Source organism: Notamacropus eugenii, chromosome 1 (genome assembly GCF_028372415.1).
Source record: "Notamacropus eugenii isolate mMacEug1 chromosome 1, mMacEug1.pri_v2, whole genome shotgun sequence".
In the NCBI taxonomy this organism is placed as follows: domain Eukaryota; kingdom Metazoa; phylum Chordata; class Mammalia; order Diprotodontia; family Macropodidae; genus Notamacropus; species Notamacropus eugenii.
The window spans coordinates 584,645,368-584,789,546 of record NC_092872.1 but is presented as its reverse complement, the minus strand read 5'-3'; positions in this window follow the sequence as shown (position 1 = coordinate 584,789,546).

Below are 144,179 nucleotides of genomic sequence, written 5' to 3'. Positions count from 1 at the left end.
CTAGCTACTACCCATCTTCAGCTGGTGGTTGCAAGCAAGGAAAATTTAATAAAAACTAGGGAAAGGAATTCATAGTAAATAGAACATTTGAATGAAAGAGGGAAGAGGTTCTCTCCTTCTCTTTTCCCTCCCCTTCTCTGCTTATGCACACTACCATTCCTACGAAAGAGTTCAGGAAAAGTAGACAACTCAATTCTAGAAAATTCTGAATTTCTATTGCCTGACTACGACTTCACTGTAAAATTTAATCTCTTCCCAGGGCAGTTTCTGAGCACAAATTTTCATGTACATAGAAGGATATAAAACATGAACAAACTTGAAATTTTGCTACCGCATGCAGGTGAGCTGGAATTTACAAAGCAATTTACAAAATCGTCCACTTGCTTAGATCTACAAAAAAGACACTTGAAAATGCTTCCAGTGGAGTGGTTCTTGCAGGATTTCCAATCTGAATCAGAAATTAGAATAGTTTAGTTCTCTGTCAAAATCTCAGGGAAACTGCAAATCAGCCTTCCGAACTTACTTTGAGGGCTTAGAAAAATTCAGATATACTAATTTCGACTTGTGAATACTTCCTCCAAGGGAATATTGAAATTTGCTAATGAATTAAAGTCACTTGCTGTGGTGATTAAGAGATATACACACATATGTCTATGTGTTTGTATATAGAGAAATATATATATATATATGTACATGCAATATATCTGTACATGTATTCTGACCTTTATGGAGATGCACATATGAATGCATATACATGTATATATGTATAGATAGATAAGTACTTGTTACCTACATTATCAGAATGTGAGCTCATTGTGAATAGGGTTGTTTCATTCTTTGTCCTTGCATCCTTGTAGCTTGGCACAACACCTCAGATGCAGTAGGTGCTTAAAAAGTACTTGCTTATTGACTGACTGATAGCTGACTCACATTTGAATGCTTGCTAAAGGAAGGAAATGTCTTATTTAGCAGGAGCCTTCCAACAACAATGTGAAGTCATAGAGCAGGTATTCTCGCCACCATCTTACAGATATAAATATATTAAAACCTGAATTGTTTAACTAACAGTGGCCAAGTCAAGAAAAAAACCTGCTCAATTAAGATAGCTGTGCAATGGATAGTGTGCTAAGCCTGGAGTCAAGAAGACAAGTTCAAAGCCAGCACCAGCCATTTAATAGGAGTTGTTGTAAGGATCAAATTGGAAAAAGTATGTAAAGCACTTAGTACTTTGTCTGGAACATAGTAGGTGCTTCCCTCCTCCCTAAAATTCAGGCTTCCCAGTTTTCCACTATAAGATCTTTCTATTAGAATAAGGGTTCTTAAATTTTTTTTCTAGACTTCTTTGAAAGTTTGGTAAAACCTATGAATTCATTTTCAGAACAATGCTTTTAAATGCATAAAATAAAATATATAGGAAGAAATACTAAGGAAACCAATTATAATGAGACATAGTTTTCAAAGTGTCTTTTAAAAACAGTTTCACAGATCCCAGGTTAAGAATCCTCACTCCAAAATATAAAGCCATGTGACTTTCCTGATTTCAGATTCATCTTTGTCATACTGTGATATGAAAGCTGTGCTTTCATAAAGTTAGCCATGTTACTTATATTCAGGAAAGAAGTTTCTAAACAACTTACTTCAATCCAGGCATACAAATCCAACCCAAACAAGTACAACCCAATGGGCAATGCATTTGGTGTTGAAGATACAAGGACAATTAAATGAAAAATATCCCTTCCCTAAGATTGCTTACATTCTACTTTGAATGCGGGTGGGGGCAGATGGGGAGCACATCATGAATGCAGTGAATATGGATCAAAATAATTTAAGGAGGGAGAATTCTGACAAGTGGGTTCATGTCACCAGTCCTCAGGCATGCAGAGATGGAAAGAAAACGGAAAATAGCACCAAAGCTTAAATGTGGCTCTAGTCTTCCTCAACCAAGATTGTAAATTCCTCAAGGGCAGGGTCTTTCTTTTTTCTTTTTCTTTCCTTCTTTCTGTCTTTCTTTCTGTCTTTCTTTCTCTCCTACTCTCTCCTGTCTTTCTTCTTCTTTCTTTCTTTCTTTCTTTCTTTCTTTCTTTCTTTCTTTCTTTCTTTCTTTCTTTCTTTCTCTCTCTCTCTCTCTCTCTTTCTCTCTCTCTCTCTCTTTCTCTCTCTCTCTCTCTTTTCTTTCTTTCTTTTCTTTCTCTTTCTCACCTTGCAGTACTAGGGGCAAGCAAAATGACCTATTAGAGACAACTTCAGGTTGGGAACAGGAACACCTTGTATGATTTAATTCATTTGCTTCTTTCCCAAAAGCAAGATTCGCTCTCTTCCAGAATAAAAGATAGCCTTATCTACCTAACCCAAGTACACTAAATGTAGGGTGCTCTAATGGGAGACTAATTTCACATTGAATCATCATTTGGCCCTAAGGCCATGTGGTTGGAGATCATTGTTTTTCTCTTTGGTGGTTAAGACTCACTTTATGCCTAAAAGCTTTTAAAATTTTATCTTCCTTACTGTTACAAATAAGGACAGCTCAGCATCAGACAGGCTGATTCATAGTAAGTATTTCTCAGGCTTGTAACTTCAGATGACAATCCACATAGGCCTCCCCTTGCCTTGAGCTTTCTTCCTGCCAGTAGACTGTCTGAACCTTGCCCTGGCTGTCTCTGGGCACAAATGAATGCTGTATTGACTGAACTATAACAACTTCTAAGTGACTAAGGGGCAGAATATTCGACCCAGCATGCATTCAGCATTCAATGCCCTCTTATACTCTCCAAATTTTCTCTTCCCTTTTCCTTTTTTCCTAGTCAGACACCCTCCCTCCCACTCTACATGGGAACAGCGTGACAAATTCAAAGATATTTAAAAGTGTCAGAGAAGGAAATCCAACAGTCTTCAATTGTGTTACACTGATCATCTGGAGAGTGTCCAGAGTGGGGCAACCAGAGGGGTGAAGAGCATTGAGTTCATGCCATATGGAGACTGGTTGAAGGAACAGATGATATTCAGCCTAAAAAGAGAAGGCTTAGGGGCTACATGATAGCTATCTTCAAGTATTTGAAAATCTCTCATATAGAAAAGTGATTACACTGTTCTGCTTGGTCTCAGAGGGGAAAAAAAAGGTACAATGAATGGGAGCTGCAAAATGGCAAATTTAGACTCGATAGTAGAAAAACCAAAAGCAAAAACTTGCTAACTTTTAAACTCCCAAGTAGAATAGACTGCCTCAGAAGGTAATTAGTTCACATTAGTGAAGGTTTTCAAGTGAGGGCTAAATGACTTCTTGTTCGGTGTATTGTAGAGGTGATTGATTCTCCTTTGAGTGTAGGGTGTGTTAGATGGTTGATAAGTCCCTATTGTTGGGCACCTAGGTGGTGTAGTGGATAGAGTCCCAGGCCTAAAGTCAGGAGGACCTGAGTTCAAACTGACCTCAGATATTTACTAGCTGTATGATCTTGGGCAAGTCACTTAGCCCTGTTTGCCTCAGTTCTTTATCTGTAAAATGGGCTGGAAAAGAAAATGGCAAACCACTCCAGTATCTTTGCCAAGAAAACTCCAAATGGGGTCACAAAGAGTCAGACAGGACTAACTGACTAAACAACAAGGCCCCTACCAGCTCTTTTATCCCAGGATTCGATTAACATGTACCTTATATCCAAAGGTAGCTGCCACAAAATTAATTGAGAAAGGAAACATTTCATCAAGGATGACCGAGATTTAACAAAATGTTTAAATATCGTAAAATAGCTATCTGTATAGTTACCATTTGAGTGTGATACATTATAGTAGCTAAACAGGGCACCTAGTTACACTGTCCAGACTTTAAATTTTCATTCTTTCATTCATTCATTCATTCATTCATTCATTCATTCATTCATTCATGTGTTTGTTTGACAAATGGTAAGTTCTTATGCTCTGAGTTTATACCTTAATTATTCTGTACATGTACACACATATAAACATATATAAAAACTGTGTATATATGTGCTCATATACATTTTAGCATATGCATGATATTTTTTGGGGTCAAGAGAAGTTGCTTTCAAAAGTGGTAGAGATGGTTCTCTGAAAATTTATAAACATATATACATATGCACATATATATGAATACAATAGATGTATTTGTACATATGTATGTGTGTGTGCCTTTTTTTTTATGAGACCTGTGATCTCGTTGGTATGGCAGACTCCCAGTAAGGAAATCTTTCCATCAATGTAGGGGAAAAGGGCAGGGAATAAGCGTTTATATAGCACCTACTATATGTCAGACATTGTGTTAAGTACTTTCCAAACACGATCTCATGTGATCCTCAAAACAACCTTGTGAGAAAGGCACAGCTATTATCCATATTTCACAGTTGGGAAAACTGAGACAGAGAGAGGTTAAGTGATTTACCCAAGGTCACACTGCTAGTAAATTTCTGAGACACTATTTGAAGTCAGGTTTCCCTGACTTCTGTCCCGGTGCTCTGTGCACTATGGTTCCCCCAGCTTCCTGGGAATAAGTTGCCTCTAAAATTAAGGGCATATACATGAATAATCACATATTCTCATACATATAAATGCACATGTACACAGAGAGTACATAAGGGTATATGCATAGCTATATATGCATGCACATGAGTATATGTATAGTAGTATGTGGATTACATATTATATATATAATGTATGTGTAGTCATGTAGGTGGGTAGGTATAGCTATAGACTGCTTTTCACTTCTTACTATGCCCAGAAAACCCAGGTCTATATGTGTGTGTGTGTATATATATATACACTTATACATACACACACACACACACACACACACACACAGCTTTTAGGTAACTCTATAAGACTAGAAGTAGTGGAGACATGACATTTGCATTCATATATAAAATAGATGATATATACCTAATCTACTCATATAGTTATATCTATTTCCATCTCTCTCTGTCTCTGTCTCTCTCTGTCTCTGTCTCTCTCTGTCTCTCTCTCTCTCTCCCCCTCCCTCTCCCTGTCTGACCTTTGCTATCTAGCTATCTATCACATTTGGAAATAATCACTGCCACCACTACCCCCAACACCAAAGAATAAATGTAGACACTGAAGGATCAGAAAGACATCTCTCACTTTGAAGTTCCGGCTTGATCCCAACAAGACTGTGAAAGAAAAGTCAGCTCTAAGATTCCCTGTCCTGAGAAGTTGAGACAATTCTGACAAGAGCTCTAAACCGTTATCTAGCATTCACCACACAAGGGAAGCTTTTCTGAACCAACTGAATGGTGCCATCCTATGTGACTCTGTTCAGAAGCTGTATGGCAAACATCCCTGACTTCTAATTCCCAAGTCAATAACTTGTTCTCTTGGCATATTCTAATAACTAAGGCTCTCTGATGAGTACAGAGAAAATAAACAGTAACCCAATTTCCATACTGAGTTTGATTTACTAATATATGGATGGGTTGGATTAGATAGTCATGTATACACAAGATATTCCCAAAGAAACATTTAAGAAGACCAACAGAGTAGACAATTTCCACTAACAATCATAAGGGCTACAATCTTTGGGTCTCATTAGACCAAAGAAAAAAATGTCTTTCCCTGGGGCCCACTGCTCCACTTGTTGAGGCTTAAAACTCCCATATCAATGTTTGATTCCTCACTGCTGAGAACCAATCTTCTTACTCTTCTGAACTATTCCATATTAGGATTGTAAGAACTCCTGGATCAGGTTACTCACTTATAGAAAGCTACTGGAAAATGCAAACCAATGTGCTGGAATTGAATGCCATGTTTTCACAGGGTAAGTAGACTGTAGAGGGAGAATAATCAAATTTTAGATAGAAAGAAGGTCCAATTTAATATTGCACTATTACTGTACATGCCTGAAAATTAATCTTTGTGTGTGGGATTTTTTTTCCCTTTCAGATTTTGGATCAACAATATAGCCCTTTCCCTGTCTACTGCCAGACACCAGGCATCAGGAGACTAATGCGGTTTTCCCCATGACCAAATTCCCTATTTTTCTCTGTGCACTATAGGGCTCATATGTACCCGGAGCTGCCTCTGAAGCCAGTGGGGTCTCTTTACTGGCATGAACTCTGCAAGATGAGAAATGGGCCTCTGCAGTTCAAAGGACATTGGCATGAAACTATGCTTGAAAAGGAACAGAGCCATTTAAGCTCCAGCAGAGTATGTCTTGGAGAAAGTCTGATTAAAAAAAGAGAAGAAGAAGGAAAAGATGATGATAGTCAAGTTGTTTTTTTGTTGTTGTTTTTTTTCACTAGTGGACTAGAATGGAAAGAGCACTGACTATTAAGTCAGAAGACTTGAGAGTTCAAATCTTACCTCAAACACTGGCTTCTCTGTGTAGCCTTCAGCAAATCATTTAACATCCCTGGGCCTCAGTTTACTCATCTGTAAAATAAGGGAGTTGGACTACATGGTCTTTATCTATAACCAAATATGGGATAACTTTGAGATCATCCCTCATTTAATATTATCCCACATTTTCTCCTTCCTCAATTTTCTTTAGTGCTACCTTATTAAAATAAAATCAAACATACACATTGGTTATACATACAACATTATGCAAAGAAATATATGGTTGCAGGGGAAAAAATAGAGATGGAATGATCTAAATTAAAGGATTTCCTTTTTACAAGAAAAATAAAGATGCTACTGTTGGTCCAACTGATCCCATCCAAGGATGCATTTCCTCAGAATTGCCTAGAGGTGGAAGAGTGAATAGAAGGCTAATTTCGTCATTATTTTCCTCTTTTATTCTTAATGTTTTCTCATGATTCTGGTAATCATCAGAAAACTAACAAACTGAAATGGTAAACATATACCAGGGGTTTTGCAGCACACCATACATAATGTGTTCCATTTATCTAAAGAGGATGGGGTATCACATAATTTGTATCATCTTTAGGGGTTATTCTGAAGACTCTGACTCAGTTGTATGCTCATAGCCTATTCATTTACTGCCGCCATATGAAAATAGACACAAGCATGAAAATACTAGAATATTTGATGTGTACATGGAGAGATGACCTTTATTAATTTCTCCATTTCTTCAACTGTAAAATAAGGTTAATAACAACACCTATCTCACAGGGTTGTTGTGAGGTTCAAATATTAGAGTATGTTTAAAGCAATTAACATAGTATCTGGCTTGTAGTAAGTGCTATAAAAATGCTTATTCCTTCCCCCTTCTCCATTAATACATATCACTAGCACAACAATGTCAAGAATAATTGATATAAAAAGAGGCATCTTTCAATATAATAAAATGAAATCCATCATAATCATGCCTATCCTTAAATCCATTATTATCTCTTGTAAACATGACTTTTAAATTAAAGAGGGAATCAAAATAAAATGCCTTATAAATCACTTGATACATGTGGATGGCATCAACCTATGTCCATCAAAAAAATACATCAGAGCTCATTCCATGGAACCTTTCTCAACAAATGTTAAAATGGCTTTTGCATTTGATAAGTATAACATTTGTAATGTATATCAAAGAAAATGATGGAGTATTGGCTTTCTTCATGGTTAGATAGATATGTATTCTCCCCACCCATCCCACCTACCCCTCCCATATGCCTATACAACACACACACACACATACACACACACACACACACAGACTTTATATCCCTACTTTCCTACTTTACAACTCTGTCTCAGATCTGTAATCAAATCAATGCTTCCTTTAATACTGGGAAGTCCATGCCAATCATTACCCCAGTGGTTCCAATCTCCTTTCACTATAACTTCACTTGAACATCCATCAGCTCCTGCCCCTTCTCACATCTATCCCTGTGCCATGCTTGCCCCCTTCTCTCACTGGTGAGTTTCTTCCTAGACCTCCATTTTGTAGAGAGAATCAGGCCAGTCAGCCTTTATTCTCCTCTAAGCTCACCTTCTAACTTCAGGGATTTTAACACCATGCTTCAGGATGGATATATTCCTGTCCCTCTCCCAAGCTATTCAGCTCTCTTCTGTGTGTCTTCCCCCATTAGAAAGGAAGCCCTTTGAGGGGAGGATACACTTTTCTTTTTGCTTGTATTTGTATCTCTAGCTCATAGCACAGTGCCTGGTACAGAGTAAGCACTTAATCAATATATCAACATATATATAAGATAAGGATTCAGGAGATGGAGTGCCATGAATAAGGAAGAATAAGAAATCCAACATACCTACACCATAGAGTACATGGAAGTAAGCAAAGTTTAAGAAGACTAAACAGATCTTATAAAGGCCTTTAAAAGTCAGAGGATTTTGTATTTGATTCTGAAGATAATAGGGAGCCATTGGTGTTTATTGTGCAGGGGTAGGTAGGATGACATTGCCCACACTTGAGAAAAAAAATCACACACACACACATATATAAATATATACATACATACATATATACCCACATAAAGAAAGAGAAACTCAGAGAGAGAGAGAGAAAGGCAATCAGAAACAGACAGCTAGAACCAATAAAGTGGGGGCAATCTGAGAGGAAAAGAACCTAGAAAAGGACTCAGAACATAGGGTTTGAGCTGAGTCTTGAAGGAAGCTAGGGAAGCAAAGAGGCAGAAGTGAGGAGGCGGGTTATTCTAGGAATGAGGGATGGCCAATGAAGAAACACAGAGACTAGGAATAAAGCACATTTTGTAAGAAGAACTGTGAGTAGGTTGGTGTTGCTGGATCATAGAGTGAGTGGAGGAGAATAGGAAGATTGGGAAAGTTGGAAGAGGCAAGGTTATAAAGAGGTTTAACTGTCAGAAGAGGTTGTATCTGTGCCTGGAGGTAATAGGGAGCCATAGTAGTTCATGTGACATAGTAAGGTTTATGTTTTAGAAAAATCACTTTGGCAGCTACATGGACCATGGATTGGAGCAGGGAGAGGTGTGAGATCAGAAGACTGGCTAGAAGGCTATCATGGGAGTCCAGGCAAGACATGATGAGACCCTGAATTACGTCTGTGATTTTGTCAGTAAAGAGAAGCGGTGGGCAGGGTTGAGGGGGAAGGGCGGAGGAGGGATATGAGAGGTTTTATGAAGGTCATAAGGGCTGACAATAGGTTTATGTTACTGGATTTGTCAAATGTTACTGAAAGTGGTTTATCTCTAGACCAAACTTGGCCAAGATCCAAGAACAGACTCAAAAGGCTATGGGCAACAAGTACATGAACTCAACCAACAATTTGTTGACAAAGAAACATTAAACAAATGGTTGAATCATGTGGGTTTGTTTATAGAAGCAGAGTTTATGAAGAGCCATTCTGGATCAAATGATTGGCATCTGAAATTACGGGAAGATTATCCTTAATGGCCCAGACATATTGAGAGATGCACATTATACAAAGAAACAGGTGGAGTTAGAAGGCGCAGAGGATAGAGCACTGGGCCTGAAGTCAGAAGACTCATCTTCCTGAGTTCAGATCTGGCCTCAGACATCTACTGGCTGGGCAAGTCATTTAATCCTGCTTGCTTCAGTTTTCTCATCTGTAAAATGAGCTAGAGAAGGAAATAGCAAACCACTTCAGTATCTTTGCTAAGAAAACTTGAAATGGGGTCACAAAGACAACTGAACATACAAAGAAATAGCAGAAACTATACAGCATATCACTTCAAATTTTAGTATCTAGCAGATCCTTAGAAAAATACTATCAGGTGACTGGAATTATACAAGAGAAGATAGCTCTCCCTTATAAACTAACAGATGAAAAGCCCTCAATCTATAAATATAAACCCCTAAATATCATTGAGGATTAAGCTAGTAAATCATACTGGCACCAGGTCATCATTATGGATAGAATTCACCCCACTCCCCCAAATCCACACCTGAAAGATGTTGTCCTACCAAAGACTGAAAATCTTATAACTACGTGCAATGAACAGTTTTCAAAACATACAAATCTAGTGGAAGAAATGAAAATTGTGTGGTAACAGGATGAGGTACAGTTCATGCTTGTCATCTTGTCTGGGTCCGGAAGATGCTTTTGGTGATGAGTTCATAGCTAAATATTCATATTCAATTTCAAAATGCGATCATTTTATCCATCTGTCCAATGTTCATTGAACATTAACCAGAAAAAGAGTAATACTAAAATGGAGCCTTGTCTTTCATAACAGAGTTCAGTTCTCCACCAAAAAGTGAGAATGAGATGTGTGATGATAATACCAAACTGCTTAATATTTCTGGAGTGCTTTAGATTTATACAGCATTTTCATCACAATAATCCTATGAGGGAGATAATGTCACTGTTATTATTTTTATTTTACAGATGAAAAATCTGAGCCTAAGACAACTTTTCCATAAAGGCACAAGATAATAGATGCCTGAGCCAAGATCCGATGCTTCCCCTACGTTGATTCTTGCATCCATTTCCTTCTCTCTGTTCACAGGACCTTTATTTTCATTGGGGTCTTCTTCCTCTCTCACTTGTACTACTATTAGCCTTCCAACTAGTCTCCCATCTCTAGTTTCTCCCCTTTTCAATATTTTCTCTACACCGCCCAGTTCATATTCTTAAACCCATTTTGCTTTATTTCTTTTTATCATATGATTCAAAAATGCCTTGATTTAACTCTCTTGATTTCTGTGGAATAACACAGTGAGCCTTAAAGCATAGTCTGGGGACCTTTCCAGGGGTTCCATGAAATCGAAACGATTTTCATCACAATGCCGTTTTAATTTCTATTATGGTAAGAATTGATACTTATAACACACAAACAAAAGCTCTTTGAGGCAGGTTCTCAGCTTAAGAGTGTAAAGGGTTCTTGAGACAAATAAGTTTGAGAAACATTGAAATAACACATGAGCCCTCTGGGGCCATCTTGGTACCTAAGTGTTACTGGCCAACCTTTGAGCATTTATCGATATCTTTAAAACAAAATTAAGAAAAACATAGAACAAACAAAATTTGATGTTAAAATAACACAACATAAAATATTTTAAAGCTTTTCCATAGAAATAAAGCATAATTTATAAACAGGCTCCAAGTAAATTGAGTAATGAATCATGGCAGAACACTATAAAGTTTCCCTTCTAACTGAAGTTTTTTTACATTTTCAGTTTTATTGATGTATTTTTTTTTATTTTTACAAACATTTACAGATTACTTCATTCCTAGTGTCTGCATGGTTTTTAACAATTTTTATATTAACTTTCAACATTAGGAATTTCCCAGGGGGCAGCTAGGTGTCACAGTGGATAGAATGTTGGTCCTAGATTTAGGAGAAAATGATTTGAAATCCGTGAAATCTGGCCTCAGATACTTATTAGCTGTGTGATCCTGGGCAAGTTACTTAATCCTCTCTGCCTCAGTTTCCTCATCAGTAAAATGAGCTGGAGAAGGAAATGGCAAACCACTTCATCATCTTTACCAAGAAAACCCCAAATACAGTCATATTTAGTGACTAAGCAACTAAGTAAACTAAGCAACAAATTTCTCGATTCATCATGATTCATTCAATTCAGTAGGGACTTATTAAATGCCTACTATGTGTCAGGCACTGATATAGGAGCATGGAATTCCAAAATTAAAAAAAAATCTCTGACCTCCACCAGCTTACATTTTACTGGGGTTCTCAAGAATTGAACTCCAAAGGTTCAAATACTCAGAAATAGATCTGCCTCACGGTGAATTCTACTCTGTAGCAAATAATTTTATAACGCGAACTCAATGTATTTCCTTTCCTAATCGTAGGTGCAGTGACCATGCATGAGTTTAATCTCCATAGAAGAAAAAAAGTTGGTTTTTTTTCCCTTTAAGTCAATTTAGAGACTGATTTTGTTTAGGCCAGAATGGTGCTGTCTCTGATCAAAGCAGCAGTAGCAGCAACAGCAAAAATTTCTTTCACTAACTGACCTCCCCTCTGAAAGAGCCCGGGAGAGCAAAGATTCAATTTAAACAAATCTTTGGAACAGATTGATTAGGGAATTTATATCTTTTTTGAGTAGTTTCTGGAGTGCTCAGCTGTTACTTATATTTTACTTCACTTCCTTTGTAATAGCCTGTTGATGGCTTTATTGTAAGGATAATAAAGGATTTAAGGCATTTTACAAAGTGCTGTAACTTTAATGTTCACTCATGTGATCCTCAAAATATCTGATGACTTCATGATAATAGCTAACATCCATTTCATGTTTTACAAAACACTTGATCTCACAACAACCCAGTGCTATTATTATCCCCATTTTACAGATAAGGAAGCTGGGGCAGAGGTTAAGTCACTTGCCCAGTCACACAGCTAATGTTCGAGGTGGGATTTGAACTCAGGTTTTCCTAACTACAGGTCCAGTACTCTGTTCACTACACCATCTATCTGAGTCCTAGGTAGGAAATCAAAGTATCATTATTCCCATATTTACAAATGAGAACACTGAAGTGCCTCTGACACTTGCTAGCTATGTGACTTAACCTTCTTAAACTTCTGTGTCCTATACTATTCTAAAGCTCCATATATATGTCACAAGGAGTATACCATTGCATCTAGAGATCAAGAGGAGCTGAGTTCAGATGTGACCCCAGACACTTACTAGCTGTATGACCCTGGACAAGGCATTTAATCTCTACCTGCCTCGGTTTCCTTATCTGTGAAAGGGGAATACCAACAGCACCTACCTCCCAGGATTATTGTGAAGATAAAATGACATATTTGTAAATCTATATAAATTCTAATATGTATACATACATATATGCATATATATGTATGTATATTATATATTTCTCTGTGTGTATGTATGTATATATACAATGCACAAATACATACATGTACACTATGGGGCAGGTAAATGATGTAATAGATAAGAATGGTAGGCCTGGAATCAGGAAAATCTGAATTCAAATCCAGCTTCATGTACCTACCAGCTCTGTAACCCTGGGCAAGTTATTTAACTCTATCTCAATTTTCTCATACATAAAATGAACTGGAGAAGGAAATGGAGAACCATTCCAGTATCTTTACCAAGAAAACCTCAAATAGGGTCACAAAGAGTCAGACATGACTGAAACAACTGAACAACAAAATGTATATAATATATATATATATTTATATCAGAATATACATAATAAACAAATGAAGACAGAAAGTAACTTTACAAGGGATGGCATTAGCAACCGGGGAAACCAAGAAAGTGGCTCTTAAACTGCCATAAAAGAAATCAGAGATTCCAAGAGTCAGACGATGGGAGGGATAAAATCTAGGTGTGGGGAGCAGCCAGTGCCAAGTCAGAGACAGAGATGGGGTATTGTGAGTATGGAGCTGAATGTAGGACAATATGACTGAATAGTAGAGTACATGGTATGGGGAGTGGAAGTAGAATGTTTGGAGACTGTTATGAAGGAGCCAGGTTGTGAAGAACATTAAAAACCAACAACTTTATATTTGATCCTGGAAATAATAGGGAGCCATTGGAATGTATTGAGGATTGTGGTGTCACAGTCAGGTTTTATGTTTCAGAAAAATCATTCTGGAACCTAAGTGAAGAATGGATTGGAGTAGGGAGAGACTTGAAGCAAGAAGATCAATTACTGATAGTCCAGGGGAGAGAGGATGATCTAGGGTGATGGCTATGTGAGTGGAGGAAAGGGATGTATGCAAGAGATGTTGTGGAGAAAAAAAATCACATTATTTGGCAACTGGGTGCTTCTAGTGAGTGAGAGAGAGTCTGTGTTTAGGATGACACTGAGGTGGTGAGCCTTGGTGACTGGAAAGATGGCAATGTTTTGGCAATTATAGGGGAGTCAAGAAAAGGGAAGATTTTTGTAGAACAGAAAATGAATTATTTTTTAATTTTATGAATGAAGATTCAGCACAACACACTGAAAAGGAAAGGTGAGACAAGTAGAAGAACCAAGACAGTAGTGTCTTGAAAACCCAAAGAAGACAAAATATCCAGGAGGAAAATATGGTTGTGTCAAATGCTGCCCAGAGGGCAAGAAGGAAGAACCTTGATCAAAGCACTGGCCAGCCAATATTCCATAGCATTACTGATGAAGCATGCTACCAATCTCCTGAGAGAGAGGTAATGGATTCAAGATGCAGAATGAGACGCACATTTTTGTATATGATCAGGGTAGGCTTTTTTTCTTTATTATGCATATTTGCTCCTTTTTCAATTGGGGAGACAGAAAAAGAAAGAGAAATGTTCTTTTAATTGAAACAAAATTTTAGTTAAAAATTTTACAATATAGTAGGTACTTAATAAAATAAAAAGGGTAATGATTGAGAGGTCTGTTAGATTTATTAATTAAGAGATGATTTAAATTTTGAAGAATTCTGTTACGGTTGAATGTTGAGGTCAGAAGCCAGATTGCAAAGGTTAGAAAAGGATGAGTGGAGAGGAAATGGAAGCATTGATGGTAAAAAAAACTTTTTAAGTTAGCTGGAAAGGGCAGGAGAAATATAAGGTAATAGCTGGCGGGCATGGTAGTATCTAGTGAGAGTTTTTGAGGATAGATAGAGAGGCATATATTGTTGTGATTTGTCTTTCATTTTCAAAGGGGACCAACTACATCATGGGGTGGTAACTTGTGCATGAATTGGATTTAAGTGAGGCAGAGTTGCACAAAGTCTTCAACCTCACTTTCTTCCAGAGTCAACAAAGTCCAATGGCAGAATAAAAGTCAAGATGTCTGGTGAGAACCCGGGATGCAGTAGGTAACCTTGGTGTCTTCAATATCTGACCACATTCTAAGCACTCCACAATGCCTGCTTCAACCACCTTCAAGGACATTAGAACAAACTGTTCTCACCTGCCCATTCTGTTGGGGGCAGTTTTCACATGTTTGGGGCAAACACTCACCTAACTCACCAATTGGTTTGAAGACTATTAGTTACCCTCAACCTGATTTAGCCCATCTGCCAAGACAGTTTGCCATAGTGTGGCCACTGGGCTTCTTGGAGTCACACATGAGGGTTGGGTGAAAGTGGACACCAAAGATGAGCAGCTCTAAAAAAAGGACTCAGAAATTCCTCACATCAGGATGCTAGTCCTCCCTAAACACTCCACATACCCCATGAGGTATTAAGAAGTCAATAGATAGGAAGAGATTTAAAATGAGAGAGAGATTGGTAAATGCAATCTGCTGAAGAAGATGGGAGGGGATGGCCTTAGCAAGCAGATAGTCCACCACATCATCAGAGATATAAGGAAGAAGGAGATGAAGGATAATGTCAGAGAGATTTAAAACAAGGAGGAGAAATGAGGGAGCTCTTGGAGAATAGCCTTAGTTTTTAAAAACATTTATTTATTTATTTATTTATTTATTTATTTTTAGTTTTCAACATTCATTTCCACAAGATTTTGAGTCCCAAATTTTCTCCCCTTCTCTCCCCTCCCCTCACCCCAAAACACAATGAATTCTGATTACCCCTACCTCCAATCTGTCCCCCCTTCTATCACAACCTTCTTTTCCCTTATCCTCATCTTCTCTCTTTTTCTGTAGGGCAAGACAGATTTCTCTACCCCATTACCTATATTTCTTATTTCTCAGTTGCATGAAAAAACAATTCTCAGCATTTGCTCCTAAAACTTTGAGTTCTACCTTCTCTCCCTTCCTCCCTCCCCACTGAGAAGGCAAGCAATTCAATATAGGCTATATATGTGTTGTTTTGCAAAAGACTTCCATAATAGTCATGTTGTGAAAGACTAGCTATATATCCCTCCATCCTATCCTGCCCCTTATTTATTCTATTCTCTCTTTTGACCTTGCTCCTCCCCTAAAGTGTTTACTTCTAATTACTCTCTCCTCCCATTTGCCCTCCCTTCTATCATCCCCTCTCACTTATCCCCTTCTCCCCTTCTTTCCTGTAGTGTAAAGAGAGATTTTCATACCAAATGGAATATGCATGTCATACCCTACTTAAGCCAAATGTGATGAGAGTAAGCTTCACTTTTTCCCTCTCACCTCCCCTCTTTACCCCTCCATTGGAAAAGCTTTTTCTTGCCTCTCATATGAGAGATAATTTGCCCCATTCCATTTCTCCTTCTCCTCCCAATATATTCCTCTCTCACCCCCTAATTTTATTTTTTTAGATATCATCTCCTCCTATTGAACTCACCCTGTGCCTTCTGTCTATTTGCATATAATCCCTCCAACTACCCAAATACTAAAAAAAGTTTCAAGAATTACAAATATTACCTTTCCATGTAGGAATGTAAACAGTTCAACTTTAGTAAGTCCCTTAGGATTTCTCTTTTCTGTTTACCTTTTCATGCTTCTCTTGATTCCTATGTGTGAAAGTCAAATTTTCTATTTAGCTGTGGTCTTTTCATCAAGAATGCTTGAAAGTCCACTGTTTCATTGAATAACCATTTTTTCCCCTGAAGTACTATACTCAGTTTTGCTGGGTAGGTGATTCTTGGTTTTAATCCTAGTTTCTTTGACTTCTAGAATATCATATTCCAAGCCCTTTGATCCTTTAATGTAGAAGCTGCTAGATCTTATGTTATCCTGATTGTATTTTCACAATACTCGACTTGTTTCTTTCTGACTGGTTGCAACATTTTCTCCTTGACCTGGGAACTCTGGAATTTGGCTACAATACTGTTTCTCTTTTTGGATCTCTTTCAGGAGGTGATTGGTAGATTCTTTCAATATTTATTTTATCCTCTGGTTCTAGAATATCAGGGCAGTTTTCCTTGATACTTTCATGAAAGATGATGTCTAAGCTCTTTTTTTTGATCATGGCTCTCAAGTAGTCCCATAATTTTTAAATCGTCTCTTCTGGATCTATTTTCCAGGTCAGTTGCTTTTCCAATGAGACATTTCACATTATCTTCTATTTTTTTCATTCTTTTGGTTTTGTTTTGTGATTTCTTGGTTTCTCATAAAGTCATTAGCCTCCATCTGTTCCATTCTAATTTTTAAAGAACTATTTTCTTCAGGGAGCTTTTGAGCCTCCTTTTCCATTTGGCTAATTCTGCTCTTTAAAGAATTCTTCTCCTCATTGGTTTTTTGGGCCTCTTTTGCCATTTGAGTTAGTCTATTTTTTAAGGTGGTAATTTCTTCAGCATTTTTTAGGTCTCCTTTAGCAAGCTGTTGACTTGTTTTTCATGGTTTTCTTGCATTACTCTCACTTCTCTTCCCAATTTTTCCTCCACCTCTCTTACTTGATTTTCAGAATCCTTTTTGAGCTCTTGCATGGCTTGAGATCATTGCCATTTATTTTGGAGATTTTGGATGCAGAAACCTTGACTTTTATGTCTTCCTCTGGTTGTATGGGTTGTTCTTCCTTATCTGAAAGGATGGAAGAAAATACCTGTTTGCCAAGAAAATAACCTTCTATAGACTTATTTTTCCCCTTTTTTGGGCCTTTTCCCAGTCAGTTACTTGTCTTTTGAGTCCTTTGTCAAGTGGAGGGTATTCTCTAGGGACCTGTAAGTTCTCAGTTCCTCTAAGGTGGCACAATCAAGGAAGAGGAGTTTACTCCTCTCCTGGCCTGTGCTCTGGTGTGGAAAAAACCACAAGCTCTTTTGTTTAGGATCTGTGAGTAGAATTCCCTCTCTGGAGCCTCCATCAGCTCCACCAGGCCAGCGCTCCTCCTCACCCCAGGATTGCCACTCAGGGCTGAGATTTAGATCAGCACCTCTATTCCCCCAGGGTCTTTAGCCCAAGGGCTCCAAAAATGGCCGCTGCCTCTGCCTCTCCCTTCTCACCCAGGTGAAAGAGCTTTCTCACTGACCTTTGAAGCTATCGTTGGTATTTGTGGGGTTAGAAACCTGGGAAGCACAGCTGCTGCTGGGAATTCCACCTCTGAGGCCTAGTCCAGTCCTGTCTGAGCCACAGCTTGGATGGGCTCTGTGGGCTACATTCCACCCAGAGCCCCATGAGACAGTTCTTTCCTGTTGGCCTTCCAGCCTGCCTTGTGGTGGAAATCTCTTTCACTCTTTCATTTTGTGACTTCTGCTGCTCCAGAATTTGTTTAGTCATTTTTTACAGGTATTTTATGGGCTGTGGGGGGAGAGTTTCTACAGGTCCATCATTCTACTCGTCCATCTTGGCTCCTAGCCTTAATTTTTAAAGTGAATTATGAGGTGAGGAACTTAGCAAAGATGGTGAAGGAAGGGCATGGTAGGCTTCAGAAGAAAAGAAAACCATTAACAAGTCTTGGAAATTTGGAAGGTAAGGGAGAGGGAAACTACTGCTGATCTCAGGGTTTCAAACCTGGATGACTGTAAAGATAAAAGTGTCATTGGCAGAAAAAAATCAAAAGTAGAGGGAGGAAAGGGTAGATGTTGCAAGAAAGATGAGTTCATTTGGGGGCATCATGGAGGGCAGTGACCATGATTTTGTCTTTCATTATATCTCCAGTGCTTAACACAGTTCCTAGCACATAGTAAGGACTTCATAAATGTTTGCTGATTGACTATATAGTTTGAGTTGCTGGAAGGACGTAGAAATAGAGAGATCCCGAAGACTTTTGGAAAGAGGGAGGAAGCTCTAAGGAGATGTCCCCTCTGGAGGGAAGCCACATGAGAATAGAAGCCTCAGGACTGGATGAAGAAAAAGAGGACAGAGGACCAAGAATTGATCTTAAGGAGATACCTGCATTTAAAGCCATTGGAAAAGAGGCCAGCAAAGGAAACAGAAAAGGAATTCATATTTTTTTAATTTAATGATTTGAATAAACATTTTGTCAAGTCTGGTTAAAGATAAACCCATCATTTACTAGGAGGGAGGAAAAGAAGGATTCTATAAGAAATGGATGATAATTTGTCAGTGGAGAATAGGAGGTTAAAGAGACAAGACATAATAAAGGGTGGGGAGGAGAGGTAGGGTGAGAATTATTGTGGCAACTAGTCTCCTGTGGTACTTGGGGGAAATCAGTCAACAAAGAGTTCATGATAAGAAAGATTTTAAAGAACTTTTTGTGGTTTAAAAAAACTGGAAACTAAGTTGAGTGCCCATTAGTTAAACAATAACTGAACAAATTGTAGTGTATGAATATGATGGAATCTTATGAGAAAAAAGATGATTTTAGAGAGATGGAAAAATGTGTATGAATTAATACAGAGTGAAACGAGCAGAACTAGAAGAACAATTTATGCTATAACATCCATATTAAATAAGCAAAGAACTCTGATCAATGAAAAGATAACCATGACTTCAGAAAATTGATAAAGAATCCCACCATCACATCATGACAGAGAAATGATGAATTAATATGAAGAATAAAGAATAATTTTGGGAGAAATTCTTCCCTTCCTCTTGTCCTTCCTACCTTTCTTTTTTCTTTCCTTCCTTCTTCCTTCCTCCCTTCTCCTTTCCTTTTTCCCCTTCCTTTCTTCATTTCCTTCTTTCCTTTCTTGCTCCCTTCTTTCCTTCTTCCTTCTCTTCTTCCTTCCTTCCTTTTCTTCCTTTCTTCCTTTATTTTTTTCCTTCTTCTCTCCCTTCCTTCACTCCTTCCTTCTTTTTTTGTTCCTTCTTTCATTCTTTCTTTCCTTTCTGCAAGATGGGAAAAAATAAATGTTTGGTAACTGAAATAATAATGATTATGAGAAAATATTCAAAAATAACTTTGAAATAGTAAAGTTTATTGAAATCTCAGTCAGGTTACTTACTGTGAAAGACTATGAAACCAAGAGCTTTCACAGCCCAGAACCTAGGCTAGGTGACTGAGACACCTGTGCAGGCCTACTTGAAGCATAAAGAATAATTTGTTTTGCCTCTAGGAAAGACTCCTAGGCTAGAGTCTAATTTTTAAAAATTATTATTTTGTTACATATATATGCATGTGTATATATGTGTGTGTTTGTGTGTATGTATGTGCGTACATACATATACACACAAACATACACACACAAAATCTCCCTGTACCCTTTCTCCTGATTGTGTTGAAAAAATAGCAACACAGGAAGAACTATAAACCCATCTTAGCCCAAATACAACTCTGTTTCCTTCCCTACCCCCATCCCCCTCATGGCTGATTTTGTAATTCCAGCATGTAATAACCTTGACAGTACTGACGTCAGGAATGAAGGGAGTAAGTTACACCAGGGCCAGAGATGGGATCTGGCTTCTAGCTCTTCCTTTCTCTTGTCTATGTACTTTCTTATTCTTTGATTGCTTGTCTCTCTGCTGACAAGTCATGCACTTCTTGTCTTAAGGTGGAGGTATTTCCTTTTTCACCCTTCCAGATCTCTTCCAACCTCTAACCCTTTAATTCAGTGGTACAATCGTCAGTGGGGGTCAAAGGTGGCCTTTTCAGGGGAAGGAAGTTGAAGGGAGTGGAACCTATTAGGGATGGGGAGTTGGCCTATGATTCATTGATATATGGAACTCTCAGATAAGGGAACACCCTCCATCAGTTCCGATTGGCATCTCAGCAACTTAACAGTGTTAGAGAGTTCTCCAGGGTACTAGTAATTTAAGTGACTTGCACAGAATCATACAGCCAGCATGTAAACTGTACTCTTGAAAAACTGAGTGGATATTTTGAGCATTTCTAAGTAATGCATACTGTACACATATGTGAATTTATCAAATTGCTGTTTAATGTCCAAGTCATTTCCTGTTGAGGCCCCATGTTTGGAAAATTAGTGAGGTCTCTAGTGGTCCTAAGAAGCCCAGTTCTCGCACTTCGCATTAATCCCAGATTGATTCTACTCAGAATATATATAGAAGCTCTTATCAATGGATATAATTCCTGAGAAAATCCCATAGTCCATATATCTAGCCTTATGTGCTTAGGGCACTTGAAGCTACGTGGGGTTTGTTTTCTTATATTCCAGTATGGCTCCTGAAAGAGATAGGTATGGTTAGTTTGTATTTCTAAGGGTAACAGTATTGGTATGTCCTGTTTATACCCCACCATTTATCACTTTGTTTTTGTATCTGTCACTAATTGTTTTATGAATGTAACCCCCCCCCCCCCACACACACACACACACAATACTAGACCATAAACTTTCCATGGACAGTTTGGGTAGCTTGGAATTCTTTTGTTTTATTTACAGTGTCTAATCCAGATGTATAAAATCATTATGTTAGAATGTGTGTCTATAAAGAGAGAGAGAGAGAGAGAGAGAGAGAGAGAGAGAGAGAGAGAGAGAGAGAGAGAGAAAGATCGTTCAACCCATCCCTTCCATTTTGAAAATAAGAAAACTGAGGTACTACTATTTGTCCACTGCAACTAATTTAGCAGAACCAGGACTAAAATTCTATTGGAAATAGACTCCAGAAGAGCACTGCGGCAATCTGTTCTCTTCGTTATTTAACATTTTTTCAACGACTCAAAGGCATAAATAGATGACATGCTTACCAAATCTGTTGATGACACCAAATTGAGAGAGAGGACTAAGACACCGGAAGAAAGAGTCAGGATCTAAAAAGATCTTGGCTGCTTAGAACACTGGAATGAATCTAATAAGATAAAATGTGATAGTGATAAATAAAATGTCTTCCACTTGGATCCAAAAGCGGCTTCACAATATAAGATGAGAGAGGCATGACTGGGCAGAAATTTATCTTTAAAAGTTTTTATTGGTACGAAAAACTTAGTGTGAGTTGGCAGTGCAGTTTTGTAGGAAAAAAAAAAACTTAACATGATTTTGACTTGGGTTGAGAGGCACTGATTTCAGGAATAAAGGAAGTCACCATGCCTTTGTACTCTGCCCTCACCACATCCCCTCTGGAGAATGGTGTTCAGCCATAGGCACTGAATTTTAGGAAGATTGTTGAACCTAAAGAACAGCTAGAAGAGGACAATCAGAGTGGAGAAAGAAGGGCCTTGATTCTACTTTAAAGGGAATAATTTCACAAAACTGGGAGTGTTTAACCTCTTAAAGAAGAGAAGACTCCAGAAGAACACGACAACTCTCTTTAAACATCTGAAGAACAGCCATGTAGAAAGGAAATACACTTGTTTTGACTGGTCTTCAAGGAAAGGACTATACTTGATGGGAAGAATTTGGGAAAAATAAATAAATGTTAGAAAACACCTCCTCAAAATGAATAACATGCCTCAGATCATTGTGGATTCCTTATTTTGGAGATTTCAAACGAAGACTCCATAACTGTTTAAATATCCATCAATCAAACAATAAGCCTCTATTTAGTGTTGACCATATGCAAGGAACCATTCTAGGGGCTAGGAACAGGGAGACAAAAGTTTTCAAAGACATCTGACTTCCAAGCTTGACATTTTATCAGGAAGAGACAACATGCTCATCTCATATACATATACACACATACACATGTATGTATACACATATACATACATATATGTGTACATATGTATGTGTGTGTATATATGTATGTATTTGTGTATATACATATATAAATTCAAGACAATTCAAGAGGGAAGATACTAGCACCTGAGTGGATTATGCAATCTTTCATGTAGGAGGTATATGAGTTAAGTTTTGGAATAAACAAGGGATTCTAAGAGGTGGGAGTGAGGAAGGAATATGTTCCAGATATAGCAGACAGATAACACAAAAGCACAGAGGTGGGAAATATGGGAGGAACAGTAAGAAGCCCATGTTGAATGGATTATAGAATGAAGGAAGGGGAGTCATACATATGCCAGAAAGTTGGACCAGGTTGAGAAGGGCTTTAAAAGCCAAACCAAAGAATATATATTTGATCCTAGAAGCAATAAGGAACCAATAAGGGGAGTAACATGGTTAGATTTGGTCTTTAGGGAAATCACTATGACGACTGTATGGAGAATGCATTGGAGAGGATAGAGACTTGAGGTAAGACTAACTAGGAGGCTGTTGGAATAGAATTCTAGGCAAGAGGGATAAAGGCTTGAATTAGGGTAATGGCCATATAAGTAAAGGGGTCAGATGTAAGAGATGTTGTAGAAGTAGAAATGATAAGGGTGGCAATAGATTGGATGTTTGGGATTGAGGGAAATTGAGGATTGCAAATGTGGGAGGATAGAACTATGTTAGTACCCTTAACAAAAATTGAAAAGTTTGAGAGAAACTTCAGTATGAACTTAGACTAGAAGTTCCTGGAAGAACCTTCCAACTCAGAAATCTCATGATTCTCTGGTACTAGGTTAATAAATGCTCCCTAGATATGATGATAGCATTTAGCATTAATACAGCACTAGATGGTTCTCACAATACTCCTGTGACATAGGAGTCATTATTATCCCCCATGGGATTGCTAAGCAGGTCAGTGGATAGAGTGCTAGGCTTGGAGTCGGGAAGACTTGTTTTTCTGAGTTCAAATCTTCCCTCAGACACTTACTAGCTGCATGACCCTAAGCAAGTCACTTAACCCTGTTTGCCTCAGTTTACTCATCTGTAAAATTATCTGGAGAAGTAAGTGGAGTAAGTACTCCAGTATCTTTGCCAAGAAAACTCCAAGTGGCATAACAAAGAGTTAAACATGATTGAACAATAAATTATCACCTATTTATAGCTGAGGAAACTGAGGCAGAGATAGGTTAAGTGGCTTGCCCAAGACCAGTTAGATCAGATCAGGCACCCTCTATGTATCTTGCATATACTAAGATGTTTGCTTGTTGTCTCCTACTAGAGTGTGAGCTCCTTGAGATGAGCGACCATGATTTTACCTTTCTTTGTAGTCTCAATATTTAGTACAATGCTTGGCATATGGTGATTGTCAAATTCATGTTGACTGGATGGTGACACTGAAGAAAAGCTCCACGTTTATTCCACCATCCCCCCAGGTGCACCTCGCTTACAGCCCTTATTTTGATATCTCCCAATCCAAGGCTGCCCTGGGGGGAATTCCTTACCCTCCCTGCCAAGAAAAGACAAGAGAATATGCTCCAGAGAACTCCTAGGTGATCCTCAGTACCTTATCAAAGATGACAGGTGACTACAGAAACCCCAGAACATGTATAGAATATTTCCTTTTGGATATACAGAAAACCAAGGCCATTGCCCCCTCCCTTTGGATTTCCATAGCATGATTACGTACCATAGGAATAACCTCAAATCTACTGGTGCTACCCAGACTTTGAGCATGCAGACAGGAGCACACCACAGTACAGTGGCCTTCACTGGAGGGACTATGAAGTGATGCAGAAGATAGAGGACCAGGCCTGAAGTTAGGCAGAATTGAATTTGAATACTCCCTCACACACTAACCAGCTGTATGATGCTGGGCAAGTCACTTAATCTTTCCCAGCCTCAGTTTCCTCATCTGCAAAATGGGGATAATAAAAACACCTATTTCACAGGGCTGTTGTGAGGATCAAATGAGCTAAAGCATGTCAGATAGTCTGCAGTTTATAAAGTGCTAAATGAGTTATTATCATTATCTTATGCATGCTGTGACAACTATGAATCTGAGCATGCAAAATCAGGTGAAACAGCACCCCAGACTCCCTAGAGTTGATCAGTTTGCTTTCAGGACTTCTGAGTATTTTGAAAAGAAATTTCCTTTTTGGGGTGTGTATGTGAGTGGATTTCAAAGAGGATAGCAAAATAAAATGTATTCCAGGGCAAAGAATATCACCTTTTTTTCTCTTAATAACAAAGCAATCTTAAATCAATCCTAGCACAATCTACCCAACATTTGTTCTGGAATTGAATTAAATGCAATCTCCCACACAAAGTAAGGACAAATTTCCAGGAGACCAGTTCCTTTCAGCCTATTCATGATTCAAGGTGCAAAAATAGGCAAACCAAAGGTTGCTCATCTCCTATGACTCTATGGGGAATTCCTGTTGCCAAGAGAATACTTCTCCACATCTCCCCCACCCACAACCATAGCGGCTGAGGAACTGACCTTAGGGAAGGCACCTTCCTGTTCCAATGTCTACAAGCCATTCCTAATAAGCACATCCGCCCAATGAACCTGGGCTTTCCAACATAAAAATGACACCAGCTACAAACTAGAGAGTCCCGATGTCATGTCCATCCTGAAAATTGGCCCTCATTTTGTAGGTAAAATGTTTTCTTTCTGGAGGAAAAATCATAAATGTGTAGTAATCATAAATGTGCAAAAATCATAAATGTGTAGCTGATCTAAGATGCCCACTGCTAGCTGACAAACAGAGCACCTCTGTGGGGTGTGCAGAGATTTTCCGTGTTCTGTTATCAGCAGGAAATCGAACTGCAGTTAAAGCAGTGAGGAAATTTTGACCAGTATCTGCAAACAAACTTTTGGGAGCTCTTAAGATAACTGTCACTAACCTTCCAGGTTCATTAATCACTGACAAGCTGAAGTCATCCCATTAAGAAGAAATGAAGAGTGGGGCCCAAAGGATACACATCAAAAAAATCACTCTTTGGGACAGGCAACAAATTTAAGAACTGAGATATAAAGTAATAATCTAATTTAGATCCCCACATTGTCTGTATGTCTGTCTGTCTGTCTCTCCCTCTCTCTCCTAAATATGTGTGTTTGTGACTGTGTTGTGAATGGAAGTGGTGGGGTAGGGCAAAGAAAAGAGAGAAGAAGAGAGGAGAGAAAAGGAAGGAGGAGGAAGGAGGAAGAGGGAAAGAGATGAAAAGAAAGGGAGAGGAAGGGAAAAACAGAAAAGGGAGGAGAAAAAGAGGAAGACAGAGAGACAGAAAAAATGACAAGGGAAGGAAGAAAGGATTATAGCCAGGGAGTTGCCTGCCTAAGAAATCAAAATCTTGAGACCTGAATTTCAAGTGACTCCTTCACTTCCACCTCTCCTGCATTTATATGTGTATATGTGTATGGCTATATATATATATGGAGGGAAACAGTCCATAGAGAGATTGAGAAGGGAACAATCTCAACCAGTGGAGTAAAATTCTTATCTTATCCAAATTTAATGAGATCTAAAGTAGATACTGACATGCTTAATTTTTCTCCATCAACTTTTATGAAGCTTTCTTGGCCTTTAATGTTTTGTAAAAGTCAGTAGATTTCTAAGCAGGATTTCCCAAATGCATCTAATTGAAACTCTTTATCACAGACCCTATCAGGCAAATGATGTTCCTCTGCTGCTAAGACAGCATCAAGTTGACACTCTGTACTTGCCAGGCAATGGATCACAGAGCCTGCATGAAGCCTTCTCACCCACATTCCTTTGGCTGGATTGTAAAACATGGATGAGGGTGACAATAAATTATGACATCTGCCAGGAAGCTTTGAACAAGACTGGGCTACCGGATGCACCTAAGATACACAACCAGAAAGGCATTAGAATTTGCTGCAAATGTGTGTTAGGAATTCTTAAAGGGACAATAGCCCCAAACTACCCAATGGCAGCAGAAGCACTAGATATTTTTCTTCTCGTTTTCCTTTCTCTGAGGTTGAGAGACAGCGTAGTTTCATACAATGAGTACTGGAATTGGAATGGGGAGGCAGGAAAATGAGTTCAGATCTTATCCCTGAAACTTTCTAGTCATATAAGCTATCTGTGCCTCAGTTTTCTCATTTGTAAAAAAAGAGATAATATCCCACAGGGCTGTTGGAAAGTTCAGATAAAGCACTGCATGGAGAGTGCTCTTCTGGACTTAGAGTACTTCGTGAATGTCAGTCATAATTATCATTATCATGGTTAAAAAAGAATTTGCCATCTTGGCCTCATCAAAGGCATTTAAGTATGTGCATCTTCCATATGTTCCACAGGAATGCTGTGTAAATAGTACGTATTTTTCTGTGTGCCACATGGAGCGGTGTGTTTATATATTGTAGGTATGTCCACTTTGATGTTTACATCTAATAAATAATAGGAGCTGACATTCTGCTACCTACCCCTCCACTTCAGTCATTAGGACTCTGAGGTTGCTAAGGAGCTTTTCATTAATTATCTCATTTGATCCTCACAACAGCCCTGTGAGATGAATGCTGTTATTATCCCCATTTTGCAAATGAGTAAGCTTAGACTAGAAAGTTCAGTGAATTGCCCAGGGTTGTTCTGTTAGTGGCTGAGGTAGGATTTGAACTCGTCTTCCTGATTCCAAGTCTCACATTTCATCCACTATGGCACCTCGTTTAGAGAGGAAAATAAATGAACCGCATAATAAAATTTTAAAGGAAAAAGAAAACAACCTAGTCTTGGTGAAAAACAAAAATAATGAGTCTCTATCTCTGCCTCTCTCTATTATATATTACATATATATTTATAATATAATGTATTATGTTTACACACACAGATAATTTGAAGGTTTACAAAGCGGTTTTTTAAGTTACCTCATTTGATCCTAATTCTGATCTTTCAAACAAAACAGGTTTTTAAAGGAGATGCTGAGGAAAGACAGGAAGAAAATGGGATGTAAGCTATTCGGGATAAAGAGGATTCAAACTCCATCAATCAGCCATTTATGTTAGCAATTGGCTAGGACAGCCTTGTAGTTGCCACAATCCTGAGAGCTATGTAGTGGTGATTTGTCATACTCCAGACGCCAAAGAGAATGAGACTCGCTTGCTATGCTTTCTGTGGGGCTTGATGTCAATTTCCATTTGATTTCAGAATGGAAATAGATGACAGAGCTGAGATCATAAAGAAAGGGATCTAAAGGCCCCCGATTGGAGAGCTTTGAAAATTGTATCCCCTGTTATGCGGTAGATCAGTTTGCATTCAGCTTAGAAGTGCAAAAGGAAGTGGGTGGACATGGCAAAAAGGTTCTAAGTACTCCATCATGGAGAGAAGAGCAGCACATTGATGATACTTCCTGAATATTTGGGTTTTGAAGTCTGATATTTGAAACCCACTTTGTAAATGAGGAAAACGGAGTTCTGTCTCTAAAGCAGCGTGACTTGCCCAAGGTCACGGAGCATCTCAGGAGTGAGACCAGAATTAGAGTTTTTAAGACCTGTCATGTCACCTCCTTTATCACCATGGGGATTAAATTGCTACCTGTCTTCATCTTATAGGTCACCTACAAAGAGCATGGTATCACTTCTCATGAACTATATATTCAGTAATATAAATTTTCCGAAACTTCCTTCATCTTGGTAATAACATTTGTTTTTTTCTTTTGCTCATTAAAGGGGCCATTCCCTGATTACTTCTTAAAGAGGCCGATTCACTGAATGGGTGTTACTTCACTCTAAGTGAGTACCTGAATAGTCCAAGGTCTCCCAGTGCATCCTGGGCCTTCTCCAGTCATCTTGATGAATATCTGACCACTGGATCCAGATGGCTCTGGAGAAGTGAGGCTGGTGACCTTGCACAGCCCTCCCTCACTCAAAACAATGTCAAATGTAAGTCATGTCATCATTTCTCTGTTGTCATGATCTTTGAAAAAGAAGGATGAACACAGACACAGAAACACTGCCCTGATTGAGGTATACTCTCTCTTTGTGATTCCATGGTCTTTTCTCTGGAAAACACGTTAGAAAGGAGAAGCTAGTTGAGTGCTGGTATTAAATGAGTGTCTGCCATAGTTCAGAGCAGCAGTTCAGAGATGAAGCCAACAGGTCATATTTTGAAGTGCTTCCCTCTCACTTGACGAATGGAAACATCCTCACTCTTCATATCCCCCAATCTACTGACATAGCATTTGATTCTTTTTAACACCAAACTTAAATAAACTGGAGGAAAGGGCTCAAGTCTAACCAAAAGTTGCCTTAATCTTGCTACAAATGAAAACAAAATCAATATCTTAGGAATACAGATTAAGTTTTACAATTTGTGATTAAGACCTATTTTACTCTTAACCATCTTGACCCATCCTCTTTTCCATAGATTATAGGAAACAGAGTCTACGTAAGAGTCAAGGATATAAAGAAAAGATACATATATATGTATATATATATACATATATATTATATATATGTACTTTCTATCTACTATCTATCTCCAATTTTCTACTATCTATGAATCTATGTAGGGGCAGCTAGGTGGTGCAATGGATAGAGCACCAGTGCAGGAGTCAGGAGGACCTGAATTCAAATCTCACCTCAGACACTTAACACTCACTAGCTGTGTGACCTTGGGCAAGTCACTTAACCCCAATTGCCTCATCCTGGGTCAGCTCCAGTCATCCTGATGAATATCTGGTCACCAGATTCAAATGGCTCTGGAGGAGAAGTGAGGCTGGTGACCTGCACAGCCCTCCCTCACTCAAAACAAAGTCAAGTGCAAATCATGTCATTATTTCTCTGATGGCATGGTCTTCTTTGGCAACAAAGGACGAACATAAATACATACATGCATCAATCTATGTCTTCCTTCCTTCCTTCCTTCCTTCCTTCCTTCCTTCCTTCCTTCCTTTCTTTCTTTCTTTCTTTCTTTCTTTCTTTCTTTCTTTCTTTCTTTCTTTCTTCCTTCCTTCCTTCCTTCCTTCCTTCCTTTTTCTTTCTTTCTTTCTTTCTTTCTTTCTTTCTTTCTTTCTTTCTTTCTTTCTTTCTTTCTTTCTCTCTTTCTTTTTCTTCCTTTCTTCCTTTTTTTCCAAAATGGAAAACTGGGCATTGTGGAACACATCTGTGGTTCCTGTAATGGAGAGACTAAGGTTAGTGGATTGCTTCAATTCTGGAATTCTGAACTACAGTGAAGCTAGAGCTAATCAGGTGCCCAAATTAAGTTCCACTAGGTCTAGCACCAAGATGGGGAGGTGCTAAGAGTGGAGGGCCATCAGGCCTCCTTATTTAAGGGGAACTGAATTAACCCAGGTCAGGAAAAAAAATCGCAGTTTAGTTAGTATTGGAATCAGGCCTATGAATAACCACTGAATTTTAGCTTGCATGAGATAGGGAGAGGGAGGAAGAAAGGAAGGATGGAAGAAAGGAAGGAAGGAAAGAAGGAAGGAAGGAAGGAAGGAAGGAAGGAAGGAAGGAAGGAAGGAAGGAAGGAAGGAAGGAAGGAAGGAAGGAAGAAAGGAAGGAAGGAAGGAAGGAAGGAAGAAGGGAGGGAGGAAGGAAAGAGTAGAAAGGAAGAAGACAAAGGGAAGGAGAGAGGGAGAAAAGGAGAAAGAGAAGGAAGGAAGGAATTAGATACAAAGTAGAAGATATTAAGAAACTATACACAGTTCATGACAAAAATAACAAAGCTAGATTAGAAACAGGTAAGGTAGTTATATATTTTACAGCAGTTCCACAATATACATGCTTAAAACTGTAGATTAGTTGTAAAAAGGACCTTAAAGTCAACTAATCTCTCCTAGTTGAGTCCTGAGAAATTCAGTTACTAATCCATGGTCATACAAGTTGAAAACATTAGAATCTGTATTCAAACTTGGATCTTCAGACTCTAAACCCAGGGGTCTTTCTATTGCACTATATTGCTGCTATGCTCTAGGCATTGAAAAATAAAAAAAGGTATGTGACATAGTCCTTCATGGCAAAGAGCTTTTAATTTAATTGGAGAGATGTCAGAGATTATGTAGTCTATTCCAGTATTTCAGAAGTGTCTGTGTGTTTTAAGCTTATCTACAATTAAAATTTTCAGAAGTACTGTATATTTGTGCACATATATTGTGTTGAAATTAACATTATAAATACTAAGTAGTGAGCTTTTGTAATACTAATATATATTACATGAAGGAATGGACATGTTTCATATCTAATTGCTAGAGTTGTTAGAAGACCTGAAGAAAACTTAATAGATGAATGTACCTACTTAAGGGACCAGGAAATGGAAAAACTGACAAGTCCCCCAGAGCAAAGATGATGAGTGGGATGAGAGGTTGGTTGACCATAATTAGGAGTGGTAAAGGTTGTAGAAAAACATAAAAATGGATTTGGTGTCTTCCTGCCTTCTTTGCGTCACTGTCATTCAGCAAACAGTATATTTCCAAACCTAATCCAGGGTTTCTTAACTTGAGTCCATGGATCAATTTCATGGGTTCCATGAACTTAGATGGAGAAAAAAATACATCTTTTATTTCAATATAATTCTTTATAATCCTATGTATTTTATTGATGTACTTTAAAACATCATTCTAAAAAGAAATCCATAGACTTCACTAGACAATCTAAGAGGGATCTATGACCCAAAAAACATTAAGAACCCTTATCTAATCAATATAATTCACAATCAAACATTGGTAGGAACATTGAAGTTAAATAAGTTTTTAAAGCTGTGACTTACACTCCCATGGCCAGCTACAGCATTTGCATTTAATTTGACATCGTGACAAAATTATAAATTTTAGTTCCTTTTCCTGCTTCTCTTTCAAAATGGAACTGCTAGTTTTATCTGGAGCATCTCTAAGAACATATTCATCAGTGCTGATAAAGTTTTATTAAAGACCATGGAGAATGCAAAGTTGAGATTTGTTGAGCAGACTCTTTCATATATTTTTCTGAATGTCTCTATTATTTTTCAAAGTAAGACTCAAGAATTGTTCTCTTGAGTTGGTGGTTAAGATACATCAAGGCCACTATTTTTTTAATTTTTTTTCTAAATCATGGGTTTCCTTAGAATACATTGCAAATACTGTCATTTACAAATTCCGAACTTTCATAGCAAACATTCTCTCTCTGATCCACAATTGTTGACATCCTTCATCACAGCTGTTAACACATCACGAGAAACAGAGTAACTCAGCCAGAATGGACTCTTCACTTTTTCTAGTGGTTTGAAGAACATCATTCTGTGATTCTTTTATGCGGGCTTCATAATTTCTTGGGGTTTTCTAGCTGCTTTTGGATCACTGGTTGGACTAAGTCACAACATGGCCCAGCCAGCCACTCTTCCCAGACAGGAACTGTAGCACATGGCTGTGGTTGTAGTAAATTAATAAGGGGGAGGAAAAAAAATAAACAGAAGGCCCCTTTCCCACGTGTTTTTCAACATGGCAAATCCACTCACTATACAGTTGATTTGGAGCAATGCGGGAACCCTTTATATACACCCTCATTTATCATTCTCTCCTGATATCTCTCTGTTTTTTAAAGAGACTCCGTGTTGGGATCACACTGAGCAAGAGAATGAGCATTCCACCACATACTTACATTCTGAAAGGACATCTGGGTGTCTCTAGGCAGGAGAAAATAAAACAATAATTTCTGTGTTTTCTGCCACTCCTCAAATATAACCAGCCACAAATCTTTTGACACTGGATTTCTAAATTTCTAGTCACTCCATTCAGTCGTGGAAATGCCTTTAAATAAATTATAAACAGAGAAAAAAATTAGACAAGGAATCAAGGCAAATATGTTGAAAAATATAGTATTAACTTTGAGACTAGAAGGCTCCTTAGGGGTTATCTAGTTCAACTCCATTATTTTATAGATGAAGAACTGGTGTTTGAAGTAGTAGACTCACCCCGTGTTACATGGGGGCTAAGATTGGACAGGTTTGACACCTCCTGTCTAGAGTTCTGAGGGCTGATTCCTCTGCCTGAACATAAAGTAGAGTTTACAGGTGCTCAAGTCAACCTCAAGTATGGGGAAGTGGTGGGTGAGCAGTATGTTCAGCACAATGGAAAATATATTGATTTGTTAAGCAGCGAATGAAAAGGCACAGTCTCAAAATTCTGTCTGATCTGATTGATATGGTTTTGCTGTGGTAGGGCAGGTTGTTTTATTGACCATTTAATAAGGGGGAGAAAAAAAATAAACAGAAGATCTCTTTCCCACAGGTTTTTCAACATGGCAAGTTCACTCACTGATTTGATGACTCTAGCTGAGCCTGGGTAATCAATCACTTTAACCAGCAAGGGAGCCCTTGGAACAGGGGCCAGTAAGAATCTATGGGGTCTGACTTACCACTAAAGGGTCCGTAGTGTGCTGTACTTAAAGCATAGGGAACTGACCAAACATTTTACTGACCTGAATTGAACAGAAATTATCTCAGACTTTCTGCATGCAGTGGTCATCAGACTGAATACCAACATTCCACACACTGAAAGTTACCAGCTGTCTGGGAGAATTTTTTCTTTCTTATTGCTTGATTTGTCAATGCAATAATTAAATAAAATAAAATAAAGTCCTTCTGTCTACCTGATTGCGCATAGCAATTTTAATAATGATCATTCACATTTGCATTGCACTTTTCTCAAAATAATTCCGAGGAGGTGGGCAATAGGAACAACTTCATTCAAGGAAAGTGAGAGTCACAGTGAGGAAGACGAGCCCATCAACTAGGAAAGAAGTGTCTGAAGTTGAAGCCAAATACAAATCCAGCTGTCAACCTCTCCAAACCATCTCCCAACCACTAAACCTTATTCCCCTCAATTCTGACCACAACCTCTCTCAGGGATAAGTCATGAAGAATCATTCCCACTTTACAGGTGAATAAACTAATTTGCAAGGGTAAGACCCTAGTTAAAGACTACTGAGCCAGTAACGACAAGAAAGTAGTATTATATCTAGACTGTCTCAGGCAAAGTTAAACCTGAAAAACCAAAATGCTTAGAGTATATTCCATTCTGCCCTCCCTTCCCAGAAACAGAGTTAATTTTAAAAAATTGTTGCTTTCTGTAAAACTAGTAACTTCTAATGCACTGCAAAGCAACTTCCCATGAGGCTCATAGACTATACCTTCACCCACAATACTATTTGACCATTTGGACTGCTGTTTCTGTTCAGTGATGTCCCACCCTTCATGACCCCATTTGGGGTTTTCTTGGAAAAGACACTGGAGAGGTTTACCTTTGTCTTCTCCAACTCATTTTATAGATGAGCAAACTGAGGCAAACAGAGTTGAGTGATTTATTTTGTCACACACCTAGTAAGTTTCTGAGATCACCTTGTTAGCCACCATTTGGATTACAATTTGTCAATTTAACTAAACCTTTATTAAGCACCTAACTGAGCAAGGAATTGTGTTGAGAGCTGGGATAGAAGGATGAAAGACCCTAGACTAACTATTTGTCATCTGTGTGCTTTTAGGCAAGCCATTAAACTTCAGGTTTTCATCTTTAAAAGGATGATCTCTAAGTTCACTTTTGGTACAACTGTTATCATTGTATGGTCTTCTATTCAGGGTCAGGGCATTCCAGTAACCTCCAGGTATCCCTGGTTATTCTCTGCATTCCTCTTGATTGAGAGCTATCCAAATGACAAACACTTCAGTTACTCATAGCTCAGACCTTCTGCCCCACAGAGATTCTTTGGGGGTGAAGACACAAAAAGTCAGACCAAGCTGGGTTTCCAGGAAGACCCAAGATTCCTTTCTGGGAGGACTAGAACTAGAGGAAGACCAGGTCATTGCAAGGGAGATCTATTTGAGAAACAGAACATAAACAGCTTCAGAGAAACCCCAAGAGGTAGGATAATTTGAAGAACTCCAGGGAGGACTTGATTAATTCAGGGAAGGAGACTGTTTCAGAATACTACCTGTCGATTATAACCTTCTTTAAAGATTTAGGACTCCCTCACCCCAGAGAAAGTCCAACTATGAATAGTGTAAACTGTCCCAGGAACCTGTTTAGAGTCTCCTGAATACTCAGTCCAAACTTTTGTACTGCCTTGGCAGAGCAGATTTCAGACTAAGGAATCACCTTGGCTGTATGTTCATGTACCCCTTGACAGGAGGCACCAAGTTGTAGGGGAAACCAAACCCCCTTTCCTCGTAGTTGACAAGATTATTGCTGGGAGGTTATTTCTGGGAGGTCACATGCCCTGGAGGGAGGAGTTGTTGCTTTCTTGACACACTCTCCCATGGGATGATACTCAGAGGGTTGAGTTATGCGTTAGTAATTGTTGATGACTTGCTTTGGGAGTTTAGACTCCTCAAAGTCCCACTCAGCTTCCCTATTTATAAAATGAGGGTAACTGTTCCCACTGACCACAGAAGGCTTTAGTGGGGGATATTTGGGAGAGAGGGAAAGAAGTTGTCAAACTGTTTGGTAATCTCAGTGATTTTGAGAAAATTGGGTAAGCTTTGTTTTATTAAGATATTTAACTTTAAAATCACAATTACCTTCTAATAATCATACCATTCCTATGGTTCCTTCCACATGAATCCCTCCCTTATAACAATAATAACAACAAAATACAACAAAAAGCATTAAATAAAACTGCTCAAAAGTGACTTAGTGAAAAGGATTCTGGTTTTAGCCAGTGGTTGTTTGATCATTTTTTTCAGTTGTGTCTGATTCTTTGTAACCCCATTTGGGGTTTTCTTGGCAAACATACTGAAGTGGCTTGCCATTTCCTTCACCAGCTCATTTTATAAATGAGGAAACTGAGGCAAAGCTAAGTGACTTGCCCAGGATCACAGCTAGTGAGTATCTGTGGTCAGATTGGAACTTGGGTCTTCTTGACTCCTGGCCTGGTGCTCTGCACCATCTAGTTGCCCTTTTAATCAGGGGACCTGAGTTTAAATCCACTCTGTACCATTTACTAAATGACTGGGCAAATCACTTAACCAGTTAGGGGCAAGTTCTCAGTTTCCACATTTATAAAAGAAGGAATTGGCTTAGATGCCACGTAAGACCTTTTCTAATCTTCCATCTAGTGTACCATAGCATACTAGAGCACAAAACTTGGAATCAGAAAGCTCTGAGTTCAAATACTGCCTTAAACAATTATTAGCTGTATGACTGTGCCTCCATTTCCTCAGCTGTAAAAGGAAGGGGTTGGACTCAATGGTTTCTAAGGTGTCTTCCATCTCTTAATCTACAACCCAATGATTGACACAGTATGACACACTGCCCCCATACTGACACATATGACCCATACTGACACAGTATGACACACTGAACCCATAGTCCACTACTTTTCTAGACACAGGGTGTATGTTTCATTATTAGCCTTCTGTAGGCTGTATTGATCATTGAAATTGACACTTCATTGTCTTCATTTGTATTGTTGTATAGCTGTGGAGGGAGCAATATCCTAACCTTCCATCCCACCTCTGACCCCACAATCCCTATGAGAGTCAGAATAGTTTTTTCTTTAAATGGTATTGAAATCATCCTTTAAAAATGATTGGCTCAGAGGACTTATTGCTCAGGCTTTTGGCATTACGAGACAGCTACAAAGACTTCCAAGCTCTGATGCTTGATTAACAGACGTGATGGGCAACTCAGGTGAATCAACTTGAGGCATACTCTATGCAAAACCTTGTTGAGGCAGCTGGGTGATATGATGGATAGAACACTGAATCTGGAGTAAATGAAAATATGGCCTCAGACACTTATTAGTCACATGACCCTGGGCAAGCTATTTAACCTCTGTTTGCCTGAGTTCTCTCATCTGTAAAGTAGGTTAATAATAGTATCTACCACATATGAGGATCACACAAAATAATAATTGTAAAGCTCTTAGCACAGTTCCTGTTACCTAGTAAGCCTAGGTAAATGCTAGTTATCATCATCATCATTACATATAGCTGGTAGTGGGATTGCAAGTCAAAGACTATGAATAGCTAAGTAATTTTCTCAGAAACTAACATACTTATGGAATCATTACATCAGTTCATAGCTCTGTGAATTGTTAAAGATGGCAATCTAGAACTTTAAAATTCAAAATGAATTTTAAAAACTAATGCCCAGGTGGTGGGCAGTCACTAGAAAAAAGGTAGTTGCACCAATTAAAAAAACCTCAACATTTTATCACAATGACTCGAGATGAGGATGATGTCAGTCAAATCACATAATACTTTCTATTGTGCTCTCGGTCACTCAGATGCAATACTCAGGAAGCACATTTCATTAGACTAAATAAAGCTTCAATCATGTGTAAAATGACTAAGTTGAATAGGCAGCCATCATATCATTCATCAGTCTCGATGCATTTAATGGGTGTCATTTCTTCCTCATATTTCTATGTGTTTATTGTTTCATTTTTATTATAGGAATTTGGGTACCTTATTAAGACTATTATGTTGCTGCTGAGGCCATGCTTAAATAAATAATGATCTCCAGGGTGTACATACAAATATGTTTCCTCTAGATTGTTAAAAGAATGGAGCAATCTGATTTAACTGAACTATAGAGATTAGGAGAAGAAGGGGGGCACCCTTATCTCACTTTTTACTAACTATTGGCCAGTATTTGTCTCTTTATAGGTTACATAGCATTCTCTTTCAAAACACTTTCAAGGTAAAGGAAAAAGTTCTCTAGGGAGGCTGTGAGAGGGAGGAAAGAAAATAAAGAAATTGACATAATAACTGTTGTAGATGTAAAAGGAATAGAAAGTTATATATTGTAGATTTACAATTTTACCTTCAATCTTTTTTTTATTATACAATGTTATGGAAATGTTTGTTTTATTCCATAAATTAAAAATAAACTAAAAATTTTAAAAGAATAAGAATATATATATATATATATATATGAAACCCTTCAATGTCATTTTTATTCCTCTCTCTGATTCAGTCACTTAAGTAGTAAAACACAAAGCTATGCATAGAGCACTGGACTTGCAATCAAAACCCAAGCTGTCTGATACTGGGTAAGTCACTTGGCTTCTATATGCCCAAGGCAACTCTCTAGGACTCATCTACTAATTTATATACAGAAGTCTGGCTAGTGAGTACCCAACACTGATGAAAGCATGTATCTATTATGCACACATAATCTTCTGATTTTTTTTTTTTGCCATGATCTTATTACATCTTTTTCCCTCTGATCTCTCTCTAGAATGGAACCTCTTTGAGGTCAGGGGCTATTCCACTTTTCTCATTGTATCCTAAGATTCTAAAAGTAATCCTAGCACATTGTAGATCTCTCTGAAGAACTTTGGAATTGATTGCATCACATGGGAGACAGTGGCACAGAACCACCCAGCATGGCATACCCACATCAAAGAAGGCACCGTGCTCTAGGAGCAAAGCAGAATTAGAGGAGATCAAAAGAAAAGTGAAATATGCAAATTTGAAGACATCTCTGCTGCAAATGCTCTGCTCCGAAAGCCCTCACATGGAGTATTTGTGCCCAACCTGGGGTAGATCCTTCCAAGCTCATATGGGTCTGATCAGTCACAGTTGGACACAATGTAACTTGACTCTAACATAGTGAAATCATTTTGGTCCTCTCTGAAAACAAAGGACAACAACCAACCAGCGAAGGCATCAACACTTGTCCATGCAGTGACACCCTCACCTGAGCCATAGGTCAGCATATAGCATTACCTGGGTGTGCCAGGACACTCAGCCCACGCTCTGTGTACATTTATGATCTTAATGCATAGCTCTCTGCCAACCTCTCATATCCCCATGCTTGTCATATTTTAATTCTACTATTCATATAAAATTTCTATGCATATATTTAATCACCCTTACAGAACTTTTTGGGGTTCCTTACCCTATACATGGCACAATGCTGTTGAAATGAATGAAATCTAAAGATTGTACAAGAATATCATTTTAAGTCAATAAGTTCAGCTTTGATCCCAAGAAGTGCTAAACATTTAATGGTAATAATAGCTAATATTTAGGGCAGGTAAGTGGTGCCATGGATAAAGTGCTGAACCTGGAGTCAGGAAGATTATCTTCCTGAGTTCAAATCTGACCTCAAATACTAGGTGTCTGGGCAAGTTGCCAACTTTGCCTCAATTGTTTCATCTGTAAAACGAGCTAGAGAAGGAAATGACAAATCTCTCCAGTATCTTTGCCAAGAAAACTCCAAATGTGGTCACAAAAGTCAGATACAACTGAACAACAATAAAAACTCTATGTGCCAGGTGTTTTCCAACTATTATCCCATTAGATCCTCACAATAGGTAGGTGCTGTTATTATTCCCATTTTAGGGAGAAAAATGAACTACACAGAGGTTGTGACTTGCCTAGAATCACACAGATAGTTTATGTCTGGGTTTGAACTCAGGTATGCCAGACTAGAAGACTAATACTCTGTCTACTATGCCACTTTAACTGCTCTAATGTTTAAGGGTTCTCCTCTTACCCTTTTTCTGTAAAGCTCTAAGCCTACAGAAGAAGTTCAGCAATTGAAATGAATAACAAATGAGTTGAACTGAATTCTGTCCACTTCTTGCTTGAGCTGCCATAGGCAGCAAAATGTCTCCACTGGTAAGATATAGACAATATGGTAAATGGAGAATTAGTCATATAGTAATAATAGTAAACACTATGAATAATAATAACCAGCAGGTATTTAGCACTTTAAAGTTGTGCTAAACACTTTACCAACATGATCTCATTTTATCCTGACAACAATCTTGGAAATTGATCCTATTATTATTGCCATTTGGTAGTTGAGGGAACCGAGGGAGACAGAAATTAGGTAATTTGCCCAGGATTATACAGCTTGTAAGTGTCTGAGGCAATACTGGAACTCAGATCTTCTAGATTTAAGGTTCAGTGTTCTATACACTGTGCCACCTGGATAGGAATTATTATGTGAATTTTGAAGAGGGGACTAAGTAGAATGAATACAACCTTAACTAGTGATCCAGGCATCTGAGGAAAACACCACAAAGTATATTCAGTGCAAGAATGAAAGGTGGTGCCCTCAAATGAAATTTTTAGGATAATTTAATTGAGGGACAACAAAACCTCGTGGTGAGACTTCAGATGGGTACAAAAGGACTTTTGGAGGTGGTCTTAGGACATTACCCTGGAATTGGGTGACTGAGCATTGACCCAATGGACAGAAACCGAGGAAACTTCTATGAAAGCTGCTACCAAGGAAGAAGACTAGGCTGAAGAAGAATTCAACTAAAGTATGGCCACTGGTGAAAAGAGGGAAGGAATCACAATATATGGTAATTTCCTATTTAAAATAATTACTTTTCCCCTAATAAAGTGGTAAACTCAGTTGTTTCTATTTGCTGAAAAACTAAAAGTGTTGTGCTCTAGATTTTGGCACTCAGGGGAAAAGCTCCAGTCACCCAATCCTAGTTGTGACTCTGAGTATACTATAGGCTGGTAGTAGAGTGAAGAGTGAAGCGAATTAAGTAGCCTCTATTCATGATGGGAAAGGTACTTGATACATTCAGCAAATGCATTCTATCTGTGTTTTCTTCTCTTTTCCAATGAATGAGCTGACTTTGGCTGGCAAACCACGATTTCCCAAAAGTCAGTTATAAGGGGCCAAACACTTGAGGTACATCCATGATTTCATACATTTTAACTTTAGAAAGGGTTCAAATCATCATGTCTCTCATGCTAGTATAGGTCATGAAACTTCACGAGTGAAATAAAATATTCACTTTTTACATGGAGATTAGAAAATTCAGCAAGCAGGGCTATTCTAGATGTAGCATGGATGGAGAGAGAGAGAGAGAGGGAGAGAAAGGAAGGAAGAAAAATAAAAAAGAAAGAAATAAAGGAAGGAAGGAAGGAAGAAAGAAAGAAAGAAAGAAAGAAAGAAAGAAAGAAAGAAAGAAAGAAAGAAAGAAAGAAAGAAAGAGAGAAAGAAAGGTCTGATGGTATAATTATATTTTTAAATTCAATATACTCCCACTTCCATTTTCTGGCCTCCAGCAATCTCTACAAATCTCCGTGCGTTTCCTGGCTGCTATTCTGCTCAGTAATATTTTCCAAAGCTTCCTTAGTTTTAAGCCACTAGCTTGGCATTGGGGCAGTAGTTCCCAAGAGACTTTCCATGGCAAGTGTCAATCTCTCACAACTCTTACTCACTCCTGGTCTCTGTTAAACATGGGGGCTATTTTCTAAAGCACAAAAGGTTTCCAAAAATGTTTGCATAGAATGACATATTAGTCAGATGACCAGTAATGTCATTAGCAACCAAAGTTGAATTTGTAACCACAGTTCAGCCTGCTTGAATATTTTCTCCATTTTTTTAAAATTATGATTTTTTATTTTCTTTTAATCAGATTATCTCTAGAACATAGGATGTTACCTATACTTTGGGACAAGTAGGGTATGGCAATTGGATTGTAGCAGCATTAACTTTAAAAGCATGCTTATTGTATTAGCACAATAATAAAAATAGTGAGTACCTGTGTAGTGCTTGAAAGTTTACAAAGTGCTCTACATATGTTGGTGCACTGATCCTTGCAACAACTCTGTGAAGTACATGCTATTATTATCCCCATTTTCAGATCGGGAAATTGAGGAAGAAAGCTTCAATGATTTTCTCTAGATCTCACAAATAAGCATAGGAGTCAGAATTGGAGTTCAGACCTTCCCAAGCCCAAGTCTAACCCTCTGTCCATTATGCCATCTAGCCCACAAACATCCGAATAGAAGTACTAATGTTGCTAACTGTCTTCGCTTAATTTTTTTTCTGGATTTGTAGTTGTCTAGAAAATAGAAATTATGACTATTATGAAGACATACCTAAGTTTCTTCTATATTTTGTATTGGAAGATGACATGACCTTTTTACAGGTTCTAAAGAAAATCATCTGTGAGATTCTAACCTGTTTAGGTTGTGTGAGAAGCAATTGAAAAGTATACTAGGCAGAAATCCTGGCAGCTAGCTATGCTCTCTATCTTTCAAGCTTCAAGTCCTTTTGGCTATAGCAACAGGATTGGTTGTGAAGGTGGCCAGAGGTGGGGCAGAGAAAGGGAAAGAAGATCTGGGGTATCTATAGAACAGAAAGAGAATAATGGGGCTCTCTGAGTTTCCCCTTCTTCATCTGTAAAATGAGGAGAAGGATGAATCTCTAAGGTCTCATCCAGCTCTTGGATTCAATGATCCTAAGCTATAAAGTTATTTATGGATATATACCATGGAAAGTTTTCCAAATAGCCCATTCTAGTATCTACCAACAAAAATAGTTTCTTGTAAAATGGTTTGTAAGAACAAATTGTCTTGCTGGGGCAGGGAGGTGGGGGGGAGCGGGGAGAAAGGGGTTTATTTTAAACATTTTTCCTCAAGAAAGAGATCAAGATGTCAGGCATTTCATGGTGTCTGGGTAATGCTTTCCTCAATTTCTTGGTGATAAAGAGCACAGAAAAAAATGAAGTATCCCAGAAGACTCCAAATATGCTTGGTCCTCACAGTGCTCTCTGTTCATGTACAAGCCCAAGCCCAAGTATTCTACCAGTTCTGGCATGGTACCAGGCAAGGCATGAATTAACAAACCAGAGGCAGCGTGCTACAGGATGGATTTGGAGATAAAAGAGACCTAGGCCTAAATCTTACCTCGGACACTGACTTAGCTGTGTGACCCTGGGCATCCTCGCTGGGGTTCAATTTCTTCCTCTATAAAATGGGGATGACAATATTCATTATTAGGTTTCTACCTCACAGGGCTTGGGGGAATATCTACATATACATTATGACAATTATGTAAAATAATTTGTAAATGTTAAGGTACTGGGAAGGTGTTAGTTTTGTTATTGAAAGACAAGCAACTGACCAATTTCCTGGGCACCCTTCCTTGTTTTAAGGGACAAACTTTATCCTGGGGCAGGGATTCTCAACTCTGGGAGAGCAGGAAGTACATACTAAAACACAAGAGCTGGCCATCAGTTAGCCTTTTTACTTTATTCTGAGTCAAGATACTTTGGTTACTGAACTGCTGTCAAAACAGACCTGCAGTCATTTATCTTTTCTGCTTCTCATCTCTGGGGTCAATGTGAAGCACTGATTCTTCAAACTCTGATTTTTGCCATATGGACCTATTTGCTGTTCTCTATCCATCTTCATTTGGAAGCTCCAGGAAATGGTTTGTGATTAGAAAGCAAACAGTTGGCCTCACGATTATAGGCTCTGGGCCAGTTTCTCATGTATCAGTCAGGTGCTGAGATGGGGAATCCTGTCTCTTTGGGTTATCAAATAAGGCATCATGGCAAACAGGAAAATTAAATTCTTTAAAAACTCAAGCAACCCTGGGTCTACGCATGGTCCTAACTCTGACTTAATAACTCATACCCAGGGAAAAGTATGTCCTGGTTTCCTAGTGTAGAGTCTTTGCCCTTCCCTTGATGAGCCCAGGGAACACAGGCAGGATCATATTTGTTCTGGCTCAGTTCATAAAGTTAACTCATCCTCTTAGCTCAGCTCAGAATTTGGCTCTGCATTTCCATTTTCAGACTTATCCACTGTCCACTTGTTTAGAACCACTTATTCCTCTTGGGAACTGGAAAAGGGGAGCTAGATAATCTTTTTGGAGTCAGCAAACCTAGGCCATAACATAATAAGCAGAAGAATCCCTCTTGGGATTTGAATCCTAGGGAAATGTTACCACACAGAGCTTCCTCTATCCTTACTAAATGTCTCCATCCATTCCTGGAAACCATCCCTTAGACTTGAAATACACTTCCACTTCATCTCTATCTTTGGGAATCCTTATCTTCATCAAGTCACCTCCTCCAAATATTCTTACCTGATATCCCTCCTCCCAACTTTCCCTCTTCAAAGTCCCTAGAAGACTTTCTTTTGGCTCTCTCCTTTGCCATCTGTACTCTTCGCCTTATTGGTATTCACATCACATATTCTCTCCCTCTTTCTCTCTTCTGATTCCTCTATCCAATAGAAGGTACATTGTCTTTGTAAGCAATCAATCGATTGATCAATTAATCAATCATAACTTGTGAAGCACCTCCTATATCCATATTCTGAAAGCCTTTTCACAAGCTGGCTACCATACCTGGCATTCTCTCCCTCCTTATCTCCACCTCATGGCTTCCTTGGCTTTCTTCAAGTCTTAGCTAAAGGCCCACCTTTTCAAGAATTCTTTCCTAGCCCTCCTTAATCTTACTTCCTTCCCTCAAAGCCTTAACCTCAATTTACTTTATAAATATCCTGTTTGCAGATAGGTCTCTCCCTCATTAGACTGTGAGCTCTGTGAACAGGGATTTTGTTTTTCCTTTCTTTACATCTCAACAGACAAATGCCACATAGCAGGCATTTAATAAAACATAGTTGACTTACCATCACAGAACCAGAATTAGAGGGACTTTAGACATTTAGTGTAATCCTTTCATTTTACAGATGAAAAAACAGTGATCAACTTGCCAAAGGTCATACTAGTAGAGACAATATTTGTCCTCAAATGATTTGACTTTAAATTCATCCCTCTTCCATGACATCATGCTTCCTCTGATGATTCTTAAAAGTGATGTAAATGCAGATCTGAAGAACACTAACTCCAATAATCTATTCTTTACCAATCCCATCACTTTCCAAATAATTTGACCATTCAATCCATCCAGCAAGTGTGACCTCCTGGTCCCCCATTTATGGTTCTAAGAGATCTGGTCTATGATTCACACAGTGCATCTCTTCTCCATCATTTTCACTAGATGAACATCCCATCATCACTTTGAGTAATAAACTTTCTCTAGTACAGATGAGGAAGGTGACCCTCAGAGAGGCAGAAACTTTGGTCACTCAGCAAGCTAGCAGTAGGAAGGCAACCATAGAAAAATTCCAAACATCTTCCTTAAATTTTCTTTTAAAAATATTTTTGATACAATATCATCACTTATGTAGTAAGCAACTCCAAAACAGAGGCAGATAGTCAGAGAGATGTCAGCCTCGTGGAAGGTATTAGCAGTTTCAAGCCTGTCCAACTTTGAATGTCTTTATGCTTTCTGGTTTAGACGCTGAAATCAATCAGACTGCTGAGAAAGCAAGCTCTTCCACAATCTACCAATTCTGCAGGAAGCTAGTGTTGCAACTTGTGGGGGCTTCTCTGATATGAAGTGTAACTCTAAATCATAAAAATCCCTCCATTTCCTCCTCTACTCCACTCCTTCCAACAAATATAAATAGACACATTTTAGAATCTACTATTTATCACTAAAGTCCAGACTTCTGACACTAGCAGAAGTGCTCCAGGGTCATATGGTTCAAATGTTAATGAGACAACCAACACCTTGTTATACTTTCCTTTGGCCCTTTTTATCTGGGGTTTAGGGAATTTTTCTTTTTCCTTCTTCTCGGGAAGCATGGATTCAGAGAAACTAATTTATGAAGTATATGTGGGGTGGGTCCTTCCTTAGAAAGAAAAAAAATTCTCCCAGCTCACTCTGACTTCAAGGCTAATAAAAAATGCTTTATTATTTCTTTTGTTGATCCTTCCAACTGGACTAGAAGCCCCATGGGCAACATTAGTCCAACCAATCTAAGTTGGCGTATCCAATGTCTCACACAATCCGAGCTTAGAGTCTGCTTCCTGACAAGCAAAAATGTCTTGTTAGGAGTGTTTGGATTTCTATACATTCTTCATGTGATTTGATTCATGTGACTGGTGAAAACTCAATTCTATTATACTTAGACAAGTATCACTCCCCAACCTAGCATAGAAGAACCCTAATTTTCTTATTTAAAGAATAAATAAAATTTCAAGTCAAAGTTTCAATAGTGCACACAGTTAATAAGTCTTCAGGAAAATTAAAATACACAGCATATATATATATATATATATATATATATATATATATATATATATATATATATATATGTATATATATGATTCATGCTTTATTAGGTGCCCAGAAAAATAAACACTATAATGATTAATAGTGGTCTTCCCCCAAGACAGGACTAATTCACTTTAAGGAACTCCAATATATGAAAGCCTGGATTTACAAAGTAAGTCAAAGAGGAGGCGAATATTTATTTTATGAAATAATTCTTTGCCTTAGAAAAGGAGTTAGTGTAAGATAATGATAATAGTGATGATGATGATGATGAAAATTGTCATTTATTTTGTTCTTAAAGGTTTGCAAAGTACATGTATACTAGTTGAGTCTCACACTAATCCTGGGAAGTATTTTCATTATTATCCTACTTTACAGATGAGCTAATTGAGTCTGAGAGAAGTTATGTGAGCAACCCATGATCCCAAGAGTCAGGGGTGGGATTTGAACTCAGGTCTTTTTGAATTCAAGACTAGCTCTTTATCCACTATGCCATGTTCTCCCAGGAGCTGTTAAGCAAGATTAAATCCCTCCAGGTGATATTTTTGTGCCACTTTTGAAAAATATATTTTTTGAATGAAATGAAATGGAATCATATTAGAGAAAGAAGGAAAAACACTTTACATTTCATTCATCTTTAAGCAGGAAAAAAGGAGTTTAAAAATAAAACCATAATGCAATAGAACCAGATTTATCCCTTCATGGCTTTTCTCATATTTGCTATTTCACCAGTTCAAGTAAATTGTTGAAGGGAATTGTATCTTTCCACTGCTGTAAATCAGCATGAATATATCAAGAAACCTAAGGGATTATAAATTGTAGATTCTGCTAATTCACTCTATTAGTTTGGGGATAATGAATTCCTTATATGTAAACGTCCATGGCCACATTAATGACCAGTAAAATAAGTTCTACACACACACACACACACACACACACACACACATGCACGCACGCACACAAATATACACACCAGATACTTATTAGCTGTGTGACCCTGGACAAGTCCCTTAACCCCCAGTCCTGGTTTCTTCACATGTTAAATGAGGATGATAATAACATTCATCTTTCAGGGTTGTTATGAGTTATCACCTGAGCTAACATATAAAGTCCTTCACAGATTATTGAAGTGCTACATAAACTTTGTTGTTGTTCTTGTCTTAGTAGGCACTGCTTTTCAACAAGAGTCATTATGAATGAATCTAGTCAGATTCATTCTGATAGCCAAAACATTTTATCACAGGTTTCACTAGCTGGGAAGGATAAAGGTTTTTGAACACCACTCTCTGCTGTGTATATTCTCACCTTCCAATCTCTTTTCCTGTCCCTTCCTTCTTTTCCCATCCCTTTGTAGTGAATGTTTACCAAGACCTATCCTTGATCTTTTTTCCCTTCTCCCTCTCCACCCTCTCCACTGGTTATCTCATTTACTTCCATGACTTCAACTGGCATCTTTATTCAGATGACTCTGGCACATAGTAGGGGCTTAATAAATGTTGATTGATTGAATAACTCTCATATCTAAATCTCTGGCCCTGACCTCTATTCTGTGCTCTAGACTCACATTTTCATCTGATTACATCTCCAAGTTCCATAAGCACCTCAATCTTGATGTCCAAACCAAGCTCATTCTCTTTCCCCAAAGCATGTACCCTACCTCACCACATTTTCTGTCAGTTCCCCAGGTTTGAAGCCTTAGTATTATCTTTACTTCTCCTCTTTTCCTTCAACTCTCTTATCCAATCAATTACCAAGTCTTGTTCTTTTATCTCGAATAAATCTCTTGTGTTGCTCTATCCATTCTATTCCCATTGCCACCATCTTAATATGGACAGTCTCTGTTTGGACCATGGTCATATTTTCCTAACATTTCATTCCACATTTTTGGAATCAATAACACATGAGAAATACATTAATGACTGATTTAAAATAAAATAGAATGTGAAATAAGGAGTGAAAGGGAAATTGGGCCTCACTTTCCTTGTCTGTAAAACGAAGTCATTTAATGACCTCACAAGTCCCTTCCAACTTTTAATCCTGTGTTCCTATTAGTGAGTAAGCCACATGGAGTCAGGGACCATGTATTGCCCTATCTTTGAATGCCTCACTTCACCCATGCCACAATTACTTAACACAATGCTCTGTACACTGGCATGTGTTTGTTGTATTGAATTCAACTTCTGTTGTGTGTTATTAAAATTCATACACTGTTGATCTTACTCAAATTTAGAGATAGTTGTGAGGGATAGGATGTGAACCAAACAGACTCTAAGATCCACACAAAAAGAACCAGCTCTTAAGACGAATCTGGCTTTAAAATATTGTCAACCATGTTTTTATTCCATGGGGCTTATCTGGAGTATAAAGAGATGTGGTAGCAAGAAGGGACCATGAAATGGGGACCTAAAAAGAGATCTAAAATTGCCTGAGCAACATTGTGAGAATGAAAGGTAGCTAAATATTGAAGGAAACACAAGCTTAAGAAATAGCAACGTGATTTAATCTGAGTATAATGAGAGTGGTTTGGTTTCAGCTTTGCTTCTGTGGTTGGTGATCTGAGGTCTAGATCGGAAGGAGCTGACACACAGGTCATGGGAGTCATGAATATTATATGTGAAAGGAAGTAGAAAGCAATGGAGTTGGAGCACTTAAGGCAACTGGAGGCTTGGTGGTCTTCAATAGTAGAGTATGTGTGGCTTTTAACAGAAGATTGATGGACTATTCCTCTGGAAGGAGGGAAAATGAGAGCAGAGCCTAACCAATGATATAGGAAGAACTGAATTAGGAGTTTCAAGGATTCAAGTGTCTGATCTCAGTCTGTGTCTTGAAGATCTCTCCCCACAGCTTCCCCCAGCATCCCTTCTGCCCCACCTCATAAGCTGCCTTCATATTTAGAAGCTGTCTTCCCTTGGAGCTCCTTTCATTTATGTAACTTTAGTAGGAATTAGAAACCGAGAGTGAAAAATCCTCTTGTCATCATGAAGTCCATTCCAAAAAAACAAAAGTGTGGGAATCAGTGAGTGTGTAAATGCCCTGAGGTTTGAACTCAGAAACTGGTCATATAGCTCTGACATCCTAGACAAGAAATGTGCTGGAGCAGCCAACGCATACCACAGACCACCTCATTTCTGAAACCTCAGTTGGAGTTAGTGCCCACAACTGCTACTATCCATCTCTGTCCCACAAATAGGAAAATACTTTATCTTACTGCAACTCAGTCTTATCTGATGAACTATCTCCACGTGACTCTTCAGCAAATCCTTGGATATCTAATGAATGTACAGAGCTTTGTTGTATTTCCCATTATTTTCAGATTAAATTACATATCACACTGATATTTCTTAGTATGGTCTCTTGTGTTTTCTTTGACATTTTTCTTTCAGCCAATGTTAACCAAATGACACTGGCCTACTACAGCTGCTGAGAGCTAGCACTTAAATAGCACTTAAAGGTTTACAAAGTTCTTTGCATATATTATTTCATTTGATTGCATTAAGTAGGTGCTATTATTATCCACATTTTACAGATGAAGAAATGGAGAAAAACAGGCTAAATGAATGGCTCAGACACAGAACTATTAAATGCCTGAAGCAGGATTTGAACTCAGGTCTTCCTAACTCCAGGACCCCTTTTCTGTCCACTGCTCCTAACACTGTGTTAGTCACATAGAGTGCCATCATTCCTAAAGCCCCTATCGTTATAATGGCACAAAATGGCCAGAATGTCAGCACGTCTGTGTAAAAGCATCCCCCTCCGCCTCAAGCTCTCTCTACCATAAATTCCTCTTTTCTGTCTGTGGGACGGCCTCAGTTTTCACATCATTTGCTGACCAGAGGTGAGGGGAGATAGCTTGATCCCAATGAATGAGCAAGTTGGCAGCTCTGCTATGTTGATTCTCATGACTCAGCTGGCCTTGAAGAGAAGACATTTTCTAGAATCCTACCATAGCAGGTTTACAATAGAAAAAACACTCCTCACGTACGGGAACAAAACCAGAAATTCCCACCTATAATAAAAGAAGGGTACTGTAGTGCAACCTGGCTGGATTGCCCCTGAAGTTGTAATCCTCATATGGGATGAAACTAGAGATTCCTTAGCTAATATTTATGCTTCCCTTTGTCACATTTCATGGATATGAGGACTCCCACAGATTAAAATCTAACCATAAATCTATAACTTAATAGATAGGTATAAAAGAGCTGCTTGAGGATCTTAGAGATTAAATAAAGTTGCCCATGGACACATATCTAAACTGAGCTTAATAGGCTGTGATAAATATTACAACTAGATATGATTTCATTTGATTCTTACAACAATTCTTTGAAGGAGCTATTACAGGTATCATTAGCTCCATTTTATAGATGAGTCAATTTGGCCTCAAAGAATTAAGTAGTCATGGTCATGCAGTTGTCGCTGTGTTCATCCTTTGTTGCTAAAGAAGACCACGCCATCAGAGAAATGATGACGTGCCCAGATCCTCCTGGTTCCATGTTCGGTGCTCTGTACATTATGTCAAAATGTCCCACAAACCAAGCATCACTGTCCCAGTAGGAAGTCATCTCCTTCAAGGCAGAGACTTCTTGATTCATTTCTGTCTTTGTAGCCTTTGCACCCAGCATAGCCCCTGATCCATAATAGGTGTTAAGTATCTGCTTATCGATTGATTGCTAATTTCATTACATGTGTCTTGGACTCCATTGCTAGTTGTGTAGTTTCACCCTACATGCCACACTCACCAGGTATCAGTAAGGGCCTTGTACCTTTCCTGTACAATTCACAAACTTGGCCAGGATTTTCTAAGAACTCAGGAAGAATTTATTTCTGATGATAGATACCATCTTTTTGAAACCAAATATCCACTGGGTATAGGATATCCTACAGTACTAAATCACCTGCTCCCAGCTTCACAAGAACATTATAATCTCTCTTTCTTCTACCCCCACATACAATATGAATAAGCAGGAGGTCAGTTGCTAAGAAGCCTGAAAACTAATACCAGTTCCCCAAATGGTCCAATCCCAAAAGAAGGGAATCCCAGAGCATCTTAAACGCCAGACCTCAAGTGATTTGTTCTGGGTGAAATATCATTAGCTCATCACGATTCTCATTAAGTTCTTTAAAAAGTGAAAAAATCCAAGGTATCTTCAAAGTTTTCAGTTTTAATATCTTAAGATATTTTGGAATATTTTGTATTTCTACTAGGTTTAACATTCTCCAGGTGATATTAAATGTGGGAACTGAGATTAAAAAAAAGTTTTCCCTTAAAAACAGAGTTAGAGGTTAATGGACCAAAGACGTTAGATTCCAAAACCATTTTCATATTGTAGATTCTGCTGCTGATAAAATACCACAATATAATTATAGGTTGATAGATTTAGAACTGGAAGGGAACTGAGAGGCCATCAAATCTAACCTCATAATTTTGCAGATGAAACTGAGACACAGAGAAGTTAAGAGACCATATGGTTAAGGCTATGTGACTCATCGTCACACATCTAACAGTCCTTAAAATGGGATTTGAATTCAGCTCTTCCTAATTCCAACCAAGCTCAATGTCCTTTCTCTCATCACAGATTATGTTATGATCAACATCTGGCAGAGGTGGAATGATGGCAAGAATCCTGCCATGGAAATCAGAAGACATAGGTCCTCTGGGATCAGCTGTGTGACCCTGGGCCTTAGTTTTCTCATCTTTAAAATAAGTGGTTGGACTACAAGATCTATAAGTTTGTTTCTGACCCTAAATTTCTTAGATGTGGAGTGTCTCCTTTTAATTCAATATACTGACTTCCTCCAACTACCAAGAACATTTTTGGCCCATTTCCTCCCATCATTAGGTAATAGATGCTTGGAAAATGATGTAAACTTAGTTTAATATTAGCCCAAGTGAAACACAATGAGGAAAGTCCATCTAATAGCTCCTACTAGAGGAATAATTAGAATAACTGTGTCTGGGGTGATTAGGGGCCAGGGATACCATGGAACCATAGTTGGATGCCTTGGAGTTCTAGCATAGGGGTAGCTATAACAACATTGATGGAGGATTACCAGGTCAAGGGGAAAGGACAGTGGTTTCCACAGAGAAGAAACATGCTCCCTATCCTCTCCACCATAAGCACTCTCCAAAGTCCCATTTGACCCATACTTGCTATAGTTCTGGTTCCTACCTGTGTGTACCAATCTCATAATGCATTCTCAAACTGGAGAGTAATGGTCTGGGGATGGTTAAGAATTTCAGGTAATTGAGATATGTGTTTCCTGGACCCTCAAGAGTTACACAAGACAGATGTGGTACTCCTTAATAGTCACCTTGGTTGACATTTATCAGGCAACACAAATTACTTTTATTCATCTGATTCAGGAGAAAGATTTTGTAAAAGTATTTTCTTTTCAGGGAGAGCCTTGCCTTAACATAATTTTTCCAAATGGATCATCTCTTCAGGAGTCAGATATAGATAAAGGGGATTAGGGAAGTAAACAGGATCATACAACGTTAGAACTTAATGGAACTTTCAAGGTTAACTGCTCCAACTTCCTTATTTTATAGACCAAGAAATCCAAACTCAGAAAAGTAAAGTGACTTACTCAAGGTCACACAACTAACCAATTTCACAGTGAAGATTTGAACCTAGTACCTAGGCTACTGTTTCTGTATTAAACTGAAACAAGGCCTTTTGAAGAACTTTAACATTTAGTTTAAAATTCTTGTCATACATTTGTTATTTGACAGCACATTATTTGCCTTCTTTGAGTTTCAACAAATAGCATATAATGTAGCCAATTTCCATTAACTATCTATTGTATAGTTGTAATCAACAGGCCAATAGATTGCTGGCCTTTCTGCTATTAAACAATTTTTTTTTTTTTTTTTTGTTAATCAACAGCTGCCATTCTCACTAGAAGCTATTAACTCATCAAAACTGTGCTTAAAAAAAATTATCTGAGAATAACAGATCAGGCAGAATCTACATCTGTCACTTTGCCAGACCCACTAAATCCTTGAATACCACTTTGATTAACATGCTAACAGTCTCTAATGAGAACAGAAGTCATCAATTAAACAAACACTCTTTTAGTTTGAGAACAGACATGTTAACATGGAAACAATCTCCTAATTTGCTGATTCTGATGGAAGCTAGCCATCCTATACACAAATCATAATGCTCTGCATCACCAAAGTTCATTTAAAATAAAATCCTCATTAAACTCTCCACCATAAATGTGTTGAAAACTCAGTGGCCCGACCTCCCACCCTTGTCGGGAGCTATTCCGTAAGTAATATAGCAGCCACTGGGAAACTCAAATTGAGAAATTCATTAGCAGCTGATACAGACGCAGACTGAAGATTTAAAGCCATTTATCTACAATGGTAAACGAATATTCTTGGCAGGCATTAACTGAGCTCAGGTGGGTGTGGGTGTGAGTTTCTAAATGTGCGAATAGGTCCTGCCCTACACAATTATTCACCAAATGCTAGTGTCAGATCAATGTGGTCAGATGTGTTGAGGACAGCCTCCTTGATGACGGCATCCTGTGGGTTTCACCTAACCTTATCTTTAGCATATTGTAGACAAACACTATAAATGATGGTGGCAATGGAGGGGACATCCTGAGTCCAAAGAATTCAGGAATCTGCAGACACTTGTCTCATTAAGATGTTTTTCTTTAATAATTTGAACCTCACCAGGTTTTTTTAATTACCTTATTTTATTGTATAATTATGATTCTAGGAAGTTACATTCTCTCCTCTGGAGGAACCTACAATCTGTTGAGATGACAATCAATAAATGCCGGAATGAAAATAAAAATAACAAAACAAGGAGAAAGGAGTACCTACCGGAAGCAGTCCAGGGAGCCTTCCCTCTCCCATCTTTCACCACAGGCCAACGTGTTTCCCTGACTTCAATGGGTTGGGGTCCCTAGAGGAGCAGGACATGCAAATCATATTCTCCCAATCTTTCTGCTACTGTCCCCTTCCTTTATCCCTCTACTGACACAATGCCTGCTTCCTCATTCTCATACCCTTGACATATGTGTTTCCTGGACCCTCATGAGTTACACAAGACAGATGTGATACTCCTTAATAGTCACCTTGGTTGATATTTATCAAGCATGAATGGGAAGGAATCCAGAGACTATGTTCTAATTCATTCTTCAAGCCTACCTTCCCAGCTGTGTGTGCTGTACACCTTCAGTGCTCCCTTCCCGCAGGGGACAGACATGGCTGCTCACACCAACTGGATGAGTAGGTGGATAAACTACAATGATTCTAATAAAAAAGAATAACACTAAGCTTTCCAATCCATCCTGATTCCCTGCCTTAAGAACTAGGGAGCCTTCCATTTATTCTACTACTCTACCCTCCAGACACCCAACCATTGCCATCTAACCCATCCATGGCCTTCCTATCTTCCCTATGGCAAAACTATTCTTTAAATGTTATTATTACAATAATAATAAGATGTTAACAACAATAATAGGTCATTGTTGCAGGACAAAATACCTATTACAGACAGGCTACTATCAAAACCCTCAAATTCTAACTGTCAGAGATAATGCATAAAGTAGAGTATTGCTATGGGCAGATATAAATTATTATTATTATCACCATAACATCCATATAGTCTTTAGAGGACAATTTCCCTACAAAGGAATGATGTCCAGGGTGATATACAGTGAAGACCTTCTTTGTCCTGAGACCATTATAGTAGCCAAGAAGGCTTAAAATGAGCCTGGAAATGCAGGCCAATTGGGCTCCAATGGGATCACCAGTTGGGTTAGTACCCACCCCAGTCAGCGTGATAAAACTACTCCTATGAATCCAAAAGAAAGAAGGCATGGAATAACTGATCCTATTTGATGATTAGTCATGATGATCAGTTTGGCATGTAAAAGAGTGAAGAAATTGGCCTTCATCCATGTTCTCATGTTCTTAAACCACAAACATCACACAATTTGATGAGGAGATGGGAAGGGACTCTACTTCCTATAAGCAGTCATTGTAAGTAACCTGGTGATTTTCACATGGTTTTTTCATGATCACACAGTTTGAGTGATCTAGTACTCTTTGTATCACAGGAAAATAAGCATCAGGACAAAGAAAAAAACCATAAATAGCCTACCTACTGCAAATGCTTTGATGAAGATGATTCTGACTCCTTAAATGAGGAGTATATTAAGTAAAACAAAAATATGAATGCTAGTAGTAAGCATAAGTACTACATCATAAAAGCAATTAGAAACAGATTATAATAGGTATAAGCAAAGGCTTCATTCTAATTTTTGTCAGTGATATCCTCAGCTCAATGTTTCTCAATAATGGATTACAGCTCAATGCTGGGCAATGGTAAGAAATAACTTCATTCTTAAATTCAAATTAGATTAAATGTGTGGAAACTGAAGAGTTAAGTGGAAAAAAAGTTGAAGGAACAGAGGGCATTGAAAATCTAAACTTAACACCAACTCCAGGAGTATTACCTAATGATAAAATGGTTGGCAAAAAGATGCCAAAGTCTCTCATTTTTTTAAAGGAAATGTGTATACTTTGAACATAATTTTTTTTTAAAAAACTTCTTTTATTTTGACTGCACAAACCCAACTAATATATCGACTATGTCAGAACACAGTAATATAGAAAAAACCGATATTTGATAGAGCATCGTTAATGAAAGTATTTCTCCATAATATCACACAGAAAGTGCAAAAATTTTTAAGGGCCTATACTCAACAGGCTGCTGTCATAGTAAAGATCATAAGAAAACAGGCAGAACTATGCAACAACAGTCTTAAAGATAAAAATAAAATGCTGCCATGGCAGAAATGGCTTGACTATTGAAAACTATGAAAGAAGAAAGATGCTAAGAAAAACAGTGGAAGATTATAGCAATAATTTGCCTGTATGCAGAGAAAAAAGTTTGAACGCCATATCACAACACAAGAGAAACCATTTTTCTTAGAATTTACCAAACTAAATAACCAGGATCTCTAAGCTAATGTGAAACAAAATACTTTCCAAATAGAGGGTTTAGAAGAAGAAATCAAAATCATGTGGTGACAAGACGAGTTACGTGTCGTTCTTGTCCTTGCTGTGGAGCCGTTTTGTCCCATCATGTCTGACTCTTTGTGACCCAATTTGGGGTTTTCTTGGCAAAGAGACTGGAGTGGTTTGCCATTTCCTTCTCCAGCTCATTTTACAGATGAGGAAACAGAGGCAAAGAGGGGTAAGTGACTTTCCTGCACTAAAGGGTATATTTCTGCTCATTGTGCTGGATCAGACAGGTCCTGGGAAAATGCTGATTCTCCCTATTATCAAGACAGGTGCTATGGAAATTGATGTCTCTTTGATCAAGATTTGAGTGACCTAAGTCATGTACCCCAAGATAGCCCACCTCCCATTTGATTACCTAATCAGAAGTTATTAGGCTTCCCTTAGGAACACCTTCTCTTCGAAGGGTACATAAACTGTGATCCCACCACCATTAGGGGTCTTTGATATAAAAGACATGGCCATCTCCAGTTGTCCTGATCTATATCTGGACACTGGACCCAGATGATTCAGTAGGAGAAACTGAGGCTGGTGACTTTTGCACAGCCATCCCTCACTTAAATCCAATTTACTTGCATGCCATGGCATCACCTCCACAATGTCATGGTCTTCTTCAAGAATGAAGGACAAACAACAGCTGATCTTATTAATAAAATGATTAAATTACCCAGGAAAAAAAGTGACCTACCTTCAGAGTAATGTCTAAGGCTGTCTGTTACTGTATGTGTATCATCTATGCTCTCATTGTGCTGACAGAAAAGAAATGAACTTATATCCTCATAGGTATATTCAGTTGTAATAAGCAGCATTTTTTTCCTTTAATTCACTAGATCAAGAATCCTTAGAACATTAAATCAAAAATCATGGTAAGAAAGAAACTTGTTTAAGGACTTTTTCAATTTAAACCCCTTTACATAAATGAAATGATGGTGAAAGCAAGAATAACAATAAAGATTCATATTTATTTCACATTTTCACAGTGGCCAGGCACTTTCCTGAGAGCAACCTTGTGAGATAAGAGATACAAGTCAATCCTCTCATTTGATAAATGAAGAAACTGGTAGAAAGAACTTGGGTCATTTATCTATGGTTACACAGACAGTAAACCTTTCAGGCAAAACTGAAATTCAGGATTATTGACTCAAGAATACAGAGCTCATTCGTCCTCCTACCTAGGAAATGGCAGAAGTGAACATTGCAGGTATACCATGCCAGATGTGCTGGGGAAGAATATAGTGTGATGACAAGTGTGAAGAATCTAGAATCAGATGACTTGGGTTTGAATTCCAACTTTGCTACCTACTGCCTGCGTGACCTTTTGAACTCAGAGCTTTAAAGTTTCCTCCAAGTCTAAATTCAGTATATAATGGATATTTTCTAGTGAATGTTAGATTAAAATTTGGGATTTAAAGCCCAAATCCACATTTTAACTAGTACCTACCTTTCTAATCTTATATTATCTCTCTCTGCTCTTTCTTCTCTCTTTCTCTGTCTTTCTCTCTTCTCTCTCTCTGTCTTACTCTCTCACTGTCTCTGTCTCTCTTGCCTATCTTTGTTGCTCTGTCTGTCTGTCTATGTCTCTCTGTCTTTCTATGTTTCTCCGTCTCTATGTGTCTCTCTGCATATCTGTCTCTCTCTATTTCTCTGTCTCTTTGTCTCTGTCTCACTCTCTCACGTTCTCTGTCTTTCTTGTCTATATCTGTTGCTTTGTCCCCATTTGACTGTCTCTCTCTCTCTCTCTCTCTCTCTCTCTCTCTCTCTCTCTCTCTCTCTCTCTCTCTCTCTCTCTCTCTCTCTCTCTCTGTCTCTCTCTCTCTCTGCGTGCTACTCTCTGTGTGTGTCTCTCTCTCTGTCTCTCCATCTCTCTGTCTCTGTCTCTCTGTCTCTCCTTCCTTTCATGTTGTTGTTCCCCCATACATATCATTCTATCTCCCACTGGCCTCTGTGTCTAGAAAGCATTCCTTCCTAAAGTCCACTTCTTAAGCACAGCTTAAGTTCCGCTTCACAAAGAAAAAAACCTCCTGATTCCAACCCCACTACACATTATTGTTATTTTTTAAAAATTTTCTTTGTATAGATATTGTATTTCCTTACCTGTGTACTTTTGTATCATGCTAGTGGAGAAACTATTCCCTGAGTTTGGATTCTCTTTCATTTTTGTCTTTAGCTTTGAACACAGAATTCAATTAGAATCCATTGATATTTCAATTTTTATTCAAAAATAAAAGCTATTGTGACATCTAGAATTATTTAGTACTTCAAAGTTACAAAGTACTTAACAAATCATTTCTCATTTTATTCTTACAACAACCCTTAGACAGAGGTGATCATCATTTTACTAATTTTATAGGCGAGGAAAGCGAAGCAAATAGATGAAGTGTGACCAAAGATCACACAACAAGTGCTTGTGGCTAGATTGGAGCTGGTGTCTTCCTGACATCAGGTCCAGCACTCTACCCACTGTGTCACCTTGCTGTCTCAAAATGGGACCAGCTCTGCCATATCTATGGATGTGAAGGTTAGTGACCTACGGCGTCATAGATCAATTTGTCAGCTTCTGAAGCAAGAATACCAGAGATACATCAATGTATGCATTATGTAGCAACAGCCTCTTGTTAGTTTCATCAGCAGAGAGAGAAGCAAGCTGGCTGCAGTTGGCTGACTTAGCCAAATGTAGGCCATTATTATTGGCTGCAGGTGCTACATTTTAAAAAAATCGAGAATGTTCTTCTTACTCATCATCATTATATGCATGAAAGACCTAGGGAGATTTGAAATCTAGTTGTCAAAAAACACACTAGGTTGTCAAAGCATTTAGAACAAAGATGTATTTACTCAATATTTTACAAAACTCATAGCCAGAACAAAGGCTGGATTGTCCATGAAGTACTTATTTCTTAGGTTTTTAAACTGCTCTTTGCTTGAAAAGCCTCAGGACATAAATACAAGTGGGTATACCATGAAATATCATCTAGAGTCACAGGACATCTAATGTGGGCTCTAACGAGCTGACCTCTCAGGTGGCAATGTTCATCCATTTTAAGGCTATGTTTTTAGGCTTTGGATCATCCATATCTCTGTCACTGAACCTACAGATTCATTCTCTTACAAACAGTAGTAAAGAAAGTGAAGAAAGGGTGTTACTGGACTCTTTTCTAAATATGTGAACCACAGTGAGAAGAAATTATTCTGAAAAACACCACACATTTGTTTCATTCTGAGAAATAAACTGCTGCTCAGTTGAGTAAATTTTAACATGAATTGACCACATCATAAATCTAGAAGAAGTGACTAAAATATTACGATTCATTATGAATTGATACTAATTTAAATATATATAATTACCCAAAAGTTGATTTTTTTTTCTCAGTGCTCAATACTGTTTTTAATGAAGCGTTTAATTAAAAAAAATAAAATCTCAACGATTTCAGTGGACTTGAGGTCATAGAATTGGATTCATGTATAACTTGAATTCATTCATTCATATCTTTTCTTCTCTCTCTGAAGTACCACTTACATCTGACAGAGTGAATGATCTCATATTTGTACTGGATGTTTGTTTTTGTTTTGTGGTTATTATTTAATTTTAAGAGTTAACTGCTAACTAACACAAGAGAAAAATCTACCACAATCCCCTTGTTCGATTGAGAAAAAAAAATTTGCTCAGTTTCACAAAGACAGTCAGTCAGAAGGTACCTAGAAGGTGATCTAGAACAAACTGTCTCCCCTCCCATAATCCTCTCTAAAACATACCTAGTGTCCAAAAAGGTGATAGTTTTGGATAAAAGAACTTTCAGGAGTACCTATGGAGGCAATCAATTTCACTCTTAGATAGCTCTAATTGTTAAAGAGGGATGGGTAGCCCAATGCATAGAATTCTGAGCCTGATAGTTTTCAAGTCTTCTGGAATTCAAATATGACCTCAGACACTTAATAGCTATATGATCCTGTTAAGTTACTTAACCCTATTTACCTCAGTTTCCCATCTGTAAAAAATTATCTGGAGAAGGAAATGACAAATCACTCTAGTATTTCTGACAAGAAAACTTCAAATGGGGATACAAAGAATTGGAAATGACTGAACAATTATTAAGAAATTTTTCCTGATGTCTAGTCTACATCTGTTTCTATCAATTTCACTTTTTGCTTCTAGCTTTGTTTTTGGGAGCAAGAAATCTTGACTCTAATGCCAGCAATATTTTTCAGTATTGACCACTGGTTCCTTGGAAGACTCAAACAGATCCAATTTAGGGGAATAAATAATTGATACACAGCTATCCAATCTTAGAGGACACCACAGAAAGAGAAAGTCAAGCCAACTTACTAAAAGTTGGAGCCCAAAAAGGCCATACTGTTTGAGCTGGAGAAGCCATTCTGGATACTCAGTCTTGACAGACAATGATCCTAGGACCAGCAACCTTTGCAGGTGGACATATTTTAAAGCTTTGTCCTCCCTCAGCCTTCCCCTCCTCACAAAGATTGTATCTCAAGCCTCTCATGGGATGCAGGACACAGATTTATAGATCTGGTTCTGACTCTTCCCTGACCTTCATTCTCATACATCCAATTGCCTGCTGGACATTTCTACTCTAATGACCTCTCTACTACCTCAAATTTAACATGTGCAAACTGAGGTCATCCCTTCCCCTTTAAAATATGATCATCTTCCCAAGAATACTTGCCTATTTCTGTTTCCATTCATCTGGTCTCAAAACATTGATGTCTTCAATTCTTCCCTCTCCCCCAGTCTCCATATCCAAATCAGTTGCCAGGTCATATAGACCCCATCCTTACAATGTCTCTCACATTCAATCTGTTGCTCTCCACTTATATCAGTACCATTATAGGCACCTAAGTGACTGGATAGCCTACTACTATTGGCAATAATCATAAGAATAATATAGAATATATGTAAGAGAATATAGAATGAAGATTATATAAAAATATATATATCGATGAACATATATAATAAAGAAGAAGGAGAAGGAAAAGAAGGAAGAAGAAGATGAAAGAAGAAAAAGAAGAGGAAGAAGAAGGAGAAGAGGAAGAAGAAAGAAGAAGGAGAAGGTGGGGGAGGAAGAGGGGAGGAGGAAGAAGAGGAGGAGAAAAAAAAGAAGAGATATTTACATAGTCCAGTGTTTGCAAAGGGCTTTACATATGTTATCTCATTGATCCTCACAACAATGCAAGGAGCTAGCTACTATAGGTATTATTTTTATTACCATTTTACAAACAGAATTTTTACTAATTATGATTCAGAATATTTATAACTAGAGGATCTTTTCCTCTGTTAAAGCAAATTCTTTTTATATCGTAAGCAAACAACGGACAATGTGGTCCACTGTCTCTACCTCTCAGCTAAATTGTGTGATTGTAAAGATGTCATCTGCAATGGAATACTACTTTTGATTTTGTCCTAATATTTCTTGTCTCATGGAGTCATTGATTTCTGATTGGCCTGTTCTAATTTCAGGGAATCTGTTTCTTGGATAAGCTTTACTACTTAATTTTTAGCTGACTTTCCAGGATTCTCCTAGTAGACTATCATACCATATTTTAAAAAAAATAACTATTTCATATTCGTTTCTGCTTATTCCATCTATGTCTTTAAAATTGTATTTTTGCCATAGCCAGAGGTACCTAGACGACACAGTAGATAGAACACTATTGCTAGAGTCAGGAAGGACTGAATTCAAATCGAATCTGATATTTACTAGCTGTGTGAGCTTGGGCAAGTCATTTTATCACTCCCTGACTCAGCTTCCTCAACAGTAAAATATGGATAATATTATAATATATATAATTAATATTATTAAGCTTCCCAGGGTTGTTGTAAGGATCAAATGAGACAAAATTTGTAATGCCTTTGGCACAGTGTTTGACACATGGCAAGTGTTTAATAAATGTATGTTTCTCTTCCTTTCTCACTTCCCTTCTTCCTTCTTTTCTGTGGTAGTGACAATGGACGTCTTTGATTTACTCCTAATCCAAATTATTTCTAATTTGAAAAAGTCTTTAGTTAATGTTCATTATAAATAATACTGGGTCAGGGTACTTTTGTATATACCATTTAACTTATTAAGAAAAAGTCCATTTATTCATAAGATTTTAGTATTTAGTTGTCCAGAATTAGGAGTTGCATTTTATCAAAAAAGCTTTTTATTGCATTTGATCGTCATGTGACTTGTAACATTTCTTATTAATAAGGTCTATCATGTTTATAGTTTTCTTAACGGTGAAACAACTTGAGTTTGTTGTAAATTTGATCTAGTCATAGTATGTTTTCTTTTTGATGTCTTGCTGTAGCCTCCTTGACATTTTATTTAACAATTTGGGGAGTTCAATATATTCAATAGAAATACTGGTTTACGTTTTTATTTCTCTTTCTCTCCCTGGTTTATACAACAAGGTCATATTTGTTTCATGGAAAGAATTTGGTAGGATCTGTTCTTTTCCAATTTTTGCAAACAGTTTATCCGATGGAATTAAATGTTTTTGCATGACCCATAGACTTAAAGATCCATTTAACCTTGTTCTCTCACCCCAACTCTCTTTGGGACTTCATTTATGTCCTGTTTGTTTTCTTTTCTTTTCTTTTTGAGATTGGGTTAGTTAAATTCTCTAGGCAACTTGGATACAGAAAGACCTGAGTCCAAAGCTTATCTCAGATACTCACTACCTCTTTGATACTAGGGAAATCAATTAACCTCTCTCAGCCTCTGTTTACTTAGCTGTAAAATTTGCATAGGGTTACCACCTACCTTACAGGATTACTGTGCAGAGGCAGCTCTCTGGCATAATTGACAGAGCACTGGGCTTGAATTCAGGAAGACCAGAGTACAAATATGATCTCAGGCATTTGCTAGCTGTGAAACTCTAGCCATGTCACTTGACCTCTGTATGCCTCAGTTTCCTCAGTTGTAGAATGAGGATAACAATAATACTAAACTCCCAGGGTTGTTGTCAGTCAGTATCAAATGAGATATTTTTAAAGTGCAGAATGTGCACTAGGCGCAATGCCTGGCACACGGTAAGTGTTATAGAAATGCTTATTTCTTGCTCTCTTCCTGTGAAGATCAAATGAGATAATATGTATAAAGCACTTTGCAAAGTCTAAAACACTGTGTGAATGTTGGTTATTATTATTCCTTGTTTTGTTAATTTAGGTATTTATATTTTCATAAACATTCAGTTTCCTTTAAGTGGTCGGTTTTGTTGGCATGTACTTGGGGAAAATAATTTCTTTCAGTTTGTTATTTTGAAACCTCATTAAAAATTTTTGATCCTGAAATATGGTTTTCCTTCCCCTTTTTAAAAATCAGACTACAGGTTTATCATTGCCCCCGGCCCCCCAAAAAGCTTCTAATTTTATCACATAAATAGCTATTTTTATTTTAACTTTCTTAATCTGCTCTTTGATGTTCAAAACTTTTCAGTTTTAAATTTTGTTGATTTTCCAGGTTTTTTTCAGGATGAATGCCTGATTCATTATTCTGTTCCTTCTTTATTTTGTTAGTGATCATCTTGTTTAATGATTTTTTTTTTTTAGTGATAGAAATTTTGCCCAAAGAGCTGCTTTGATAGCATTCCAAAGGTTTTGGTATATTATTTCATTTATCATTTCCCTTCATGAAACTATTTTTAAATAGTTTATGCTTTACTCCATTAGCATTAGTCTCTTATTTAATATAATTCTTTCTTTAACTGTCCTTTATTCAATATAATTTTTTTTTCCTTTCATTGTGGTTATCAAAGAATGTGTTTAAAGTTTCTGGTTTTCTAAATCTGTTTGTAATGTTTATCATCTAATATGTGGTCAATTTTTATAAAGGTGCCCTTAACAGTTAAGAATATATATACTCTATTCTATTCCCATTAAGTATTTACCAGAAAGTTATAAAATTTAACTTTTCTAAAATTCTATTGAGGTCTCTAACTGCTTTCTTATTTACCTTTTTGTTGGATTCATTCTGAAAGAGATATATTGAGTTCTCCAACTATTACCATTCTGTTTTTTTACTGATCCTTTAAATTGATCAAATATTACTTTCAGTATTGATATGCAATTCTATTCAATAATTACATTAATGATAGTGTCTTCAAATATAATGTGATTTCTCTTTGTATGTCTTCTAATCAAGTTTATTTTTACCATTTTCTGCCTCCATTGACACAGATAGCAACTGCTCTTGATCTTAAAAGAAGACCCTAAAATTTACTTTGTAAAAAATTTCCTCCATGGTTTAATTGATTATGGAGTTTCTCTGAATTTAGCTAAACTGATCCTAAGACAACAGACAAAAATATTACCTGGGCTCATATGTACCACACTGGAAGGAACTCCTCAAGTCTTTTTCTTTACTAGCTTAGCCTCTGAAAGAATAAGATGAGACACCACAGCAAGACTTAGTGAAGCAAAATACATTACAAAATGTTTCAAATATACTAAACTCCATGCTTTAAGTAAATAGCAAATGGTATTAGTATGTAGATGTGATCATTGTTTTCATTAAAATAATTATTTGAATGTTATTTTATATAATTATAACTAAAATGACAATTTTATCAAGTTGGATGGGATATAATGGATCCTATAGAATTGATTGCTTGGTAAGCCACTACCCAAAATATTTGTTGTTTCAAAACTGGCAAAAGGTAGTTCCTAACTATATGAATAAAATATTTCTTTAGAGACAAGAGAAAAATTGAAATAATCTTATCAGCCCATGAACCATATAAAATCTACCAAATTTACCTTTTTTTACCCTCTCTCCCCCATTTTAGTGTCATAGAAATAATGTCTAAGTGAGCAGCCATATATAAGAAACATATAAATTTTTTGTGGAGGTTATTTGTCCATCATCTGCTTTATTTTGGACCCAGCTTCATCTTCTACTTCCCTATGCCTACTCTGCATGATTGCATTATGTTTTTAAGAAATGAAAATGGACAGAAGAGAGAGAATCAACACCTCCCCTCCCCCAAGCAAAAAACAAAACAAAAAATCCCAAACACTGAAAATACTCTCATTTTGGTATTCATGTCTCTGTTGCAAAAGTCTAGACCAATTAACGTTCTATAATCAAAGAGGGATAATTAGAATTGCTTTCTTCCAGAATTGCATGATTTCTGAAAAAGAGATCTAGTACATTCACACCTGTAAACCAACTATATACTTCATTCACCTTTATACAATGATTCTTCATGGCCTTTAAGACAGATAGGAAACACTTACAATCCCCTTCTAAGTCCTAATAGACTCTCTGCAGGATTAGGTTACTTGGTAGAGAAAAAGAGTTAGGACAGGGTTTTTTAGCTCTTTGGAAGTAAATTTCTGTGTGTATGCCAAGAATTATTATTATACATGGCAAGACATAAAGGGAACTATCAGCTCATGAAAAATAAGCCTGATCATCTGTTCTAAAGGATGGGAGTAGAAGGGGCAATTGAAATCTTCAAAAATTCCACAATTCTCATTGCAGCCAGTAGTTTCAAAGTTCACTCCCTAACAACCAGAGTGAGTAGCAGCAATGAGTGGCAGGATCTTTGCCATCTTTCTCTCTATTCTGGGAATCTGTGTGGTCAAGACAGTCAAGGAGGAAGGAGGAGATAAGGAGCCTCGATAATTCATGTGCCAGATTAATAACCAAGAATTGGATCAATTTTATCCTGTCTCCCTTTAAGAGTTCTTATGTTTTTGATTTGTGGTTAAGGATAAATCAACATAATTTTCGAAAGGTAAGAAATCAGGGCTTCTCTTTCAAGAAAAATTTATTGACGTGTCCATGTATAGCAGCTAGGGAGACAAGGTTTACGTTGATGGTGAAATCTCTTTTCAGTTTTCTTTAAGGGAATTCAAGAGGGCTGACTTCTCTTCAACTATTGTTTACTTAGACACCATGCAAGTAACCCTAACTATTAGTGAAAAACCAAAAAGCACATGGATCTCAATAGAATCAATTCATTCCAAGATTCCATATCCTGCTTATGCTTCAAATCCAGAAAACATCCACTGACCTCCTTTTAGCACTGACTGATGACTTTGCAGTATTTTCATCTGGAGTTCAGCATTAGCTGCAGCCTGTCTGAGGTTTTTGCCCTTAGACTATTTTTTGCTCACATGGCAGGTTTCAGCCGCAGACATTCAAATGGAAACCAGAGAGGAGCAAATCCTTGGGAGTAACCTATAAACAAATGTAGAAAGAAACAGTCAGTTTGACCATGGAGCAAATGAGAGTTTTTAAGTTCTGAATATGTAAGGGTTTAATCTTATACCTTAGACGTCTTGTAGAAATTGACCAATTTGACTCCAATATTTTGCTGTTTTGCGACAGAAGAATAATATTTGAGAAGAGAAGTTGAACTGATAGGAATGTTTTTCTTTTCTTTTTTTCAAATGTAGCCAAACATTTCACTTGATTATTCATATGTACAGACTGTTTTTAAAAAAGTTCATTGTGGCTTTAAAAAGAAAACATAAAAGGAATTTTATTTAAAATGGTGAGTGTACAGACAGGCAGCATTAATAGTGGATAGAAAGTTGGTCTTTAAAGACTCACTTTCAAGTTCTGCCTGATCCATTAGGTGTGTGACCTTAGGCGAGGCATTTAAATTCTCAGTTCCTCAGGAAGTTCTCTAAGACTCTAAGTTGCAGAACAGCAGCTAATCTGCATGGCTGAAAAGGTTTTCCTCTCTGGGTATCCCCAATATAAAAAAAAAAAATTAGACCTGAAAAAAAATACACTCCACAGGTATCCATGTATGCATGTATTCATGAAGATAAATACATACACATGTTTATGCATTTAGATATGAATATGCATCATATCTAATGCATAAATGTATCCATATACAACACATACATTTATATTTCCATATATGTATATTTTCATATAGAATATGTATTTCATGTATGCATAGATAATATTTGTACATACCCAAATGTGCATATACATAAGATTGAGTCCATAGTCTCAAAGCCTTAAAAAAATTCAGTCTGGGCTTGTACAATATTGGATTATTTTATTGTTTGTTTTTTAAAGAGAAAAATTCGGCATGGCATAATAGGTACCCAATCTTGTATAAAGGAGCTGAGAATCCAAAATACGTATATTCCCTTTTATTTCCTTTTGGTTGTAATGAGAATCTTTTTGTAATGGTCCGTAGGCAAGAGCTGAACTGGAGTTGAGTTTCTAAACTGTACTACATCATTCATTTCTAAGTTTGCAGCTGTACATCCACACATGTTTACATACTGTTAAGATGTTTATAGACTGGTAGGGGAGGTAAGTCATGGTGGGAACCTCAATCATCGCTAGCCAATCAGGAGATTGGTTAGTAAGATTCCCTTCATGGTACAGGGATTTAGAGCTGGAAGAGACCTTAGCAACTAACCCCCTCATTTTTTTAAGATGAAGAAATAGAGACCCAGAAAGGTCTCTTTCCTTACCTGAAGCTTAGTTCACAAATGTTAATTCTATGATGTCACCCATATCACCTTCGTTGGACTACAGGACATTAGACGAATGGGGCAGAAAGGATCAGAGACAGACGTGTTAGAGTTATTAGTGTCCTGTCCTGAATCATTTGGGTAAATTGAGAGTTGACTATATATCAAAAGAAAATAATATAGTAAAGAAACATAGAACAAACCTGACATCTCATAAGGGACTCAATTTTTTTAAAAAAACACAGATCCATCAAGTTCTCATTTTCAAAACTATCTGGAAAATGACGTGCAGTCTGCCAAAACAACATCAGCTTATAGAACATGAACATTTCTGCCTTCCAACAAACTGCTTGTTTTCCCATCTGAACAATGAGCATATTGTTCAGGCTAGAGTACAGTACATGACCAGTCATGTTAGGAAATGAAGGAATTGTTGTGCTGTCAACAAGACATTTTTTTTCCACATACCTATTTTATCGAGGAACTCCTTTCAAATTGAGAATGCTAAAGAGAATGTCCTTTCATCTGCTTTCCTTCTTTAAACTCTTGGGTATTTGGACTGTGGTTGCTCAGCAACTTGGAACTACATTTTTTTTTTTTGGCAGAGGTTCCGTATAAGTATCGGTGAATTTTGTTTCTTGTGAATACTGAAATTTATGGAACTTTTTTGTGTTCTTTGAAGACAAATGGGAAGACTTCAAGTAGAGGATACACTTGGTGCTGTGGAAAGACCTAAATTCATAAAATCTGGCTTTGAGACATTGAGTTGTGATAACACTGTGCAAGCGATGATGATGATGGTAACAACTTATATTTATATAAAACTCTGGGCCACACAAAGGGCTTTCCTCACAACACCTTTGTAAGGCAGGTAGTAAAAGTATTCTTATTCTCACTTTGTAATTGAAGAAAGTAAAGACTTAAAATATCAAGTGAATTGCTCTTAAACACATGGCTGGTAAATACAGGAGATAGGATTTATAAAAATCATAGGATCACAGATGCAGATCTTACTGGTTCCCCAGTCCAACCTCCCTGTTTTGTAAGTAAGGGACCTGAAGCCCAAGGAGATTAAATGACTTGTCTGAGATAATCACCAGAGTCAGGATTAAAATTCAGGTCATCTGACTGCAGAATGAGTGTTCTTTACAGTATATCATGTTGGCACCCAAGTTCCAAGTCACGCACTCACAGAATTCCAGAATTCAAGGAGATTTCAGGGGTCATCTAGTACAATCCATATCTCAAAAATAACTATTCTACAGCTAAAAAAGTGGTCATTCAATATTTACTTAGTGATTGCCAATAAGAGGGAATTACAGTGATAAAATGTAAGTTCTTAGAAAGAAGGTATTGTTTAATTTTTATCTGTACTGCCTAGCACAGTGCTTGGTATATAGTTTTGTGTTCATCCTTCATTGCTGAAGAAGACCATGCCATCAGAGAAATGATGTCATGACTTGCACTTGACTTTGTTTTGAGTGAGGGAGGGCTGTGCAGGTCACCAGCCTCACTTCTCCTCCAGAGCCATCTGAATCCAGTGACCAGATATTTACCTGGATGACTGGAGATGGCCTGGGATGCACTGGGAGATCTTAGGCCCCTTAGGTCAAGTTCTTTGCAGGTACTCACTTTGGGTAAGGCAATGCCCATTCTTTGAATAGGCCTGTTCAAGAAGTAGCTGGTAAAGAAAAAATGAACAGGGTTTCTTTTTTAAAGAAATCCAAAGGCTTTAGACTAAACTAATTCTGAGATGTTTTCTTAAAACTTTTAAAAGAGAAAGGAAGGCTTCCTGCATCCACAAAAGCAAAATTTTCCATGGCAGAAAATTTTAAGCTAGGTCTTCTCCATCACCACCAGCATCAATCCCAACACTGAAACTAGGTTATTATACAATCAAAAAAGTGTTGTTGTTTGATGGATTGAACCTACTTTCTCTCAGGGCACATTACACTTGAGAATAGCTAATTACTAGGAGGATTTTATTGTTCCTCCTCCTCTGCCTCTTCCTCCTTCTTCCCCTAGCCATCAAGATTAAATTTGTCTTTTGGAAACTTCTATTCATTATTCCTAGTCCTTTCTTGTGGTATCAAACAAAACAAGTACAATTCCTTTTCCATTTGAAATCACTTAAAATTTGGAGATGGCAATCATTTCCTCCTTAAATCTTCTTATCTCCTGGCAAAAACTCCTCATTTAATTAAGTTGATCTTTGTACATTACAGCATCAAGCTGATACCTTCTCCATCCCAGTTGTACACTGCCTTCCCCAACCTCAGTTTTCTCTTCTTCCAAAAGAAAATAATTACATTGCTTAACTAGTAGAGATATCATGAGAATCAAATGAGATAATATATGTAAAGTCTTTCATAATCTTAAAGCTGTATAAATGTAAAGTAATGTCCACCCAGAGTGTCAAGCTCCCTTTGATTCGGTCTGGAGCAAGGCAGGTCCATGGTTTGAAATAAATAGATTAAAAAAAAACTTGCTTACATTTTTAGCCCAAACGTGAACCTTAATTGGTGGCTTCCCAGTAATTTCATACCTCAGCACAGGAATAAGCTATCAAATATAGCAGGTTCACATTATTTTATATAACATTTTCTGAGATGTAGAGTTCCAACTTAATAATTAAAATAATAGAGAAGAAAGTAAGCCATAGAATTAAATAATTTTATTAAAAACAAAAATATCTCAATTACATTCAGAACTGAGAAAATAATTCTACTCTTTTGTAAGAAAATGACTGTATCAGCGAAGTGTTCAATTTATTTATATGTATATATCTTATTTCAAAAAAAGAGAAAAAAAAACCTAAAAATTAACCTGTTAGAAAACTCCAAATGTGTCTACAAAACATATCTGAAGTCAAATGCAATGATATCCAATGAAGCATTAATTTCTTTCCTCTTTCAGTGACATGTATACAATAATAGAAGCTCCTATTTCACACTTACATGTTCCATTTATACTCCTGGCAAAAAGTGCTTTGTTCCACATGAACCAAAGCAGCAATACTCACCTACTTTTTGCCACAATTCCTTCCTATTTCTTTTTCTTTTATTTTATAGAAAGAGGAATTTTTAGAAGAGAAGAGGGAGGGAGCTATTCAGACAATAATGGGAGCGAAAAGCATTTTTTCAGACCTTGAACGTAGTTAGCAGGTCAGAGCCAATGCAGACTTTCCATCAAATTCTAATAAATGGGCATAAATTTGCTTTCTTGAACTCTTGAGACAATCTAGAGTCAGTTATTTATGTCCCAAAGATAAGAAACACTTTGGCTAGAAGAATCTTAGATAATCTTAGCTAATTATCTTCTATCCCAAAGAGACAAAAAGAAAGAAAAAAGGAAAAGAAAAAAGTAGTTCTGTATAAGAATATTCTATACTAAACAATCAGCCATGAGGGGGCAGACTTTGTGCCATTTTGCAGTGACTGGGAGGAAATGTACCAAACCATCCACACTCTTATTAACTATTTATTTGCTCTCAGGACCAATAGCAATTATTTGTTGACTGGGGCTAGGAAAGTAGTCTGCGGCTACGCAACGTAACGAAATTTTCTGGCTTACATGAGACTTGAACTTTGATCTCATCAACATAATGTTATAACCAGAAGACAATGGGAAGACTTCAATCTTTTTTTTCACATCTACAGCAACAGATGTAGCACAGTATAATTATCTGTTCACATTTCAGGGGTTAGTGGAGCAGCACCCCCATCATTTGGAAAATCCTCATAAAATTTTTGGCCCTCCAGTCTACCAGAGAAATTGAATTTTTTTTCTTTTTCTCTTATGAAGTGTATAAAGTACCTTATTGTAAAATTTAGGTTGATGCTGTACAATACCATACATGTATTTTATGCATTTCTGAGTTTCTAAACTTTTTCTGTGTTGTCTGCTGGGCTTCATGTGTCATATATTGCTTCTACAAAATTCCCCCCAAATTTCCATTTAATTTCTTATACTGACCCACCATATATCAAAATTGTGATGGGGAAAGTCTTGCTGTAGAAGGTATAACTGTATAGTAGAAAAAGAAGCAGGCTTAGAGACAGAACTTGGTTTGAATTCTATCTCTAAAGCTTAGAACCACAGGCAATCTTTTTGACCCCCAATTTCCTCATTTGTAAAATGAAGATGATAATGCTACCGGTCTTACAATGATGTTGTAAGGCTCCGTTGAGAAACTATATGTAAAATATTATGTGAACCATGAAGCAGTTAGTATTAGCAGAAGCTAATGTGATCTAACATATTAGTAATATGCTATATTACTTCTGTCTAACACAATGTCTAACACATTGGTAATATATTTCCATCTTGATAATTTGACAGGATGATAATGTCTTATTATTAGGGTAACAACAACAATCCTTTCAAAGTCCAACCAATCGTCCATGCTGTTGGGATCTGAAGGATGAGGCAAAGTAAGGAATGCCTGTCAGAATCGTTTACAGTGACAACTCTATGTCCTGAAACTGTCATGGCAACCATGGAGGCCTAGCAGACACCATGAAATGCTGGAAAATGAAGCTCTGGTGATACTGCTCATTGGAATGGTATTCCCAGTCAATGTAATAAAGCTATTCCTTAACATGGCACAAGTAAATGTAGTGATCTAGGGGAGCAGAAGTGTCCTACTCAAAACTTACATGATGATCAGCCTGACATAAGAATCAGGGGAGGGATTGGCGTTCTATTTTATTCTGATATCACAAAAGGATAAGACAAACCAGAACAACTCAACAATATAGTGGTTGAGGAGCAAAATGTCCCACAGATATATGAGTAAAATAATATTACTTTGTTAATTATTAAACAAGCTGCCCTAAAAGCACCATGATATCGAAAGTGCCTTTACTTATTATTACAAAGCCTTTGACTCATTTCTACACTCAGGGCTTATTCATGTATTGTAAATATACAACAAATCCAAGTGTAGTTCAAATGTTAGAGCATTTAATGCCCACACGGAAAACTGTTCTCTATTCAAAAGGCTCCACCAGTAAAAATAATGCCAAAAACAATTTATATAAAACATGACTTTTTTTTTGAGGGAAAGGATTTAGAGGCATTATACCTTTAACTCTAATGTCATATCTCCCAAAGAGAACAAAATATGTCTTCCAAGCTAAAGAATGAAGCAAGCCAAAATATCTTATTAATAATTTAATTAACAAGGATGACCTTTAGCTATAAGGATCCCCAGAAATATATGTTAAACAATTCCTTCATATTGAGAAATATTTTTCCAGTGATACCAAAATGTAATTTGGACTTTAGAAGTGTAAAATTCTTAATGTATGCCAAATAAAAGTTAGAAGCTGGAAGCTTTGAGCCTCAATCTGGAGGTTGAACTGAACCAATGAATGAAAATTACACTTAAGGAAATCTTGGTCTCTTCTAGGCCATAAATATCAAGGAAAAAGACATGAAGGAGAAAACTGTGAAAGAATACATTAACAGCCATCAGCATCTTGAAATCAAAGCTCAACAGAAAGATCATGTTTAATGCAATCAACACCTATATCTTCTTAATGTACACATTTGGAAGTGTTAATTGGACCATAGCAGATTTGGAAAGTATCCTAACAAAAACCCATGCAAAATTAATGAAGCACAAGGCCAATCACCATAGGCAGCTACAGAAAGAATAACGCTTCCTTGCCAAAAAAGAAGAGACTTGAGTCTTACAGCACAAGATAAACAGTTCAAAAAACTGCAAAAATAGTTTTGGAAGAAGCAGATGTTATTTGACCAAACAATGGTAAGATAAACAACATATACATGTATGTATGTATGTATGTATGTATGTACACACACACACACACACACACACACATACCACAGCATTAGCCAAAAGCAGCTGAAAAAGAGCAGCTAGGTGACACAGTGGATAGAGTACCAGCCCTGGAGACAGGAGGACCTGAGTTCAAATCTGCCTTCAGACACTTAACTAGCTGTGTGCAAGATATTTAATCCCATTGCCTCCAAAAAAAAATCCTAAAAGGACCTGAAAGTGGTTTTCTTTAGATAATTATAGGGACTGAACTTACGATTTCATTAAGTAAACTCACAGATCAGAAGACTTTCTCTAACAATACAGTGTGACACCTTCTATGGATTTTAACAGATACCCATATACTCATACAAACTCATAATACAGACTCCAATGTTCATAATACATATAGCATGTGGAAGACTAGAAGTCTTGTGGATAAGGTAGATATATGTATTTTTCTTTTCATGCTAGTGAAGTTGTACTGGGGATGATTTGGATGAGTATACAGAAGATGAGCTGGTATCTTAACACGTTTATCCAACTATAAAAAGCAAGTATTTCCCCCTCCTGTGCAATAATCTATACTCTGGATATTAAATATAAAAGAATAATAGCAAAATAGTGACTTGTCAAGTGATTATTTCTAGCTGAACTCTGTGTGTATTCATCCTTCGTTGCTGAATAAGACCACGCTATCAGAGAAATAATGACATGACTTGCACTTGACTTTGTTTTTGAGTGAGGGAGGGCTGTGCATGTCATCAACCTCACTTCTCCTCCAGAGTCATCTGAATCCAGTGACCAGATATTCGTCAAGATGACTGGAGCTGACCCAGGATGAGGCAATTGGGGTTAAGTGAGTTGCCCAAGGTCACACAGCTAGCGAATGTCAAGTGTCCGAGGTGAGATTTGAACTCAGGTCCTCCTGAACTCTATCAAACATAAGAATGATTTAGCAATAGTAATAATATCCAGTGCCCATTAGAAGTTTATGAGAACATGTGAAATCACTTGTACAAGGTCTAGGCACATACAACTGGGACTTAAAACAGATGTCATATCCAATCTCCAAAGTAGATTCTTTCAAGTGCCATTTAAGATAAAATAATAATAATAACTGACACTTAAATGGCACATTGAGGTTTAAAAAGTGCCTTGTATACATTATCTTATTTGTTCCTTACAACAACAATGCAGTGAGGCAAGATGCTCTTTCTGATTCTTACTTCACAACTGCGAAGTTTGGAGCAGTTGAGTAAATAACTTGATCAGGGTCATGTAGTCCTCTGGTTTTCTGATTGGTAAATTCAATGTTCTTTTTACTATATAATACTGTCATTTTTTAAGAAAAATAAACTACTAAAGTTTTATATATAGTCAATGATGTTCAAATGAAATGAAGTTCCATATTATCTGTGTCCTGGATGTTCATTTTATAGCAAATAACCTTCCAGTTTCTCAACTTCCTCCTTTCTTGTGACCTATTCCTTCACCCTATTATAACTATGTATAGTGATTGATGGTCATACCCTTGATTTTTCCATCATTCACAAGTGTTTCACATCCACATTCATGAATTCTGAAATTCTTTTACTCAGTCATAATCTGTTGTCATTCCACCCATCCCTCTGCTTTGCAACTAGAAACTCTGTTCTTTGTCCTTACTGCAACCTCCAATCTCTTCACCACTCAGTTTTTTTGTCAGATCATCACACCTGCACCAGTAATACTTTTCTCTCTTTTTGTCTTGATGCCTTGGTGAACCAGTATGATTCTCTTTTCTTAGGCACCTCTCTCTTTTAAATATTTTTTTTTAAAGATCTTGCTTTTCCAAGCCCTAGCCTTGGATTACCAGCATCCATTTCCTTTCTTCCTTTTCAAGTGCTGCTGAACAAAGCTAATGAAAATAACAAAAGCATATTGACTGTGCTTACCATAAATTTATATTATACAACTGCAGCTAGACCCTCACTGAAGCAAGGCAATCCTTTAAAACCTATCAAATCAGTTTGCTAGCATACTCACCACAGAGAACTTTCACATTGTCTTCTGTTTTTCATAATTTTGGTTTTGTTTTATAATTTCTTGATTTCTCATAGAGTCATTAGCTTCCATTTGTTCCATTCTAATTTTTAAGAAATTATTTTCATCAGTGAACTTTTGGGTCTCCATTTCCATTTAGCCCATTCTGGTTTTAAAGGCATTCTTCTCCTCATTGGCTCTTTGGATTTTTTTTTGCTATTTGAGTTAGTCTATATTTTAAGATGTTATTTTCTTCACTATTTTTGGGGTCTCCTTTAGCAACTGGTTGACTCATTTTTCATGATTTTCTTGCATCATTCTCATTTCTCTTCCCAATTTTTCCTCTACTTCTCTTATTTGAGTTTCAAAAACCTTTTTGAACTCTTCCCTGGTCTGCAACTAATTCATATTTTTCTTGGAGGATTTGGATATGAGTGCTTTGACTTTGTTGTTTTCTTCTGGTTGTATGTCTTGGTCTTCTTTGTCACCAACATAAGATTCTATAATCTGAGGTTTTTTTCCCTCTGTTTGATCATTTTCCTAGCCAATTACTTGACTTTTTAACTCTTTGTTAAGGTAGAACTCATCTTCCAGTGTGGAAAATGTACTTCCCAAGCTTCAGGGCTTTTGTACAGTTGTTTTCAGAGATAATGCTTAGGATCTGTAAATTTTCAGTTCTTCCAAGGTAGTGTGATCAAAGGAGAGGTGCTAATCCTCTCCTTGCCTGGCTTATGAGTGACCCCAAGCACTCTTTTATGCCTTAGAACTGTGAGGAGGATTCCCTCTGCACTACCACCATGAGCTCCACCTTCCCAGAGCTCCTCCTCACCCCAGGACTGCCACCCAGGACTGTGACTTAGATCCAATCAGAGGCAAAGCAAGAGAATCCTGCCTCAGCAAAGAGATCCCTGCAATTCCCTTCTGAACAGCTGCCTGATCCTCCAACCATCTGTGGGCCAAGAACTCTGGAAGCAGCTGTTGCCACTGCCACTGCCACTGCCCTGGGACTGGGGCCTGACCACATTCTTGCCTCACCCAAGTCCAGACAGACCTTTGCTACTGACTTTGTAAGTAGTCTTTGGCATTTGTGGGTTGAAAAGTTAGGAAACTACCACAGGTGCCAGTGATTCAGTCCCCTCTGGCCTGCTCCGGGCCCAGTCTGTGTTGGTGTGTTTTGTGCTGGGTTGCACTGCTCTCCCAGTCCAGTGCAACAGACCTTTCTTGTTGACCTTCCAGGTGGTCTTGAGCTGGAAATTTGTTTCACTCTGTCATTTTGTAGGTTCTTCTGCTCTCAAATTTGTTTAGAGCCATTTTTTTAGGTTTGGAGGGGTTTGGGGGAGAGCTCACGCAAGTCCCTGCTTTGACTCTGCCATCTTGGCTCCACCCCCACACACACACACAGAAAATTTGCAAACCTTTTGACCTTTATTCAATCTTCCCACAGCTTCCCTGCCCTACTCCACACTCTTGCTGAGAACCTTGTCTCATATTTCACTGAAAAAAATTGAGGCTGTTCGCAGATATCTGCCTTATCTCACATCACTTAGATACCCTCTATCACTATTTTCTTTTTCAGCTCCATGTTACATGTAGGAATGGGCCCTTGTTCTTGTGAAACCAATCCCTTCTACATGAGTAAGTAATCCCATTCCAACCTGTCTTCTCTAGTAGATTATTCCTCTGTCTTTCCCACCATTTCACTTGTTTTTAGTTTCTCCCTGTCTACTTGTTGCTTCCTACTGCCTACAAACATTTCCACATCTTCCTCATCTTCAAAAAACTCTGTTATCCATCCCTGCTAGCTATCATCCTATATCGCTCTTCCTTTTTGTGGCTAAAATCCTTGAAAAGGCTACCAGTAATCAATGCCTTTATTTTTTCTTCTCACTTTTTTCTTAACTCTCTATGGTATGATTTCTGACTTCTCATTTAACCAAAACTACTCACTCTAAAAACACTAATAATTTCTTAATTGTCAAATCCAATGACCTTTTCTCTTTCTTTTTTTTGAAATTAATTGAGATTACATGACTTGCCCAAGGTCACACAGCTACTAAGTATCTAAGATTAGATTTGGACTCAGGTCCTCCTAATTTTAGGGCAGGAGCTCCATTCACCGTGCCACCTAACTGCCTCTAATGACTTTTTCTCAGTCTTCCTCCTTCTTGACATCTCTGTAGTCTTTGACACCATAAATCAGTTCCTTTTCCTTAATAATCTCTCCTTTCTAGTTTTCTTTCCACCTATCTGACCACTCTCCTATGTCTTTTGTTCTGTTCTCATCCATGTCATGCCCACTAATTGTGGGCATCCAATTGTGGCCATCCTGGACCCTTTGTTTTTCCTTTATACTATTCAACTGATGATCTCATGAGTTCCTGCCATTTCAGTTATCATTGTTATATAGGTTACTCTCAGATCTAACTTGTCCTAACTTACCCTCTGACCACCAACCTCACATCTCCACCTGCCTATTAAACATCTCAAACTTGATGTCTATGAGACAGCTTAAACTCAACATATATAACTCTGAACTCATTATCTGTCCCACAAAACCTTTCTCTCTTCCTAACTTCCTTACAACTATCCAGGATATGACCTGGCTCCTAGTCACCCAGGCTTGTAATCTATGTGTCACCCTCGATTTCACACTGTCTATCACCCCCAAATCCAATCAGTAGTCAAGTCCGGTTATTTTCTTTGTAATATCTCTCTTGTATACTCATTTCTTTCCTCTGACAATTTGACTTCCCTGGTGCAAGCCCTCAGCACTTCATGCCAGGACTATTTCAATGACCTGCTGGTTATTCTCCCTGCCTCAAATCTCTCCCTACTCTTAATCCATCACTCAGCTGTCAAAGTGATTTTCTTAAAGGGCAGGTCTGACCAAGTCATCCCTTAATTCAGTAAACTTCAGTGACTTCCTATTTCCTCCAGTATCAAATATCAAATCCTGCTTGGTGTCCAAGTTCTTCAAAATCCAGCCCCCCCTCCCACCCCCACATTTCCATTTTTCATTCACCTTACTCCCTTCTACTATTCTATGATCCAGCAACACAGGCCTCTTGGCTATTCCTTACATGTGACATTCCATCTTCCAACTTTGAACATTTTAACTGACTATCTCTCATGCCTGGAATTGTCTTGCTTCTCATTTCTGCCTCTTGGCTTCACTGGCTTTTTTCAAATTTTACCTAAAGTCCCACCGTCTTCAAAATGCAAAATGTCTTTTTACCCTAGTGCCTTCCTTCTGAGATTACTACCAGTTTATCCTGTCTATATCTTGTTTGTGCAGAGTTGTTTACACATTATCTCTTTCATTGAACTATGAACTTTTTTTTGTATCATTACTGTGCCTGGTATGTAATGGATATTTAATAAATACTAATTGATTGGCTATAGCTTTACAGAGTATATATCACTGTGCTAAATCTGAAAAATACTATTTGCTGCTTAGAAACTTTTTAATAAGAATCTATAGTAGTATGCTTCCCATTCTTTTTGGTAACCTTGAGCATGAATTAAATAGGATGAAAAGGTGTGGATAGGCTGTCATCTACAACAATCCAGGGAACCCTGACAAGGATCAGATCTTAGATTTTTTAGAGTACTGATGGCCAATATTTTTATTATTAAATATTGATTGAAGTTCTGCCATTTTCAAGATTCTATGGATTTTAAAAAGTATAACCATTGTTCTAGTTTTCCCTCAAATAGCTTACAATCAAGGTGGGAAAATAACACATATACATAGGGAAGAAATCATTCAAATATATGATTCAATATATAGGATTTCAGTTGTTTCAGTTGTTTCTGATTCTTTGTGACCCCAATTGAGATTTTCTTGGCAAAGATACTGGAATGGTTTGCCATTTCCTTTTCCAGCTCATTTTACAGGAAATGGACACAAACAGGATTCAGTGACTTACCCAATTAAATAGAAGCATTATTGGTAAGTGCCATAAGTATAAGGAAAAAGAGTGTGATGCTGGCATTATAATGAAAAAATAATGCCATCATTCCCCAATAGATATATGATTATATGTATATGTGTGTGTGTCTATATGTAGTTTCCAAAGGAAGAAATCCAAACTATCAAGAAGCAACATATTTTTAAAATATTCCAAATCACTAATAATTAGAGAAATGCAAATTAAAACAACTCTCTTCTGCCTCACACACATTATATTGGCGAAAGTGACAAAAAAGAAAAATGACAATTATTAACAAGGCTATGGAAAAGCAGGCAGAATAATGTTCTCTTTTAGGAACTGTGAATTGCTCCCACCATTCTAAGAGGCAGTCTGAAACTGTGCCCCCAAATAACTGGACATTAACGATAATGCTACCAGGTCTATAGAGTAGAGAGATCAAAGAAAGAGAAAAAGAACCCATGTACACACACATTCATAGCATGCCTTTTATAGATGGTATCTTGGAGGTGTGAGTTCCATGGCTAAATTGCTCTTCCAACACAAGGAGGTATCTGGTGCATGATAAAGAAATTCAGAGGAGTACAGCCTGGTAAGAAATGAAGAGGCAGCTGACCTGGGCATCCTCCTTAAATGGAGGTCCTGAAACAACTCTCCACCATCCATTCAGGGATTAAGAGTGCTTCTGAGGTATGAGTTTGTGAGTTTCAAGACTGAATTTATCTTCTAAGAAGGGGTTTCTTGGGGTATTATGATCACTGAAGCCTCTCCTTCTGATTGGAGGGTGGAAGCATCCTCCAAGAACTTCCATTTAAGACTCAAGCAGTTATCTCTTTATTTCCAACCAAGATGAACTCCTCTGGACTTTTCTCTCCATCATTTTCCTTCTCCTTGAAATCCTCCATACTATAACGTAAGTTATCTGAGGACAGGAGTATTTTTTTCTTTTTATTTGTTATTTGTATGTAGTACAGTTCCTGGAACATAGTAAGTGCTTAATAAGTGCTTGTTCATTGATTTATTATAACAAACAACTGGAAGTAATGGTGGCAACCATCATTTGGGAAAAGACTGGTCAAATTGTGGCTTATAAATATATGAGATAATCTTGCATCATAAGAATTTAAGAAAGGTATGATTTCAAAGAAATGTAAAAATAGTTGCATGAATTATTGCAGAGTGAAATAAGTAGAACCAGGATAGCAGTTGATATAATAATATTTTTATAAAGATCAACAACTTTGAAAAGATTTAATTACTGATTATTAAAATGACCAATGATGATTCCAAAGGACTGACAATGAAGGCTGCTACCTGCTTCATAGAAGAGAGGTGATGAATTCATGTTATCAAATGAGACATACTGGTTAGGTTCTCAGTTTCATGTATAATTCTCTCTTTTAGTTCATCTCTAAATATGAAAATGCTCATTTTAGCTGATTTTTATTAAGTTCAGATTAAAAAAATGGGACCATCACTGGGTTAATAATTATATTGTCTTTAATAGGCTATATTTTGTAATAAGACTCCTGGGCTTTGAATTAAAACTACCTAGGCTAAAAGAATGTCACAATATTTTTTAAAATGTTGAATTTAAAGGTGTACATTTAATGAATGAAAACTTGGCCCTAATGAATATTAAAGGTTTTTATTGTTTTGTGGTTTAGTCATTTCAGTCATGTCTGACTCTTTATAACCCTATCTGGGGTTTTCTTGGTAAAGATATTGGAGTGGTTTGCTATTTCCTTCTCCAGCTCATTTTGCTGATAAGGAAACTAAGGCAAACAGGGTTAAGTGACTTGCCCAGGGTCACACAGCTGGCAAGTATCTGAGGCCAGATTTGAAACCTCAACTCACAAAGATGAGTCTTCCTGACTCTAGGCCCAGCACTCTATCCACTATGCTTTTAATCACATTAAAAGTTATTATTCCTTATAAAGACATTGCAAAAAGCCCCAAAGGGAGGAAGTGGGGAGAGAATCACTGGGTTAAAATCCCAAGTCTGTTATTTATTACCTGTATCTGTATGATTTTAGACATCTTTGACTTTTCTGGTCTTTTGTGTTCTCATCTGTAAAGTGGGTAAGTTAGAATACTCTTCCAGCTCTGGTCCCATCTATGCTCTATGACAGACCTACACAACCTGTGGCCTGCCAAAGTATTTCAGGAGGCCCGTGAAAAATAGAGAGGAACCTCTACATTTCTCTTCTATAATGACCTATTGCAGAAAGAAACAAGTAGAATCAAGAGAACAGTTGAAACAATAACAATACTTTTGCAATGGGAGATCTTGGCCTTTTTAGGCTAGGCCTTTTCAGGTATTCACTTAGAGGGAGGTAACACCATTTCAGTGAATAGGCTGTTAAGGAATGGTCCCTTTAATGAGCAGAAAAAAATAACTAAATCAAGCAGGGAGGGAAAGAGAAACTGGTGCTATTGATAATCACTGTAAACCAGTCATTAAGTGGAGCTTGGGCAGGAACCTATTGTTCAATCATGGACCATCTCCAGTCATTCTGATGAATATCTGGTCACTGAATCCAAATGGCTCAGGAAGAGGAAGTGAGGCTGGTGACCTGCACAGCCCTCCTTCACTCAAAACAAAGTCAAGTGCCAGTCATGTCATCATTTCTCTGATGGCATGGTCTTCTTCAACAACGAAGGATGAACACAACAACACTTTTGTAAGGTTCAATAACTTTGAAAAGAATTATAGATTAATATAATGGCCAACCATGATTTCCGAGGACTGATGATGAAGGATATAGGAAATAGTGTGTCATGGAGAAAATGGCATAGTGTGATATCAAGAGTATTAGAACTAGAATAAGGAGGAGATCCCAGAACTACCTATGTGACACTGGACAAGTCATATCCTCTCCCTGCGTCTCAGTCTCCTCCTTAAAAGCAAGGAGGACAAAACCTTTTACACTACCTTCTTCACAGGATTGTTTTGAGGAAACTGCTTGGCAAAGCTTAAAGCATCAGAAAAATGTGAACTATTAATAATCTGAGCTATTACAGGATCATTTTTGTGAAGGCTTAGGTTATTCCTCCCTTGGGGATCTGTGAGCCATTGTGAGAAAGGTTGTGACTCATAGATTGTGAAAGAGGAGGACATGGGTTTGGTGCCTCCTGGGGTTCCTTCTCACCCACCATACAGTCTGATGCCATTGTAGGGTGACGGGGGTCTACCAGACTATTTTGATAGCCCCTCTCCCAATCATGCATCTGCAATTCTCAGTGTCCCTGGATTCCCCACTTTCCCAATCCCACTGAGATAAAGTGTATGTTGACTGGGAGAACCTATAAAAAAACAAAGTTTGCCAGCGATTGCTCCAGGTCTGAGTCGGAGGGCAGGCAGGGAATTAATATCTCATCCAATCAGCAGCTGTCAGCAAAAAACAAAACAAAACAAACTATCCCTGAAATCTGGTCAAGCTTTCTGGGAAAGCTGGCTCTCATTAAATGTTTGTTAATTTAATTTTGAAAAGCAAAAGACCACTAGCTGCTGTACACAATAGCTGCTGTATGTGCAAAGGCTGGCTCCCTGCCAAACCCCATGTCATAGGGCCTGGTATCTTGTATGTAAACATTGTTGGAATTACTAATAATCAGAATTTTTTAAAAAAAATATAGCTCCAATATTCTTGTAATGTAAAACAAATATTGAACTTCCTGCGTTCAGTTCCTACGTTCAGGCTGTAGGCCTTGTCGGCAACTGTGTGTGAGCGGGTTTTGTTTCACCATCTCCATTAGGTCAAAGTTTTCACGTCCAGAAAGACTTCAGAAGGACTCACTATTAAAGGAGATTCATATGAAGTTTCTACTCTATTAAGTTTGGTCCATATTATTTACAGAGAAATGAAAAGAGGAGAGAAAGGGGGTATTCATAACATTTATTAAATAATTATTATTTTTCCCTTGAATACAAGATTTGTCAATTCAAGACATTCCAATGTCACGTGTAGGTCTGGAGTTGTTGTTTCCAAACTCTTTTTTGTTGTTTTTTTTTTTTTTTTATTAAAAGCTACAATAAAGCCGTACGCACAGCTGTGTACTGAGCTCTGCCCTCTCCTTCCAACACACACTCACACAAAGGGGGTGGAGTGGAGCTGGCGACCCATAAAGGCAGAACTCATGCCTGGTCAGATGACCAGCACAAGCCATCTGCCTCATATGCACTGGCAGCTGTCTCCTCTCGGGCCAAATTGTTTAACCTCAGCTCTCTATACTCTACTAGGTCCATTTACCCAGGCCCCTTGATTTCCTGGTATAATTCCTGCATACTACCAGTCTGCCCTGCTCAGTGCAGAGTCCATCCGCATACCCACATCCCTGCCTTTATAGTGTCCTCTGAACCCTAGATACATCTTTTATCTACTTTTCCAGAACTACCAGTTGACTACGTTTTTGCCAGCCCAGAATCCATCTCACCAGCTCTACAAAGAAGTTACTTCCAGCTGATAGACATCTTGTGTTGGTGACCAGTACACTCTAGACCAACTTTTTTTTATGATTTCTCTGTATCTAAAAACAGTCTTACAAGCAGATGAAGCAGAATCATGAAAAAGTGGTCTGAAGTGTGTTACTTGAGGGTTATAGAATACCTAATTTAAAATCATTTTTGATACAGCTCTTCCTTCTAGAACATGAAAGGACAGGCATATTATATCAAAGAAATCATCCCAGCAATTGAATGTAATAAATATTATTGCGAAAATTCAAAGTTATTTTAATTGAACATAGAAGCAGAGACATTAGATGTCTTCACTATGTAGCTGTCTATATGCTGTGGGTAATGCAGACATAAGAAGGTGTTCCTGCCCTCAGGAGTTTTCAATCTAGTTAGAAACTCTTCACAGACAAAGGAACTTCATAACCTGGGCCCTTTCTAACTTTCTAGTTGTTTTTGTTTTGGTTTGTTTATTTGTTTTTTAACAACGTGTTCCTCTCTACTTATGGGGCAGCTAGGTGGTACAGTGGATAGAGCACCAGTGCAGGAGTCAGGAGGACCACATCTCACCCCAGACACTTGATATTCACTAGCTGTGTGACCTTGGGCAAATCAATTAACCCCAGTTGTCTCATCCTGGGTCATCTCCAGTCATCCGGATGAATATCTGGTTATTGGATTGAAAAGACTCTGGAGGAAAAGTGATGCTGGTGACCTGCACAGCCCTCCCTCACTCAAAACAAAGTCAAGTGAAAGTCATGTCATCATTTCTCCGATGGCATGGTCTTCTTTGGCAATGAAGGACGAACACACACACACATACCTACTTCGTGGATCAAGTGGCATTGGCTTCCTTGCTATCCCTTGAACAAGTCACTCCATCTCCCAATCTCATGCATCTTCACTAGCTGTCTCCTGTACCTGGGAATGTCTCCCTTCTCACCTCTGCCTTCTGGGGCTCTAACCTTCCTGCAAGTCCCAGATAAAATATTATCTTCTGCAAAAAGCTTTTCCCAATGCCCTTTAATGCTAATGCCTTCTATGCTGATTATCTCCAATTTCTCCTGTATGTGTATGTATATATATGTGTATATATATGTATATATATGAATGAAACAAATGGTGATCTTGCACAACTCTCCCTCATTCAAAAAAAAGTCAAGTACAAGTCATGTCATTTCTCTGATGTCATAGTCTTCTTTGAAAATGGAGGATGAACACAGACCTGTGAGTAGACTAAGCTGCCCTACTGGGTAACTCAGCTCATCCACTCCCTTCTGTTCCCCAACCTTCTTCTCCCTCCAAAGGAGGGTAAATTTGGATGGCCAGAGGATGCCCAGTTAACATGGGGTTTACAGGCCAGAATCCTTCCTTCCTTCCTTCCTTCCTTCCTTCCTTCCTTCCTTCCTTCCTTCCTTCCCTCCTTCCTTCCTTCCTTCCTTCCTTCCTTTCTTCCTTCCTTCTTTCCTTCTGTTTGCGAAAAACTTTAACTCAGTGCACTCTGAAGCCCATACATTGCACAATATGTCCCTGCCCAAACTCCACTTGAGAGCTCTTTTCTGAACACTCCTGGCTTCAGAATGATTATCAATAGCAACCATTGCTCTTTCCTTCTCAGCTCCATTTACTAATTTTTTTTTCTTTCTTTTGCTCATAAACAGGGCCATTCCCTGTTTACTTCTTAAAGAGGCCTATTCACTGAATGAGCGTTACCTCCCTTTAAGTGAGTACTTGAATAGGCCAAGATCTCCCATTGCATTCTGGGCCTTCTCTAGTCATCCTGATGAATGATGGTCACTGGATCCAGATGGCTCAGGAGGAGAAAGTGAGGCTGGTGACCTTGCACAGCCCTCCCTCACTCAAAATAAAGTCAAGTGCAAGTCATGTCATCATTTCTCTGATGTCATGGTCTTCTTCAAAACTGAAGGATGAACACAGATAGACAGATAGATGAGAGATACTCAGTGCAGTAGAAAGAACTGCATTTGGGGTCAGAAGGCAGAGGTTTGAGCCCCATCCCTGTTTCTTTATAAGCTATGTGACCTTGGACAAGACACAATTTAGCTGAGTCTAAGTTTCTTCATCTATAAAACTGGGACAGTAATACTTGCATTCATAGGATGTTTGCTTTCATACAGATAAGCCAAGTAATTTACATGCAAGAAGTCACCTAAGAAATTGCTAGGAGAATTTCATTTATTGACTAGCAACTTATTCACGTGCAATGCTCACATGGACTCCATACCCATTAAAACAAGTTGCTTTATTTAGCCAATAAGATGTGATTATGACAAGAACAAATTCCACTTGACTGAAGTCATTTCTGTATCTGATTACAGGGCCAACCCAAATATGACATAACCAAAGTAGGAGAGAGGGAATCCATCATCACTTAGTCAAATTCTGGCCCGTTGATCAGTCAAGTTTTCCTTTTCTCACTTAAATATACCTTTAAGTTAGTTATTCTTTGCTCAAGTACTTTTCCATTTCAAGAGAAATCCTAAAAGCCAAAAGGTTTAGTAACTAAGATATGGTCATTAACACCGAAGGAGGTACTATAACACAGTAGAAAAACCATTAGCTCTGGAGTTCAGAGGACTTGGGGTCAAATCCTGCCTCTTATGCTTACTGTAGTGACCTTGGCCAAGTCACCTTCAGGCATTTCCTCATTGGTAGGATGAAAAACATTGGTGTAGATTACCTCTTTTATTTCATAGCCACCTGATTTCATGACTATAATTGGATATGCACATGTCTAATAAGAGATAACCTCTGAGGTTATTTCCAACTCTGGAACTATAATCTTATGACCTCTGAGCCTTAAAAAATTTCTCTATTTCCCTCTTCTCAGAAATAATCACACATATCTCCTGTAAATCCCAAGGGTATACATACACATACAAGAAAGGTACAAAGAAAGTGTTCTGTCAGTTCTGGGGGGAGAGAGGATTGCTTCTAACTAAGAAGGATTAATACTAGTGAAACCTTGGCCAATTATCTTAATTTTTCTAGAACTCAGTACCTTCATCTATAAAATGGGAGTGAGGGTGGGGTAAAGTAAAGCTTCCTCCAAATTAATCCTAAAAAATCATTAAAAAAATAAAGGTCCATACATATGTGCAAAGGCACATATTTGTATGATATCAATTTCAATGGGATATGTGTCTCAAGAAGTGAAAGACAACAATGTTCACTTAAAGAAGAATATAGTATATATAGTATAGTAGTATAGTAGATAGGGCACAGGGCTTAGAGTCAGGAAGACCTGGATGTTAATTGTGCCTTTATTACTTTCTAGTTGTGTAGTTCTGAACAAACTTCTCTCTGCCTGTTTTTTCTTATCTGTAAAATGAGATGGTGCAGTGAAAAGTTGGTGGATTTGATGGACTCCAAAGTTTCTTTTGGATCTAAATCCATGATCCTAAGACTTACCACCAAGTCAAGGCCTAAACATATAATTAGCATGGCTAATACAGGACTTTTCTGACTGTAGCTTTCAGGGAAAATGATCAGTTTCTATCCACATGAGATGGCACATTTAGAGCAACATGGAATCCTTATCTCTGTCAATCAAGCTAGTACAAAGATAAATAGGCTTCAACTGGTTAATCCAAATGGAAGCTGTGGTTAGAACAACTCCAAGACTGCTATTGTGTAATCACGCACACCCTCAATCAGCCGTCAAATTGCCTAACAGTATTTTTTGACATGAAAATTAACTGGACTGTATCCAGTGTTAAAGGAATATAAGATCAACTTGTAAATTAAGACAGTGAACTCAACCTCACATACCAGTGAATAGTACAATTCTATATGATCGTACCCTTCGAAAATCACAGTGGGTACAATCCAGTGGAGACAAGAGGGTGAAACAGAATGGAAATGCAATTGGTTCCCATTTAATCCAGTCTTTTTTCCCCAACAAACCAAGCTAATTGGCTAAGTATTACTTCAGGAAAAATCCCAACAGACAACTTAAATTAACACAGGTTTTTCCCATAACCATTCACAAGTTTGATCCAGTTCTAGCCACAGAATCAAGTACTTAATGAAATGTGAACAAGGCCTGAATTTAAAAAGGGATAAGATTGCCTAGGCCCTAACTGGCAAAATGCACACGTTAACCAAAGTCCATGTAAGGTATGGATCACCCAGTACAAAAAAAAAAAAAAAAGGTTCCCACAGGAATCAATCCAGAATATAACAATGAGTCATGGCCAGAGCAATCCTGTCCCTGCACGAAAAACATAAATCATACTCCATTCTGAAAAACGATGCCAACAGTACATTTTATTCAAATGCATTCCTTTAAAAAAATTGCTGAGAAAATCAGCCGAGATTGTTCATCCAACAAGTGACTCTATTTTTCACATCTGGAGAGACAAAAGTGTCATAGAATGATGAAGTAGGCAGGAAAACAAGGTTACTGGGAATTCTGAAAGACTCAGGATTCGAGGATACAATAGTCAGAATCTTATTTTTTTTTTTAAATGGGAGGCTTTTGTTTTTATTATTGTTCTCATTTTTATTATTGTTCTCCTAGGTCCATTTAGAAAGAAGAATGTCACCACTATTTTCTGAATGGCCTTATAATGTCCTGTGTTCCATTTGAACTACTTAGGATGTAATACCCACATCTTGTCATAATTAATGTCTATGCTTGGAGATCCTTGGGAGAAAAATGTCATGTCAAGTAGCCTTAGTCATGATTTCTAAAAATGTCCCTGCATCTAGTCACATTTGCTATTCACTTTTTGTTAGTTTCCCACAATTAAATTTTTCAAAGTTTTTCTAAACACACATTTTAGGTAAAATCAGTGATACAGCATGACCTGATTCACTATTCTCACTGAAGAAATGACATTATATCTTCAGAACAAGGAAAAGAAAAAAAAGTTTGGTGACAGAGTTAATACAGAGCTGGGCAGAGTCAGGAAGATCTGAGTTCAAATCCAGCCTCTGACACTTACTAACTGTGTAACTCTGGACAAGTCACTTAACCTTTGTCTGTTTCCGTTTCATCAACTGTAAAATGTGGAAAATAACAGCGTCTATCTCTCAGGGCTGTTGTGAGGATCAAATAAAATAATAATTTGTGAAATCTTAGCCCAGTGCCTGGTATATAGAAGGAGCCTAATAAATGCTTACTTTCTTCCTTCCCTCCTTTTCTCTATCATTCCTTCCTTCCTTTTAATTTGTCGTCCGCAAGCCTTATCTTAGAGCAAAATGGTTATTATAGAACATTCACAGTCATGGAAAGACGGAGAGACCAAAAATTCATCCCATATTTAATGCTTCCTCTCCAGAATGTCCATCCATCTTTATATTTATTTAGCAAGCAAATTTTTTTCTTAAGCGTCTTTATTCCCTCCTGCTAGCCTTCTATTTATTCTTTATGTACATATGCCATATACGTACATATACATAAACATACACATTTTGGTATCCAGCACAGTAGCAATGGGACTTAATGCTTTCTCACTGATGGAAGAAGTCCTCAGCTTTTTCAAATTCGTGTCTAGGTTTTCAAGTACTCAAAAATCACAATTCACTGAACCAGGCTGTAGATACTTTCCTCCAATGGAAACCATTTTCATCAGTTCCACTTTGCAAAGACGCAGTATGGATTATGGATAACCATAATGCTAGTTCTTTGTATTTTTAATGACTAGAATCCTAAGCTAGAGGTAGGAACAGAAAAAGTAGGCAAGGAAATCTTTTTTATATGACATGTTACACTAATTCAAGATATATGTTGGTTATTAAATGCTTTTAAATACAAATATACTGAGAAAGGTAAGTCTCATTCACACCTCAGTGAGAATTATTATGAGCAGATAATCAGATCAACACCTAGATTAGCAACCAGGAAACAGTAGTTTTGATTAGGAAATTTAGAATGCCAGATGTTTAGCTTGAGGGTACCAAGTACTCTTGGGGGAAAAGAAGAAGAGAAAAAAAGATGGGAACATGAAATAGAAGTGGAGGTGAGAGAAGAAAAGATACATTTTGTTTACTCTAATTTTACCAAGATCCATGGTGGCAGCTCACATATCCTGAAAAATAATTTTCATAATCAATATTTGAATACTTGAATTAATACTTGATCCTTGAATTAAAATGAGAATTAATTTAGATATCTGTAAAACCTAGCTTTCCACAGTTTATCCCAGTATTCATGGTTCAGGCTAGTCTAATGCATTCTCTTCTGATCAACAACATCCCCACCTCTTCTACCTCCTTACCCTCCATTTAATCCCAGTTCTTCTTCATTTGGTAGGAGGGGAAGAGGAAAAGAAAATATATTCAAGTGTATTCTCCACCTCCTTGGCTCACTTTTCATTTATTAGTCTAATGTAATAGGAGAAATAGCTTAGTGTAGTAAATGAAAAGATGTCCTTAGTTAGGAAAGCCTAGGTTTAAGTCCTGCTCCTGACACAGACTGGTCATGTGACCCTGAGGCAATCACTTAACTCTTAGTACCTACAGTATCGCAACAATATGTTGCCCAGAAGTTACTGATCTGTACCAGTGGAGGGAATTTCTTCTTTGGGAGTTCCCCGCATCTTTGAAATCTCCTCACCAAAAGTCATAGTATTTCCCTATTCCTGGAAATAATTACATATATCTCCTGTAAATCCCAAGGGTTTACATACACATACAAGAGTGGTATAAAGAAAGAATTCTGTCAGTTCTGGGGGGAGGAAGGATTGCTTCTAACTAAGAAGGGTTAGTTCTAGTGAAACCTTGGGCAATTACCTCAATTTTTCTGGAACTCCATACCTTCATCTAAAAAATGGGAGTGGGCTGTGGGGGTGGGGTAAAGCAAAGCTCCCTCCAAATTAATCCTAAAGAAATCTTAAAAAAATAGAGGTCTATACATACGTGCAAAGTCATATATGCATATATATCTATATATCATATATGTGTATGTATCATATATGTGTATATATAGATAGATAGATAGATATATACACATGGTTCTGCATTGTAGGTATTCTATTTAGCTCTCCCTCCTTTCTTCACCATGGTTACCAAAGGGGAATGTGCAAACTCAGGATGTTGTGATATACCAAAGACACTTTTTTGATATTCCAAAGAGCCATGACCCTTGGTTAGACTTGGTCCAATGTGGTCACTAGTTGGACACAGTGTCCCAGAAAACAGCCACCCCTAGAAACAAAAGTACAAATATGCACATAACATTTAGCTCACCACAGAGTGCTCCATAAATACTGGCAAGCATGATTCACCAATGGACAATACTGCATCCTTCAACATTCTCCAGACCCTTTCCAACTTTCTGCAAGTAGCATATGCTGGGATTAGTGTCATTGGTTGTATCTTCACAATAATGTGAACATATAGCCTCTTCTCAAGCCTTGACCATAGTGATATTTCATTGACAATACTGACCATTCCCACCTTATGAATATCCTCACCTCTTAGACTTCTGTTCTCCTAGTTTTCCTCCTATTAACCAAATTATTTTTTTATAGTTTCTTTTCTTAGATTATCAACCTTTTCCCACACACTAAGTATGAGTATCCCCATAAATGTTGGGTCTTTTTGTCTCCTCCCCTCCCATCTTCTCATCTCCCCTCCCCTCCTGTCCTCTCTTCTCTCTCTCTCATAATATACTGCCTTCCTTAGTAATATAGACTTATAGGTAAATAAGTTCAGCTTTGAAAGTCACCTTAGAGAAAATTCTCTTCTCCTTTCCTCTTATCATGCCCTTCTTACCTGAGGGTGTTCTGCCAAAAGAAAGGTATATTTTGATGGCCAAAATCTATCTAGTTAATTTGGGGTTTACAGGCTAGATTCCTTTCTCAAAGACCAAGCCTTAAACTCAGTTTACTCTGGATCTCATTGATTGGACAACAATGGTTGTTGTCCTTCCTTCTAGAAGAGGATCAAAATGACATCACCATGATAAAGTGAAATTTCAGTGTGTCTGACTGTGGCTGATCAGATCAATAGGAGCTTGGAATGTTCTACCACAGGTTGGGCGCAGATTGTCTGTTTGAATATTTGGGGTGGATACTCCAAATTTGCACATCCTACATTTATTTTGTGCTGTATCAATTCTGCTTTGCTCATAGAGCACAGCACCCTTTCTGAGGTGGGCACAATATGCTGAGCGGTCCTGTGCCAGTGTCTTCCATGTTGCACAGTCAAATCCAGTTCTTGAGAGAGACTTTGAGAGTGTCCTTGTATCACTCACTCTGACCACCACGTGATCACCTGCCCCATGTGAGTTGTCCATAAAGTAGTCTTTTTGGCAAGCATGCATTTTGCATTTGAACAACATGGCTAGCCCATCAGAGTTGCGCTCTCTGAAGCATAGTTTGAATACTTGGCAGTTCAGCTCGAGCAAGGACCTCAATATCTTTATCTTTCCAGGTGATCCTCAGAATCTTCCTAAGACAGTTCAAATGGAAGTGATTCAGTTTCCTGGCATGGTGCTGGTAGACTGTCCATTTCTCACAGGCATACAACAATGAGGTCAACACAATGGCTCTGTAGACCTTGTTTCATAGTCAGTCTAATACCTCTTCTCTCCCAAACTTTTCTTCAGAGCCTCCCAAACACTGAGCTAACTCTGGCAATGCATGCATCAACCTTGTGGTCAGTCACTGCCAAGGCAAATGAACTTATCTATAGCATTCAAAATTTCTCCATTTATTGTAACCAATGATTCCACGTATGGATGGTGTGGTGGTGGCTGATGGTTGGACAATAGATCCCTGCCCAAGCACCACTGAATAGTTATTTTTGGGGCCCTCTTGGCTCAGAGTGAATGTAAATAGTTATCTCTTTTCACCAGCAACCCTGAGAGTCTTCCCCTCCCAGTTTAATTTTTTTTTTTTAATTAAAAGGGCAGTCCCTTGACCTAAAGAGGCCCATTCACTGAACGGGGCATTACCTCACTCAAAGTGAGGACTCAAAAAGACCTTAACTTAAAAGGGCCAAGGTCTCTCAGTGTATCTTGGACCATTTCCAGTTGTCATGGTCAATTTCTGAACACTGTCCCCAGATGGCTCTGGAGCAGAAAGTGAGCCTGGTGACTTTGCATAGCCCTCCTTTACTCAATCAACGTGAATTGCAAGTCATGTCATCATCTCCCTGATACCATGGTCTTCTTTGAGAATGAAGGACAAACCACAATCTGTGAGTGGTCCAGATGAGTAGAATCAGTACCTGAATCTAGGACATCTCATCCCAAATCCACTCCTCTCCAGCACTCTCCCTCCTTCCAGCATTTCATTCTGGTCTCACGGTTCCAATGGGATAAATTATAATTTCCTTATAGATGGCTCCCAAATCTGCATATCCCAGCCTACCAGGGATGGAGAACCTGCAGTCTCTAGGTCACATGTGACCCTCTAGATCTTCAACTGTGGTCTTTATGAAATATGGGTTCAATCAAAGGGTCTCACTTGAGTACCTAGAGGGTTACATGTAGCCCCAAGGCCCCAGGTCCCCCCCCCCCCCAATCTGTCATCTGTCAGTGTTTACCACTGCCAGCTACTGGTTTATATCAATACCTGGATGTTACATCTCATGATATCAACCTCAATACATCTCAAACTGAATTAATCATCTTGCCCCCCTAAACCTGGCCCTATCACAAACTTCTCAGTTTCTGTTGAAGGTACCACCATTCTTCTAGTTATCTGAATCTGAAACATACAATTGCTCTAGGCTCTAGTCTCTTTTCTGCCTCCCACATCTATTTAGTTGCTATACATATTTCATCCATCTTACCTCTACCATCTCTTTGGTTCTCTCTATTCATACTGTTGTACTCTAGTTCAGGTCTTTACTACCATTCACCCGTTTATTGTAAAAGCTTCCTAATTTGTCACTTTGACTCAAGGCACTCTTCTTTCCAAACTATTTTTCACATAGCTGCCAAAATTCATTGTCTTCTTATTGCCTCTTGGATAATAAAGAAACTCTTTAGCCTGGCATTTAAAGGTCTCCACAATATGGATCCAACCGGATATGTGTTGGAGTCTGTTCAAGCTGGCTTTTGAGAGCCTATTGTTAAAATGTCAGCATGAGCATTTACTCCTCACAAACTGCCCATCAGGGATTGATTTGCTGAGGTTTTGTGAATGTCTAGTTTAAAAAAAGTGATAGAGAAAAATGTCAATTATGTAGATTAAATAAAAAAAAGTTTGATGGTATACCACCCCTTAGCCTATTGTTAAACATTTATTGTAACCCTTTCTTTATTTTGACATCCTTGATTAATAACATGGTTCTCCAACCTCAGTGGGCCCTTACTGTTACAAGGATTTTTTTTTTACTTTGCATTAATTGATTCTCCTATTCTTGCTGGTTGATATATTCTTTCCTGTTACCTCTCATATGACTTACTTATTTATGCCTACCTTTTTCTTACAGCTGAAGACCTTGCTTCACACATTACTGAGAAAATAGAGGTCATTCATGTGGAGCACCTTCTCATCTTTTCTTACACCTCATGAGTATCATCCCCTATTTTCTCCCCCTTCCATTCATCTCTTTGCCAAGGCCAACCCCCTCTGTATGTACCATTTATCCTTTATATCCACCTCATCCATGATATCATCCCCACAAATATCTCCCCTGTAATCTTTAGTTTCTTCCAATATATTTGTCCCTTCTCTGATGCCTACAAATACACTAGAATCTCCCCTGCCCAAAACAAAACTCAACTTCGCTGTAACCCCTACTATTCTCATACGCTGTCATCCAATCTCTCTCTCTCTCTCTCTCTCTCTCTCTCTCTCTCTCTCTCTCTCTCTCTCTCTCTCTCTTTTCTATCTCAGCAAAACTGCTTGATAAAGATTTGTACACCTATTATATTTATGTCCTCTCTTCTTACTGTCTTCTAATCTATCTATAATCTGACTTCTGATTTTAACAGTCAACTAAAAATGCCCCTTTCAAAATGAAAAATTAACATTTAATTGATATATGTTGAGGTTTTCTCACATTCATCTTTCTTGACATCTTGGCAGCATTTTACTCTGTTGGTCATCCATGAAGTTTTCCCTGATCATCTCGATTAAAAATATTCTCTCCATGTTTATATTTCCCTAGAATTCTTTATCTGGATCACTCTTTTCCTCTCAGTTTTATATTTTCCTTGCCTACCTTGTATTATACTTATGTATATACACTTTCATATGTTCCCCAGAAGAAGGGAAGCTCCTTGAGGAAATTATTGTTTGTCTTTTGTCTTGGTTTTCATTGTCCCTAGCGCACAGTATTGTTGTTGCTCAGTACTATCCAACTCTTCATGACCATATTTGGAGTTTTCTTAGCAAAGATACTGAAATGGTATGCCATTTCCTTTTCTAATTCATTTTGTAGATGAGGAAACTGAGGCAAAAAAAGGATAAGGGACTTGCCTAGCATCACATAGCTAGTAAGCATCTGAGGCCAGATTTGAACTCAGGAAAATGAGTCTTCTGACTTCAATCCCTGAGCTCAATCCAACAAACCATCTAGCAGATCCTAGCACATAGCATGTTGCATGAAATAGTTGGCTAAAAAAAGTTTATTGAAATGATTTTTTTCTTTTAAATTTAGGAGTGAAGAATAGACAGGAAAACCATTGTCATGGTGATCCTGTACATCAATAGCTTTTTAAAAATAAATCCACATTAATTAAATTAGCAATAAGTTAATTCTTGAATTTCTTTGTTGTCCATCAACCTACTCATCTTTCCGTCATCATATAACCCTTCTTGCTCTCTCCCATCCCATCCCATCTTCTGACTCTTCTGGAAATGCTATCTTTTAAGATCTAGTTCCATGGAGCCTTCTCTGATCCTCCTCATTGAAAATAATGTTTCCCTCTTCAAAATTCACATAGCACTTTTTGGTATCTTAAGTGATTAATAGATATCTGTTGTTTTAAATTTAATAGGTGGATACGATAGAGTCTTTAAAGTTTGCCCCGCATATTGTATGCATTAATTTATTTAATTGTCACAACATTGCTTTGAGCTGGTAATAATTCATCCCTACTTTACAGATGAGAAAATTGAGGCGCAGAGAAGCTAAACAGTTTGCCATTGGTTACACAACCAATATCAGAAACAGGTTTCAAACCTGACTCCAAATCCTTCTCCAATATCATGGTTCCTCTCTGAGACTGATGAAATCAAGGATCTATCAAAACATCAAGGTAACATTCTTTGAGGAGGTGTTTTACTTTCCTTCCTATATTATAAACAATTTGAGGGGGAGTTCCTGTTATATTCCTAGACCTATAACTGGGAAGAGGCAACCTGGACTTTGACCTAGGGTGCTACAATTTAGAAGATGTCATATATCACTATAGAACCTCCTTGTGAAATTTAAATATACATGGATACAAATATAGTTGACTCAATTGTTTGCTCATCTTTTAGGATTCTAAAATTTAAAGGATGCTCCCAGCACTTTTTAGCACCTAGTTAGCAAAAATAATTAACTAAAATAGGATGCCACCTCCCCTAACAGTTTCACCTTGAGTCAGTTCACTGGCCTGGCATAACCCAGTTATTTCCTCTGGTGGTAGTCTCCCCAACCTCATATTGCCTTCAGATTTCTATTATATAATCTAATATACTAAGGTCTCTGTCTCTCATAAAACTTTCCTAAATGAATTGGTTGGGAAAGACAATGGCAAACCACTACAGTATCTTTGGCAAGAAAACCCTAAATATGGTCATGAAGTTGGGCACAACTGAAAAAATGACTGAATAAATTATTTCTTATTATCTGTATGACACTGGGCAGGTCATTTAACTTCTCAGTGTCCCTTACAGGTCTTTAAAACTGTATTTTGTAGAGATGGTGATGATCTATCTTGGTAGAAGGAATTTCATACCAGGGACTTCCTACGCTATAGAAGTCACAAGTTGGGGAAAATTGATGACATTATATTTCATATTCATCCAACATTTATTAGGTACATACAAGATAGATACAGAGTAGATGGAAGGTGAATGTCACTTTTCTTAACTGTAAAATGACAAGATTATATCAAATAGATTGCAAGGTCCTTTCTAATAATACACACACACACACACACGAATCAGTCTGGGGTTGACATTAAAAAATTTTACTTTTTGTCTGATAATGCTGATTCTTTTTCTTCTCCTCCTCTCTTCCATCATAATACTGGAAAAATTTATATATGGAATATAAGCTTTAAAAGTGTTACAATGTATCTTTCATCACCAGTATGGCCCCAGTAATGGGCTATTCTAGGGAGCAGTTCAAGTAAGCACAGAAAGCTTTACTATCTGTATTTGGGCAACTAGGTGATGAATTCTTTGACCATAAAAACCCCATGAAACCAAGAAAATATAAATTAACCTTTTGCCTTATGTTTTATTTAAGAATGAGAAAAAAAATAGATATAGACATCTATTTTAGGATATGTAGTTGGGGGTAGTCTAGACTTTTTATTTCATTGTTGTAGGGAACACAATGGTGAGAAACTCCTTCTACCAGCGCAAGGGGATAACCACTCTACAACTTGATATGGTAGAGCAGCGACTGGGACACTGAGACGTCATTCTGGTCATAGTTTCACCACCCATGCAATGGACCATTCTGAATTTGAGGGTTAAAATCTTCATTTTTATTAATACAAACATATTAAAGTATCAAGTAGCTAAAAATAACTTGCGTAGAGATAACAGCTGACTGAACTGAAGCGGATCTCAAGAGCTCTTGGTCAGGGTCCTAAGACTGCCTTTACATACTCCCTGCTTTGAGCAAGGAGCCAATCTACCTGGGAACAAAATGAATTCAAACTGCTCCAGAACAGGGCTCACAGTTGTTCTGGGTATGTATGCAGGAGTATGGGAGTTAATACAAATCACTCTAGTTGTACTGACATCATGAACCACAATAAAGGTTGTCATTAAAGTAGGCTCACTCACAGTACATGTGATAGATAGAATTTGAACCCAGGACTTTCTGAAGCTGAAGTTGACTCTGCCTCCCTCCCTCCCTTCCTCCCTCCCTCCCTCCCTCCCTCTCCCTCTCTCTCTCTCTCTCTCTCTCTCTCTCTCTCTCTCTCTCTCTCTCTCTGTCTCTCTCTCTCTCTTTCTGTCTCTCTCTCTCTCTCTCTCTTTCTCTCTTTCTACTTTGCTACACTGTCACTCATATATTATCAGACACAAAGTGTTTCCATCTCTTTTATAATGGAGAATTGAGGGGATAATAATGTCTACAGCACCTACTTCAATGGGTTTCTATAAGAAGGAGAATCAACATGGATTCTGTAACAAGATACATGCATCAGGTAAGAAATCAACTTTCATTACTTCCTTGTAGTCTCTTACAAGCCTAAAATTCTGTGATTTTTCTATTTTCCCATGTCTATTTTTTAAATACCTGGACACTGCAAACTCACACATGGAAAATGACCATAAGCAGTGATGTCAGTTCTTCTGTAACTCTTCATTAGGACTACACATGGCCACTGAATATGGTGGATCTGGGATTTATGACTGTATTATTAAGAGATTGTTGAGAAGTCCATCTGGTCAGTAATCTGAATCATCTTTTAAGGCAGCAACTATTCCTAAAGCAGCCAAGTGTTGCTTTGAAGCCTTCAGTCATGTTAGGTTTTAAAAGTGTGACTACATTACATACTGTTGCCTTGTCTAGGCAAAAGCTTTGAAACATTTTAAAAGGAAGAGAATGACCTTGACATCTGTTTATCATTCATTATTGTGCATAACATGTTTTTACTAAAATCAGGATAATCAAAATAACACAATCAAAGCCATTTGAGTCAACAAGCATTTGTTAAATATCTACTATATGTGAAGCTAGGTGTGCTAAGTGTTGGGGAAAGATAAAGAAATGAAAATGACAGTCCCTTGCTCTCAAGGAACTCATGGTCTGAAGGGGAGATAACATGCAAAAATCTATGTATGAGCATGATACAAACAGGTTAAGTTAGATATGATCAACAAAGGCAGGAAGAAGCTCTGAGCAGAATTAAGATAAAGCTTCTTGTAGAAGGTGGGATTTTAGCTGGGATTTAAAGGAAGCTAGAGCAGCTAGAAGACAGGACAGAGACCTTCAGGTGTGAAGGACAGTCACTGAAAATGTCCAGCATCTGGAGACAGAATGTCTTGTGCAAGCAACAGCCACAAAGTCAGTGTCATTAAAATTGCAGAGTATGTGGGGCTGAGTAAGGTATAAGAAAGTTGGAAAGGTAGGAGGGAGCTGGTTATAAAAAGACTGCTAATGCCAAAGAGTGGATTTTGTGTTTGATCCTAGAGGTGATAGGGAGCCATTGGATTTCAATGGAGATTTTTGTTTGTTTGTTTTCCATCTACTTCTACATTTGCTTTAAAATGTCAAAGTGATTGACTGTCTAGTATTTTTTGCCATTTCTGACGTTGCTATTAATGATGCACACACAATCTTTTACAATTTACAAAGTGCTTTGCAAATAATACCTCATTTCAGTTGATCAACACCTCATTAGGTAGGTACTCATCCTTATTTTAGGGAAGAGGAAACTGAGGCACAGAGGAATTACATCCAGCATTGTCATGCAATTAGCCCTACTTTCCTAGGAAGATGGAGGGTGTATAGGGAGCTTTTCAGAATTCCTGTACCATGGGCTAATCCCCTTGGTTCTGCAACTTACTTCCAGCGCAGAGATGTGGGAACACAAAATCAAACATGTTTAGTATGTAGAAGGAACCACCCACGAAAATATTCATTTGTCCCTCAAAACATTTTTTTTATTGCTGCCTTAAGCACGAGTGCCAAAATATTTGAGTAGACAGCATGAGAAAAACTAAGAATTGAGGCCAGTTCTAGCTAATTTCCCTTTTGCCCACTTCATTACCTCCATTTCACCCAATCTGCAATAATATTTCCCTCAATCATAAACGTTTTTTCAGGTCAATTTTTTTTTTAATTCTGAGTGATGGAATAGTTGCCTCAGTGCTCCACATTATACTGTTTAGACACTTTAAAAATAGTATAGAGGACTCATTTTGGCATTTTTCCAATGCCTATTTGAACCACAAACCAGGATTCTTGAGTATGGATGTTATTGAGCTAAACTGGAGTAGTGTCGTCCAGGTAGATAAGGGTTTGATGGGGGATAGGGGAGGGGGAGGGCATGTATGATAAATCATGCCAAGAAAGTAGCTATAAATTTTGGCAGATGACTATTTACTCCATTACAACCTATAGAACAAGACAAAGGATAACCCATAAAATCTTGAACTGAGCAACAGATGGTACACCAAATCCCTCATAGTTATAATATATAATAATATTTTTCAATTAAAAAATAATACTTATCACAGTGCAGCACTTAGATGACTTCTGGATATATGCCTCATAGTTCCTAACAACCAAATAGAAAGTTCTGATAATTTCTCCTTTCCATGTCTCCTCTTTGTGGAGCTATTTAGAATTGCTTTAATCATGGGCTAAGCTCCAGCATAGGGCTTGGCTAAGCATTCTTTCTCTCCTAAGCACTCAGAGGAGTTTCCAGGGAGGGTCTAATAAACTAGTTATCTCTGTTGATGATCACATCTGGGCCCACATCTGCTGTACAGAAACGTGACATTTAATAAAGTCTATCTCACATTCCATGACTTTTGGCAATGTGGGTTGGCCTTTCCCACTGCATTCTGAAGCTGTTGGTTATTTTCAACAATCTGAAAGCAGTGGGGTGATACCCCACCCATAGGGTAAAGAATTAGGACTCATGTTTTTCATTTTGCATCAATACCAGACATATATTTGATACCAGGTTTGGGTTTTGGTTTTTTTTTGGTATTCTCTCAAAACATTTAAGAAGTGATCATATCTGAACACGAAACACTGGCTTCTCTGTTTTCCTGAATATTCTAGGTAAAAGGATGTTAGTTCAATTTGGAGAAAACACATTTTCATTAATTAGATTGCTTTCTTAAGATTCATTCGACATTTCCTGACTTTTGAATAAATTCACCAAGACTCTAAAGACTATGAGAAGGAAGGCCAAGTTTTGAGGGATTCCCAAATACCACAAGACTAGAGGGAATATGCTTCTTGGAATTCCAGAACAGCTTTAAAAATGGCAATAGCCAATGGTCACAGTAGGAGAATATCTTATCTGACTCCGAGTGTTATTAGAGAAGGCTGAGAGTAGAAGGGAAAGGAATCCAAAGACTACTTTTGCTTGAGTTCCTGGGGATGAAGAAGACAGTGCATGCGCTATCCATTCCAAAGAACTGATGCCTTGGGGCTCTAACTTGGCATTGTAACAATTTGGGATGCATTGACATCTGCTTGTGATGGTGGCCTTTGACTCTATCACTGCTATTGGCATATAAAGGAAATGAGATCATTGTAGACTAAGTTTAAAGAAACTTTGAAAAGATACACATTTGACTGGAATATAAAGAATCCGTCAACCAGTCAACAGACAATGTATCTAGACTCCAATAATGACAATAAAAGCTGCCAGGAATTTGATTATTTGGAAGATGCTAAAAATTAGGTGGTACAGTGGATAGATTGCCAGACCTGAAGTCAGGAAGACGCATTTTTCTGAGATCAAATCTGGTCTCAGACATGCACTAGTTGTGTGACCCTGGGCAAGTCACTTAGCCCTGTTTACCTCAGTTTTCTCATTTGTCAAATGAGAAGGAAATGCCAAACCACTCCAGTATCTTTGCCAAGAAAACTTCAAAATGGGGTCATGAAGAGCTGGGCATGACTGAAAACTACTGAATAACAACAACAGAAATAGAGACTTACTGAACCTAAAAGCCCTGAGCATTAAAAAGCACCATTGAAGTTATTCTTAAGATGAAAAATCATTTGTGTTCCTAGGTCACACTATCTTAAACTACAGGATGCAGTGGTGGTGGTATAGGAAGAGAAAATTCAAGCTACTCCCTTTTTTCCCAGTGACCAATGACATGCTTAATATGTCCATGGAATGAGAAAGAGGTGGGATGTCTTTGTTATTTGTTCCTCAAGAGAATTAGAACAAAAACCACTTATATAATTTTTCGACCATGCTGTCTGTTGTCAAATCACTATTGTGGCATTCCTTTGCTCAAAGCATATGTAATGTTTACAGTTACTGGTGTGTCCTACTTCAACCAGATAAATCAGAGATGAGCTCCCTGCCACTTTCTAGACATAGCAGAACACCCATGTCATCACAATACCAGATTCTGTTTTGAAATAAGAATTTGAAGATGGAATAAAAGGGACCAAACATAATTCTACACTTTGTGGTCTCTGTATTTTTGAATGTCTGTCAATAAGTTCAATGTTTCGAAATAGATCCAGACCCTCCTGCCAGCCAAAATTTTCTGTCTATCAAAAGGGATGACAGAGATGCCAACACTCTTACTGGGCTTATATAAGTATGCTGTCAATCTGCCCAAGATTCATAAGTCCACATGAGTGCTCTTTAATACTTTCTTTCTGGTATAAGGGTGAGGGGGGATTATAGGGAAGTGGGGTGAGATCCTAGGTCATTTCTGGACAAGTCTGAGCAAAAGTTCCATGGATCCTCTTCTAGACATTATATGAGACATGCAATTTAACTCTTTTCTTGGGTAAGAAAGGTATTAAGAAACTTTTTTTCCTTTTGAAGATTATCTCGGTCAGTTGAAGAAAGGCCTACCAATAGCCTTTGACTTGTTATTACTTGGTCGTTATTATAGATTCAGGAAATACATGAGAATAAGAAGCCTTGATGTTGGAGAGCCTATGTAAAGAGAGGTACACTAATACAGTGCTGGTGAAGCTGTGAATTGGTCGAACAACTCTGAAAAGCAATTTTCAATTATTCTGAGAAAATGATTAAAATGGCCACATTCTTTAACTCAGAAATTACACTGCCGGACATGTATCTCAAGGATGTCAAAGATGGAAAAGGAGGATTCCATATATACCAACATATTCATATTGGTTTCTTCTGAGGTACCGAAGACTAGGAAACAAAGTTGATTTCCTGAGATTGGTAGATGACTTACGAATTGTGGCACGGTAATGTAATAAAATATGACATTATATATGCTACAAGAAAGAATAATTACTAAGAAATGAGAGGAGAATTAGAAGATTTTTGAGAACTGTTGCAATGTGATGTAAGTAGAACCAGGAAAACAATGTATACAATGAGTATAACAATGCAAATTTTTTTAAAAAATGGAAAATAATCATAATGACTAAGTTTGCTCCAAAGAAGAAACGAGAAACTCTGCGTCTCACCTATTTTCAGAGGCAGACTATGGGCGTAGAATATTATATATTATATATATTGTATATATGTATGTGTATATATATATACATATATATATACTCTAAGACACAGATAATATGTTGGTTACTTTTGCTAAAATAGCTTTACTTTTTTCTTTCTGTTCACCTTTGTTACAAGGCATAGCTTGTTGGGAGGGGAAGGATATATCTGGAAAGAAGGTGATGTAAAAACAAAAGCTAGAAGTTTGGCAGATTATCTCAGCAACGTTCACTTATTGACAACCTACTATGCACAAGGCACTGGATGCTATGGTGAGTATATACAGACGGAAATGAAATTGTCCCTAGTCATAAGGAGTTTATGTTCTATTTTGAGCAAGTAGATGTGTGATTATTGTAAGTAAATACAGGATAAGTAAAAATAAATAAAAGTATTTAGGAAGGACCCTAGCAGTTGAGGGGATCAGAAAAGTAATCATATGGAAGCTAATACTCAAGAGCGGTGAAGGAAATAAGAAAGTTTGCAAGGCCAAGAGGAAAGCAAACTGTATTCCAGCCATGGGAGTTGGCTAGTACAAAGACATAGTGATGGGAGATGTTGAGGCATGTTTGAAAAGGGGCTAAAAATCCAACTGAATTGGTCCATTTGGTGCGTAAAAGGGAATAATGGTAGTGGCTGGAAAGCCAGGTGGTGAAAGGCTTTAAAAGTCAAACAGCAATATTTTTATTTTAGCCTAGAGGCAAGAGGGACCCACTAGAGTTTATTGAGTATCAGGCCTGAAGTTAAGGAAATTACTCTGGTAGATGTGTGAAGAACAGATTTGAGTACAGAGAAAGAAATTGAGAGAGAGTATGAAAGAGAGATGGGGGGGGGAGAGGGAGAAGAAGGACAAGAAGAAGGAGGAGGAGGAAAAGAAGAAGGAGGAGGAAAAGAAGAAGGAGAAGGAGGAAAAGAAGAAGAAGAAGAAGAAGAAGAAGAGGAAGAAGAAGAAGAAGAGGAAGAGGAAGAGGAAGAGGAAGGAGAAGGTCAGTATAAAGGAAGTATGTCTCTAAGCAGGAGCATTCCAATAACAGGTACACAATTGATGACTGCCTCAGAACGGATTTGCTAAATAGTAATGAAGGGAACCCTACATTCAGGGCTTGAAGTTGCTTGGCAAAGACAACCCTTCATACATACAAAGGTGAATATGGTCAAAAGAGAAGTGAGTCCACCTTTCCCCACTGCTATTGCGGGCTTTGGATTAGTGATAGGCATAAAGGGCTGCATGGGCATTGGCCTAGGGGGATTTGAGTAGTAACCCTTTTTGAATGCAGGGTGAAAGAGTCAGGCCCTGGGTTCTAGTGGAAAGAATTCTGTTTTCCTGGGTAGCTGTGACAATGAAAATTAGTGAAGTTGTACAGTGCTCTCCAGTCCTATTATGAGTTAACTGCCTATGTCCTGCTCCCATTTCAATGGGAGCCTGGAAGTCTATTCTAACTTTCCAGACTTCCAGGTTAGCTCTTTCCCACTTCTATGTTGTGGTTAGAAGAAAGGAAGTGGGTTTCAACCTGGGGACAGGGTCTGTGGCGGGGTTGAAGCCAGGAAGTGTTTGGAATGTCACATTTTATGATACATGTGGTTAATAGTTTGACTTTTATTATGCTTTCCTCTAATCTAATTAAACTTTTTAAACCATGACCATTGTGGTTTGAATGTCTGAAATAACATCTTAGATCTACAAAGAATGGGAGGAACTACCAGGTGGGGGCGGATCCCTGAAGTGAACAGGTCATGATTGACAGATATCTCTGCAAAGCTATGAAGCAAGGTTGGGTGTAGTGACTGACAGACAGACAGCCACAAGCCCCCAGGGTTCTGACTGTTTACAAGACCCTGGCTTTTCCATGTGTTATGTCAAAAGAGAATTTATAATTTCTGATTTGTTCCAGAAAATTCTGTATAGTAGTATGCTCCATATCATACCCAGAGATTGCCTACCCCCACCCCAGCCTCATTCCCTTCCCTAACACAATCACCTTTCACAGCTGCAGTGGGCCCAGGCATACATAGCAGTTACATAGTTCCCCATATATTAGCAACACAATTACAGTTGCTGTTGTTTTCAGCATCCTTCCTAAAACAACCAACCCCTTTCACCTATGACATTATCCTATAGCTCTACCATGATACACTCTCCCTTTAACTGGGTGAGAATCAGGATAATTTTACAATAGAAGGATGCCATTTGGATTTTTTTAATGTATATTTAAGCAGAATCTGAAAATGTTAGAAAGAAAAATGAAGTTATATTCCCTTACACCAAATTCATGGAAAATTAGCATGAACTAAATTGCTGGGTGGGGGTGGAAGAAAAGAGAAGAGAATGAATCAAAAGAATCATTTTATATCCTTGAAAAGATGTGTGTCCAAGCACCCTGATGCTCCAGGGCCTTGTGGAAAAGGCTCACAAGTCTTTTCAAAGAAATATGTCTTCCTGTCCCTTTGGGCTAAATCATAATTGCTGACATGTAATAAGAATGTCTTTCTTCCTGAACTTTGAACTCTCTTGGATCAGTTGGATCCAGTCTACCAAGTGGGTCACAGCTCTGCTAATATCCAGTGACATGTAGCTTCTATGGTAATGAAATCTGCCCAGGAGGAATTGAATTTAGAACACCACGATAGAGTCCAGAATTGAATGATTATATGCCTGGATATCTTGCCTAGAGCAGTATAAAAGTACCTTATTGGCTGTTCTGAGTATATGAAAACTGGAGATGTAGCCTCACCTTTTCAGTCAGAAGGAAAAACTTTCTGTAATTAGAGTTTCATATTTTCCCTCTGGGAAAAATCAGGAATGTTCATGGCAGACAGAAATGGAAGCTGAGTTTTCCCCTCAGAGACATGTGTCTCAGCGTTGCCTTGACGTATGACATGATTTTCAAGGAAGCTGGTAGGGAGTCGAGTTTTCCCACTGCAGATGTAACAACTACAGTGGAATATTACAGGCCCTCAAGATCTGTCCCAGTTCTGGAACATCTGCACATTGGAACAGATGCACATCTAAAGGAAAACTTCTTTTATTTTTCCCCAAAATATAAATTCTTAAGGAAAAATTACCAAAGTTTAATATCCTTTCCAGCTCAGGGACTCATATCATTTTAGACATGGAAGTCATTTTTGAGACCTAACTCAACCCCTCACTTCATGTATAGGAAACTGAAGTCTAGAGAGGAAAAGGAATTACCCTTTATGTGCCAGGAGCTGTGTTAAGTAGCTTTACAAATACTATCAGATTTTCATAACAACCCTGAGAGGTAGGTGCTATTGCTATTCTCATTTCATATTTGAAGAAACTGAGGAAAATATAAGTTACATGACTTGCCCAAGGTTACACAGCTTGTTGTCACTGAGTCATTTCAGTTGTGCCCAACTCTTCATGACCCCTTTTGGAGGGTTTTCTTGGCAAAGATACTGGAGTAATTTGCCATTTCCTTTTCCAGTCCTCCCCCCACTTTTTTCAACAGAGTTGAGGCAAACAGGGTTAAATGACTTGCCCAGGGACACACGGCTCATAAGTATCAGAGAACAGATTTGAACTCATGAAGAATCTGCTTCTAAGGCCAATGCTCCATTCACTGAGCCACTTAGATGCCCTAAGGATCTAAGATTGGGTTTGAACTCAGATCTTCCTGACTCAAGGCCCAGAGCTCTATCCATTTGTTCATGAAACAATTTGTTCAAGGTCCCACAAACCAGCACAAGGACTAGAATTCAGGTCTCCTGACATTTTTCTCAATGTTTTTCCCAGTTCTGTCGAGAGTTACATGAGATTCAACAAATATATTTCCTAAATCTCCTTCACTATTTTGCTTAAACTGATTCATTCCTGTTCATGTGGAGAACTTTTCAGGCCCACACTCTCCTGAGTCACCTTCAAATATCGAGACATAATTAAGAAAATTGGTGCCATTAAGAAAATGCAGTTGACTTGTATGGTGGAGTGGGCATCATGGTCCAGGACACCACTTCTCTGATCACCCTTGTCCTGGGGCTGTCTCCTGCCCAGAAGCATGCCAGCCCCACACTAGAGAGACCCAAAACTCTAAAGTAACCCTCCTTGTGGGTAGATCATGGTCTGAAGAGTGTTTCACAGGCCATTATTCGTTCTCATGCTTCTCAAGAATGTCTCTGCCCTTCTGTCTGAGGTGGCATCTTTGACTCCCTAAAGGGACTTACTTAGCATTTCTTCCCTTTCATCCTCCCCTCAGTGGAAGACTCCCATGTGGAAGAACTCCCTTAATCATGTCACCTCCATGGGGAAAAGCCTAGTGGACCCTACCTAATCATAGCCAAGTAAAATTACAGGATAATGTGTCTAAAATCCCATGTAAGGACCAATGACATGTATCTAGAAGGATACAGGCATGGTTCACTTTGCTACTCCCTCCTGTATGTAAAGAAAATAATGTGTCCTGGGAAATTCATCTTCATGTATCTGGCAAAAAGTTCATTTCCTTTGCTTAAGGAAATCAATGTAGAGAATAAACTTCCTGAAATACACAACCTAGGTTCTAAGATCCTAGCTAGACTAATAATTCAGACCCAATTAGTCTTGTTCCATGTTAACATTATTCATGCAGATATTTTAGACACACTTGTACTTAATATATATTAAGTGGATCATTCCTTTTTTTGAGGATTAAAGGAGTTTATTGTAAAATACATCTAGTTAGCAAGACATCGATGGGCTGATCACTGGAGATCAACTGGGATCAGTCATTTTTCAACACTTTGCATTCCTAGGACTAGACTCCACTATGTTCCCCAAGAAACATTCTACTTAGGAATTTCTTGTTTCCAGATTGAATTAGTTTTGGTCCTGTACCCTTTGCCCTTCTGACTGGAAAGAAATAGGGAAGAGCAAAGAACTCCTCCCCAAACCCCCAATTAAAAGGGACTCCCAGACCAGCCATCTTTTCATTTTCCATCAGGGTGTGCTTGTGCACCTATCATAGTTCCAAGTAGTGTACCTTCTTCACAGTCTCTGCACACCCCTTTTAGTTTCTTTTTTGTGTATTAGCTTCCCTTTTAGATAATAAACTTCCTGAGGGCAAGGGTTGTCTTTTTTTTATCCCCAGTACTAAATCTGGCACACAGAAAGCACTTAATAAATACTAATTGACTATTCACTAATTCCCTATCTCACCCAGGCTAGAAGTGCAGGAGTTATAAATCGTTCCAACCCTATTACTGATGTGCACTGGGTCTCCCCTTTCTTCCAGGCAAGTAGTACAGGGGCTAATTACAGTCCATTCTTACTGCCTGTTCCATTTCTGACCTAGGCCTGTTTGGCCCTGCTTGTGCGACCTGAAGCTTTGTTCCTCTTCAATCTTCAACCCCAGTTCTTAGTGGTTCGCCATATTGATGCAGTTCTCAGTGCAGGGCTGCCTGTAGTTGAACTACCCCTATCTCTGGACTGAATGTAGTACAGACACATGTCACCCACCTAGAACATTCCAGCCCTACACTAGGAGGACCTAAGACTGGTAAATGTCCATTCCTGTGGACACTAAACAGATTAGCTTACCTTTCTGCATCTGAGGACATTCTAATGATTTCTTAAAATATCCTGTTTGGACCAGGAGGAGTGGTGGACAGCTGTAATCACTGTGGAGGCTAAGACTGGTGGATTTCTTCAGTTCGGGAGTCCTCAGATGCAGAGAGGTGAGAGAGAGAAAGAAAGAGAGAGAGAGAGAGAGAGAGAGAGAGAGAGAGAGAGAGAGAGAGAGAGAGAGAGAGAGAGAGAGAGAGAGAGAAGAGTAGGTGAAGGAGGGGAGCACTGAATATATGCCTACTTTTTTTTTCCCAGAGAAGGTCCTTAGGTAGGAATGTCGATGTTACTCAAATAAGAGGTGTAGTGGAAAGAGCACTGTATTTGGAGTCAAAGGACTTGGATAGAATTCTAACTTGACTACTTATATGAATGATTTAACCTCAGTTTCCTCATCTGTAACATGAGGGCACTGGACTTGATAACTTCTAAGAACTCTTTTTGCTCTAAATCTGTGCTCCTATCCTTCTCTGTTCATTTATGTTTTAATGAGTCTTCTATTTGTTTCCTTCAGAAGGATCAAATGAGAAAAAATATGTAAAATGCTTAGCATAATGCTTTCACATAGTAGGCATATTATAAATGCTTTTTTTCCTTTCCTTCCCATTTCACTATTAGAAATACTATTCTTATTCCATTGTCATTTTCCTTTGTTCTAGGTCATTCATTTCTCTTATAGTTTGTCTATTAGACCAGAAAAAGCTATTTTGAAGTTAATTAGATCAATGTAGATACACAAATTTGATAAGTTAAAAATACAAATCATAATTTTGCTGATAGAAGAAATCTCTAAAATTTTGGATGTCAGTGTTTAAAAGATATTGACAGGTTGGAATGTTGACACAAATCTAATACGATGAAATTTAATAGGTATGATTGTAAATCTTACACTAAGGTTCACAAAGTTAGTTTTTAAAAATCAGGAGCCATCAGTGGGCATTGCAAAAAGGCAGATTTAGGGATAAGATGAGGAAAGACTTTATAATTTTCCAAGTTCTCCAAAAGAGGAATGTTCTATCTTGGAAGGATGGTCAGGTTTGTTTGACTATCAAGAATAGTATTGCAGTTTCAAATTGGACTGGATAGCCTCAGAGAATCTCTCCAATTATAATACTATGAGATTGATCAGATCAACTAGATAACTGCCCAATTCATCCTATGTTGTGTTGATAAAACTAGCAATAAACTAATCAGCAAGCATTTATTAAGTACCTACTATACTTCAGACACCAATTATTTTTTAATAATTTTCAGTCTTATCGGAATCCTTATGACCCCATTTGGAGTTTTCTTGGTGAAGATACTGGAATGGTCCACCTTATTTTACAGATGATAGAACTGAGCAAATAGGGTTAATGACTTGCTCAGGATCACACAGTTGGTAAGTGTTTGAGGTCAGATTTGAACTCGGGAAGATGAGTCTTCTTGACTCCAGGCCTGGCACTCTGTGCACTGTACCACCTAGCTAACTTCCAGGCATCAATACGTGTTAAATAATTTATCTCTATCCCTTAATCTTTCATCTGCCAAACACATCTACCTCCTGCTCCCTTCAAGTCATCATTTGGCTTTATTGGCAGTTGTATCTGCTTTGATTCTTGGCAGAGTTCTATAAAAGCTGTGAAAGAGCATAAGTAAAGAATTTAACTGTTTAGGCTCTGGCAAACTGATGGCTTTGCAGGTTTCCTATAAACACATGAACATTACCAATGGCATCAAGATCTGTTTCCACATGTTCATCTATTGCAATGAGCTCCAGCAACCCAAATGTTAATCGTTCACATATTCCCAGTTATTGTACAAATTCATTGATTCTTCTCTAAAGAAAGACAAATACAGCAAATCTAACAACTATGTAGCTTAAGAAAGAGAGATGATTCCCACAGTTAATTAGTTCATGTTATAGATTACATATTATATTGGAAAAAGACAGAATTAGCTTTGCAAAGTTATATGTGGATTTTCCCCCCATCCCTGCCAGGCTTCTAGGTTTAAATAACACATTGAAAGTGTTTCTCACATATGACATGACACATATTTCCCACTGAATCTAGAGATAGAGTAAGTTGGGAAAAAATGAGATGTTTACTTAGGATCAAGAAGGAATCATTCGTTCTTTTCACCAGAAGAGAAAGCAGAATTCCAATCAGGAGGGAACAAAGCCCAAAGAGTACCACAAGTCTTTAGAGAATAACATTCTATGCCAGGGACACCAACATAGAAATAAAAATAGAAATGCATTCCCTGGTTACCAGTCCTACCATTTTGTGAGATATTAAGTGCCAGAAATTCTAAAAGGCAGCAATAATGCCCACAGTCAAGGCACATGTGCAATAAATTTCCACCTTCTTCATTCTAGACTATGAATTTGTTTACTCACTTAAGGGAAGGGTATGTCTGTCTGGCACTGGGATAGGATACTCCTAACTTGAGCTAGACACAGTCTTAGGTTGTAGTAATGATTCAACTAGTAGTGATCTGTTTTTGTAGTCAGTTCCAGCATAGTGGCCTAGCATCTGGTTCCAGGTAGTAGGTATAGAATGTAAACTTGACCACTTCAGTGATGCTATGTTTTCCCAAGATTTAGAAGTGACAATCTTAGTGAATCTATGCTTACTAAACTCCAAGTGGGGCAACTACTTAAAATGCTTTTTTCAATTAAAGAAATTCTCTTTTAATTAACCATCTTCATCCTTTTTGGCATTAATAAGTATGACCTTAATTGGTAAGTATGGAAAAATAGTCTGGACCTTGCTCAGAAGACCAACTCTAAAATCATCCAACATAAGGGAGAGGTAGATGTCTCAAAGGTATTAAGTAATTTTTTTAATTTTTCCTTCTTCCATATTTACTTCTCACTTTTTCCCCTACTCCTACCCCTTTCCTCTGTCCTTAGAGAAAAGAGACCTCAATGTTGTAACCAGAAGGCTCCAAAGATTGAGTCTAAGGGAAGAGTTGGAAATAGAAGAGGGTGTTGGTTTGGCAGACAAGGAAGAGAATTTTCCAGACATAGGGACAGGAGGAAGGAATGCATAGAGATGGGAGTGGGGAACGGGACAAAGATGAAAATGGGAAGGAGTATTGATGAAACTAAATGTTCTCTCATTCCTTTCGAGAAGCTGCTGTATTTCAATACAATACAGGATGAAAAGGTAAGTTAATGCCTGACTGGCTTTGCCGTGCCTAAGGATTAAAAATACCATGTACAGTAAGGCTATTGCAGGAATAATATCTTTATGATGAGTCTAGATATATACACTTTAACCTTGATCCTTTTATTTGTAAATTCACTACATACACATTTTGAAGTCACTGTCCTATGTCATAGCAAAGGGAAAATTAAAGACTCACAATCCTTGGTAAAATCAAATTCTGTCAATTTCAACATGTTTACTTTTCCTGGAAAATATTCCCCTTGCCTTTATACACAGTTCTTCATAGTGTAGGGAAAAGTGGAGTGGTCACATTTCATCACTTTCCCCACCTCCCAACCCCAATACCAACTCCAGTTACCAGAGCCTGGTAACTCTTTGTAACTCCAGTAACAGGAGAATGAGGTGCTACAGACTATTCGGTGTTTTATTTTGCTTTGTTTGTTTCAAAGACCCAAAGCTCTTTTATAGACTAATGAATGACATTGCAGAATTCAAAGACACTTCTGAAGTTAGCTTGACCAATACCTACACAAATTATAAATCCTATCTACAACATTTTGATATGCAATTAAATGATCACTCCGTGTGTGTATATATATATATATATATATATATGTCCATATATATTATATATGGAAAACTCCCTCCTCTTACTGCCCCAAAGCAGCCCACTCTATTTTAAGACAGATACAATTGTTGCAAATTTTTTCATATTAAGCCAAAATTTTTCTCCTTATAACCACCACCTGCTAACTCTAGGTTTGTTTTTTTTTGATTTACAGCCAAACAGAACAAATCTAATACTCCTGACAATACATCAGATATTCGAAGACTTCTGTCATATCCCTTCTAAGCCTTCTTTTTTCTAGAAAGGTACCTCCATCTCTTTCAATTGATTCTTTCAAGTCATCTCATGATGCTAGCAAATCATTTTCCTCCAGATGCCTACTAACTTCTGAATGACCTTTCTTTATGTAACATTTACACATAGATTCATTACCATGGCAGAGTATCGTAGGACTTTCATTTCTTTCCTCCTTGCCCACTATATGACTGTATATGTGAATACACATAAATACATCCACGTATATACATGCACATGTGGGATTTATATGTGTGTATAATATATAATAAACTCTAATACTTAAAAAAAAGGGGGGGGAATGGTATGTTGGTATGACAAGTATTCCCAGGATTGACACAGATAGCAATCCTTATCCTAATCTTTAAAAATTACTAGGGTCAAAAAATTCATCTATTTATGTCCAATCTGGTAATGAGCCTCTCTGAACTAATGGGGAGAGTTCTTGTATGGCAAACAAAACGATCCATTGCTGAAACTATACTCACAATCATTCAGATTGGTAGGGCCTATTCCACAGCAAAATGATCAAGCCAGGGTCATCTCCAAGCCATTAGAAGAGTACTTTAATATCATATACATTTTTGCATACATATATAGGAGAGAAAGCATGGTATACAACATGGTATACCACAAGAGTTCTTAATCTTTCTCTATTATTTACCCTTTGGTGATCTTGTGAAGCCTATGGATCCCTTCTCAAAAATTTTTTAACTGTATAAAACAAAATATATAGAATTACAAAGGAAATTAATTATTATGAAACACAGTCATCAATTTTCTTTTAGTTCATGAGCCCCTGGTTAGAGGATGGAGAGTCAACCTCCAAGGGAGGAAGTTCTGGGGTTTAAAATTTGTCTATGTCATCTGTTGGGAAATGGATGAACAAGTTGTGCTATGGGAATGTAATGAAATTCTATTGTGCTATAAGATGAGCAGGCAGATTTCAGAAAAACCTGGAAAGACTTAGATGAACTGATGTTGAATGAAGGGAGTAGAACCAGGAGAATATTTTACACAGTGACAGCAACATTGTGTGATGTCCAACTTTAGCAGACTTAGATATTTTCAGCAATACAGGGATCTAAGACAATCCCAAAAGACTCATGATGGAAAATGCTATCCACATCCAGAGAAAGAAATATGGCGTCTGAATGCAGATCGAAGCATGCTATTCTCTCTCTCTCTCTCTCTCTGTCTCTCTCTCTCTCTCTCTCTGTCTCTCTCTCTCTCTCTCTCTCTCTCTCTCTCTCTCTCTCTCTCTCTCTCTCTCTCTCTCTCTCTTTCTCTGTCTCTGTCTTACAGTTTTTCCTTTTGTTCTGATTCTTCTTTCACAACATGACTAATGTGAAAATATGTTTAATATGATTATACATGTATAGCCTCTATCAGATTGCTTGCCATTGTGGGGAGGGGGCAGGGAAGGGAAAGAGAGAGAAAAAAATTTGGAACTCAAAATCTTATAAAAGTGAATGCTGAAAACTATCTTTACATATAATTAGAAAATAAAATACTATTAAGTGGGGGGAAAATTTGCCTTTGCAATATTGGTTGTGTGAAACTCAACAAGTCACTTAACTTTTCAATGCCCCAAAAGAATCTCTAAGGCAATAAGTTGCTGAACATTTGTTTGTACATTGGTGCATTAATGGAAAGATTTTCCTCACCTCCACAAGAGTTCTCTTATCCAATGAAATCACAAATATAGATCTGTAGCCATATACATCCAACATGATATGTGTGTGTGTGCATGTGTGAGCTTGAGTGTGGGCTTCTGTATATGTATGCAAGCTAATAAGGTACTGGAGCTGGCTCCCTGGCAATAACACCATTGTTTCTTCTATGTGTACAAATAATTCCTATTTTGACACTTTATTCTTCACCATTATTATTCACCTTCAAAACTGGACTTTGTATTATTAATTTCAACCTTATTTCATCTATATAAACACTGGGAGAAGTATCCAGTTTGCTAATTCCACCTATACCTAGAGAGATAGCCCTGCCTGGAATATTAGCTTCTAGCTTCTTCCTACCCAGAGGAAAAGAGAAAATATAAATTATTCATATCCTAAACAGAAAAAAAAGTATGACACTTAATGTCTCACTTCCATGCAGTGTGAGGAAGCAGATTAATAGTCATTTGGCACTCAAAATATCTCTGGAAATCCCCAGGAGAGCAAATCTGCTTTCTGGCACAGCTAAAAATAAATAAGGAAATAAAGATGATTTCCTTTCAAGCCATATTCTGTATCAGGATGCTTTGTATTTGTGGTCTAGTCAGACCACATATAGAGAACGTTGTTCACTTCTGGGCGTCACATGTTAGGAAGGACAATGATGAGCTGGAGAGCATCCAGAGTGGGGTAAGCAGGATGCTGGAAGCCCTCAGATTCATGCCCAAAGAGTTGCAGGAACTTGGGCTATTTAGCCTGGAGAAAAGAAGGCTTAGCTAGGACATGTTGACTACCATCAAATTTTTGCAAGAATATTAGGTGAACAGTGAGTAGGAAAGAGACTAGTTCTGCTTGGCTCCACAAAGCAGAATGAGGAACAATGGGTACAGGTTGCAATTAGGTAAAGTTAGCATTGATATAAGGAAAATATTACCAAGAATTAGAGCTTTCCAAAAGTGTAATAAGTTACCAGGAAGTCATGAACCTCTTCTTGCTTCTTTGTCTATCCCACCTCTTAGCATAGTACTTGGAATAGAGCAGACAGTAAATGCTTATTGATTGATTAGCTCATTGGAGGTCTTCAAGCAGAGATTGGGTTGATGCTTGTGATGTGGAAGAGATGTGGGACAACCAAGTGGCGCAGTGGATAGAGAGCCAGGCCTAGAGTCAGGAAGATCTAAGTTCAAATCTGACCTCAGATATCTACTAGCTGTGTGACCCTGGGCAAGTCATTTAACCCTGTTTGCTTCAGTTTCTTCATAAGTAAAATGAGCTGGAGAAGGAAATGGCAAATTATTCCAGTATCTTTGCTAAGAAAATTCCAAATGGGGTCATGAAGAGTCAAATACAACTGAAAAGGAGTAAACAACAACAAAGAAGAAATGTATATTGGGAGATGTTGTACTATGTGGCATCTAGGATCCTTCCCAACTCTAAAACATGATTCTGTGACTGTGTGAGTAGGCGATTATGAGAGTTTATGGGTGGGGATTCTTAGGCAATATCAGTGACAGTATTACTGCCTGTAAAATTGACAATAGCCCCAAGAGACCAATAGTGACCAATGGTCCTGGTCGAGCAATGGCCTGGACACTAGGAACCTGTCTGGTCTGTCAGTGGTGGTCACTCACTAGCTCAGAGCCTATAACCATGTTGTACCTCAGTGTTCATATTATGATCTTGCACTTTGGAGCTGTTTTCACTTGACTAGCCACACTGATGATTTGGTATCTAGCCCAGAACCAAAGTCCAACAAGTCTGGCCTCTATACTCATGAACTAACTAGGTTCCTGGACTTCTTTATCAATAACCTCCCTTAGCCCTTTGATGCTAATCATGGTTCCTAGGTGTCAGTGATGAAAATGGCCCAAGAAGCCAGATGACACATATCATGGACCTGAATCTAACACCCAGACTGTAGCAAGTTGGACTACAATAAAAGTATATGGAAAATCATTTCCAATCTATCCTCTGGACAACTTAATACATCCTCACTCCCTGAGGAAGACAGAAGCCTCATTTCAATTACTCTGATTGGCTAGCCAAAAAAGTACAGAGGAGCTAGCCAAAAGTAGCATAGAAGAGGAAGAAACTAGTATGGCCAATAAGACTAAAGGGGGGGAGGCTACCAGGAGGAGGGGAACTGAATGAGGAAATGAATGTGATCTTAGTTAGTTCTTTGTAAATCACCACTTAAGTGCTAAATATTAAGTGTTAAGTGCAAAGTGCCATTATTATTGGTAAAGAATTTCCATGTGGTAAAAGTGAGAATAAGATGGCTAAGGACCAACTGGAAGTCCAGCAGATCTGTGTTCTTGGCTTCTCAGTGGGTGCGGAAAGAGCAGACAACTCAAATCACAACTGAAAGTTTGGCTCAGCTTCTCAAAATTAGCAGAGAGGAGGGTGCTTTCAATGCAGAGAAGTGTCATCAAGTGCCCAAAAGGAGAAACTATGGTCTGGGAAAAACAGAAGACACTTTCACTGTCATTTTCTCCAGTGTTAAGGAGACTGGCTGGAGATCAACAAGAGATCCTCCAAGAATTCTTCCCTTTCTTGATCAGAGGCCAGTAACCCAGAACAGATGTAAAGTACTTGCACAGATTAGGAAATATTTTGCATGTGAGAATGTGAATGCAACAATCTTCCAACTCTGCCAAGAAGATTTAATAAACAGGGGGAATTTACATCTTTAGGGAGGAGCAACATGTTCTTTAAAAAGCTGTTGGGTAAAATAAACACCAAATCCCATGGAGAGATCCCAATCACTGATGATGAAGAGCGCTGATCTCTTTTATAACTATGGAAATATTAGCTCAGGCCAAGGGACCTAGGAAGTCTGTACTGACGTATTCTACAGGTGAGCCCTTGGCTCTTCACTTTTGTATAACAAGAAGTAGAGGAAAGACATCTGCTCTTGCTATCCCAGAAGATAAAGATATTATTTACTATCATTTGAGGGAGGTAAAAAAAGACTTGCCTTTCATTTCCTAGGGGTAAAATAGGTTTGGGGCTTATTTTGTCTAAGAAACGATAGGAAGTAGTATATGACTGTGAATAGGGAGAGTCCTTGAGGATGGGGATTTTTAATTTTGGTTTTTTGCATCCCTAGCATGGGGCTTTGACCATAGTAGGCCCTTGTCATCTTTACTGAATTGAACTGAATTGTTGAATCACAAGATAATCTTTAGGAGTTCCTTCAGATTCTAAAATCTCTGCAATCTATGTAGTAATGTCTAGATGGAAAATTCTTCAGAGAAAACAATTGCTTTGTACACCATTAACTTGTACATGGACTGGGCTGGGAGGAAGTTGCAGTCCACTCAAAGCTGAGTAAATTTCCCACAGTTGAGAAAAAAACAAATAGACAGTGGCCCTGTTTCAGGTACAAGTTTCCAGAAGAGGCCAGGCTTATCAGGGTGTGGTTTCTAAACTACAGAAGAGGGGATCATTCCTCCTAGTGGTAGAAGAGTACCTCCCATGTGGGCTAAGGAGGTCAGAGAGCACAGCTCATCTTGGCCAGAGGAAGGGAGCACACAATTTCAGCAGAGAGAGAATTCATATTTTCTTGTAACGTTCCTGACAACAAGTATGTCATTGGAACACATGCTCTTCAGTGACTCGGGTGAATTATTAGTGGTGTTATTTGGAGGCTAAAATCCTAACAAGCAAAATTCTTCGAATGGAAACTGGCAATTATTTTTTTTATTTCTATATGCAAATTTGATGCAAAAATGCTAGCAATGATGACATTAAAACAGCAGACAAAATAATAATGATCATAAATTTCTACTTGGGTTTGAAATGTGAGACACTTGTGATGATAGCACATTCCCAACAAAATATGTGTATATAAAATATTTGGATGATTAACTGAATTTTAAACATTTTTGTCTGCTGTCACAAACTCTGTGACACATTTAACATTGCCAAAAATTTTCATTATTGTTTGTCCCCAAGAAGTCAAGCAGCTCAACAGCTAGATGGCACATTGGATAAAGCACTGGACCTGGAGTCAGGAAGATCTGGATTCAAATCTGAACTCAGACATTTACTGGTTGTGAGAACTTTGGCAAGTCACTTAGCCTCTGTTTGCCTTTGCTTTCTCATCTGTACAGTGGGGATCATCATGGCACTCACCTCCCAGGATTGTTGAGTGGAAGTAAGATAATATTTTGTAAAGCACTTTGTAAATATGTTGCGTGTGTCCTAGTACCTAGCTTTCCCATGGACACACACAACATAGGGACAAGAGAAAAACAGGGGATACAGTTCCCCCACCCCAACTCCCTTAGGGGCACAATGATTTGCCATAAAAAAATGTCTATATTATTCTCTCTCTTCTCTTCTAAAGCAAGCTCTTCTTTAACAGTAATAGAAGGGCCAGACATAAGCTCACAAGTTTCTCTCTCTTTTTCTGTCTTGTTCTCTGTCTTTGTGACTGTGTATGTCTTTTTGGCTCTTCATCTTTCTCCTTTCTTGCTTCATTCCTTTCTTTCACTTTTTTCTCTTTGTCTCATTCCTCTTTCTTTCCTTCTCTTCTCCTTTCTTCTCCTTACCTCTCTTCTCCTCTCCTCTTCTCTCTTCTCCTCTCTCCTCTGCTCTCTGTCTCTCTGCCTGTCTGTCTGTCTCTGTTTCTTCTTTTATCTAACGATTTCAGGTAGACAGCCCCAAGGTGCTGTCTTCAGTATTATTGCAGATAGCTCCTGTTTATGATCCCCACAATCCACCTGAACTGGCTTTGTTAGGTTGGCCACAGACATCCCTTCTTAGACATTATTTGTATACCTACTTGAAAAAACCAAACCAAGAGAAGATCATGATCAGTAATAAAAATGAATTATTTTAGTGGAATCTAAGTAGACAACTAAAGGTTTTGACTATAGGTAATCCAAAAGAGAAGAAGACAGAAAGTGAAGAACAGAGATAGAGGGACAGAGACAGAGATATTGATCTATGAACTATCCAGGATTAAAATGTAACAGAGAGTTTATTAAAAATGATTTAAGTACTCTGATTATCCATGTTATTTTTTCTTTCCACCACACTCAGAAAATAATATTCTTCTTGCTTATTGCTTTTGACTTTTCCCATTTTGTGTGTGTGTGCTCAGTTACATGGGTCTTCGAAGTATGGTCTTCCAAAGTTGAGAACGAACTAAACACTTAGGGGTTCTGAGTTTCTGACTAAGCTGCAGCCTTTTTTTTAAGACTTTGATTTAATCTGTGGCTGGGAATCATGACTCTGGTTTTCTTTATAAGCTTGTCTTCTTAGAACAACATTTTGATGAACTAAGCATAAATTAATCAGAAACATATGGATGAAATTGACTTTAAAATACATATGGATTTAAAAGAATAAAGAGGAAAATACTTGGGGCAAAACACATTTGGGGTTTTACTGAACCCAAAATGTTAGATGGTGCAAGATGATTCCAAACTGTGCTCTCTCCTTATCTTCCTTATGTCAGCATTATCTAAAGATAAATAAAGATAAAAACAACGTTTTACATAAAGAAATAAAGTTTTAAAAAATAGATGGAAATAGTGCTGTGAGACTGGTAAGACTTAAAATGTGTCTTCTAAGGCCTGAAAAAAATGATTCTGTTTTTCTCAGAGTGTAAGTTACTCTCTCAGGTGAAATCGGGAGTTTGGAAAGGCAAATATGCACATGCATTTGGGTTTATATCTCCTCTCTTGTCATCTGACCTGAGTTCTGGTTCCACAATATCATTCGCCTTCTGCACATTTCTCCTTGAACAGAATTCATAGAGTATTAGAGCTGTAAATTACCTTAGAAAATAGTTATTGCAACTCTCTCATTGTATAGATGAAGAAAATGAAGCCTGGAGATACAGAATGATACATCCAAAGTCACATGATTGATAAGCCACAGAAGCAGGGCTTGCACCCAAGTCTCCTGAGGTTACTATCCTTGAAGGTCTTCAAAGAGGAGCATGATGGCCACTTGTGAAGTCCAGGATACTCTAAAAAAAGGATTAATCTTTGAGCAGCGACTGGGCTAAAAAACTCTGGAGGTCCTTTGTCACTCTGTACTTCTATGGTTCTAAGGCTTGGCATGTTTCTCAAGTGTTCTTAATTCATTGACCTAGAGCTAGAAGAACCCTTGGCGATCATCTAATCCAACCTCCTTATTGACACATGAGGAAACTGATATTCAGAGTAGCTGAGTGATTCAATCAAAGTCTCAAAGGTAGTTATTACAGCAGAGCTAATTTGAACCTGGGCCCTTTGGCTTCAAATCCAGTTCAAATTCAAATATACAAGAATGAAATTTCTTCCCAATTCCCCTACAATACCTAAATAAGCTTCCCCCACTCCCAGCTTCCCTGCTTCTATTCTCTCTGCCATTGAGGCTCAGTCATCTTTGAATCATCCCTCTGTTTAATCCCACATATTCAGTTAGTCATCAAATCCTGGGAATTTTGCCTTTGAAATCTTTCTCTGTTTCCACAGCCAACCAAAGATGGCTCTCATCACCACACACCTGAATTACTGCAACCCATGTCCTAGATGATCTCCCCTGACCCAACCTGCATACAACTGCCAGACTAATTTTCCTCTAACACAGTCTCATGCATTCCTCTAACTGCCCTCCCAGTTTCCTACCATGTCAAATTAAATTCCTTTGCCTCTCATGTCTGCTACTCCACAGTATATTTTTGTATTACTCATCTAAAGTTATTTAGCATTAATCCCAATATACTTTCTCTGCTATCATCACCTCTCATGAGCGCACAGTGACCCACTCCCATTAAGTCTACCCAGAAGATTAAGAGAATATAAGCTCTTTGAGTGTAGGCAAATCTTCATTTTTTGCATTTTGCATTTGTAGCACAGCACCCAACTATTAATTGATCAATGCTGAACTCCTATAGCATTGGTACCACAAAATGTAATGAATAGCAGACTATTTTATACAAGACCTTTCACGATTAGGTGCCACCCTAACATTCTAACTTTATCCCATGTTACTCTCCCCTATGAAATCTACGCCAAAACAGGAGTCCGCCAAGCAGACTACTCTGACTCCACTGAATATGTCCAATAGTTTCCTACCACCCTGTCTTTATTTATGATGTTTCCTGGTTCTCTTTTCCTACTGAATTCCCACTCATCTATTAAAATCAAACTTAAACATCACTTCTTATCTAATCCATTCTGCTATGTTATCTTGCCCTTCAAGCCACAATAAAAACTTTTGCTTTGTACCACTCCAGTATACTTATTAAGCAATATTAAATATTCTAGTTATCTACATTTGTTTCGTAAGACAGAGCAAAGTCTAAGAGGTCACTGGCCAAATCTCTTAATATAAATGTTATTTCCCCCCAGCTCCTAGCATGGACTTCTGCACATCATATACTACTCTTTGTGGTTTTTATGAAGCGGAATTGCTCAAAATAATTCACTGTTTTTCTCTGTAATGCTTTGTAAGCTTGTATTCTTTTTTTGGTGGGCTGGGGAGCATCAAGTGACTTGCCCAGAGTCACATGGCTAGTAAGTGTCTGAGGTTATATTTGAATTCAGATCCTCCAAACTCCAGGGCTAGTGCTCTATCTACTAGCTGTCACTGTAAACTTATATTCTAAGCCAGAGGCATCCAGGTTGCTATGGTTCTGTCTGTTTGGAAAGAATAGAATGAGGTAGGTTGTAGGGATATATTGTATCCTTGTTTCAGAGATTGTTGTCTATCCATTAAACTTCTCTGGAGAATGGCGATGAGCAGAGTCAAAGAATTTACCTTCATCTATTAGCCTTTTTCCCCCAGTTAGTAACTTGTTTAAATAATTCAGTTTAGAGCTATCTAATTGGATGCTATGTCTTTTCAACATTGCCCTTCCTTCTAACTTTTTTGTAATTGATAGAATGTAAATTCTTTGATGGCTTGGATTGACTCATTTTTTGTTTCTATATTCTCAGTTTGGAACACAGAACCTGACACATAGTAAGTACTTTTAAAAAATGCTCATTGATCAACTGATTTAACCTTTGCTTTGAGTAGTCAGTTGACTGCACACATGAATGTTTCTGAAATTATTCCCACAATATTTACTGAATATATATGACATATTACATATATATGGAGAGAAAAAATAAAAATCTACTATAACATATACTATATATATATATATATATATATATATATATATATAAATTTCAAGAATTGCTATAGCCAAAAAATTCAAGACCCCAAGGCCAACTTGATAAAAACCCTCTCTGAACTTGGCTAGGTAAGTCCTCAGACAGACATTTTTGAGCTCATGCTCAAAGTTTTTCCAACTTTGGTGGAGCCTTCTTCCAGAGCTTGAGTTCTGATTGGTATAATCTATGAGAAGCCAAGTTACCTCTATATCACTGAGAAGCAACAATCTATTAAGAAATAGGCATAGGTATTAGACCTTTGACTCTGTTTATATAGGGAACCCCTAGATTAGGAAACTCCATCTGCCAATACAAGTGTAGAATGTGGATAGATAACTGCCTTGGAGCCAGTAAGTACTTAGTTCCAATGTGAAGCTGCAGCTTATTTCATTTTTTGGTGACTTCCCCCATATTCACTATATCTACCACAATCTGGTGTTCTTTGTGAACAGTCAATCAACATTAAGTCAATCAATTCTGCTTCTGCCCATTTGTGACATTAGGCAAAGCACTTAATTTCTCTGGGCTTCAGTTATGTAAAATGATAGGTTTACACTACATGTCCTCTAAGGTCCTTTCCCCCACTAAAGCAATGAGCCTCTCTACTTAGTATCTTGAATAAGACAAGTATGTGTTAATTATTTACTCTGTGCCAGGCACTGTGTTAGCCACTGGGGATATAAAGCAAAAAAAAAAAAAAAAAGCAGTTCCTGCCCTCCATGAGCTTACATTTTATTAGAAGAAATATTCAGATAAGTATATACAACATACACATGAAGTAAATACAAAGTGGGGCAGCTAGGTAGTGTAGTAGATACAGAACTGGGTTGGAAGGAGGAAGACTAATCCAGAGTTCAAATCCACCCTCAGACAGCTACTAACTGTGTGATGCTGAACAAGTTACTTAATTAACTATCTCCATCTCAGTTTCCTCATCTATAAGAGAGCTAAAGAAAGAAGGACATGGCAAACCACTCCAGTATCTTTCCAAGAAAACCCCAAATGGGGTCACAAAGAGTTGGACAAGAATCAGACAACTGAACAACAACAAAAAAAATGCAGGGTGAAGAAAGTATTAATAACATATAGGTGTCAAGCTTCTGAATAAAATATAATTCTTCATCTCCTGTACTCAAACCACACCTCCAAGCATATTTTTCATGTTCTTCTCATATGCACATTACTACAATTTCCATGAAATGATGTTTCTTGTTACCTCTGGATAAATGATAAAATAAACTCCACCAACTCCTTCATTCTGCTCTCCAAGTAACATTCGTAAACCAACCTTCCATCTAGTTGCAAGTGTTTCCTTTCTTCTGGTTTCTTTTATGGGGAGAATCACCATGTACATACATATAGATTGATTTGTCTGTTAATATATCATATCAACTCATTCATTAGTCATTGGATGGCACTTGCATCTAAAGGACAAGCAGTTAAGCAAAGGTTTATGGACAGCCTGCAAATGGTGTGGTTCTTTTTTTGCCCTCTACTTTGTCTACTTTTCCACCATCCCTGAAGAAGCAGTATTGAGTGTTTTTTTTTTTTTGTATTTGTTTTTGTTTCATGAGTTTCCATGCCAAAGAACTCTTCTGGTGATAAGTCTTTCCATACTGAACTATGGATGTTTTTCCTGCCTACAGACAGTCTGCCACTTGGACCACACTCAAAGCTTCTCTAACTTGATAGAACCTGCTACAACCTGCATCCTACTGGCTTTGCTCTTGAGAATGCCAGTTCACCTACATGCCAAGTTGTGGCATCACAGTAGGACGTTAATGGGTGACTTTTTCCTTCAGGTGAACTTAATTATTTCCTGTTCCCAAAAGCAGTAACACCTGCTCTCTAACTCTGTAGACCTGGCTGGGGGTCAAAACATACAGGTGGGAGGGTAAAAAGCATTCCATTTCATCAACAAGCCCAGAAACAGAGAGTGTCTTTCTACATGTAACAGAAAGAACAGAATCTGCAAGTCTGAATTATGAAAGTATGTTACAATGAAAAAAGAAATGGACACATGTTTAAAAAGTGTTTCATGTATTCATTTATAAAGGCTCTCAATTGTAAAAGGTACTATTAAAATGGATGATTTAGAATCAATGTTTTTTTCCCCACCACATCTTCCTTAAAATTATAAATGGCATGCAATTAGACAAGAATACTCAATACATCAATATTATCGACTCATTTCTCAGTTCTAGTGGCGAAAAGTGTGCTATAAATCCAAGATAACATTACTTTCCAGACTAATTCTTGTATTTTGAGGTCAAAGAGGTTATTTATTTGCCATTTTCCTTTTCCTCAAGCAATAAAAGGAATTTTTGCGTTGGTACTTAGAAAGTTCTTCCATAGAGCTGGTCCTTTGCACACATTATCTTATGCAAGTGCCAGAACAGCTCTGTAAGATTAGTACTATATGTATCAGTGGCCTCATTTTACATATGAGAATAAAGACACAGGGAGTTTAAGTGATTTATCCATGGTCTCAGAGCTAAAAACTTTCAGAACTGTGGTCTTCCTGACTCCAAGCACATTACACTCTCCACTACACCATGTTGCCTTTCTACGTGTGCACAGAGCTACTGAATGGGACACTGGGATAGCCCATCCTAATTGGGAGTGATACCTTGAATATTATTGCTCTATTATAACAATCTGACAATCGTTAAATCCCCTACAGTGAGGACATCAGCTATGCTGGATTTGTAGCCTAGTTCTGTGCAGTTTCCTTTTTTATATTAAAAAGAAATATGCTTTTGGTTTGGTGTCAGCTACAGGCAGCTGGGGCAGCAGTTAGTACACTGGACTTCAAATTAAGAGAACATAAGTTCAAATCTGATGTTAGATACTTACAAGTTATGGAACCCTGGACAAGTCACTTATTCTCTCTCTGCCTCAGTTTTCTCATCTGTAAAATGGGGGTAACAATAGTAACTACCTCATATGGTTGTTGTAAAGATCAAATGAGATAATATTTGTAAAGAACTTGGCAAATCTTAAAGCGCTATACAAATTCTAGTTATTATTGCTGTTATTGTTTGCTCCATGAAATTTTTCCAACTGTGACAAATTCCTGCAAATCTGTGGTCGTATCAAACTGAGAGTTCTTTCCAGTGGTGACTCTTATTCATGTCACCCCTTAAATTCTACATTGCGAGGCTTCGTCTAGACCTTTGAAAATTATGTAGATGCCAGTGGAGCATATTGATCATCTATTTATTATCTCTTCACAGCACTTTACAAATCTACTTCATTTTCTGATCATTGGGCTGTTTGATGACAGGAATTAATTTAAACTCTATTGAGTTCAATAAAATTCACTTCTTGAGTGCAAGTTTGCCTCAAGAAGATCTGAAGGTTTTAGTGGATTATAATCTCAAGGAGAGTCAATTGTGTGACAGGGTAGTGGAAAAAATGATTTTAGTCTGCATTAAGAAAATATCTAGGAACCAGGAGGAACTAAGATAGTTCTATTTTGCTCTTCTCTTGCAAGAAAATATCTTGAAAATTATGTTTAGTTCTGATTGCTATATAGAACCATAGAGCATTGATTCAGGGATTGTAGATCACAGATTTAGTAATCATAAATCATAGATTTAAAATTGGAAGGGACCTAAGAGATAACCTAATCTAACTTCCTAATTAAATTGCTAACTTCCTAACATCTAAAGAAATAGGCCTAGGGAGGTTGAGTAGCTTACACAAGGTCACATAGGCAGTTGGTAGAAAAATTTGGATTCAAACATAAGTCCTCTGATTTCAAATTCAGGTTTCTTTTTACATATTGGGAAGTATATTGATAAAATGCATACTATCCAGAGAAAATTCATCATTTATCTGCTACCCATGACTCCCCTTATGTCTGGCAGACTCTCGTCACATATTACTTTCTATATCTTTATGTCTCTTAATTGCCATATATAGAAATAAGCCTCAGCATCTCATTCTCTCACATCTACCATTCTCAATTTTACCCTACTACTCTACTTGGCGTTTCACTCAAACTCTGTCCATCTTTTCCAGCTATATTCTCTGAAATTCTGTTCCACAATGAATGAACTTGCCTTGAGTCTGGATATCTTCCTCTCATATTCAATTTTTTAGGTATCTGGTTATGTACAACTAGACTAGCCCATCCTATATTACACAGATACATTTTGTACCATTTTCAATATATTACTGATCTCCTGGAAATATTAGCTGGTAGTATCCATTGTGTGAGGCCTCCTGCACTATGTTTTAGCATGTTTCTTAATCACTACATAGAAAACCTTACCAGACCCAGATGTGGTGAATGAATTGTATAATGGTTTTCTTTTGTTCAAAATAGAAAATGGAATCCATATTTCTATTTCAATCATATACTTTATTTATTTTTAGCTATTGTAAATTTGAGGTAAGAGCATGATAGGGACAAGCATGACATGGATCTTTGAACTGGGACTGTACGTTGGAGATTAGTATTGGCAAAAGCACAAGTGTGACGAAACCAAGTAAAACTAGGCATGAGAAATTATCTCAGACCTAGTAGTTGTGCTTTCAGTGCTGGTGTTCTGTGATAATACCAAGTCTCATCCCTTGGTGAGAGCCTCGGTATAAATTGTGAAAGTGGGAAACAGATAACAGGTAAAGGCTTCAAGAAGAATGTGATGTGATGGGTATATTAGTCTGCAGTTTTCTTCTGCTGGAATCCTTGTGCATTGTGTATAACCTTAGCTATTGACTTTTATTCTTGTGGGAAGATATCAGCCAAGAGTTTTTATAGCATTTCTATTAGGCACTTAAGCTGTCCATCATTAAGTCCTATTTTGCTTGAAGGCCATATCACAGTGTATATCCAAAAGAGAAAACTATGGGTGACTTTGATTGTTTAAAAGACTATTATGTAGAAGAAGCATAAGACTTCTGCTTGCCACTGGAGGGTGGATCTAGAATAAATGAGCAGAAGTCATACCATAGCAGATTTAGGTTTATTGTAAGAATGATTTTAACACTTAGAAGCATCTGAAGAATAGAATGGAATATCCTAAGATGTTTTGAATTCTTCCTCACTGAAAATCTTAAAGCAAAGGCTAAATGGTGAGTTATAGAATTTGTTGTAAAGGAGCTTCTCCTCCAGGTAGACTTTGGATTAAATGGTTCCTCACTCTGACATTCTGTGATCCTATGAATTTGGGGCAGCTAGGTGGCATGGAACTAAAGCTCCAGGCATGGAGTCAGAAAGATAGAGTTCAAATCTGGTCTCAAATATATACTAGCTGAGTGAATCTGGGCAAGTCACTGACTGTCTCAGTTTTTTCATCTTCAAAATGAGCTGGAGAAGGAAATGGCAAACTTTGCCAAAAAAAACACAAAAGGATCATGAAGAATAAGACACAACTGAAAAACAACTAAGCAATTACAAAACAAATGAATTTGGGAGAATTTGAACAGTGTTGAGAGGTCGTGAGGATTTGGTCTCATAGACATTTCACTGATCTTTTATGGCTGAGCCCAATCTACCATTGTGTAGCAATAACCTTCTCTACAATAGACCATGACACAGCATATGGGAGATTCACAAACTCCGTCTTCTATCATCAATATGTCAAAATAAAAAGAGCATAATCATATGTATGCTCCTGAAGGTTATAATATCCTATAATAATGATATATTAAAAATAATAGGGTTGATATACTTGAATGAGAATCAACTTGCCTATACAAGCAATAGCTTCTTCTTATCCACAAGTTAAAGACTCTTCAGTTTGTAAGAGGTGGGATAATAAGATTGAGGATAATAAGACTGTGTATATAGTCATATAGAGAGATAGCTTTATAGTGCTTTATGATTTGTGAAGTGCTTTGCAAATATTATCTCATTTTCTCCTCCCAAGAACCCTGGGAGAGAATTGCTATTATTATTCCCATTTTACAGATGAGGAGATAGAGGCAGACAAAGAATAAGTGACTTTCCCAGGGTCATGAAACTAAAAAGAATTTGAGGCAGCATTCAAAATCAAGTCTTCTTGAATCCAGGTACAGAGCTCTATCCATTGAACCATCTATCAGTCTATTAATAAAAAGGAAATAGGTAAAGATAGCAAGATAAAAGTGTTATTAGAAGAAATGTCTAAATCAGAGTTCTAGGCCTCTTCACCTTTAAGAGATATATTTTAAACATAAAGGTTATACACCTGAGCTATTTTGCACAGACACACACACACGCACACACACACACACACACACACACACACACACACACACACACACACACACTCTGCCCAGGAGCAATTATGAAACTGTTGTCATTCATTCACCTTCTCTCTCCTGGTACCTCTCATGTCCAGTGGCATACCTTCACAAGAAGGCTAAAACGGTGAAGGCCATGAAAAATGGCAAAGTTTAGTAGACAATTGGCCAAATAAGAAAACAGAAAAAATATTTGACTTCATCAAAGTAGAGAAATCTCATCATGAATATTCCTTTCATCAACAAACATTAGTGACTCATCTGAAATGTAATCGTAGAGAGTTTCTGTGGGCATGAGAGATTAAGAGACTTTATTGTGTCATGCAGGTTTGTAGACAATGTTGAGATCAAATCTACATCTTATGTTTCATTGCTGGCAGCGAGGTGGTTCAGTGGATAGAATACTGGACCTATAGTCAGGAAGACAGATCTTCATGAGTTCAAATTCAGCCTCTGACACTTACTAGCCATGTGGCTTTGGGCAACCTGTTTGCCTCAGTTTCCTCATCTGTAAAATGAGCTAGAGAAGGAAATGACCAACCACTCCGGTATATTTTGCCCAGGAAACCCCAAATGAGATCATAAAGAGTCAGACATGACTGAAAAAACTCAACAACAACAAAATGTTTTATTGGCATCAGGTTCTAACAAAATAAATAAACCTGTTTTAAATCCACCTTAAATATGGAAATCATATCATGTATCGTTCAGACACATTATTCAGAAGGCAGATAAGGTCAAGCTCAGGAGGTTGTGCAGGGCAAGGTTTTCAGAAACTAGAATGTAGACATAATTTGCATGTGTTTTTGCAATGCCTTTTCTCCATCCTACAGAGATGAACTTAAATGCCCTTCACTCTATTGGAGATTTGAGATCACTGATCAGCAGGTTTTTCTAGGTCTTTGTGAAGTTTCAATATATTTTCTCTTATAGCGAAAACCCATTAAATTAATAAATAAGTGGCACATTAATCATATTTTATGGAAGTGTCATTTTCTGCAAAAATATTTCATGAGGCACAAATTAACTCTATCTAGGTCAGTTAAATTCCACTTTTTGGAAATGGTATTCAAGTGGAAATGGTGCTTTTAATAAATGGTTAGTAAAGTCAAGAGAAGCCATGCTTTTACTTCATTTTAAAATTAGGTTTTTGTGAATATTAAATAATTAATGAGGGCAGCTAGATGGTATAGAGGATAGTGCACCAGCCATAGAGTAAGGAAGACTCCTCTTGAATTCAAATTTGACTTCACACACTTATTAGCTGTGTGATTCTGGGCAAGTCACTTGCTAATTCCATAAGCTGCAGAAGGAAATGGCAAGGCATTCTAATATCTTTTCCAAGAAAACCCCAAATGGGGTCACAACGAATGGGACATGACTGTAATGACTGAATAACAGTTTGAGCGAGAGGGCATTAGCAGGTTGGGGGGAGGGAATAACAAAAGTCTTCATATACTATGTAATGCTTGAAAAGAAGGAAGAGAGAGATTTGATTAAATACATTGGGGGAAAATTGCATTCTGAGTAAGGAGATGGCCAACACAAAGCCACAGAGATGGAAAATGAAGTGTCATATGTGAGGAGAAGACCAGTTTTGCAGGATCTTAGAATACACAGAGAATAATGTTCAAAGAGACTGGAAAAGTAGATGTGGGACAGATTATGCAGGACTTTCAAAGCTAAGTGGGGGAATTTCTATTCTATACCAGAGGCAATAAGGAGGCACTGGAGTTAATGGAGTTAATAATCTCAATGATAAGTGAAGAGCACCTTTTCTCAAATGGTACCTCTGTGAGTAGAAAGGAGTCAGATGTAAGAGTTGATGCAGAGATAGAAACAGCAAAATTTTGTAACATATTAGATATGAAGGATAAGAGGGAATATGGAATCAATAATTAGAGATTTCAAGAATGCCACATTATGAATCCAAAAGACTGAATAGATGACTGTGAGATTAATAGAAATAGTGCTGTTTACAAGACAAGAGAGCATCAGGGGAAATCTAATGAGTTTAGTTTTACACATGTTGAGTTGATATGTCTCCGTGACATACAGTATTAAATATCCAATAGGCAAGGATTAAAGAAAAGGCCAGGAATATGTATGTATGCATGTATGTATGCATATATACATATATGCATGTATATATTATCTGCATAAAGACAGTAGCTGAACTGATGGCAATCATGAAGTTACTGAGATAGTGAAGGGAGAAGAAAACAAGGCCTAGGTGCCTTGAGGTGCACTCACAATTAGACAACTAAAAGAAAATAATATAACAAAAACTCAGAGGAAAGAGACTATTCCAGAAAAGAGGGTGCTCAGTAATGTCAAATGTACCAGACAGGTCATGAAGGATGATGCTAAGAAAAGCCCATTAGATTCAACAATTACTAGTCATTTTGGATAGAGGAGTTTCCATTGAGTGATGGAACTGCTAGCTGGATTATAAAGATAGAATTAAGAGTGAGAGAAGAGGAAGTTAATGCAGTGAGTACAGATAGCTTTTTTGAAAGCAATTATCTGAGGAAAGGGATGAAAAATATATGATGATATTTTGAAAAAATGGTAGAATCAAATAAGGCTTTTCTAAAGATGGGGAAGACTTGGACATGTTTGAAGTCAATAGGGCAAGAGGCAGTGGATAGTGAGTGTTTAAAGAAATGAGAGGGATTGTTGTCTGCAGAAGACCAATGACATCATAGACTTAGAAACTAAGAATCTGAGAGGGAAATTGACTTTCCCAAGGTTGGTGAGTCAATAAATGTTTATTTAATGCTTGGAAGATACTAGGTGCTGTGCCAAGCTCCAGGACACAAAAGGCAAAAATACAGTCTCTGCTCTCAAGAAGTTCACATTCTAAGGCAATCTACAAATAATTATGTATATACAAGATATGTGAGATAAATCAAAAGTAATCTTAGAGGGAAGGGACTAGGAGTGGGGTAGACCAGGGAAGGTTTTCTGTAGAAGGTGGGGTTTAAACTATGTCTTGAATAAAACAAGGCAAGCTCGGTATTGGAGATGAAGTGGGAGGGCACTGTAGGCATGAATGACAGCCATGGAGGCACCCAGGTAACACCAAACCATTAATGGCTACTCTATGGGTCTTGTCATTTAAAATTTTCCAAATTCATTTACTTATACTATTGATTAATCTATATACCTCTGTCTTTTCCATCGACTATAAAATGCACAGAGTCAGAAAATGATTAGATCATAGAGTATATAGAGGGGAACAAAGTATAAAATTGGAAAGGTAGGTTATGAAGGGCTCTAAATATATATTTAAATATATATATACATATATATATATATACATATATATATATATATATAAAATTTGTCCTGGAGGTAATAGAGAACAATAGGAGTTTACTCAATGAGGTGAGTGGGGTGGGAAGGAGGTACATAGTTAGAACTAGACTTTAAGGACATTTTGGAAGCTGAGGATTTATTGGAACGGGGGCAAGGCAGAAAGATCAACTGAAAGGTTATTGGAACAGTCTAGGTAAAAGATGACGAGAGCTTTGCAAGGGTTATGCTTGTGTGAGGAGAGAAAAGGGGACATATAAGAGATATTATGAAAGTAACAATGACGAGATTTGACAATATGTTGCATATGTGATATTGACATATTTGAAGTGACAATATATTGGATGTGATATATGGATAATTGAGAGTGAGGAGTTGAAATTAGCAAAGTGGCAAACCTGAGTGAATAGGATTATAGTGGCACTCTGGAAAGGAGAATCAGAGGACAGAACTACTGGGTGGCTAATTATGGAGAGAGGGCAGAGATGTTCAACTCATCAATAAAATAAGTATTGAGTACTTACTATGTGCCAAGCATAGTAATACAAGTACAAAGAATGAACCAAACTCTACTCTAATATTCTTTGGAATGGAAGGCAAAGAACAAAAGTAACATAGAGAGTTGATTCCAAAGATAAAAGAAAGAGATAGTAAAAGAACATCTACCTGCCCTTGGTGTGTTCAAGTTACCTGTCTCAAATGAATAACTGAGCCCTAAAAGAACTAGCTTATAGGCCTAGCTGCTGAATCATCATCAATTATTTGGACAAAGAAAATTCCTTATTTCTCAAAAGAAGGCAGAAATTAGGGTCAGCAAACTATAGGTCAAAGAGTTTTACTTCAATTTCTGACAACACTCTAGAGTATTTTATTAAAAATAGCAAACACCTAGGGGAAAAAAGCAGTGATCATAAAGTCTTTGATTTCACTGAGAACAAGCCATAATGGACTAAACTAATTTTCTTTTATTGATGAGGCTGTTAGACTGGTATCTCATGGGAATACTTGAAATAAAATTTACCTTGATTTTTTTCACAAAGCATTTGACAGTTCGTAGAAAAGACGGATATAGACTGACCAATAGTATAAGTGTATTTGGAAAATTTTTAAGTGACAAGACCTAAAGAGAAGTTATTAGTGGTTTGGTGTTAATGGTTTAGTGCCTAATGCTGTGCTTTGTAAGATATTTAACAATGGCATTGATAAAAACAACTATAATTTTCAGATGGCACAAAACTGGGAAAGATCATTAATATATTGGAAAGCGGATAGTTTTGAAACAATTTTAATATGTTAGAACATTGCACTGAATCTAATATGAAGATATTCAAGAGAAATAAATGTGAAATTTTATGCTTAGATTCAAAAATCAATTCAATGTAGAGGGGCTTAGATAGTGTTGTTGTTAAATTGTTTCAGTCATATGCTACTATTTGGAATCTCATTTGGGTTTTCTTGGCAAAGATTCTGGAATGGTTTGCCATTTCCTTCTCCAGCTCATTTTACAGATGAGGAACTGAGGCAAATAGGGTTAAGTGACTTGACCAGAGTCATACAGCTAGTAATTATCTAAGGCCGGATTGAGCTCAGGTCCTCCTCACTTCCAGGGCTGGTGCTCTATTCACTGTGCCACCTAGCAGTCCATAGATAGATAAATCATAGTTTGTCTGAAAAAAGAGATCTTGGGTTTTTAGTGAATTTAGAGCTCAAAAAAGTCAACAATATGACTGGGTAGTCAAAACCGCTACACCATTTTAGATTGCATTAAAAGAGACACATTATCTAAGAGTAAGGAAGTCACAGTCCTACTGTACTCTGTCCTGGTCATACCACACATGGAGCAGTATGTTTAGAACTGAGTGCTGCACCTCAGGCAAGCAATCAAGTGTTTGAAGGTCTTTTAGATAAGCCCATAAGAGTATCAGTTGAAGACACTGTGGGTATTTATCTGAAGAAGAAAAAATTTAGAGGGGACACATGGATTGGTGATCTAGCTAGAGGTATTGGAATGACCAGCATATAAAAGGGGAAGAAACTGAAGGCAAGGAGACCAGTTAAGATATTGCTACAACTTGTCCATGTAATAATGAATGGTAATGAGGATCTGATCTGAAATGATGACTATGGAAATAGAGAAGTCTTTTCACTACCCCACAGGGATTTCTATGTTGCAGTTATTTTACTCTCAAGCATACATGAGAATAATTTTCTTAAAGCATAGCTTTTATTATGCTCAGAATTCTTCAATGATTCTTTTTAACTTGGAGATCAAGGCTTTTAGTAATTGGATTCCAGCTTACCTTTACAGTCTTATCTCTCCTTATCTAATACATGCACCTGAATCATTCACTCAGACAGGGTGAAGTTACTTATTTACTACTTACACTTCCTTAACATATTTTCTCCTGTTATCTCCATCAATGAAAATGAATGCCCTTCCTTCCCCCTTCCCACATTTCAATCTGTTTGTTACTATCCTCCATTGAGTAATGCTATGCACTTGGTGTAGCCTTATTGGAATGTTCCAGGTGGAAATGGACTCTCCTTCTGAAAATCTACAGGATTTAGTATTCCTGTGTAGCATTTATCACATATTGCCCTTTATTCTCATCACTCATATACACACACATACATATATTTCACCTCCATCACAAAATGAGCTCCTTTCTTCCAGGGACTGCCTTATTTCTCTTTGTTATCTCCCATAGCTACCAAAATACTCTCCCTTATTTTCAAATTATTGTACTGTCTTAGGATTTCACTGACTGACTTCTTCACTATATCCCAAGAAGCTCATTATTAAGAAAATCTCATCCGTCTGTGATATCTCAATAGTTCTGGTCCTTCATCTCATCATTAGTCTTTGCCTCTCTGATTACATGATAGGACCACTAGAGTATAACTGAGCTCTGATATATAAAATTTATATATAATCTTAATGTATAAGCAAGTGTCAGCATGACAATGAATAGAACACTGATTTTGCAATACCACTACCAGGTCTAATCCCAAAGAGATCCCGCCCCCCAAATGGAAAAGGATCAATCTGTACAAAAATATTTCCAGCATCTCTTTTTGTGGTGGTTAACAACTGAAAGTTGAAAAGACTTCCATCAACTGGGGAATAGCTAAACAAGTTGTAGTATATGATTAGGATGGAATATTATTTATGCTATAAGAAATGACAAGCAGGATGATTTCAGAAAAACCTGGAAACACTAAATAAACTGATGCAAAGTAAAATGAGCAGAACCAGGAGAACATTTTATAGAGTAACAGCAATACTGTTTCATGAAGTAAATGACTTAGCTATTCTCAGCAATACAGTGATCTAAGACAATCCAAAAGAACTCGTGATGAAAAATGTTATCCACCTCCAGAGAAAAAACTGATGACAGGTCAAGATGGTGGGGTAGAAAGACGCACATTCACTAGCTCTTCCCCCACAGCCCATAAAATACCTGTAAAGAAAGACTCTCAACAAATCCTAGAGTAGCAGAAGCCACAGAACAACACAGTGGAGGAAATTTCCAGCCCAGGGTGACCTGAAAGGCTGACAGGAAAAGCATGTCGGACCAGATGTGGAGCAGAGCCCAGCCTAGCATTGGCAGTGGGGCACAGTGCAGGGAAGAGAATCAAGCAGGCCTCAGGGGTGGAATCCCCAGCGGCAGTAGCAGTGGTTTGTAGATCCCTCAACCCACAGGCACCAAAGGTCAGTGAGAGGGTTTTTTCAGCTGACCCAGAAGAGATCAGGGTCTTCCCATAGCTCCAGCCTCAGGTGGTGGTGGCAGAGGTCAAATCAGGAGGCAGCACCTCCCACAGCAGCCCTCACAGCAGCCCACATCCATTGTTGAATCCTAAAACCCCTGGGAGCATTGAGCAACTGATCCTTACCTCAGCCTTGTGTGACAGCCCTGCCCCCACCTAATGCTCCTGGAGGAATTGATCTGCTGATCTTTATCTCACACTGAAGGGTAGCCCATACCCCCACCCAAAAGCCCCTGGTGGAATTGAGCAGCTTATCTGAATCTCAGCCCTCAGTACTGGCTTGGTGGAATTGGAGGCCAGGTGGCTGTGGAAGGGAAAACTCTATTACTCACACATTTTGGGCACAAAAGTTTCTTATGGCTCCCAGACCAGTGTACATGCTTGATTATGCTACCTTGGAGGACTGAGATCTTACAGGTCCCCAGAATACACCCTACTCTTGACAAAGGATCTAAAAGTCAAGTAGCTAGTTGGAAAAATGCCCAAAAAAGGGAAAAAATGACTATAGAAGGTTACTTTCTTAGTGAATAGATATCTTCTCCCATCCTTTCAGATGAGGAAGAACAATGCTTATCATCAAGGAAAGACATAAAAGTCAAGGCTTCTGTATCCTAAACATTCAAAATAAATATTCAATGGTCTCAGGCCATGGAAGAGCTCAAAAACGATTTTGAAAAACAAATAAGAGAGGTGGAGGAAAAATTGGGAAGAGAAATGAAAGTGATGCAAGAAAATCATGAAAAGTGAGTCAACAACTTGCTAACAGAGACCCAAAAAATGCTGAAGAAAATAACACTTTTAAAAATAGACTAACTCAATTGGCAAAAGAGGTTCAAAAAGCCAATGAGGAGAAGAATGCTTTAAAAAGCAGAATTAGCCAAATGGAAAAGGAGGTCCAAAAGCTCACTGAAGAAAACAGTTCTTTAAAAAATAGAATGGAGCAGATGGAGGTAATGACTTTATGAGAAACCAAGAAATCACAAAACAAAACCAAAAGAATGAAAAAATGGAAGATAATGTGAAATATCTCATTGGAAAAACAACTGACCTGGAAAATAGATCCAGGAGAGACAATTTAAAAATTATGGGCCTACCTGAAAGCCACGATCAAAAAAAGAGCCTTGACGTCATCTTTCATGAAATTATCAAGTAAAACTGCCCTGACATTCTAGAACCAGGGGCAAAATAAATATTGAAAGAATCTACCAATCACCTCCCGAAAGAAATCCAAAATGAAAAACTCCTAGGAATGTTGTAGCAAAATTCCAGAGTTTCCAGGTCAAGGAGAAAATATTGCAAGTAGCTAGAAAGAAAGAAATTCAGTATTGTGGAAATACTATCAGGATAACACAAGATCCAACAGCTTCTATATTAAGGGATCGAAGGGCTGAGAAAATGATATTCCAGAAGTCAAAGGAACTAAGACTAAAACCGAGAATCACCTGCCCAGAAAAACTGACTATAATACTACAGGGGGAAAATGGTCTTTCAATGAAATAGAGGACTTTCAAGCATTCTTGATGAAAAGACCAGAGCTGAAAAGAAATTTCGCTTTCAAACACTAAAATCAAGAGAAGCTTGAAAAGATAAACAGGAAAGAGAAATCATAAGAGACTTACTAAAGTTGAACTGTTTACATGGAAAGACAATATTTGTAACTCTTGAAACTTTTTTCAGTATCTGGGTAGTTGGTGAGATTACGCACACACATACACACACATACACACACAGAAAACAGGGTGAGTTGGATAGGAAGGGATCATATGTAAAAAAATGAAATTAAGGGGTAAGAGAGGAATATATTGGGAGGAGAAGGGAGAAATGGAATGGGGCAAATTATCTCTCATAAAAGAGGCAAGAAAAAGACTTTTCACTGGAGGGGGAAAAGGGGGGAGATGAGAGGGAAAAAGTTAAGCTTACTCTCATCATATTTGACTCAAGCAAGGAATAAAATGCACATTCATTTTGGTGTGAAAACCTATCTTACAAATACAGGAAAATGGGGGAGAAGGGGATAAGCAGAGTGGGGGGAGATGATGGAAGGGAGGGCAATGGGAGGAGGGAGCAATTAGAATTCAACATGCTTGGGCAGGACAAGGTCAATAGAGAGAATAGAAGAAATGGAGGGGCAGGATAGGATGGAGGGAAATACAGTTAGTCTTACACATCATGACTACTATGGAAGTCATTTGCAAAACTACACATTTATAGCCTATATTGAATTGCCTGCCTTTCCAATGGTGATGGGTGGGAAGGGAGGAAGGAGGAGAAGCTGTAACTCAAAGTTTTAGAAACAACTCTTGAGTATTGTTCTTGCATACACCTTGGAAACAAGAAATACAGGTAATGAGGTATAGAAATTTATCTTGCCCTATAGGACAAAAGAGAAGATGGGGATAAGGGAACAGAGAGATGTTAGAAGGGAGGAAAGATTGGTGGTAGGGGTAATTAGAATGTTCAGCACTTTGGGATAGGGGGAGGGGAGAATTGGGGAGAAAATTTAGAACTCAAAATTTTGTGGAAATGAATGTTGAAAACTTAAAATAAATTTATTAAAAAAAAAGAAAGAAAGAAAGAAAGAATGAACTGATGACATCTGAATATAGACCAAAGCATAGTTTTTCTCATTTATTATTTTCTTTCTTTCTTCTTTTCTCCCTTCTTTCCCTCCTTCCCTCTTTCTTTCTTTTTCTTTCTCTTTCTTCCTTCCTTCCTTGCTTCTTTCATTTCTTCCTTTTTCTTTTTTTTGTTCAAGTATTCTTGTACAAAATGACTAATATGGAAATGTTTTACATGATTGCACGTGTATAATCTCTATCAGATTGCTTACCATCTCAAGGAGAGGGGAGACAAGGGAAGGGAGGGATAGAATTTGAAGCTCAAAGCTCAAAAAATGTTTTAACATGTAATTGGAGAAAAAAAATTATTTTCAAAAACCTGGCTTTGGAGTCAAGAAGACTCCAGTTCCAGTCCTGTCTCTGCTACCTAGAACAACAAACTACTTAAGCCCTTTGTATTCACAGGCAGCTCTCTAGGACCATAAGTGGCAGACAATTTATAGATCTATATTGATAGATGAAGTCTCTAAACCAGGAATTACCCCAAACTGATGTTATCACAAATTTATATCTCTCCCTTCTATTCCTAAATAATACTCCTATTGACCATATTTCTATTGCCAATTTTCACACATCTTAGCTAAAATCTCATTCCTCAGTAAACCTACAGAACCAATATGCTATTGCCATTTGAAACCACTGCTTTAGTTACCCCAAGGATAGATTTTGCCTTTGGAAATGCTTTGGCATGTTTCCTTTTGGCAGAAAATAAAATTTTGCAATCTAGTGTGTTGACCTCTTGGCCTTAGCTACTAGAATACTTAGAGCCAAATATATTAAACAAGAATAGCAATCTGTCTCACTCAGGTGCCCTGAAAAAATCTGCTCCTTCTGCTTCCTTCACATGCTCTGACCAGTATTACCTTTAAATATCTATTCTTGTATGATTTATCCACATTTTTCTTACTCTGTAAACTATCTTTATCTTTTCAGAAGTCAATAAAGTACAATCTTGAATGAAATAACTAACTCCTCAATTAAATACTTCTATCCACAACGGTGTCTGTGTGATTGCACAAAAATAATAAAAAGCATATTTAAAGGCCTACTTATAAAGAATTTTTGGCCTCCAGTTTATCACTTCTCTCTTACTGTTGGGAAAACAGGTTCCTCCTCTTCCCAAAGCTTGGGATTTACTAGGTCAGAAATGGAATGGAGTCCAAATCCAAATCAGAGACACAACATAATGTTCATTTGTATTCAAAGAATGTAGATTCAAACTCCAGACCCATTGCTCACTACCTCACGCTGCCATAGCCAATGATGACAGTTGTTGATTCCCAGACTATTCCAAGAGACTCCTTTTGACTCACCAAACACATGGGATGATAAAATTGGAAACTCTGGCCACACACACAGAGAAAAACATAAAGATATGGGAACATTTCACTGGACATACAATTCCCAGGGATTTAAGGGATCTCTCCATAAGGACAATGGAAAAGTGACTAGAACAATGTACCTCTGAAAGCAACCCAAAGGGATATTTAGTGAAATCACAAAATGACTCATGGTATCAGCAACTGCTGTGAATTCTGTATCTCCCTTAGTAACACACATATTTTTGGACAAAGACCAAGAAGCTTTGAAAGAAGCATAAAACTTCTTAAACTGAAAAATAAAGAAAAGGTTTTTTTCACTTTGTGAAGTCATTACATAATTTACTAAGTTCTGAATTACAAACAACTAATCGAATTTTCAATGTCATGAGAAAGAAGCTGTATGCCCCATCTAGAATTGACAATCCTCATGGTAATTCTATTTACTACCAATTCTCTCATAAGAAGCATGTGGATATAAATCCATTGCAAAGTCAAACTTCTCAATTCATGTTCAGAATCATTCCAGTTCCCATATTTCCCAGACCCTGGAATTATACATCTCCAACCATAAATTGACTGTAGTCTCTACTTGCCCCACCCAGGCCAATGGCACTACTATTCCCACTGTAACTCAAAGGGGGAGGGGGAGTAAAAAAGAGCTAAACTAAAAATAGGAACAAAAAGTTAGCACAATTAGACAGATATGTGGGCATGAATAAAATTGGTAATGGAATGGCTATTATGAAGTTTAGTACCACATCTTTCAAAGACCTGCATAACTCAGTCATGGCTATACCACTTGTGAATAATGTGGTCAGCCCCACACCATGCCACATGGCATTAAATATGCTCCATGGCACCCAAACACCACTATCTATTCTATATTTATCTTATGCCTGCCAACAATCCATGTTCTCGCATTTTCCGTGTAAAATAGCTCCATGTGGGCCAGGTTTAATTCAATGCAGAATTACTAGATGTCTTTTCCAATAAAAGCAAAAAGGAGTGGAAGGTGCACATACTAACTTATCAGCAATGGCAGCTCATGGTGGTGCTTAGAATTTTCTTTTTGGGGGGTCAAGGTGGGGAGGAAGGTATTGTTTTGTATACTAAACTGTCAGCTTCAAAGAAAGGTACATCAGCCTGAAACATCTTTATCAGAGCTGATTTACAAATGGGAAGCATATGTTGCTACAGTGCTCTGCATGGCAAATTCCAATCTAACTTAACAACATCCTTGCTCTTGAGAGGGAGAGATAATATTATATGGACTCCTTCCCTGTTGTTTCCAGCCAGATCTAGGGCAAATTGGCTGTGGCCATTTTGTGAAATATAAGCAAGGCACAGAGTGACTTCAGCACATTGCTTAATAAAAAATCACAACAGAAAGAAAATATCACTCTGGTGGATATTCTTAGCTAGGGAACCAAAAGTTGAAGTCATGGCAATAGCATGATTTCCTTTCAATTACAGTAGAAACCCTTCTACCTTTGGAAAATACATTAAGATCAAATTGGTACATTGTTGTCCTTCAAAGTCCAAAGAAGACTTCAGATCCAAGTAGACTGAATTAAATACCTCCATTCAATCCAACCATCAATCAAGCAATCAATGGAAAAGCATTTATTAAGCACCCTCTATACACTGTGCAATGCGTTGGGAATACAAAGACAAAAATGAAATGATCTTTGCCCCCAGCAAGGTTCCATTTTACTGGAGGAAGCAACACACACACACACACACATTGTATATACATACACAGATAGATAGATGATAGATAGATAGATAGATAGATAGATAGATAGATAGATAAACATGCAAATATAAACCAAGTAAGCACAAGGTACCCTTTCTGGAGGAAGGCACTATCCATTGAGGGGATCAGGAATGCCCTCATGTATTTGGTATTTGAATTGAATGCTGAAAGAATTTAGATATTCTAGGAGAGGCAGGTGACAACACAGTACAACTCGGGCATAGAGAAGAGCAGGTGCAGTGTCAAAGATCTACAATGTCATGTATAAGGAACAGTAAGACGGTCAGTTTGACTGGAACAAAGAGTGTATGAGGAGTCAAAATGTATAATAAACCTGGAAAACTAGATAAGATCCAAGTTGTGAAGGCCCAAAATAGAGAAGTTGTATTTGCTCTTAGAGGAAACAGGGAACTACTGGAGTTTACTGAGGAGGGAAGTGACACAATTAGACTTGTGCTTTCTGCTCCGTAATAGCTATAGGAAGAAGAAAATGGAGAGGCGAGCAGGCATTTAGTATGTTTCAGTCCCTGTGCAGGGGATAAAAAGACAAAATGAAAAACAGATCCTTCCCTGCAGGAACTTACAGTTGATTCCATATTTTCAGGGAGTATTTATTTTTAGAACAAATTAACTGACCAATTTCTTTTGAGCATTCACATTCTTTACAAAGTAAAATAAAAATCATTCATCGATAATAAAATTCAAATGAAGCACAATCATGCATGGGTGGAGTGGGAGGATGGAGAGGAGTGATGAAAAGATCACCCAAGCACAAAGTATAGTGATTTAATGTTAAAACAGTCAGTAGCCTCAAAGGTGCAGAAATGAAATAAAATTAGAACATAATACTGCAAAGTCCTTTTGATTTAAAAGAACCCACTTTTAAAGAATGGAGATCAATTATTTGGAACTATTTCATGAGCTTTATCTATTTTCTAAAGTTTCTCTAACTTTTTAATAAATTAACTTTCCAAGGCATTTTAGACATCAGAAAAACAGGTACATTGTTTAGAATCCATTCTACTGATTGCAACCATCCAGCTCATGTTTCTTCAGTATGAGGTAGAGGGTTACAGATCTATCTAGAGATCTGTGTAGCATTACTGCCTTGTAACACACATCTGAAGACAAGAGCTGGAGCATAAAAGAAAGGCACATGCAAACTTCCTTGGCAAGGCATACATTTTAAATAAAGCTTTCGGTCCTAGAAAACAGACAGTCTCCATTCTCATACTGAGTAATGTCTGCCTTCTATTCAGTCAAACAACCCGCGATGAAAGTAACAGACAAAGACGTGCCAGATGAAAAACATCACACTGCAAAACCTTTGCACACTGAAGGAAATTCAGTAATTGCTTTACTGAAAATATTTGCTCCAAGAAAGTATGGTAAAGAGTAGGGGGAAAGACAAAAAGAATGCGTTTTCTTTCTCTCATTTAAAGAACATTTATTTATTTATTTATGATGTTTTTATGTCTCTCTTTTAAGTCATTATTCAAATCAAATTTTGATTTGTGTGGTTTTGGCCTTGGGAGACTCTTTGGGGCTTCCCCAGTTCGGCTCCTGTAGAGCTTAATTCTTTTTCAAAAGCCAAATTTGTTTGGCACTTTTCCTGTTGGACTCAGACTCTGGGCTTTGCCAGCCTCAACCCTATCCCTTTTCTCTTGGCCCCCAACTAGTACAAAGTTTCTCCATATGGCCATGTATGGAAGATGGCCCACATTGATGATGTCACACTGACTCATGCGGCTTAGACACAATAAGGATGTTGCTGAGGACCACACCTTTGTTAACAGATCAGAATGTATTGCAATGTGAAGCATTACCTGGCACTGTATCATAGCAACCAAGGCTTGTTTATCCCTAGCAGCTAACCATCTTGAGGTCTTGGGATAAAACAATAAGTGTCTTGATTTTTCTCACCACATCTTTAATTTTGTGCATATAACAATCTTTGTCAGGCAACATGAAGGTAAAAAACCTTTTGGAATTTTTTATATCAGCTCTGGTTGATTTCTTATTACTGAATTACTGCCCAATTACCAGAAAAAACACATCTCATGTCTTGACACATATCTCCCTTAAGGCATCAAGATTTGTCCTAGTTACATCATATATGGAATTACTTTGTCTCAGGCAACCCTTTTAACTGTGCATAATTCCCCAAAATTCATTTTAATTACGTTCCTTTGGCCACTTTCATCATTCTTCATTGCCACTGTCAGTATAAAGTCTTGCGCAGTTGGTACTAGAGACAAGTCTGGTTTGGGGCAAACCCTTAGAAGGTGCCGGCAGTGGGAAGACATCCAGATGAGTGGGTGGAGGGTTAAAGGGTCCAGGCAACAGGCAATAGGCAGACAGAAGTCCAGACAAGTAAGTTGTAGGCTTCCAGGAAGTTCAATGGGTAAAAGTCTGTGGGTGTCCTAACAGACAAGAGTATGATGGCCAGAAGTTCTGATCTGACAAGTAGCTAAAGACCTGGTACTCTGGCAGTTAGCTAGCTATTGAACTCTGGAAATTTTGTTTAACATTTATGTACTTCAGTTTCTTCATCTGTAAAATAAGGGAGTTGGATTCAACGACGTCTAAGGTCCTTCCACATCTAAATCTATAATCACAGGCCTAGCAGCAGGTAGCAGTGACTTCACCACAAAAGCTAACATTTAGGGATAAAGCTCCAATGCCTAAAAGGATTGGAGATAAAAGAAAGCCTGACTTCAGAGGAAATGAGAACCATGGTATGTTCTAAGGTAACAAGACAGAGATAAAGGTACTAGGATTGAAGAAAAAGGAACTTAAAGAGTATAAGTAAAAGGAAACATAAAAATAAAGAACAAGGAAAATGCATCAGAGCAACAGATTAGAATCTGGACTAAGAGCTGAACTGTTAAGCTGCAACATCAATAGATATTTCTATGTCCCTTGCCTAGATTGGTGTCAGAAGGTGGGCTTGGGTCAAGTCTCCAAGTGGGGATTAAGTGGTACTTATTACAAGGGTTAGAAAGATATAGGTCCAGGGATCTAGGTCACTTATTAGAGCCATTAATTGTGTAAAAGAGTAGAAGTTCCAAAGTGAAAGGATTGTATGTTCTTCATAGGTCATTTTCCACCATTCGTAATGTGCCCATTTATCTCCAAACTGTCAACAGTGCTGGCATTTTCCAAAATTCCTCAACAATGAATGCATGGAAGGACTGTGCAGCATTTGCCAAGGGGTGTGCTTCAGTGAAAGAAAATATATTTTAACCAACTTTCCTTTTTCCATTTTTTATGCTGCCATCAAAGGAAAACATGCAGAAAACAAATGCATTAGAGTATTATTTAGACTCTCCTGGGCCTGAAGTCAAGGAGTATGACAGGCACCCAACATTTTAGACAGAAAAAGTATCTGGTGAGTTTAGTGACTCTGAATTTGATGCTAACAATGCCAAGGTCGCAAACTTAATCCCTGTATGAGACAATGACCTCTACACAGAGGAAAGCTTTATTCCCTGGCCCTAGACTGTACACCTAACTCTAGTCACAAATATTAAAAGAGAAAATGGGTGACAGAGGGTGAATTACTTCACATATACTCCCACATAAGACCTGGAGAAATACACACTTTGCTGACTGATACTAGCATTGTTTTCATATGCAAAGAAGAACTTCTTCCAGATCATACCACCTTGGAAGCATTAAAAACTTGCAGACTCCCAGAACTAGCTCTGACAAAAATAGCACAAAAAGCCTTAACC